Raw genomic sequence first — 121,896 nt, forward strand, 5'->3', positions numbered from 1 at the left:
AATCCTAAGATTCTTCCCTTTGTTTCCTTCTCACACACTGCTTCTAAGAATTCTCAGGTAGCAGATGCTTTCTTGTAGCCATGGAATAATGGAAATCTAAGGCCATCTGGTACCTGGAATGTATACTGCATAAAGAGTTAGAAGAACTGGATTTAGTTTCTTCTCCACCTAATTGGCCATGTGACCTTAGGCAATTCTCTTTACCCTTCTTAATCTTGGCTTTCTCACCTGTAAAATGAGACCAGTCTTGATTTTTTTCATGTGTGTGTTTATTTTCTTAAACGTTTACCACTGATCTAGATCCTTCCATACGTGTTCATTGTTAACTCATTCTTAGGTCTCTAGACTTTTGCAGGCCCAACTCCAGCTAATCAGGGACTCAAGATGAAGCTAGATGACCATTCCACTGAAAGAAACAGTACATGCCAAGGCACTTCTTTATTACTATCCTTTGGTGTATTCGACTGCCCCCGAGAAGACCTAAAAATATACACCTTCTAGTGTTTTAACTGGTGCAAATTTTGGTACCTGGAAATGAAGAGCTACCATAATAAAAACATAAAGTGTAAGGGTTGTGTGGGCCAGTCAATGGACAGAGCTGGAATGGTTGTAAGAACTTTAAGAAGAGCACTAATGAAAGCCTGAATTATCTTGAATAGACTGTCAAAATAGACTTTAAGGAGGTAGTTGGTGGGGTCTTAAAGGAAAATCTTGTTGGAAACCTGAAAAGGGGGGATCTTTGTTATACCTGGCAGAAAGTGCAGCAGCACTCTCTCCTGCAATAATATGAAAGGTAAAAAAAAAAAAAAAAAAAAAAAAAAAAAAAAAAAAAAGTACCTCGTATACTAGTTTATTTAGCTAAGTTTTCCAGTCCTAGTGCTGAAGATGCCACCAGCTTCTTGTGACTGCTTATATTAAAATGTGAGAGGAGACAGATAAGCTAAAAGAAGGACTATTAAACCAAAAGAAGATGGGATGTGCTAATTCTGAAGATTCTGAGGCTTCCCAAAAGGCAAACAAAACTAAACTTAGGAAACTGCTCCCACGCAAAGATCAAATCCAAGACATTCTCAGGAAACAGTGTTCTAGAGGTAAAGCCAAGAGTATATCTGTAAAATCCTTTGTTAAGACCTCTGTTAAAAGATGGGTCTTCAGGGTACTTTCAAGCAGACAAAAGGCCCTCTAAAGAGTTTAAACATTTGCCTCACGGCACCTATAAATCAAATAATATGGGTCCTAAGAAGCTTAAGGGCTTTGTCCTTCATCCATCTTAGCAGAAGCCCAAAGTAGAGAGGATTTACCTCAAAGAGATTTGTGGGTATGAGTTTGTGAAATGGAGCAAACCTCAGTGAGATTCACAGGAGGACTACAAAGTTTGAGAGAATTTTATGGCCAGAAATACTGCCAGCTTGAACTGAAAGTGACAGAAACAGTATTAAATAAAGAGGCTTCTGAACCTCCAAACTCCTACAAGCAAGAAACAGGCTGAGAAAACCACTCAGCTGCAAATGCATGATAACTTTCATGAAAAGAGAAGGATGATTCCAAAGGAGGACTAAGAGCCCAGAGAATCGAATCAAGAACTATGGAAATTCATTTCCAAGCAGGAGTAGTGCCGAGTCCAGGTCAAGGAATTTACAACATTTGTCTGGCTGGATTTCAGAATCGCTATGAACCAGTGAGTCCTTTGTGCCTCAGTTTCCCCCTTTTCAAACAAGAGTGTCTATATTGACTGTCCTCTGCTGTGCCAACATGGTATGTTGTATGTGTAGATTGTTTATTTCCTTTGTTCATCAGTCTACAAATTGAGAGGAATTATAGCCATGAAACTGTACTTAAGGGAACAACCCCTGAGAACTTGGATCTGCTTTAGAAGATGAGGTCCTGAACTTGGGGCTGATGCTATAATGGGATGAAACTTTGGTGGGCCTTGGGAGGGGGTGAGTATATTCTGCATGGGTAGGGCAGATGAATTATCAGGACCAAAGAACAGGCTTTAGTGGCCAGATCCCAAGATGGCCATGTATGATTTTACACTTCCTGGTACTCTCATCCCATGTAGTCCCCTTGCACATTGCACAAAGTTTTGTCTGTATGACCAATAGCATATGGCAGAAGTGATAGAATATCACTTCTGAGATGAGGTTATACAGAAATTTCTGTCCTGGGCACTCCCTCTTACTCTTTCAGATCATTCAGGGGAAATCCAGCTGCCATGTCATACACAATTTTATAGAGAGGCCTATGTGGTAAGAAACTGAAGCTTCCAGCCAACGGCCACATGAGTGACCTTGGGAAATCATCTGGCCCCAGTAGAACCTTTGGATGACTGCAGCCTTGGCCAAGAGCTGACTACAACTCATGATGGACCCCGAGCCATAATTACTCAACTAAGTTATTCCTGGATTTCTGACCCTCAGAAAGAGTGCTTGTTTATTTTTTTTAATATGCTAAGTTTGGGGACAGTTGTTTCTGGACAATTGATAATTAAGAAGGTCAAGACAGATTTTTTTTTCTTCTCTTATTTTTGAATTCTCAGGCAGGAGATGCTTTCTTGAAGCCATAGAACATAATGGAAACCTGGGCAGCTGTCCTAACTTGGACTTGAATAAAACTCTCTTATTCCTTTTTATTCTTTTTAAAGAAATTCTAAAAGGTTTGTTTTAAATTTAAAGGCTTTTTTTTTTTTTTTTGGATGGGACTTAATGAGCTAATTCTAAAGTATGTATGGTAACTCAAAGGCCAAGGAGAGTCAAGACACTCTTGACAAAGAAGGAAGAAACCTATTCTAAACTTTTCACACTTATTCTAAAACCACAAAAATCAAGAGAGTGCAGGCCTTAGTGCAGGAATAAACAAACAGATCAATGGAATAAAATAGTTACTTCAGAAATTTGCACATATAAAAACACTTGATTTGTGACAAAGGCGATACTGCAGATAATTAGGAAAAGTATGATTTTTTCATAAATGGCACTGAACTAATTGGATATCCATATGTAAAAAATACACTAAACTCACCTTGCATCCTATACAAAAATCAATTCTAAGAAGAATATAGTTTTAAATGTGAAAGACAAAGACTCTAGACATTAATATGCAGAATATCTTAATGACTGTAAGGAAAGATAGATTTCTAAAGCAGAAGTTTAAAAATGCAACAGTCATAAAGAAAATGATTGATAAAAATAGGAGCTAAAATTAAGAACATCTGCTCACCAAAAGACACAGTTAAGAGCTACAAAGGCAAGTCACAAAATAAAACAAGGTATCAGCAATTTATGTAATTGACAAAGGGTTTGCATTCAGAAAAATATATATATATTAAGAATTCCTATGTGTTTAAAAAAAAAAAAAAAGGTATACAGCCTAATAGAAAAATGGGGAAGAGATCTGAACAGGCACTCTACAAAGGATAATACCCAAATGGCCAGTAAATAGGAAAAGTTGTTCAGCTTTATCAGTCATCCAGAAAACACAAAATAAGACCACAATGAGATTGCTAGCTTTGTATTTCCACCAGCATGGCTAATATTTGAGTAAGTAAAAATAATTAGTGTTGGTAAGAATTTGGAGCAACATAATTTCTCACTGCTGGCGGTTGCATAAATTGGTATAACCACTCTGGAAAATCATTTGACATTACGTAGTAAGATAAAGACACTAATAACCCTATAACCTAGGGTTTAGTTCATAGTAACATTACTTTCTTTGTAATAGCCCAAACTAAAAGTAACATAAAAGTCTATCAACAATAAATATGTATAAGTAAATTATGGTGTATGTGTACACTGTAACATTATACAGCAATGAAACTTACTAACCCAAGGTTAACATTTAACAACATGAATGAGAACAGAAACCAGGCACAAAAGAAAAATTAGGACACGGTTCTACTAGATAACCTTCAAAACAGGCAAAACTAAACTTACAGCATTAGAAGTCAGTTGTTAACTTTGAGGAAATTTCTAGTGTGCAGACAGATGAGTGGGCACAAAAGACGTGCTAACAGTGTTCTTTTTCTTACCTGGTGGGAGTTACACAGGTATTTGTTTTCTTATAATTTCCGGAGTACATTTGTTTTTTTATTAAAATGTATATATAGTATCTATATTGTGTATATGTACATATATTTCTGTATGTGTTACAGCTCTTAATAAAAAAGTTAAAATTAATTAAGTGCCTATTATGTAGCAAGGACTCAGAAAATAGTTTCTACTATTCTCTCAGCACTCCCCACCCCTGAGCATATACATAGACTTTCTTCTCCCAAAGAACCCTGCAAGGAAAATTACCAGCTGTCACAGGCAAATACTGACCTTCCTCTCCCTCCCTATTTGCGACCAGGTTCCAGATGATGGGAGGGACCCAGAAGCAGATTCCTTCATCGTTTCACCAGGCTCAGACTAAGTGAGGACCCACAGGCATCCGCATACACCACTGCTGTCTGTCCCACAACTTTGTAAACGGATGCAACCAGTCTGGAGGGTAACTTAGCACTGCTAGTGAAGTCGAAGATGCACATTTCCAGTGACCCACCAATTCTACTTCTAAATACACATCTCAGAGGTGTTTTTGCACAGTATGTGGGTACAAAGGTATTTAACATAGCATGTATGTAGCGGAAAAGAAGAGAAGAAAAAAACCTGGAAGAATCTCAATATCCATCAGTGTAGGCCCAGGTAAATAAATGAAAGAGTAGTTATGCAATGAGCAGTTGTTACAATGAATGAACTAGATCTAATTTATTAACATTTTTGAGATAAATCTCAAAAATAAATCGTGGAGGAAAAAGACAAGTTGTATTAGGATGCCCTTTATATACATTGAAGCATTCAAGACAATGCATGTGGCTAATGAGGGTGTAACAAAATTACAGAGAGAGGACAAGAAAGTGGTTATTTGTGAGATGGGAAGGTACTGGGATTTGGGGAAGCAGGCTATAGCTGAATTTCTAATACTTTGTTTCCGTAACTAAGTATCTTAAACAAATATGGGAAAATAGTAATGATTGCTTAAATCTGGTGGTGGATATATTGGGTATCTATTGCATTATTGTGTGGTTTTATGTTTGAAATATTGTCTAACTTTGAAAAAAATAATGGATATAAATCACCACTCTGAAAACATTCTTCAGGCTTCGTCCTCTTTGACAAAGGATCAGTTGTCTGATTCTGCCAGACTTTCCTTCTTCTTCAAGAAGCAAATGGAAATTTGATGAAGAACAAAAGTTGGCAGTAGGGTCATCAACTCTCCTCCAGGCTGTTCCTGACACAGAAGCATCTCTGACCTTGGCAGACCCCCCTTCACCATGGAAAGCTGATCTGTAAAGACAACATCCTCCTTGCCTTCTGGCTTCAGATGATGTTTGGTAAATGGGAGGCAGAAGCAGAGATGGTTACAAGGAAAGAATAAAAAAGACCAGGTATTTATTCCCTGGCTTCCTCCTGTAGTCCTACATGTTGGAAGTGGCTGTCTGTCTCTACTGAAGGCCATATCTTCCAAATGTGGGCCTCTCCTGAGTTCTGCTGCGGTTCTCACTAGGTTAGAGAATCCCCCAGCCTCCTCTTTCTTCTTCAGGCCTGGGAGGGCACAAGTGCTCCTCTTTGTCACTAGCCCCCCTGGCTTTACCATCACTCCTGGTTTCCCTTCATTCTGACCTCATCTTAAAAATAGTCCCCTCCTTAAGCTCTCTTTAGTTTCCCCACTTGAATGTGCCTTCTCTTTCCTACTTGGCACCCTGACCTCATGGAGCAGTGGGACCTTCACTATACACATGGAGGACTGGGAGAATCCAAGTCCTCAGGCTAAGTGCACAGATAAGGCTCAAACCTGAGCAAAGGCTTGAATGAGGAGCAGAAATTTGTCAGTTGATCAGAGAATTATGATGGGGGTGGGGGAGGATGACAAGAGTTTCAACACTGAGGGAACAACTTCTGGAAAGTCTTTTGTATGAGGATGACCACACATAATTGCCAATATTGGACTATTTATTGACATATTAAAAAAAGTCAACTTCATATGATTCCATCTAATAATGGGATTCAAGTTATGATAATGTTCATGATGACTATGATGACTACAATGACCCCTTGGGAGGGAGCCTACAGGAGCAAGAAAAATCAAAAATGACCTTGTCCCCAGAATAGTAAATGGCAAGGAAGGATGGGAATAACATTAATCTGAAGAGGATGAAAATAATCTTTGCAAAGAGGGATAAAATGTTCTATGTATTATTTCTATTCAAATAGAACCTCGTGTCTCCTTCTGGTTCTTCTTATATCGGCATTTGCAGTCAAGTTCTTACAAAAAAAGTTAAATGCATACAGGTTTCCATATCTTGAGCCATAGCCTTGAGGGTAGACATGTCTTTAATATTCTACCCTCTCCTCTCAAGGATTAAAAACATAATGAGGCATAGGAGTTAAGAGTCTTGCTCAGGATTACACAACCGTGTGATCCTCCAATTGGATGTCTTGATAATGGAAAACTTTTAGAAGGAATGAGTTTGGGATGATTCCAATGACACAATTCTATGGAGAGAGGGTGAAGGTCATTACAGAGTAGAGTCAAGCCCTGATAGAGACGAAGGAATACAAAGTTGCCTGGGGAGAGAGGCTGCTGAGAGCCAATTAGCTTGGCTGGAAGAGCAAAGAACGAACATGGCGGACTATTTCCTTTTATTAATCTTATCCTTGGACCCAAATTAATTTTTTTTAGACTTGTCAGGCTGACCAAATTTATTATAAACCTTCCCAGCTTTGGGAAGAATTAAAAGATGGATGATGTATTTTTCCTGAGCTCATTCCCAGGCCCATAGTGATGCTTTCAGAACTAATATTTTGACATTTAGTAAGCCAGGGAAATTAGGCCATAGGCCCTGTAGTTGACATTAGACAATTAAAAAAAAAAATAAATGCTGGTAATATTCAAAGTTGGAGCTGTTTTCATCTCATAAGTTCTCCCGACATTTGAGTTAATATATATTCTGGAGCCAGATTTTCAGAAGCCTGTGTCAAGGGTGAGAACAGCCTCTTTGGATTGTGCACAGGTGGGAGAACTTAACTATCCACAAAGCCCCAGGCTTTATGTGAGGGTTCCGCTTGGTGTAGTGTCTGGGCCTTTCGAAGCACTACTCAGACCATTATAAGCAAGGACTGCGGTGGAACTTTGTGCTTTGAGAATAAAGAGTAAAGTGAACTCTTACAGTAGTGGGGAGTGGGGAAGCGGAGGGCTTGGTGGCTAAGCCCGACACCAGGTTGAGGAATTTCCAGACACACCTGTCTTGGTAGACAGTTATGAACAACAGGAGTATTCCCAGCCAGGAAGAACGGTAATATAGATTAAAGTCCTCCAGGAGGATGTCACTCCTGAGACGACTGTCTGTTGGCTCAACATAAATTGGCAGACCAGTTGTGGTCTCTAGGAGTTCTATTTACAAATATAGTACTGAATTACTTACTTCAGAACTAAATCACCAATTGTGACCCCATTCCAAAGCTTTTGGGCAGAACTGGAAAATGACCACAAGTCAACAAAATAATCAAGGAATTGTCCCCTGGAGGGGACCTTGGCTGATGATCTGGTTTTTAATTATCACGCTGAAAATGAGAAAGCACGAGCCCAGAGATAGCTAATGACTTGCTCAAGGTCCTAAAACTAGGAGGTACAGTTTTGCACTCAGTTGCAAGTCTCTCAACAACTAGGAGCAACTCCTGGGTCTTCCTTCAGTATATAGTCTGCCAACTCAGTGCCCAGAGACTTTTTCATCCTCTTTTCTTATGCAAATATGTTCCTCTTCTTTGTTCAATTATTTCTGTCCTATGACTTTGTTCTTGTGTTCTTGAAAGAGATTGCATGCATCTTAAAATTAGTACTGGTGTGATTCAGGTCACATTTATTCAGGGTCTCTAAGTGCCAGGCCTTGTGCACATATTGAGCTCTCAGTCAATATTTATTAAACCAGACTGTATATGGGAAGCCATTATAGCATCAGCACATGGAAGAAGAGAAAATGTGGAGGACAGGAATGGGACATAGAACCATGCTACTACACCGGTCATGACATAATTCGGTCCTAAAAGATGTGGTGGTCATGATAGGAATAAAAATCAAAGGAAAAAAATGTGGCATTCATTTCAGAGTAAAATTGGATTCAGGAGAGAAGAAAAAGAGAGGAATGATAAATCATATTTTACACATTTCAAATGTAAGGTACCAACTGAGCATGCATTTGGAGAAGTCCCACAAACAGGGTGAAATGCACAAGTGGGACTCAGGCAGGAGTCAAGACCAGAGTCTAGAGAGAAGATGGCTTAAATAGTGGAAGCAGAGCTTGCCTTTCTAGAAGTTAGCCCAACTCTCTGCTAACAATCTCCGACTGCTTTGAAATATTTGAACTAGATCAAGGACTGACAAAGATAGCAAAAATAGACAAAGTGAATAGGACAAGACTACTAACCATGCAGTCTACCCCAGAAGCAAGGCCAACCCTTGCCCGTTAACCCAGCCAGTGTTCTTTCTACCCAGCATTCCAAATGACCTGTCTCCTTCAGGAAGGCCTCCTGGTTTTAATGAGATCCACTAGCTTCCCTGTCTCTTTTCCTAGATTTGTGCATGTCTGTCATCCCAATGGTTCTATTAGTGGTCTACATGGGCACTTCATGGTAAGTATTTTCTGATGATGCTGACGGTCGCCACACCACCCATGTACCCATCCCTCCTCCTTTAGTTGCCCATCCTTCCACTGTTGTGCCCTTTTTCAGCCCCTGCTCCCAACACCCTTTCCCTCCAGGCTCCTTGAAGCTCTCATATCTACCTGTATCCCTGATAAGTTCCAGCAAAGAATGAGTTTTATAAAACAAAATTTAAAAAATGGATTTATGTCACAAAGGAGAAACCTGATTAAAATAGATTTTGGCTTTGTAAATACTCTGCATATGTTAAAGCTACTCCCTAAATGTGGCAAAGAACTCTGTTTGATAAACCTCTAACTCAATCTCATTTTAAATATTTGTAAAATTTCCTCTAGAACATGCAACCATGGCTGGTGGCACTGATGATCAAAATAGAAGCAAGGAAATTGGATGAAAACAGCAGACCACTAAGGCCACCCAAGTGGGGAAGCCAAACCACAGAGGAGCAGGAAGCTTCAGGGACATAGCCCTCTGGGAAAACCTTCAGCTTCCTCTTTTCCAGAACACAAATGTAGACATAGCATGGTTTATCTTATCATGGAAGGGGTTCCTGGCTCAAATACTGGAAAGTCAGGGGCTTTGTACACTGAACCCCAACAGCACCACAGTTTACTACCAACAACCATCAGTATGTTGGAACTCAATATCTCCTCGATTACCCAAACCTGCAAAACCTTCCTCAAAACCTCACATTACTGGGTCTTATGAGGAAGTACTTGAAATCTGAAATTCTCAAAGAATACGACTTAAGGAGTCATTCTTCTGTATGCTTAGCAATTTCCGGTCGATCCATCACACCTGCTGAGTACCAGCGTGAAATGGGCAATTGAAGCCATCTCAACCATACCTTGGCTTGGCACTTATGTGAAGATAAGGAGGTTTCCCCACAGAACATTTCCCACCACAGCAGCTAACAATAGCATCTTGTCTCCTAAAGCAGCCCCTCCAGTAAGAGCCCAGGCCAGACCCCACCACACCCAGTAATGGGAACTCTGCTGACAAATGCTTCTCATCTGAACCCAATCAGTTTATAGGGCATTATACAGAACTACGAATGCATTCCATATGGGCTCCATCTTTGAAATTCTGAAGCCTCAGCCCCAAGCCAAAATCATATTACTACCATTGTTGTTGTTGTTCAACATTTGTTCTTTTTACAAGTGCAAAGTGCAGCCCAATCATTTCATTAAGGTCTTATCATCTGGAGCCCAGTCCCTGTGCAGAGACTGACAACAGAGGTGAGCTGGAGAAGTGCATTGGCCTTGGTGCAGCCCTAGTATTCTTTCCTCACCCAACCCACTCGTGCCCCCACCTCATACCTTCCAAAGGAAGGGCTTGGCCTGAGGTCCACGTGAAGTTTGGTTCACAGAGCTGCCCTCGTGCATAAATAATAGTGCATGCAGCAAAAGCAGAGACAGCTCTGATCCCTCTGAATGTTGTGGGGACTGGTGGTACTCACAACCTTCAGGTCACAGCAAGGAATGAGGACAGAAAGATGAACTGGAGTGCTCCTCTTCTCTCTTGGGAAGGATGTCTGCCAGCTGGGGAAGATGATGGTCTGTGCATCTGTGCCTGTTGGAGAACCTTCCAAGAAGAGGATAATCAGCTAGGTGATTTCTGGAGGGCAGTGGCCCAATTCCAGCATTATCCCCAACTGTTTCTAAAATTCCAGGCAAATAGTACCTTCCCCACCTCTGTACCTACTCTAGTGCACTCAGGCCAAGTTCACGGGTGCATCAGTGCACTTGAGCATTTCAAATCATTTTGATAGTAACCTAAACAAAAGGGACCTGGAAAGTGAATTTTCTGCCAGTAAAATCTTTCAGAGTCCAAAAGAACAGATCCATCCTTTGGGAGGAGTTCTCCCTGCACCCACCTGTGTCCACCATCCATGCTCAGCGTGGCTCAGAATCCAGGCTTCCGGAAGCGTGTCTGCACTGTTCATATCAAACATTTGCAGCTTTCCCAGTGCACTAAAAAAATGTGAGCACAGAGAGACTTTTCTCACTTGCAGGCATTTCTCCCATAAACCTTTGTTCCACCCTTGGTGCCTGTTACCACTTGCCTATTAGCTGCAGCTAGTATAAGACAAAATAAATGAATGAATAGACATTATTAATGAGAAGCTCAGAAACAAACACTCGCATCCTTCAGCAGTTTGCTCTCTTGTGGCCTGGGCCGCTAATGTTTGTGTTTAATATGATCATGTTTGCTGGGGGACATCACTCCTTGATCATTTGAAGGAACTCAAGAGGTCATATTTTATGTCATTTGGGGGGAAAAAAAAACCAGATAGACTCCATAACAAGAACTGTGGAAGGGATTTTAAGCCTGGTCTTGTTCCCTCCCTGGGCAAGTTCTTCTACTGACCTGATCGCTCTAGCCTCAGTTTCCATAGCAGCACAATAAAGAGTAGGCAATTGATGGGGGAACATTCTGAGGACTAAATGTGACCATGTGTTAGTGTGCCCGGTGCAAGGCAGGCACTCAGTAAATGTCAGTGACTGTTACTATCTGGATGAATGAATGTGCATTTTAAATATCTCTAGCCCAGTTCCTCACACTTGCGAGGTGATCCACAAATGCCACTCCTTTCCCTTCCCTGCAGCCAGAGGGCTGTTATGCCGCAGCTGCTCTGCCCTCAGACCTCGCTGAGCTCTGGGAAGTGCTTCACACCACTTAGCTTCAACGCTGGTTTGTAAGCTCCCGCCCAGAGCCACCAGCTCCTGACAGCCAGGAACAGCCCCCAGAGAGCCCCAGGGACATGAAGCTCAAGTACAGGAGAAGCCCCAGCGAGAGAAAGTGTCTGCACACCTACAACCAAATCTATCCTGTCCAGGCCAAACCCTGCCGTTTCCTCAAAAGATGGCCCAGAGCTCTCTCACAAGGGGTCCACCCAGGCCCCAGGGTCACCCTCTCACAGCTTTGTCTGGACCAGACCCAGTAATCTGGCACTCCTGGACCTTTAATCACATGCAAAAAAATGTAAATGGTTCTGCCTGAAACAAAAAACTAAGCCCTTGGAGATGCACAGCCTGGCACTCATCACAAGGGGTTAATCAGTTGGCAGGAGAGCACAAATGGGAAAGGCTCTTCCTGAAGAGAGAAAAGCTGGCTGGGCCAGAGTGCTGGCCCCCAGCCCCCTCCCCAAAGTGGTTCCATTTTTGGCTTCCTTAAGATGAATCTGTTTAAACAAGATTAAACAAGCATGGAATTTGGGAGGGAAAAGGATGAAATTTAATAATAATTTTTAAAAAGGCAAGAGAATTTCTCTTACCTAAAGACCCAACACAAATCTTAACTGTAAAAACCAGGGGCGCCTGGGTGGCTCAGTGGGTTAAAGCCTCTACCTTCAACTCAGGTCATCATCTCAGGGTCCTGGGATCGAGCCCCACGCTGGACTCTCTGTTCAGCCGGGAGTCTGCCTCCCCCACCACCTTCCTGCCTCTCTGCCTACTTGTGATCTCTGCCTGTCAAATAAATAAATAAATAATCTAAAACAAAACAAAACAAACTCTTGTTTAAAAATAAATAAATAAATAAACTGCCAAAGCCAGCGTCAGCCCTTAGCAGCTGAAAACAAAAAAACCAACTTCCAGGCTGAAAGTGTTAGTGTCCAAGGGAAATTAATTTCCTGGGGCTAACATATGACAGAAGAATTACAAAGGAAAAATGAACCCAGAGTCACCACCTTCACTTTGCTTTAGAGAAGAAGGAGAAGGAGAGGGTGGGGGGAGGGGAAGGGGAAGGGGAAGGTGAAGGGAGCGGGGAGGAGAGGAAGAAGGAGAGGACGGAAGGATTCAAGGTCAGATTCCTGATTCATACCTTCATCAGTTTAGTCATTCAACAGATATTTTCCAGACATCTACTCCTTGCCAGGCACCATGCTAGGCACTGGGGCTACAACCGGGAACGTGATGGAAATGATGCCTTCCTTCAAGAAACTTCAAGACTCATGGGGCAAGAGGCTTATAAACTCTTATACACCCATCACACTGGGCGCTGTGCAAACAGAGGTAACGTGGTGGGCCCTGCTCAGAGGGTTTATTGAGGCAATGTACTGCTTCAGATGAGAGATGACATTTACCCCAGACCTTAAAGAAGGAGTAGGGGTTTTTTTTAGGAAGAAGAGAATCAGGAGCTTTTTAAATAGTGCCCAGAGGTGCCCCTGGGCACACCTCATGCTGGGTCCTCCCTGGGGAGGAAAGATAGCTGTGTTTACACTGCCAAAGCTTATCCTCCCATTTTCCGGAGCGCCAACTTTGCCCTGTGCATACTGGAGCTTCTCAGAAGGCAGAATGACATCATGAAGAGAGCACTGGATTGAGAGCCAAGAAACCAAAGGATCTGCCATTTCCTAGCTGTGTGACCTTGGGTAAGGGAATGTCCCACTCTGATCCTCAGTTTCCTTCTCTGTCAGATGAGAGCATTAAGCAGAATAATTTTTTTTTTTTTTTTTTTTTTCTGAGAGGTGAAATAAGTTGAGGCTGGAAGCATGGTGTAGAAGCAGTTTGCGAAGCCGTCTGACTGATGTCATCCAGACCCTGTACATCCGTGCACAAGCAATCACACCCTTCCAACCTGTCCTCCATTTGTCCACCAAACAGTGATGGGATTAAAGTGCTTCTGGGATCCAAAGCCCCTGTAGGATAAAGCTAAAACTCCTCAGCATGGAAGAGAAAGACGCTTCTATCTCCATAGTCTCACAACACAAACATTATAACTAGATGTTCCAGCACTGACAGCCACAGTGCTCCTAATACATGATGCGGCCTCACCTATCTGCTCCTTGCCCACAGGGCTTCAGCTGTCTGAAATGCCCTTTCCCCACCCTTGCTCACTTGGTAAACCCCTGTTCACTCCTTAAAGCTTGCTCAAGAATGGCCACAGCAGGGGTGCTGGGTGGCTCAGTCAGTTAAGCGGCCAACTCTTGCTTTCAGCTCAGGTCATGGTCTTAGGGTTGTGAGATCAAACCCCAGGTCAGGCTCTATCCAGCCAGGAGTCCACTTGAGAATTCTCTTTCCCTCTCCCTCTGTCCCTCTTCCCACCACGCATGCTCTCTCTCCCAAAAATAAATTTTAAAGTTTAGAAAGAAAAAACAAAATGATCTCCTCAGCAAAGCTCCTTATACTTCTACCCACACCTGGGACACTGGATATAACCACTGGCTTACATGACTCTCCCCACAGAAGAGGAACTTTTCAAGAACAAGGGCTCTGAGAAAATGCAAATCAAAACCACAGTGAGATGCTGTGCCATGCCAGCCAGAATGGATGGTATCAAAAAGCTAAGAAATAACTAGCATCGGTGAGGATATGGAGAGAAACTTTGTGCTGTTGGTGAGAATATGAATGGGTGCAGCCACTGTGGAAGACAGTATGGATTTTCCTCAAAAATTTAAATCTAGAATTACCATATGATCCAGAAATTCTACTACTGAATGTTTACCTAAAGAAAGCAAAAACATTAATTTGAAAAAATATATGCACCCTTATGTTCATATAGCATTATTTACAATAGACAAGGTACAGAGGCAACCAAGTGTCCATTGATAGATGAGTGGATAAAGAAGATATGATATATCCATACATCAACACACAATGGAATACTACACACCCATAAAAAAGAGCAAGCTCTCGCCATGTGCAACAACATGGATGGACCTGATATATTCTACTAAGTAAAATAAGTCTGAAGAAGACAAATATCATATGATTTTACTTATGGGGAAATTTAAAAAAAACAGAAATGGACTTATAATTACAGAGAACAAACTAAGTGACCAGAGGGGAGGCGGAGTGGATGAAACAGGTGAAGGGGATTAAGAAGTTCAAACTCCCAATTGCAAAAAAAAGACATCATAGAGATGAAAAGCACAGCATAGGGAATATAGTCAATAAGACTGTAATAACTGTGTATGGTGACAGATGGTGACTACACTTACCATGGTGAGCATTACATAATGTACAGAATTGTCAAATCACTATTTTGTGCACCTGAAACTAATGTTCCATTGCATATGAACTATACCTTGATACTAAAACATTTTTAAAGAACGGAAAGGTTTTAAAAAGAGAGAACAAGGACTGTGTCTCAGTGACACTCATCCCCTAGCTCCTAGGACTGTCCCCACCCAGACATAGAATGCCTGCAGCAGACATCGGTAGAGCTGATCGCCTACAATTTTATTTAACTCTTCTAATCGCATGCACAATAATGTGGGATGCTCCTTCGACAGTCTTTTGGAACTGGTGTCCCTCAGAGCCAAGTTAGATGCCAGGAGAGAACTGCCCAGCATAGTTTGGAGGCCCATCACCTTGTCATGCCCAGCTTCTCATAACCGAACATCAGACCATGGGAGGACAGGTGAGAGGGTGGGCCCCTGACACTTGCCCAGCAATCTGTCACTTTCATATTATTTTCATTTCCTAGAAGCTATTGCAACCCTCCTTCCAGAGCATAACGTCTCCCCAGCCTGGAGTGCTGCTTACCCAGATTCAGTGGTCGCACCACGTCCTGTGGGAGCCTAGCTTGTTCTGGACTGATTATCAGAAACTGTTTCCTCGGGACACCTGGGTGCTCAGTGGGTTAGGCCGCTGCCTTCGGCTCAGGTCATGATCTCAGGGTCCTGGGATCGAGTCCCGCATCGGGCTCTCTGCTCAGCAGGGAGCCTGCTTCCCTCTCTCTCTCTCTGCCTGCCTCTCTGTCTACTGTGATCTCTCTCTGTCAAATAAATAAATAAAAAAATTAAAAAAAAAAAGAAAGAAACTGTTTCCTCACATCTTCCATATGATTCTGGAGTTTCCTTTGCTCCTGTTGCAGTAACATTTCATTCCAGAGAAACAGTCTCAAGACCAAGAAGAGGTAAAGATGTGATTCAAAAAGAGGCAGGAATTTCTCAGAGATCATCAAAAAGCCATCGAATCATCAACTACAAACAAGGTCTCACAATCCACTTTCTACATAACGCTGTTTTGATCTCCTACTCTGTGCAGAAACCCTTAAAACTCTCCGTTTTAACCATTCCCAACAAGCCTGCCAGTGGACTCCAGCCTCTTGCTCAACCCCCTCCCCCCACCCCCCACCTGCCCTCTGACTGTACAACTCTCAGGAATAATCTTAACCTCTTTAGCTCTTTTACCTTCTGCTATTTTCTCCTTTAACCCCACTCCCCAGATTCTGTACTTCAAAAGAAGGCCCAGAAGCTTCCTTGATTTTGAAAGCACTGATATGTTCTATTCCTCTATCACACAGTGGTGGAAATAGAAGCAGGCACAGGACAGGAAGCTTTCACATGTTCCCTTTGTCTTTTCTTCTGCTGTCCCCACAGCCCCCGGTGCTTCATCGGACCCCAAATGCCACAACCATTCTGATTACCTCCTTTTAATACTGGATACTGTCCTTGGATAATTCCCATTGTCTTCAAAAGGACATGCCCTTGACTGAACACAGTAATTCAAGTGTGATTTCACAACAGAGTGCTGTGGAACTTCTGTGCAGAAGAAACTCCACGAATGAAGCTAAAGAATGCACTGCTTTTTCAACATTCTCTACAATTGCAAGTATTGCCCCGTTCAAAGCTGGACACCAGCGTTCAGAGGCGGGTGCTGCTCTCCACAGGGAGGTGATCTGGGGGTGGTAAGTTGATGCGTGTGCACCTTAGCAGGTCAGAAGGGACTGAGCATTCACAGACCCACTACCCTCTGTGTGACTGGAGGGGCTCTGCGGGCGTCCCCACCCCTCCCACCAAACCATGCCCACGCCAGGGCACATTCCACGTGACTCAAAGGCACTGAAAGCAATTATGATGCCACCATGTCCATAGGACGCCGACACCCTCAAACTTGCTACAATTAGGGTTTTAGCCTGAGTGAGTCCAGATGTTACTGGCTATCACTAAAGGAGGGAAGGAGAGGTGTGAGTCCGCGACAGTATCCATCCAAGGGGGCACGGGGTAAGGGAAGGGTGGTGAGAAATACAAAGTATGCATCTACCAGGAGTGACGGGAGGCTGGTAAGGGTGGCAGAGCCCCCATGGCTGCCGGGGAACTTGCCTTGGGAAGCTATGTAAGGAGGAGCCAGCCTCTGCGGGGCTCCCAGCGAAGCACACGGCGACAGTGCCCTCTAGCGGGAGCACCAAGCGCTCACCCCACTCAGTGCTGCCCAGAGCGGCTGGCATCTAGGGATCTGTCACCTTCTCTGGGCACGCAGCCACAGATACTGCTGGAGTCCCCACCACATGCTAAACACCACCACAGACAAGCGCGTGAGACATCATCACTCCCTCAAGAGGGTATCAGTCTGGCTGGGGAGGCCAGACAAGTCATGGGGGGGGGGGGGGGTGGTGGTGGTGGTGGGTGGGTGGGTGTGTGTGTGTGTGTGTGTGTGTGTGTGTGTGTAGGCCTGGCCTCACAGAGGCAGAAGTAGTGGCACAGGAAGGTCTTTCCTGAGACTGGTGACCCTCAGGCTGAGATGTGTGCCAGACAGGTAAGTGGGAAACAGGCCTTCCAGACACACTAGCACAGACTGAAGGTGTTCTGGTCCCCCTGGGAGAAAGAGAATGTGGGGGCCACCGCCAGAGAAGAAGCCGGAGAGGGGGAAATTGGGTCAGATAAAGGAAGTTTTGACCTTCGTCCCAAAGGTGAAAGAAGCCAGAGAAACATAAATCAGTTTTACAGATTTAAAAGGATTTCTCTGGGCGCACCTGGGTGGCTCAGTCCTTAGGCGTCTGCCTTCGGCTTGGGCCGTGATCCCGGGGTCCTGGGATCGAGCCCCGCATCAGGCTCCCTGCTCTGCGGGAAGCCTGCTTCTCCCTCTCCCACTCCCCTTGCTTGTATTCCTCTCTCACTGTCTCTGTCAAACAAATAAAAAAATTTTAAAAAAATCAATAAATAAAAATAAAAGGATTTCTCTGGTAAAGGGGGCGGAAGTGGAAGCACAAGGAAAAACCAAGGGCCTAAACCAAAGATGTCGCAGGCGTGGAGGAGGAGGTCTGAAGGGCAGAGGGTCTACAGGCCTGGGTTGTGGGTGGGGTACAAGGATAAAGGACACAGGTTAGCGTGACCATGATGTCACCCAGAAAGAGAAGGAGCAGATCAGGATGCAAGAAGGTAAGCTCAGTTCTGAACAGGTAGAATTGGATGTGCCTGAGGGACAGTCCCAAGGAAAGTTCTGGAAGGCAGCTGTTCATGGACTATCCAGTCTGGAGCACTGGGGACTGATTTGGGGGTTGGGAATAATCGGTGGCCCTGGAAGGGAAACTGTCTCAACGTGCACAGTCTATGTGAAGAGAGGAGAGAGCTGAGGACAGACCCTCGGGGAAAGCTCATTTGTAAGAAGCTGGCAGAAGAAATATGGCCCCCAGGGAGGCTAAGAGGAATGACTGATGTGGAAGGAGAACCAGAAAGGACTGAAGCCATGGAGGAGAGCTTCAGGAAGCCTGTGATCCGTCTTGTCCTGTGGTCTAACACACTCTTTTAAACTTGGATTCTGAAAATATCAGTCTTTTTCCTTCTACCACTCAGCATCCAGGGCTACGCAGGTACAATATCTTCTAGAGGATGCAAACCCTTGGTGTGATAACACTTCTCACAGGACAATAGGAATTCAATAAAACCATTTATGGAGTACACCTAGAAAATTGCCCTGCACATAGTACACAAGGCTAGCTCCCTCCCCCACTTTGATAAAACAATAAGGAAAATAAATCTAACAGAATATAGACCCGCATTGGATTAGCTGATGTGGGCTGACCAGGTCATAGCTCACACCCCTGAACAGGGTAACGGAGAGTGGGCTCAGCTCCTGTGGGCAAATCTCCACCAAGCAGACATTGTGATTGGGGGCTCATGCATTCAGCTAGGGGTCAGAAATTGGGTCCTGAGATTTAGACCCATTAGTGACCTCAGTGATCCATCACAGCAGTGGTAGGAGGTAAGTATTATCATTATTCCCTATTTACAGATGAGGACATTGAATTTCTAAAGATTACGGAATTCTCCAAATGCCACACATTCTTTCTCAGGAACCGGGGTCTGTTTTTAAACTATGTCATCCCCAGTGTCCTTGAAGATTTAGGAGGACTAGAGAGGAACACACATGCACACACACTGACTCTACTGGACAGCCACCACTCTGAGCAGCCCAATCTTTTCTTAGGTCCGCAATTAGTTCATCACCTTGTCCTTATTCAGCTGCGCTCTTTCCTCAGTTTCTCAATCTAGAAGTGGGAGAAAACAACCTATGCCTCCTGCTTCCCTCCAGGGAGTGGTCCTGATGAGACTATGTCTGGATTGTTGGCTTGGAGAGAGAGAAGGCCAGTCCCGCTCCTGACTTCCAGAGGATATGCAGATCCAGAAGTACAAGCCGATGTCACGATGGCTGCCTGATCATGGGGCTCATATCTGAGACCTAGAGCAAAAGAGCAGGGGGGGAGGTTGCGGCCGATGACGGTTCCCCATAGGGAGCAGCAAGGAAATAAAAGCTCAGTTTCAATGGTAGACTCTCAAAAGGAAAGGTGGTAGCCCAGCAGGCCAGTCACAGCCAAATTCTAGTAAGATCTGTAAATCATCCTATGGATCTTGGAACACAGGTCCTTTACTCTACCCTCACCCCCCCCTTATCCCTACTTCTGGTTTTATTCTCACCCTAAGTCCAAGTTCTGAATTTAAACAAAGAAGCTGGGACATCTTTATTGAACTTAATGCTCCTGATGGGGTTCCTCAGAAATATCTCGTGCCTCGAGTTTATTAATCTCACATTTTATTCATTACTTATCCTATGTCCTTCTCCTACCTCACTGTCTCATTGCCCTCCTCTTTCTCTAACATCTACACACACACACACACACACACACGCACATGCACATGCACACGCGTACATACACACCCCTCTACCCACTCCAAGCAGTCCAAAGAAGTGAGCCACCTGAAGGGCCCCTTAGCACCTTAGCCTGCAGAAACAACACTCATGTGCCTGGAATGTTCCCTGGCCACCTCTTTGCCTAGCTTATCTCTTTCTCCAATCTATCTGCTCCTGAAAGCCCACTTCCTCTGCAAGGTCTTCTGAGATTAATCACATAAGCAGTTGCCCCTGCCCCACCCTGCCTCAATCTGTACCTTAAAGCGGTTCCCGCAAGCTATTTTCTTACCTCAATTATTCATTCATCACTTTTTCTAACCCCGAGAATGCACTTAACCTTTATGTGTAAATCATGTTTATTCTCCACTGGCACGTTATGAAACTTTCTGATGCCTTCCCATGAGCATGTGTGTGTCCATACTCATCTGTCAGTGTGGCAAGGAGGAGGAGCTCTCCGTGCATCACCAGACGGGCATTAACAAGGAATTTGTGAAGATGGCAACAACACAGATCACATTCAACAATTATTTACTGGGCTGCCCCTATCTGCCCATCAGTATGCTAATTTGGTTGGGGTTAGGGTTGTTGTGATAGAGCCGGTAAAAACGATAAAGCAAAATCCTTACAAGAAGAACATAATATCAAATCTTGGGTGTCATTGTTCCCATTTTACAGATGGGAAAATAGAGGTTCAGAGGTGTTCACAGCTTGCCAAAGATCCCACAGCACAGAGTACCCAGGCAGGAGCTCCTAACTCCAGCCCCAGGGTTCAGGGAAACAAAGAAAGCAATACACTGACAACACAAACACAAACCTCCAAAGGCAGTGAACAAAAGGGTAGGTGGTGGGGGGTTAAAGGGTATGTAGAGATGACATGTGTGAAACATGTTTGAAGTGAAGAGGAATCCACCTCGGTGTAGGGTCTCAGGACAGTGGAAACACAGCTCGCTGAGCTGCTGCCCTCCCGGCCTCGTGTCCCCTGCTCCAGGACAGCAGCACACTGCCCACGTCGGACACAAGGAACAGCACTAGAACTGCTCAATAAATCACTTTCCGGGCACGAGTATTTGGAAACAGTTTGACTTTAAATGACATCTACATCATGAAGGAAACTAAAACTAGCAGTCTCTACTGCCATGACCCATTTGTTCTTCCAACTGGACTATCGGGGAGGGGAGATGGCTTGCCGAGACCATCCCGCCCACCCCATCACGGCCCTGTTGCTCTATGCTGGGAAAACATCTGTATCGCAACCAGGTCTGTAAGTGCACTTACATGAAGACCCTCGTGTGTGCGTGCGTGTGTGTATGTGTGTTTGTGTGTGCACATGTGGGCGTGCCTGACCTTCACGCCCCAAGATCCTAGGAAGTTACTTAAGCTACTATATCTGTTGCTTACCTGAGACGGAAAGTGACCAATGCTTCCTGTCTTCGTGGGGGTTTCTTGGCCAGCACACGGATGCAGAAAGCAGGAAAGCCAAGCAGTGGGGCCTTGGGGAGGGGTAGTCCTGGGGGTTGGTCCTGATCTGCACTCGCCTGCAACAGCCAGGGTTATACATCTTCCGGCTGATGGGCCACCACAAACGTGCCTTGGCTTCCTTCTGGGCTTTCCTCTCATTTCTCACCTCTGAACAGCCTCTAGGCAGCTTTCCCCACCGCACAGCTTCTGCTTCTTGGAGCAGGAGCGTCGTGCCCACGCCCAGCCCAGCCCCCTGCCCGTCCCACATCATTATCTCCCACTGTCAGCTTCCAAAGGCAAGCCCACTCTCCAGCTTTGTCTGTCTGGGTCAGAGCAGTTCGAGGGGACTCTCCCAGGGCCCGGCACGTCTTTTCAGACAAACCAAATCATGGGCCAGCCAAGGGGAGAGTGGTGCCTGGGGCAGGTGCTCCATCCAACAGGGGCCAGCCTTGTGCAAAATGAAAGCTGTGGGCTATTTCCCAGAGTGAGGGGCTACAAGCAGGAGGCTGGCAGGACAATGCAGTGACAGCCACACCTGGCACACTCACTCACAGGTGACCCACAGCCAGACCCTGGGTCCTTCTCACCTGGGATACCACAGCAGTGCCTCAGGCCAATCCCCTGTCCCACACTGGGCCAGGACTGAAGCCTTGGGTTTGCCTGCATCTCTCTCTCTCTCTCCCCCTCAGCCTTTAGATTATTCCCTGATGCTCTCATTGCCCATCTTCATTATCTAGGTGACTCATTAACCAGACTGCAAAATCCTCAAGGCCAGGGAGGATCTCACCTTTCCTGCTATGACAAAGCCCTGAGTATAATATGATATGCAGGCCAGAGGCATGAATGAATGAACATACTAATTTAGGAAGGAAAAAAAGACTGACCAGATGAATTTCTGAAGCCAGATAGCCCACAGATCCCTGGGCAAATGGAGTGTTCCTCTGCTCTGCTCTGGCCTCAGGCTGCAGGCAACTGAGCCCTCAGCAACCCCGGACACCCAAGCCTACAGGGTCCGAAGAAAAGTCTTCCTTGTCTCAGCTCATGCTCAGAGCTCACATGGAAAATTAACCATCTTGTTTGGTTACTGGGAATCAAGCCAAGCCCAGAAAGAAAGGGAACCAAGATATTAAGAAAAGACAAGCAGGGGCGGGGTAAGGGGATTCGGGGGGAGGCAGAGAGAGGGCCATCCTGGAGAGTCTGCAGCACAGCCCAAAAGCTGGGCCTGTGCTCTGGGCCGATGGCTACCCCAGGTCTGTGCTCTCGGCCAGTCTCTCATCAGTGCTACCTTTCACCTCTGTCCTTCTTCCTGCCTCCAAGGGGCACTGAGAAAGTCAGATGCAGTCACCAACGTAAGATGGGTGTCGTTAGCATCGTCATTGTCCCCACAAGCCAGAACTCATGCCCGTGTGGCCCCGAGTCCCTCCGGCTCTGCTCTCTAGGATAGACATGCTCACCCAGACATATGTGTCGGAAACACAGACAGTGGGGAGAAATCAAAACAAGACCAAACATTCATGTGTGTGGATAGATCATGTGTCAAATGAAGATAAGTGGTTGTTTATCTAGAACACAGGACTGTTTACAGGGTGAAGCCCATGTTCTGAGCACACAATTGCCTTGAAAGGAAGAGTGGGAGGGGGAGTCATAGCAAGCCACCATCCTGGGTTCAGGTGACCCTGTGCGCCATGCCCCACGGATTTTCAAAGCAGCCTTGATATTGTTATTTTCTCTTCTGCAGAGAAGGGAACCGAACACGTGAGAGAATGGAGGCTTGAACCCAGGTCTGTCGGAGTTCAAAGGTAGAATCTGTTCACTCCAGGAATCGTGGAGATTTTCCAGGCCAGCCACCCTTCAGAGTGGTATGGGCAAACCATGGTGGGCTCCTCTGGTGAAAGACGGCTGGCCATGCCTTGGGGCAGCACAGACCATGCTTGTGGATGGCTGGGACCCTAAGAAACACAGCCGTCCCCCAGCACTACTGAGGGGTCACATTCACCCCTGGGGAAGTGATACCACCACAGTCTCCCTCCACACTTTGTACCAAGGGACCTGCCTCAGTCCCCAGAGTAGCCTGAACAACCCACTTTTCATGACTGCCATTCAGATCCCAAGCAGCACATTCTGTTTTATGAATGGCCCTTGTTTTCAAGAACGAGAACACCCATGATCTAAACACTTAAACCAAAATGAACAAACAGCAAAACCACCCAGGAAAGGACTAGTGACCCAGCATGGCAGGATCTAATTGTCTCCCCAGCAGCCAAAGAGAGATTGGTGACTTGTGAATCCGTCTTCTCTTTGGGGCCTTGGCGAAACACCAACACTCATAAACTGGGCTCCTCAGCCTTTTCAAAAGATCTTAAGGCTGAAGTCCCGCGCTTCTTCCCATGAAATCAGGCATCTTGGGGTGGGCAGGTAAGCCCAATGGTGAGGAGAGTGCAAAGCTGGAAAAGCCAGACAAGGGAACTTCCAAGGGGTAGCGGGATGCACTTCATGCTGGGGCTCACAGACTCTCCATCCAGCCATGGCCCTGTGTATTGTGTGTGCCTGGAGTTTATCATTAGCAAATCCATTTGCATGGAGTTGGCTTGTTTTTGCTCAGTCAACCAGCACCTCCTACTTTTCAAATACGTGGAAAATAATGAAAATGCTTGAATAACTAGGATGACTTCTCCCCCCGCAAAAGCTTCCCCTGAAAAGATGTCTGGAACCCACAAAGAATGGTCAGATAAGAAATGAGTGGGGACCCATTCAAGACCAAACTGCAGGACCGCTGGTCCTCTCCCAGAATCTGGCAAGTCCCCTCAGGCCCCCAGCCTGCTCCCCTCGAATGACCCAGGCAGAGGAACTTTCCATCAAGGCGGGACCTGACTCAACCTCTCCCAAACAAACCAGACACCAGCCACCAAACTGTCAGCACAAGAGTTTCCATAATGAGAAGCTTCCAGGAAAGCCCCATAAAACCTTTACTGTAAATTCAATAAACTGGATTTCCAACATGGTGGCTGGGCTGGAGAAGCCTGGGGCCACATGCCACCCTCCACTCCTCCCCACCATCTCTGCACACACAGAAGTAGGCCATTCCAGCTCTGAGAGAGATGCAGCCCCACCCTTCCCCAAGTTGGCGTCCCCATGCTCTCCCCCTGCTGGCCACACTGCCAGAGCAGCACAGGCCAGGCATATGAAGAGCCCCAGTGAAAGACTCTCCACACAGTGCTCAGCCACTCACGGGGTGTGGAAATCCAGCCCTCAGATCCCCTCGAGCACACCCAGGTGCTTCAAGGACTTAGCTCCCTGATGCTTGTCAGAGCCCCTCATCTGCCTTTTCTGTGTCCTATACCACTAGCCCATCAAGAAACTAGCTAGCCATCTAAGACCGTACAAAGGAAACACATGCCCTGAGTCACTGAATCCAGATCCAGACGACACTTGGCCCAGGGGGACAGAGTCACAGCATTTCTCCCCATCGAAAACCTCACCCTGCACCACGGTTCTCAGCTGGATGCCTCACACCACCCCCACATGGAGACCCCAATGTTCCTATCCACACAGCTTTCTCCCAAACACAGCCTCACTCTGCCCTCCCATGGCTGGGTCATGCAGAGGGATCCAACAATTGCAGAGGGGTGCAGGTGACCCAGCCGGGGCTCTGTGTGGACACGCAGAGGCACAAATCTGGGGCCTCCAGCTCCGTGCCCAGCCCACCACCACACCAGGGCAGGGAGGGACCAGGAAGGGTCACAGCAGAGTGTGAGTGGACCGCAGAGGTGATGGCTATCTTGGCAGGAGCCAGGAAATCTGGGTTTGATCAGAAAGTCTCGCTCAAAGCTTGAGCAGGGCTCAGACTTCAGGGATTCTCCAACTCCACACTTGCACTGTACAGATGAAGAAACTGAGGCACAGGGAGATAAAGCAACTTGCCCAAGGTCCTGCATTCATTCCTTCACACAATCAAGAAGCCACCTAGGGCCAAGCACAGTGCCATGAGACCTCACTCCCCAGCACCTCCCACCCCTGGGATAACGCAGCAGGGCCCCATGCGGTGTGTGAGGCACGAGACTACAGGGCAGCACACAGTCCAGCAGAAGTCTCCCAGACTCCTGGGAGACGGAGGTCTATGTGAGCCTAAGCCGATACCTCCCCTCCTGACTCTGAGCCTCTGCTTTGCACAACAGACGCAGTACTACCTACCTTCTGCATCCCACCACCCTGTTGACGGCAAGTGTCAAATGAGATCACATGTAAACCTGTGAATCACTACCTAAGATAGGAAGGGAGGAAGAGGTCACAGAGAATAGGTTAGCTCCGGGAGGCCAAAACAGCTCCAGCATCCCCTTAGGAACAGAGATGCATGGGCCAGGTTCCCACAGAGCACCTGGGCATCATCAGATCAGGTATCCTGACTCACTGGACCCCTGCCATCTGAGGCAGCCTCTCCGGAGGCTGAGACTTCCCAGCCTGAGCCGAGTCCCCGATGCCTCCAAGAGTGGGCAGAAAGTGAAAGGCACAGTGTGCCTGTCTCCTCCCCGCAGGCCACAGGGTTTCATATTCCTTCCCTGCCTCAAGAGGACCGCAGAATCTCCTCTCCCTCCCGCCCCCACTCTGCAGACACTTGGGGTGTGGATTTTTTTTCCACATCTTTTCAAGCTGCTTTTTTGGGAAACTATTTTCCTCTAGTCCTGGACCAAGGACAAACGAGTCAGCACTTGCCGTTGTGAGAGCGGAGGGCAGCCAGGCCTTTGCCTGGAGGCCTGCGGGGCACCGCGCAGTCTGTACTTTTCCATGAATGGAGGGAAGGGGGCAGCAGCAGGGGCGGCCTCCCTGGGAATGATGCCTGAGAGACCTAGCAACCCCGGGGAATTCCCAGTTGGCTTCGGGGAACTTACTCCAACCTGATCCAGCTGTGGCTGAGGCCCCGATGAGAGTGGGGATTCAGACTTGGAACCCTGCTCTAAAAGCAGGAGGTATTTCAGCCTCCCCCACCCCAGGCTTCTCTCCCTGCTGGTCCTGCGTGGCAGTCTGTCGCCTAGGTTTCTGGCCTCGGCGTAGCTGCCTTCCAAGCACCTACGCATTGTTCGCATGACTTCAGTACCCCCAGCTTTAGGGCTGGTTCGGCCTCCCCGGTAACCTGGGGGTGAATCTCAGCCATCCCAATCCCAGAGTCAGATGGAGAACGTGAACTCCTGCGGCAGCCAACAGACCACGATGACGGTCTGTCTCAGGGGACACAGTGTCTCAGGGGACACAGGCCACGTGCAGAAGAGGTTAAACACACGGAGGTTGGGGTCTGACATGCTTGAGCTCCATCGGCCCTGCCGCTCCCGGCTGCGGTTACTTCTCTGAGCCTCAGCCTCCTCGGCCATGAGACGACGGATGGGTCTTACCTCAGAGAAGTGTAGGTCGCATTTAATTAAGGTGACACATATGAAAAGTACTTGTGCCAGATACAAAATCGGAGAGGTACTGTAATTATGAACAGGCTGGGTCGGCCGGGATATACTAGCTGCCCATCCTCTCGGGCTGGAATTACGCCCTAGGGAGGATGGAAGAGAGGCCCACAGAGCAGCATGGGACACTCCCCCCATGACGAGCCACATGGACAGCTGGGTTTCTGTGGCAAAGGCCTGCAGCAGAGGAAAAGGGGTTGCCTCTAATCTGTTCCCTGGAGAACTCAGGGAAATGGGAATCTACAGGGGGGCACACATGTGGCCCACAAGCATCCTTCCGAAGTGGCACCCCACACCCAAGGCCCAGACATGCCCGTCTTCCTGTTGGGCTTGCTCCTGGGGACATAATGGGCTTCTCTCCATCCCCCAGCAGGGCCCTTCAGGTTCCTGTCCCCTCACCGATATTCAGGTCTTTCTGCCCAGTCTAGAAGAAAATCACCATGTGACGCTCTGTGCTTCCTGAGTGCTGATTGACAAGGCAATATGTATGGGGTGAGCATTCCAATCACGCTACAATTATCATACAAGTATTTCCCAGCAGTTGGAAAACGATATGCCAAGAACACTATATTGCAAGGTTAAGAGCGATTACCTATTGTGTTCAGGCAGTGGGATTCAAAGTTTTTATTTTCCACTTTGTGTTTTTCTGTGTGTTGCAAATGAACACTATATGGGTTTTATTTTCACAGAATATCATTAGTTTGTTTTTTAAAAATAATAAAATTCATCCCTGGCTTTTCTTTAAGTTTTTATCCAAATTCCAGTTTAGTTAACATACAGTGTAATATCAGCTGTAGGTGTACGTTTAATGATTCAACACTTTTTTACATCACCCGGTGCCATCATGACAAAGGCCCTCCTTAATCCCCTTCACCTGTTTCACCTGTCTCCCACGCCCCTTCCCTCTGGAACCATCAGTGTGTTCTCTAGAGTTAAGAGTCTGTTTCCTGGTTTGTCTCTCTCTTCTTTCCCTATGATCATTTTGCTTCTTAAATTCCACATATGAGTGAAATAATGTGGTATTTGTCTTTCTCTAACTGACTTATTTTGCTTAGCATAATACTAACTCCATCCACATCATTGCAAATGATAAGGTTTTGTTCTTTTTAAGGATGATGATATTACATTCCATAATTATGCCACGTCTTCTCTATCCATTCATCTATCAGCAGATACTTGGGCCATTTTCCATCATTTTGCTATCATAAATAATGCTGCTATAAAGATCGGGGTGCACGTATCCCTTTGAATTAGAATTTTGATTTCTGCTCTGATCTTTATGATTTCTTCTCCTGCTGGGCTTAGGGTTTCTTGTTCTTTCTCCAGCTCCTTTAGGTGTAGGTGAATTAGAATTTTGTATTCTTTGGGTAAATACCGAGTAGTGTAATTGCTGGGTTATTGGGTAGTTCTATTTTGAACATATTGAGGAACCTCCATACTGTTTTCCAGAGTGGCTGCACCAGTTTGCATTCCCACCAACAGTGTAAGAGGGCTCCCCTTTCTCTGCATCCTCACCACTACCTGTTGTTTCTTGTGTTGTTGATTCTAGCCATTCTGACAGGTATGAGGTGATACCTCATTGTGTTTTTGATTTGCATTTCCCTGATGATGAGTGATGTTGAGTATCTTTTCATGTGTCCATTGCCCATCTGGATGTCTTCTTTAGAGAAATGTCTATTCATGTCTTCTGTCCATTTTTAATTGGGTTATTCATTTGGGGGGGTGTTGAGTCTTTTAAGTTCTTTATATATTTTAGATACTAACCCTTTATCGAGTATGTCATTTGCAAATATCTTCTCCCATTCTATAGATTACTTCTTAGTTTTATTGCTTGTTTCTTTCACTGGGCAAAAGCTTTTTAATTTTGATAAAGTACCAATAGTTTATTTTTGCTTTTGTTTCCCTTGCCTCAGGAGACATATCTAGTAAGAAGTTGCTATGGCCGATGTCAAAGAGGTCACTGTCTGCATTCTCCTCCAGGATTTTAATGATTTCCTGTCTCACATTTAGGTCTTTCATCCATTTTCAATTGGCCCTTGTGTTTGGTCTAAGAAAGCGATCCAGTCTCATTCTTTTGCATGTAGCTGTCCAGTTTTCCCAACACCATTTGTTGAAAAAGCTGTCTTTTGCCCATTGGATAGTCTTTCCTGCTTTTTTGAAGATTAACTCATCATATAGCTGTGGACCCATTTCTGAGTTTTCCATTATGTTCCATTGATTTATGTGTCTATTTTTTTGTGCCAGTGCCATATGGTTTTGATTACCATAACTCTGTAATATAGCTTGAAGTCTTGAATTGTGATGCTTCTAGCTTTGCTTTGCTTTTTCAAGGTTGCTTTGGCCATTTGGGGTTTTGTGGTTCCATGAAAGTTTTAGGATTGTTTATTCTAGCTCTGTGACAAATGCTGGAGGTATTTTGATAGGGATTGCATCAAATGTGTAGATTTCTCTGGGCAGTGTAGACATTTTAACAATATCTGTTCTTCCAGTCCATAAGGATGGACTGTTTTCCCCTTGTGTCATCTTTGGTTTCTTTCATTAGTGTTCTACAGATTCCAGCATATAGATCATTCACCTCTTTGATTAGGTTTATTCCTAGATATCTTATGGTTTGGGGTATAATTGCAAATGGGATCAATTCCTTGATTTCTCTTTCTGCAGCTTCATTATTGGTGTGGAGACATGCAACAGATTTCTGTATGTTGGCTTTGTATCCTGAGACTTGACTGAATTCCCATCACTTGCTTTTCTTTTCTTTCTTTCTTATTTTTTTTAATTCTATTTCCTAATCATTTTTTTAAAATATTTTACTTATTTATTTGCCAGAGAGAGAAAGAAAGAGAGAGAGAGCACAAGAAAAGGGAACAGCAGGCAGAGAGAGAAGTAGGCTCACCGCTGAGCAAGGAGCCTGATGCAGGACTTAATCCCACGACCCTGCGCTAATATAACTTTCTTGTGTTATATACCTGAATATGTGTTGGCTGTGGCAGATTGTATTTTGCCAAGATGACCTCAACAATATTTCCCACCTACAAGCCCTTTTTCCAAGATGACGTTGATAATTCTCCCATCAAAGCCTATGTTCTTTTCTTGAACCTGGACAGATCTTTGGGACGCCTTCAATCAGCAGAGTACGATGAAAGATATATTGTGTGACTTCCAAGGGTAGGTCAAAAACTGCTGTGAGCTTCATCTCACTCTGCTGCAGTGCTTGCTCTAGGGGAAGGTTGGTGCCAGAGAAGCAGTCCCACTGCCCTGAGGCCACCATGCTGTGAGGAAGCCCAAACGGGCCCAGGCTGAATGACACATGGAGAGTTCTTAAAACCATCCAAAGAAGAGAATGCTCGCAGCTGCTTCACACCCCCACCATCCCAGCACCAGTCACGCTGACTGCAACTTCCCCAGAGACCCTTAGCTAGGGAGGCCAAGCCCAACCCTTCCTGGATCCACAAGAGACAGAAACTGATTGTCCTTTCAAGTTTGAGGGCAGTGTGTTATGCAGCAACAGGTAACCAGAACAGAGTCTGGTACCTGTAAGTGGTATGCTGCCTTCACGAAGCCAAAAACACTTGGCAGTGGCTTTGTAACTGGCAGGTAGTTATGATTAGAAGGACGGGAGATTCTGTCCATAGTGAAGCCTGATTGCCTCTAGGACTCTGTCAGTGTGGGCTCAAAGGAAAACATGACGGGAAGCTGGAGGACAGGGCACTCTTTCTCTGCTGTGGCACAAATTCCGGTAACATGTTCGCCTGCAGTAAGGTGGAAACTAGGACCCGTAACAAACTAACTTGATGATCTGTGATTTGCAGGCAGAATATTGGCAGGGCCACCTGGCCGCACTTCAGTTCCTGTGACTCAGTGTGAGTGGAGAGAGACGAAAGAAAGGATGAACTGATATACATAATAGAGTGTCTGAAAATGGAACTTGTTCACCTCCAACTTGTCCACCATCAACGATCCTCATATTAAGAAATGCACCAGGGACGCCTGGGTGGCTCAGTTGGTTAAGCAGCTGCCTTCGGCTCAGGTCATGATCCCAGCGTCCTGGGATCGAGTCCCACATCGGGCTCCTTGCTCAGCGGGGAGCCTGCTTCTCCCTCTGCCTCTGCCTGCCATTCTGTCTGCCTGTGCTTGCTCTCTCCCCTTCTCTCTCTCTGATAAATAAATAAAATCTTAAAAAAAAAAAAAAAAAAGAAAGAACCAAACCTAAGGAGAGACTATGAAGTCCTTGCACCAAACTTCAGGAAGGTTCAAGATTGTGCCACTAGGCCAATGGCTCTCCATCAGTGGCTTTTTTTGTCCCCTCCCCCATCCCAGACACACGTGGCACTGTTTAGAGACATTTCTGGTCATCACAACTGCGGGAGGCCACTGGCATCGAGTAGATGAACTATCACTCCACCTCCTCCAGGGCACAGGGCTGGCCACAAGAACAAAAGATAATTTGGCCCCAAACATCAAGAGTATTGAGTTTGAGAAACTCACCTCAAACAGATGAAAGACCTTTCTTTTTTTTTTTTTTTTTTTGAGAAGTATGGTTGACACACAATGCTGTCTTGGTTTTGGGCGCCCTGTGTGGCAATGGGACAACATATGCCTTATGCTGTACGTCCCACAGGTGCAATGATAAGGGTACATCATTTCATCCCACAAAACTCTCAGCTCGCATATTGGACATCATACTCAGCACTAGAGATACAACAGTGAGTAGAAGCAGTTCCTGCTCCTGCCCTCTGGAGACTGTCACTCAAATGGGGTAAGCAGAGGCTATATAATAAGAGAAGAAAAGTAATACTGAATATTGGTGATAGAATGGTCATAGGCTCGGCCTCACCTCTCTTGGAAAGTTTGAGATTGCTTTTCTTTCTCTAGTGTCTTTAGATGGAATACAATTTTGACCTGAGAAATGCATATTTGTTTCATGTGTTTATAGCCTCTCAGCACTGCCTTCACTGTAAGTCGTGAGTTTGGGTAGGTTGTGTTTTCATTTTCATTCATCGCCAAGCAGTTTTGTGATTTCTTTTGTGAGTTCCTCTTTGACCACCAATTATTTGAAATCATGTTGCATAATTTTCATATATTTGCACATTTCCCAACTTGGTTTCTGTTACTGGCTTCTGATTTCATTCCATTATGGCCAGACAACAGATTTTATGTTATTTCAATTGTATTAAATTTATTGAATTTTCATTATTTACAATAGCCAAATTATAGAAACACCCCAAGTGTCCATCAACTGAGGAATGAATAAAGGAGATGTGGTGTATATATATACACAGCGGAATAGTACTCAACTGTGAAAAAGGAAATCTTGCCATTTCCAACAAGAAGGGTAGAGCTAGAGAGTATTATGCTAAGTGAAACAAGTCAGTCAAAGACAAATATCTTTTGATTTCACTTGTATGTGGAATTTAAGAAACGAAATAAATGATCAAAGGGGGAAAACAAGAGATTGAGAGAGACAAGCCAAGACACAGACCCTTAACTCTAAAGAACACACTGATGGTCACCAGAGGGGAGATGGGGGGAGGGGAAATGGGTGAAACAGGTGTTGCGGATTAAGGAAGGCACTTGCCGTGATGAGCACTAGGTGTCCTATAGAAGTATTAAATCCCTACATTGTACACCTGAAACTAATATAGTACTGTGTGTTAGCTACACTGGAATTAAAATAATAAAATAAAAACTTACTGAATTTTGTCTTATGCTCTATCCTTGAGAATGTACTCTGTGTACCTGAGAAGAACTTGTATTCTGCTCTTGTTAGGTGCAGTGTTCTATAGATGTTTGTTAGATCATGTTGCTCTACCGTCTTGTTCAAATCTTTCTCAAATTCACTTTCTTAATGAGAGGTACCCTGACCTACTCCATTTAAGCTGAAAATTACCCCACCATTCCCACCATCATGCCCAGTTGTCCTTACCTTCCTCTCTCTCTCTCTTACTAGCATACTAGATAATTAGTACTAATTATTACATTTATCTCTTACTGTCCATCTTCTCCCAGAAGAATGTAAGCCACAAAAAGAACTGGGACTTTAAATAATACATATATTTTTTTACTGCTATAGCCTGAACACTTAAAGAAGACCGAGTGCCAAATAGGGTTGAATGAATTTTTACTGAATAAATGAACAAATGCCTAAAACTTCTCCAATTCCCTATATTAAAAGACTTTGTAATTTTTCCAATTAAATAGATAATAGTCAACTTACTGTTGTCTTAATTTATTTTTCCTTGATAACTAAAGAAGTTTGGATATTTCATCATGTGTATATTTGTCATATATATTTCCTATTCATGTCTTCTCTATTTTCTCTTGAGTTGTTTTCCTGTTACTGAATGGTAGAAATTATACATATATAATCTCGAAATGAATCTCTTATAAATTACATGCACACTGAGTATCTGCTCCCAGTATGCAACTTATCTTTAAGATGTCTAATAAACAGAAATTCTTTATTTTAATCTAATCAATCTTGTGGTAAATTCTTTTTGTCTTATTTAAGAATAAACTATTCTCCTCACTCCACAGCATCAGTACTAGGGGCCGGTCCTTTCAAAATCTTTCCTTTTAATGAAAATCTTACTTTACTGTCCACAGAGGAGTCCATGCATGAAATTCAAGGTATTACAAAGACCTCAGGCCCCTCCAAAGAGTCAAGCCCACCCACTCCCAAACCCAGAGCCCCCCTCTCTCCTTCAGCATCATCACCTTCTCCCCTCTAGCAACGTAAGGAGAGACAACACCATTAATCACTCGCGGAGAGCTGCCAGGTGGGCAAGAGGTGGGGGAAATGGGAAAGAGCCCAAGGGAAGGCTGCAGTTTAGAAATACCAACCAGCCGGAGGAGCACTCCCCCTGCCAGAGGAAAGGGGCAAGTCCCAACACAGGATTCTAAGGGGCATTTAGGGATTCAAAATGTAGCAAAAAAGTTGATAATAAAGGAGGGTGGGGGTGATGCACTAAAGAGAGTTCAGGCTAAAGCAGGTGAGGCAGTGCTTTTAAAGAAAGAGATACCCTGGGGCACCTGGGTGGCTCAGTGGGTTAAAGCTTCTGCCTTCAGCTCAGGTCATGATCCCAGAGTCCTGGGATCGAGCCCCGCATCAGGCTCTCCACTTCTCGGGGAGCCTGCTTCCTCCTCTCTCTCTGCCTTCCTCTCTCTCTGCCTACTTGTGATCTCTGTCTGTCAAATAAATAAATAAAATCGTAAAAAAAAGAAAAGAAAGAGATACCCTTTCAGATGGGCCCCATTAAGGCAGGGGACAGTTGGGGTTACCTTCACATCCCTAAGAGCACCAGCACTGGGCTGATCTGCACGTGGGCACAGGTTCCTGGAAATGAGTAGACATCCAAGACAGGGGAGAGAGAAGGGAGGAGGTTGTTTGAGTCCAAAGGCTGGCAGTACTGTTTGGACCCTGACGCAGTCACTCACCGATCACAGGCTTCCAGAGGCCTCCTCGACTTCACACCTGAGGATATAAGTCCTTTCTCCGGTATGGAGGAGAAAAGGAGACTTTTCAAAACACCCGAAAATGCCCCTGTCCATCTTCCTAAGGTTAGCGGGGCTCTCCGTGTGGGCCTCTGTGCCCTGTGAATTTGCCGTGAGTCACCCAGAGGAAGCTCCTTCAGCTCAGAGCCAGTCTCCCAGTCCACAGACATCACTAGACCTGTGAGAGGGGAATTTCCCCCGCGGGTTTCCCTGCTGCTCACGAGCCCATAGCCTTTTCAGAAAATGGGGTCTCTCGAGCAGGCAGGACCCGTACAGGTTTAGCTCTGCCAGGTAATTTGGCAAGAAAGGGAGCCCCACACTCAAACCGTTCACAATGAGCTGAGCCCTGGAGCCCTGGCTTGAGACCCTGCACACACAGGGGGCTTACTGGGAGCATCTGAATGGTGGGAGTGGGAGACAGGAGCACAGGTCCTATCTTCAAGGATCTCCCAGTCCAAGGAAAACTTCATGGGGAACAAATACCCTAATCTAAAATGTAGAGGCAAAGTCCCTGCTGTCAGGAAAGGAGCCTCCTCCAGAAAGTTCCCAAGCCCCTAGAGGCCCCTAATGGGACAGATGAGCACACAGTTGCCAGATTTAGCAAATGCAAGGCATCCAGTTTAACTTCAATTTCAGATAAATAAGGAATATTTCTTTTTTGGTATACTTAAACTAAGAAAAAAGATGATTCCTTGCCTATTCGAAATTTAAATTTACCCAGATGTCTCATATTTTATCTGGCAACCCTAGAACAGAACAAAATCACAAGCCCCAGAACTTGGTCTATGTATGTGACAACATGAGAGTAAATGAAAAGTCAAAAGTCACAGGGTCACAATGCTGTAGGTCTGTGGGCGGCAGGGGGATGCCTAGACTCTGCCCCAGCACCGCAGGTCACTCCGGGCTGCTTCCCTGGGTGGTAGGCAGCTTGGGACCCAGAGAGAGACATACAGGGGCTTGGCAGCCAGCTGTGTCCTCTCAAGCCAGAGCTGAGGCCAAGCATGCTGGGAGAGAAGATCATGGGCAGGCCCTCGGGGTCATCGAGCCAAGATCTGGGGGAACCCAGATGGGTGCCCAAGAGACAGTATGTGCTTTCAAAATGAAGAATGATGGGAAGTCTTCTTGGTTGCCAGGCAAGAAACCTCCATGAGAACACTGCTGTTAGTGGTGCTGGAAGCACGGGAATCTGAGAGTAGGGACTGGAAAATAGGAAACGGGAACGATCCAGAGCTGAAGCTACAGACTTGGAAGGTTTGAGCTCCCTGTGATGCTGGGAGACCCAGGCTCTATGAGCCTGACACCAGGAAGTCTGCCTCCTGCGGGACAGGTTTCTGTCCCCACATCCACAGCTCCCCACATCTGCCATGTGAACCAGAAAAGCAATTCACCAAGTCCAGAACTATTATGAAATACATAACCACTCTTCCCCATCAGATCAGTGAACTCAGGAGGCCTCCATCTGAGGCAGTCAAGGGTCTCGTCTTGTAAAGACCAGGAAACAACCTCCCAAGAGGAAGAAGAAGTTCCAATAACCTCAGCTTCCAGGGGCCCGAGGCCTAACAATCACCAACACTAACAAGTTAACAGACCAAATGCTGATGTCCAGGGAGCTCCCCGGCATTCACCTTGCCCCAGCCCAGCCCTCCTCCTCCTCCTCCTCTCCTCTTCCTTGGTCTTGGGCACCAGGCTCCTGGGTCCTGGTGCACTCCTGTAAGGGGGGTGAAGAGGGCTGAGAACATCTCAACACCCCAGAACATCCTGGAGTCCAGGCAGCTCTCGTCACCTCTGAGAGTCCCCCCCAGCACTGCCTTCTTTGAGGAGCTTTGAAAAGGGTCATAATGATCACTACTGTTATTGCTCTTTACCAATCACTAACCGTATGCCAGGCAATGCTAAGAACTTTATACCCTGCTTCACGGAATGCACAACCTGTGAAATGGGCACCACCACTATTTTACAGACAGGGATCTGACAGCCACAGGTGTCTGCCCATCTAGACAGTTAACACTCTAAAGTAGAGGAGACCAGTAAGACAAAACCTCAGACATTGGAATCGATCATCAGGGTGAAACCCCCACTCCTTAGGAAAACGGTATCAGGACAGAAGATGCTAAGAGCAGGCTCCAAGTCCTTATAACACCGCTCTCTGCCAGCAGGGGGCACCAATGTCTGCAAAAAGCTACTTGCCACAGCCAATGTAGACCCCATTGGTGCGGAGGAATACAGGTACCAAAGAGAAGGGGAGATGATCCCTTGATCTCTATGGGCCCCAGCAAGGAAAATTGAAACAAAGCCGGCGTGTGCAGCAATTGAGCCTCCTTATCAGCTCCCTGACAGCTCAGCAAATGCTCTGTGGAGAAGACCAGCCTTGCCTTCGGGGCCCCTCTGGTTTCTTTGTCCTGCCAACTCTTCAAGATTGGCCACATCCTCTGTGGTTTCTCTTTCCCTCAGTGGAGTCCCTGTTCACTCAGATCAAGGGCACACCTGTGCTCAGACCAGGCAAATGCTCCCAGGGAAGAAAATGGGGATCAGCTGGTCTAGGAAAGGCTCTTCCTTCCCCAGGTTAGTTGCTTCAGATTCATTGCTTCCAAGGCTCTCCATTGTCTTTCCACATATGCTTTGTACAATGTATCCAGTTTTCCTCTCTTTACTGCCTTAGTGTAGCTGTTGTGGTGGCCTGCTGCAACTCTGTATCTTACCCAGAAGCACATGTCCAAGTTCCCTCTCAGCTTCAGCTTCCTCATTGTGAAATGATGATTATGGTGTGAACTTTAAATGAACAGAGGTATGGCAGTCAGCCAACACAGTGCCCAGAGCACAGTGGGCACTCAGCAGAGTCTGACCTGTGGTCAGCCACCTAAGGGATTTGCAGGGGGGAGGGCCTCTGGGTCCTGCTGAAGAGCACTGGACTTGGAGTTCACAGGTTCCTTGAATCCCAGCTCCCCCATGCGCAAGTTGCATGACCTTGAATAAGCTGCCTAACTTCTCCTAGCTTCAATTTTCTCCTCAAAGAGGAAAACTCATGTCCATCTCATAGTCTTGGGCACATTAAATGAGATGCCATCTGTGAAGCCCTCAGCAACGTGCATGCCTGGCTCTCAGTGGGTATGCGGTGGTAACTAATAGTATATCTTCTCTCACTAGATGAAGTAAGAGCAGGTGGATTAAGGCATTATAGCATTTAGAGAGTGCCCAGAAAAGACCAAATGTCATAATGGGTATCAGAAAGATATAAGGCGATGATAAATATTTCTCACATTTTGTATCCACTTAGCAATTTTCTCGAGTGCTTTGACATTATCTCTTCATGTTCTCATCACCATAAGGTAGTAGACAGTAGAACAAATATTACCTCCATTTTAAAGATGAGGAAACTAAGCTTTAGTAAGATTAACTGAATTAGCTACTCAGGCACAGAACCAGAATAAGAGTCTTTAAATCCCTAGTTGCTGTCTTCAAGGACCTAATAATCCTACCATGAAATGGGCCAGAGAGGGGTGCCTAGTTCAGTGGGTTAAGCCTCTGCCTTTGGCTCAGGTCATGATCTCAGGGTCCTGGGATCAAACCCCACATTGGGCTCTCTGCTCAGCAGAGAGCTTGCCCTCCCCGCATGCCTGCCTCTCTGCCTACTTGTGATCTCTGTCTGTCAAATAAATAAATAAAATCTTAAGAAAGAAAGAAAGAAAGAAAGAAAGAAAGAAAGAAAGAAAGAAAGAAAGAAAGAAATGGGCCAGAGAATATAATCAGGTGGTAATTAGCAGGTGATTAGCAGGGGTATGGTAGAAGGTCAAAGAGAGGAGAGCTGTGGGAAAGCTTGCTAGCCATGACTGTGTTTATGGGTTGATTGGAACTCCAGTCATCATTGCCTAGTGCAGACCAGAGGCCTAAAGAGAACCGATGAAGCCCAGAAATCCTGATAAGATGGAGACTGGGAGTGGGTTCATATTTCAGGTGGTCTGGCAAGGTCCGACTGCACATTTTTCCTGTGTTCATTCGGCAAAAATGTTTTCAGCTCTTACCTCCTAGCAGGTGCTGTGTTAGACACTAGAACACAGTCAGGAACAAAAACATAGTTCCTATCGTCACGGAGTTTATGGTCTAGTGAAGGAGACAAACAATGATGAAATAAAGCCACACACAGTTGTATGATTACAAAATACATGTGATGAGAAAGTACCAGGTGTGTTAAGAGAGCCCCTAACCGACAAACTTGGGCAAGGGCTGGGAGGGGCACAAGAAGGCCAACTCTAAGAGCCCCACAGGCAGAAGGCTGTGGGGCTCCTTCAGGGGAATCCCCACACAGAGTGGATGGAACAGATAGTGAGGGAGAGAAGGCCAGGGAGGTCAAAGAGAGACTGATCACCCAGGACGTGAGGCATGGAGGCCCCCTGGGCCCATATGGCCTGGGCCTTCAGGCTGCTCTGGGAGCTGTGTCTTGCTCTAAATCTAAAGCCACCAAAGCTGTAAGCAATGGGGGAGAAAAAGGAGCAGAGGGTGGCCTTTTTGGGGTTCTTTGATCATAAACAACAACAACAGATTCTGGCTTACTTCAGAAAAAGCTAATTTATTGGAAGCAGATGTTGTGGCATCAAAGGAAAGGCTAAACAACAGGGTCTTAAAAAGGACAGGAACAGGGGCGCCTGGGTGGCTCAGTGGGTTAAGCCGCTGCCTTCGGCTCAGGTCATGATCTCAGAGTCCTGGGATCGAGTCCCGCATCGGGCTCTCTGCTCGGCAGAGACTCTGCTTCCCTCTCCCTCTCTCTCTCTCTCTGGCTGCCTCTCTGTCTACTTGTGATTTCTCTCTGTCAAATTAATAAATAAAATCTTTAAAAAAAAAAAAAAAAAAAAAAAAAAAAAAAAAAAAAAAGGACAGGAACAAAGGAAATGCCACAGATCCCAGAAGTGGGGATTATAGAGAGTCACCACCATGCCCAAGAAGCTGCCTGACCACTTTCTAGTCCTTGTGCGGCATCTCTCAGACTCTGATTCCCTAGAGAGAGACTCGGACAGCTCGGTTTGGGTCACATGCCTACTTTTGGCCACAAGACAACACACCTACACTGACAGACTCTCATTAAGACAACTTCCAAGGGGAGGAACGCTCTCCCAAAGGAAAATTGCAGAGAAACTGGGGAGATGTTCCCAAAGAATTGGGAAGGGATTCTGCCCCCCCCCCCAAAGAAATTAGGCATTTACTACAGACTCTGAAAAAAAGGTAAGAGGATCATTAAGGACAAAGTGAATTTACCTGTGGTTTTGCCTAAGAAACAAAGTCAGGCAGCATAATGTCAGGGGGTGGGCGATAGGGGAGGTTTGGGAGATGAGAAGTAGAGAGAGAGGAGGTACCACATGGTGCCTCGTATCAGGTCACATGCCACATAACCCTCCCCAGGCCTCATTCTCTGACTCATCCATAACATTCAGAGAGATAAAATAACCAACCACTAAATAAATAAGCCACTAAGCTACGGAGAGGTGGCAGAGGAAACTGAAAAGGAATTTATTTATTCCACCAATCATTATGTATAAATATGTCCATCTAAGGAAGAAGGCTACCTCTGAAGTGTCCCCCTGCTTTGGAAGGATGAAGGAAGGGATAAGTATTACCCATCCATGAGATTCTGGATGTCAGAACAAAAAGCCAGGAACATGAGCTGACAGACTACAGGCAGGAAGCACCCAGAGACAGGCCAAAGCCCCTTCTCCTCCTGAAGATCTATCGCATTAGAATAGCACTGTAGTTTCCTTCCTGGACAAGCAACTTCCCCCACCATATGCTAATTCAATGCTTCATTTCTCACAGGAAGAACATTTCATTGTGGGTTGCAGTATCTTAAGAAATCCACAATGCTTCAAAGAAAATAGACATTGCAAAAGAACTAAAGATAAAAAGGGCACAGGCTTAGAAATTAGGGTGGGATAGAAAGCTTTGCTTGTCTCAGTGCTATTTCCACTGGAATAGAGCTCAAGGTTCTTTGTGCAATTTCAAGGCATCAGCCTGACAGTTTCAGAAGATCTTATTGCTCCCCACTCCCACTTTCCCGCCCCCAAACACACACTTCTTTCATTGCAATGAGATGAAAACTTTTTGGTGCAAAAAGAATGGCATTGATTCTAAGGAGAAAGCTCAGAGATGAAACTGACATGTAATGTGTCAAGTCTTCAAAACTCCACTGCCAAAACCAAGAGATGTCTATTTGCAGAAAGGCTGTGGGGAAAATTGTGGCCACTTCCAATGGCACATGTTGCTTCCACGTGAAGCAAGCTGATGAATTTACAATAAGACCTTGAGCAAATAAAGGAACTTCTGAAGGAAAAGTAGCACATGTTCCTTAAAGAGGAAACTCTTACTACTAATGCATTACAATAGTTTCCTTACTGGACTCTCCAGCCTAGATCACTTTTTCCACTTCACTCCACTTTACACCAGCTCCCAGATTGGTCTTTCTACCCATGAACCACACCCTAAACACTAATCTGCCTACCCTCTTAAATCTTTCTAAACTTAGCCCACTTTCCTTGAATTTTTCCTTGACGGTTTTTGTCATATCTATGCATCATTCAAATTATTACTTTGGGGTGCCTGGGTGGCTCAGTGGGTTAAGGCCTCTGCCTTCGGCTCAGGTCATGATCCCAGCATCCTGGGATTGAGCCCCTCGCCCAGGCTCTCTGATCAGCGGGGAGCCTGCTTCCCCCTCTCTCTCTGCCTGTCTCTCTGCCTACTTGTGATCTCTGTCAAATAAATAAATAAAAGAAGCATTTAAAAAAACTATTACTTCATGAATTTGATTAAACTGCCTCATTTTCTTTGTTTTCGTTCATCGTAGGCAATATTATCATTAATGTTTAAATTTACCAAAGTACCTTACTATAAATGCCTAACTGATAAATTCTAAAGTGTCCGTCATAGGCCACCAAAAACCATTTCATGCATCCCCTGTCCCACTGAGCGCCACTCATTCATCCACCCAGCACTCTGGCCAAAGCGGACAATTCGCCATCCCCCCCCCAGCTCCCCCCGACCACTCACTGCAGGGTTTGTCCCACCACCCAACTCTGTCTCTCAAATCACACTAATCATTCAAGACCCTCCACTGCCACCCCTTCCTGAGGTTTTCCCAGATGCACTCGGCCTGAAGGAGTGCCTGAAGGAGCCTGAAGGAGCTCACCCTGAGCTCTCACAGCACGGAGAGCACCGGGACTTCTTTCTTAGAACTCTCTGTTGGCCTCTTCGAAGTACAAGGTTTGGTAGACACGTTCCTTTCAGAATATCGGCAGGCTTGCTGAGAGCAGAGATCGGAGCTGGTTATTTTACATCGGCTCTTGCTCAGTCGACGCTTGCTGGATGAACGCATTCTCCTTGCTGACCAGTGCTCTTTTTGGCAAAACACAAATCTGCTCATATTCTCCTGCTCCCCACAAAATAAAATTTCTTTTTTTTTTAAAGGTTTTATTTAGTAATTTGACAGAGAGAAATCACAAGTAGACGGAGAGGCAGCCAGAGAGAGAGAGAGAGAGAGAGATAGGGAAGCAGGCTCCCCGCTGAGCAGAGAGCCCGATGCGGGACTCGATCCCAGGACCCCGAGATCATGACCTGAGCTGAAGGCAGCAGCCCAACCCACTGAGCCACCCAGGCGCCCCCAAAATAAAATTTCAATAGCTTAGCAGACATAAAGAAACAGGGTCCTTCATGATTTGGCTTGAGTTGTGGGGGAAAAGCAGTCTCTTCCCTCTCCCTTCGCCCTGGTGGAGTAAGACTTGCCCTCTCTCTCCAGTTTGTCAGTGTATTTTTAGCCTTCTTTTATAAAGCCAAGGTGATAGGGGATTCCCTTGGCTAGTAAACGGGGTTCCATTCCATCCCTTTGCAAGTCCTGCACAGACGGAATGGTGGTTATTTTTATGTGTCAACCAGACCAGGGACAGGGTGTCTAGACATTTGGCCAAACATCATTCTGCGTTTGTCTGTGAGGGTGCTTCTGGACACAGTTGAGTTGGTAGATAGAGTAAAGCAGATACCCCCTCCCCCACCCTGCCAAGTGGGTCTGCCCCATCCAAACAGTTGAAGATCTGAATAGAACAAAAGGTTGAGTAAGAGAGACCTCCTCCCACATGACTGATGTAAGCTGAGACATTGGTCTTTTTCTGCCTCCAGATTTCAACTGAAAAATCAGTCCAGCTTTTGGACTGGAAGAGACCATTGGCTCTGCATCTGCAGACTACAGACCTTGGGACTTTTCAACCTCCCCAATCATGTGAGCCCACCTCTTATAATATATATTCACATACATAGTTTTGGTTCTGTCTCTCTAGAGAATACTACTAGTACAGATGATCATACACCTTGCTTTAGAATGTCAAACTCCTTAGCATTTTGTTCTCGGTCTTAGGGGCCTTCGTCAAAATTTAGAAACAACAGGAAAAGTCACACAAAATTATGCCAGCTTATTGTTCTGTGTAAGTGTGTGAAGTTTTTCCTAATCCAGGTGATGAAAATGGGGATCATCTATGAGATACAATAAATATTCACACTTGGACTTGAATGAGTTATATTCTCTCCCTTCCCACCCCCCTATAAGAATGAAAACACAAGTAAGTAGGTTATTCCCATAGGGCCCTATGGAAATAATCAATTATCCTTTGCATTTGTTCCCTCTCCTGTTTCCTGGTCCCTTCTCTGGCTTCACGCTTGTCTACACAAGTAGGCGTGCGCACCTTCCTCTCACCAGCAAACACAGAAGCAAAACAAAGATGAAAGGGAGCTACTGCTGCCTGAACGCTACAGAGAAAACATTGAAAGAGGAGAGCTCAGCCACCTGTGACCAAGGGATGGGTTGTAATCCGGAAACCAAGGTCCTTGCCTTCCCTCTCTCTCTGGGTATCCAAGAAATGGCTGGTTTACAAACCTGGAGCCCACAGACTATTTTCCAGCAACAATTGCATAGCAACAAGATTCATACACTGCAAACCTAGCAGTCAAAAACTGTTCACATCCTGCTTATCCAAACCAAAGTTACAGGTGTCCGGGTGGTTTACTCAAGCAGACATCTGCCTTCAGCTCAGGTCATGATCCCAGAGTCCTGGGATTGAGTCCTGCATTGGTCTCATTTTTATCTCTTCCTTACTCTCATGCTTTCTCTCTCAAATAAAAAAATAAAATCTTAAAAAAAAAAAAAAGTTATGATAGAGGCACACCAGTCTTCTTTTTCCAGCAGTAGGGCAGACTCGATATACCAAACTACTTTCTCTATTGAAACTGAAACACTGGATAAAATACATCAGCATCTTTTTAAAAACACATTGCTTAGCTAGCACAAAGGCCAAAGTGAACCGAAAGCAAGAATCCTGGGAATGAAAGGCCACCTCCGGACCTAAGTTTCTGTTTCAACAGCTGCAGAGTCTTGCGGTTCATCGAGTGAAGTGTGAAATCCTACAAAGGTCAAGAGTCATTTAGGAACCCCTTGCTAAACCTGGTATCCCTGCCCAAGGGCTATACTCTCAAGGTAGGAATAGAGAGGAAATAAACCCGTCATAAGAAAGGGGGCAACAAGGAAATGGACATGTCATGATCTTGAAGTTGACAGGGGCGGGGGGGGGGTGGCGTGGGCGGAGGGGTTTCATGTGAAACCTCCCCTGAGAACCTATAAAGCCAGCCTTGAAATAATTCTCTGTGGTATTACCTTCAGATGACTGATCTGCAAAAATCCAAGTAAATCCTCTCCAGAGAAACAAAACCTCAACTCAGGATACAAAGCATTTCCAAATTTTCCAGGGAAAAATTAGGAAGAAAAGAAAAAGAAATCACACATTTCACAAGGAAACAAGATGTTAAGATCAACAAGGCAGAAAGTTCCACAGGCAGCAAAATTAGATCTCAGAGAGCTCAAAGGTTGAGATTAGGCAATCTAGAAAGTCAGCTTTCCCTACACCATCCTTGCCTGATTTCTCCATCTCCAAATGTAGACCTCTGTCAGCTTCCGTCTCTCTACACCTGCGTATTTCTTCCTGACACTCTGCTTTTACTGCTTCTTCAACCTGTGTTTCTCCACAGACACCTTCCCAAAGCACCAAGAACATGTCCAAAACTTTCTATTCAGGAAAGAAAAAAAGAAAAGGAAATTTGCTCCCCCCACCCATCTTGCTCTACCACTCTTACAGCTGGGCTTCCCAAAGAGTGGCGATAGTGGACGCCCCCACCACTGTCCATTCACCACTAAACTGCAGGCCAGCCTTCACCCCCACCTCCACTCTTCTTAATTAACCCTAACCCTAGATTCCTGAGTGACCAGAGCACCGAATCCAGTCAAATCTTATCTCACCTGATTCTGCTGTTCTGTGCTCTGTCGATTCCTCCCATTCCGAAACTTCTCCCCCACCTTCTCCCCCACCACCTCTATGACATTACTTTCTTCTGATTTTGCTCTTACATCTCTGGTCATTTCCAACCAGTCTCCTTTAAGTATTATGTCTCCTCTGCCCACTTCTTACAATGTAGTTGTTTTAAAGTTTCCATTCTCAACACTTTTCACATCCTCCCTGGCCATGTCATCCACTCTCATGGCTTAAAGCAGCCGTCCCATCTCTGGGGCATGCGTAACCTGGCAACGTAAGAAATCTTTCCAGAGGGCACTCCAACATGAATACTTTCAAGAGAATCTGTTTCCAAGTCCTCCACTGCCATGTGTACTCCTTCCTAGAGTCAATCTGCCTGAGAATATGCCTGAGATCAAGCTGTCTTCCTTCACAAGCTCTTTCTCACTCATCCTAAATCTGAGAAGGGTACATCTCTTCAGAGTTTCCAGAAAAATCTCTGTATTTTTACAGAAAAATCCCAGCGACTTGAAAAACTACTCTCGGAGAAAACAGTCTGATGGTTGCTAGAGGGGAAGGGGAGAGGGATGGGCAAAATGGGTGAAGGGGAGTGTAGCGTGAGGGGTGAAAGGAGATCCAGGCCTCCAGTTATGGAATGAATACGTCACGGGCATGAAAGGCACAGCATAAGGAATATAACCAACGGTACTGTGATAGCCTTGGATGGGGACAGATGGCAGCTACACTTGCGGTGAGCATAGCATACGTGTATAGACTTGTCAAATCACTCTGCTGTACAGCTGAAAGCAATGTAATATTGTGTGTCAACTATATTTCAATAAAAAAAATTGCCATAGACATTGCAACTACCTACAATGACTATAATATAGGGAATGACTATAATATGGGTAATAAATGCTCTTGTAAGTTAGAAGAGTTCCAACTCTGCTTTCAGTAAAATTGAAGAAAGACCAAATGGAGGTGTCAGCTTATTGATCATTTGATGATAGTTTTTGATGAGATATCCATATGTGAATTGGGTTCATAATTTCGAAGGGGTTCAAAGAACTGATTGGCATTGCTCTAACAACTTCTTCCACCCTCATCCGCTTACTTATCTCAACAACGCTTTCTCAGCATTAATATCAAAGCAGTGAAAAATATTAAGGGAACTTATGCAGAGCCATGTATTGTTCTAACAATAAGGAATATTCATCCATGGATACATGAAGTAGAATAAAAAAGTCTCAGGCCCACCAAACTCGTTAAGAGATGCAGTTCCAGTAATATTTTACTTTTATGTTTAATAATTGTGTATTTAAGCTATATTGTTATTTTAACCAGTAATCAATTTTGTACCAAGAATAATTTTAATGATAGTTCAAGCTAGAATAAATTAATGAACACTTAGAGCATTAGGGTCTTAGGAGGCAAAACTTCTTCTAATAAACATATTTTTAAAATAAAATAAACATATAATAAGGGGAGAGCAAGAGGGTGGAGGGGTAGGAAACCTAAATTTCGTCTGGTCCCAGGAGTTCAGCTAGATGGTTATCAGACCATTCTGAACACCTGCAAACTCAACAGGAGATCAAAGAGAAGAGGAGCAATTCAAGGAACAGAAAATCAACCACTTTTTGGAAGGTAGGACGTGTGGAGACGTGAATGTGAGGTACAGGGAAAGAGACTGCGGGGGGAGGGGGCCAGGTCCCAGCAGGTGGTAGAGCAGCAGATCACAAAATCAGAACTTTTAGAAGAGGCTCCACTGAGGGATGTTGTTCCCAGGTATCAGAGCAGGGAAGCCGGCTGCAGAAACAGAGCCGAGGAAGGGGCTCTCTCCACTCGGGGTTACCTTAAACCATGATCCGAGGCACGGTCAGACCACCGTTCTTCAGACAGGGACCCCACAAGCAGCAGAGTCAGGAAGACACCTTCCTTCCCAGGGAGAAGTAGCATGGGAGCGGCAGGAGTCAGGGGGCATCGAAGACTCCAAACAGGCCATATGCCAGAGACAGAAATGCTCAGTCACAGACCAGGTGAGCTCCGAGCATGGCCAGAGACCAGGGAGATAGGAGGGATTGACTGCTTTTCTCTGAGGGTGCACTGAGGCACAGGGCCCCAAGCTCTCCGCTCCTCCAGCCCGGAGATTGGGAGGCCGCCATTTTCATTCCCATCCTTCAGAGCTCTACGGAAAGCATCGGGGACAAAAGCCCCTGAGAGCAAACCTGAGCAGATTATTTAGCCCTGCCTCTGGTAAGGGCGGTGCAATTCCTCCTCCGGCAAAGACACTTGAGAATCACTGCAACAGGCCCCTCCTGAAGAAGATCAGCAAAAACATCCAGTAAAGACCAAGTTCACCAATCAATGAGAACTGCAAAACTTCAGAGCTAAGGGAAAGCAACATGTAGAATTCATGGCTTCTTCTTCATGATTCTTTAGTCGCTCAAAGTTAGATTGTTTAAATTTTATTTTTTTCTTATTCTATTTTTTAAAAATTTTCCCCTTTCCCATTTGAACCTATTTTAACTATTTTATCTTATCACTACCTTTTAAAAAATCTATTTAAATTTTCATTGTTATAGTCATATTCTATCCCTCCATTGTATTTAACTGTATTTTTTGTATACATAGAAGTTTTCCTTTCTTTAAAATTTTGGGATACAGATCAAAATATACCCTAAATCTAGCATATGGCTTTGTTCTTATCTCTAGCCTGATCACATTATCTCCCTTTTTTTCTTTTTTCAATCACCTTCTTATCAATTCCTTTTTTAAAATCTTTTTAAAATTTCACTTTACAGTCATATTCCATCCCTCCATCATATTTACCCTTAGTTGTGTGTGTATGTGTGTGTGTGTGTGTATGTTTTTCTTTCTTTAAAAATTTGGGAGACAGTTTTTTCTAACAGACCAAAATGCACTCAAATCAAGTGTATGGCTCTGTTCTATTCACCAGTCTAATCATCTCTAGTAAAAGAAAGCTGCGGTGGCAATCCTTATATCAGATAAATAAGATTTTAAGCCAAAGGCTATAATGAGAGATGAGGAAGGACATAATATCATACTTAAATGGTTTGTCCAACAAGAAGATCTGACAATTTTAAATATTTATTCCCCTAATGTGGAGCAGCCAATTATATAAACCAACTAATAACAAAATCAAAGAAACACATTGACAATAATACAAGAATAGTATGGGACTTTAACACCCTCCTCACTGAAATGGACAGATCATCTAAGCAAAAGATCAACAAGGAAATAAAGGCTTTAAATGAAACACTGGACTAGAAGGACGTCACAGATATATTCAGAACCCAAAGCAACAGAATACACATTCTTCTCTAGGGCACATGGAACATTCTCCAGAATAGGTCACATCATGGGTCACAAATCAGGTCTCAACCGGTACCAAAAGATTGGGATCATTCCCTTAATATTTTCAGACCAAAGTGCTTTGAAACTAGAACTCAAATCAACCACAAGAGAAAAATTGGAAAGAACTCAAATATATGGAGACCAAAGAGAATCCTACTAAAGAATGAATGGGTCAATAAGGAAATTAAAGAAGAATTTAAAAAATTCATGGGAACAAATGAAAATGAAAAAACAACTGCTCAAAATCTTTGGGACACAGCAAAGGTGGTACTGAGAGGAAAGTATATAGCTATACAAGCCTTTCTCAAGAAACAAGAAAGGTCTCAAATAAAATACACAACCTAACCCTACACCTACAGGACCTGGAGAAAGAACAACAAAAAAAGCCTAAACCCAGAAGGAGAAGAGAAATAATAAAGATCAGAGTAAAATCCAATGAAATAGAAACCAAAAGAACAGTAGAACAAATCAATGAAATCAGGAGCTGGTTCTTTGAAATGATTAATAGGATTGATAAACCCCTGACCAGACTTATCAAAAAGAAAAGATAAAGGACCCAAATTAATTAAATCATGAATAAAAGAGGAGAGATCAGAACCAACACCAAAGAAATATAAACAATTACATGAGCATACTATGAGAAACTACACACTAGCAAATTTGACAGTCTGGAAGAAATGGATGCATTCCTAGAGACATATAAACTACCAAAACTGAACCAGGAAAATAGAAAACCTGAACAGACCTATAACCAGTAAGGAGACTGAAGCAGTCATATAAAGTATCCCAACAAACAAGAGCCCAGGGCCAGACGGCTTTCCAGGGGAATTCTACCAAATGTTTAAAGAAGAATTAATTCCTATTCTCCTGAAACTGTTCCAAAAAATGGAAATGGAAGGAAAACTTCCAAACTCGTTTTATGAGGCCAGCATCACCTTGATCCCAAAACCAAAGACTCCATCAAAAAGGAGAATTACAAACCAATATCCTTAATGAACATGGATGCAAAACTTCTCACCAAAATACTAGCCAATAGGATCCAACAGTACATTAAGAGGATTATTCACCACAACCAAGTTGTATTTATTCCTGGGCTGCAAGGTTGGTTCAACATCTGCAAATCAATCAATGTGATATAATACATTAGTAAAAGAGAGAACAAGAACCATATGATACTCTCAATAGACACTGAAAAAGCATTTGACAAAGGACAGCATCCTTTCTTGATCAAAACTCTTCACAATTTAGGGACAGAGGATACATACCTCAATATCATCAAAGCTATCTATGAAAAACCCACAGCAAATATCATCCTCAATGGGAGAAAACTGAGAGCTTTTCCCTAAGGTCAGGAACATAGCAGGGCTGTCCACTATTACCACTGCTACTCAACATAGTCCTAGAAGTCCTGGCCTCAGCAATCAAACAACAACAAGAAATAAAAGGCATCCAAATTGGCAAAGAAAAAGTCCAACTCTCGTTCTTTGCAGATGATATGATTCTTTACGTAGAAAACCCAAAAGACTCCACTCCAAAAAAGCTAGAACTCATAGAGGAATTCAGTAAAGTGTCAGGATATAAAATCAATGCACAGAAACCAGTTGCATTTCTGTACACCAACACAAGACAGAGGAAAGAGAAATTAAGGAGTCAATCCCATTTACAGTTGCACCCAAAACCGTAAGATAGGCAGGAATAAATCTAACCAAAGAGGCAAAAAATCTGTACTCAGAAAACTGTATAGTAGTCATGAAAGAAATTGAGGAAGACACAAAGAAATGGAAAAACATTCCATGCTCATGGACTGGGAGAACAAATACTGTGAAAATGTCTGTACTACCTAAAGCAAACTACACATTTAATGCAATCCCTATCAATATACCATCAATTTTTTCAAAGAAATGGAACAAACAATCCTAAAGTTTATATGGCTCCAGAAAAGACCCTGAATAGCCAGAGGAATGTTGAAAAAGAAAGCCAAAGTTGGCAGCATTTCAATTCCAGACTTCAAGCTCTATTACAAAGCTGTCATCATCAAGACAGTATGGTACTGGCACAAAACAGACACCTAGATCAATATAACAGAACAGAGAGCCCAGAAATAGACCCTCATCTCTATGTTCAACTAATTTTCAACAAAGCAGGAAAAACTGTCCAGTGGAAAAAAGACAGCCTCTTCAACAAATGGTGTTGGGAAAATTGGACAGCCACGTGCAGAAGAATGAACCTGGACCACTTCCTTACACCACACACAAAAATAGACTCAAAATGGATGAAACACCTCAATGTGAGGCAGGAATCCATCAGAATCCTTGAGGAGAACTCAGGCAGCAGCCTCTTTGACCTCAGGCACAGCAACTTCTTCCTAGAAACATGGCCAAGGGCAGGGCAAGCAAGGGCAAAAGGGAAGTATTGGGACTTCATCAAGATCAAAAGCTTTTGCACAGCAAAGGAAACAGTACACAAAACCAAAAGACACCTGACAGAATGGGAGAAGGTATTTGCAAATGACATATCAGATAAAGAGCTAGTATCCAAAATCTATAAAGAACTTATCAAACTCAACATCCGGGGAACAAATAATCCAATCAAGGAATGGGCAGAAGACATGAATAGACATTTCTGCAAAGACGACATCCAGATGGCCAACAGAGACATTAAAATTGCTCAATATCAGGGAGATACAAATCAAAACCACAGTGAGGAACCACCTCACACCAGTCAGAATGGCTAAAGTTAACCAGTCAAGAAACGACAGATGTTGGCAAGGATGCAGAGAAGGGGAACCCTACCACAGTGTTGGTGGGACTGCAAGCTGGTCAAGCCACCCTGGAAAATAGTATGGGGGTTCCTCAAAAAGTTGGAAGTAGAGCTACCCTATGCCCCAGCAATGACACTACTGGGTATTTACCCTAAAGATACAAATGTAGTGATCCAAAGTGGCATGTGTACCCAAATGTTTATAGCAGCAAAGTACACAGTAGCCAAACTATGGAAAGAAACTGGATGTCCATCAACAGATGATATGGATAAAGAATATGTGGTATATATGTACAATGGAATGCTATGCAGTCAAAAAAAAAAAAAAAAACACAAACCTTGCCATTTGCGAAGATGTGGATGGAACTAGGGCATATTATGCTAAGTGAAATAAGTCAATCAGAGAAAGACAGTTATTATATAATCTCCCTGATATGAGGAATTTAAGAGGCAGGGCAGGAGGTTGTGGGGTTAATGGAGGGAAAAATCAAACAAGATGGGACCAGAGAGGGAGACAAACCATGAGAGACTCTTAATCTCAGAAAACAAACTGAGGGTTTCTGGAGGGACTGTGGGTGTGAGAGTTGGGGTGGTTGGGTGATGGACATTGGGGAGGATATGTGCTATGGTGAGCGCTGTAAATTGTGAAAGAATGATGATTCACAGACCTGTAACACTGGAACAAGTAATACATTATATGTTAATAAAAAATAAAAATAAACATAATAATATTTGTTCAGGCAAGTATAAAGATTCAAGAGAAATGTTTCAAGCATAAAAATTACTTTAGGATTACATTTCATGGAAAAGATGGAATGGAAATACAAGTTCAAGGAGAAAAAAAAAAGATGTCAAATTTTCACTCAGGTAAAGAGGCGTTTATTCAGACTTTTTCATGTGGCTAATGAATATGTACAAATAACAAATTATGTTGTACACTTGAAACTCATATAATGTGCATCCGTTGCACCTCAATAAAAAATTATTTGAGTTAAGTTTCTCATCAATGAGAAATATTTAAAAATTGAGAGCTCGCCATCTACAAGCAGTGATCAAAAATTTCCTGTTGTCATTTCAAGCACTAAACCTGATACATAAAAACAAATGGATGATGGTAGGTAGCAGATCACACTGACACTAAATTTTTCCTGGGTGCTTTAAAATGAGGAACATGACCATTTTTTTAATGTCAATATTTAAAATACATTAGAATCAACATCTTTTGCAAACTTAAAATTAAAGAATTTTGGGGCGCCTGGGTGGCTCAGTGGGTTAGGCCGCTGCCTTCGGCTCAGGTCATGATCTTAGGGTCCTGGGATCAAGTCCCGCATCAGGCTGTCTGCTCAGCAGGGAGCCTGCTTCGTCCTCTCTCTCTCTCTGCCTGCCTCTCTGCCTACTTGTGATCTCTCTCTGTCAAAAAAATAAATAAAATCTTTAAAGAATTTTGTATGTCAGTTGAAAAATACATGAGGGTAAATACTGTACAATTTCACTTTTATGATGTTACAGAACAGGGAGAATTAATTATGAAAAAAATCAGAACAGTGTTTGGTGCTATAGATGGTGGTATAGACTGACTGTAAAAAGGTTCAAGCGAACTTTCTAGGGTGATAGCAATGTTCTATACCTTAACAGAGTTTGAGGTTAGAAAGGCAAAAGTGTTTGTCAAAAATCATCAAATGGTGTACTTAAGATGTCTAAATTTCACTAAGGTAAATTTTACCTCAAGACAAAAAGAAAAACTATAAACAAATATATGAACTCTAGTTCATGTTATGCATGCTGAGAAATTTAGGGGTGAAATGTATTGGTGTCAAGAATTTATTTGGAAATGTATAAATAATAAGATTGACAAATGGACAGATAGAACTAAAACAAAATGTTTATAGTGGAATCTAGGTGGTGTGTATATGTAGTTCACTGCTCAATTTCAACTTTTCTGTTTGTTTGAAGATATTCACAACAGGGGCACCTGGGTGGCTCAGTGGGTTAAAGCCTCTGCCTTCAGCTCAGGTCATGATCCCAGGGTTCTGGGATCCAGCTCCGCATTGAGCTCTCTGCTCAGCAGGGAGCCTGCTTCCTCCTCTCTCTCTGCCTGCCTCTCTGCCTACTTGTGATCTCTGTCAAATAAATAAATAGAATCTAAAAAAAAAAAAAAAGAAAAATATTCACACAAAATATTGGGGAACGTGTACAAATAAATTTTTTTTCATAATTCTTTAAGGCATATATGGGTAAAAATTTGAAGACCATTGGTTTCTGTCATCACCATTTGTTAATGAATCTTTTTTTTTTAAGATTTTTTTTTTTTATTTGACAGGCAGAGATTACAAGCAGGCTGAGAGGCAGGCAGAGAGAGAGGAGGGAGCAGGCTCCCAGCTGAGCAGAGTGCCGGATGCGGGACTCGATCCCAGGACCCTGGGATCATGACCTGAGCCGAAGGCAGAGGCTTTAACCCACTGAGCCACCCAGGCACCCCTGTTAATGAATCTTTAACCTAAACTTACAGCCCAAACCTCTCTCCAGAATCTCAGTCATCTGTCTCCTGGAATGCTCCATCTGGATTTCCCATCAGTTCTAAAACTCAACAAATCCAAACATGAATTTATTGTCTTCCTGTGTCAGTTAGAAATACCATCAGCTACAAGTAACAGAATAGAACAAACAAAACAAGGGTGATTTGTCTTACGTAACAAGAGATCTGGAAGTAGGTGGCTGCTGGTGTTGGTTCATCTTCTGGCTAAGAGGTCTACCATTCCCTTGGCCTTCCCTCATAGTCACAAAGTGTTCTGCGTCTCCAGACATCATGTCTGAGTTCAAGATAGGAAAAGGGGGAAGGAAGCAATGCCAGTGACAACTGAACTTTTATCAACACAGCTTCAGATTTTCCAGAAGCCTCCCAGCGGACTTCCCCATAAATCCCATTAATCAGACTGTTGCCCTAGCTGCAAAGGAAACCAGGAGGCAAGTACTTAACTTCCTTATCCTCTAAATTGGATGTAGGATTGGGTGATGGGTGAACATGCCAACAGTATCTGTAACATTCTTCCCAACCCGCTCCACCTCCTATACCCCTCATCTGTGTTTACAATCCCAGGACCTGACTAGTCACCCAAGTAAGGAGCCCCAGGAGTTATCCTTAGCTCTCTTTCCCCTCTACTCCTCATATCCACTGTTTGGATCTTTTCTCAGTCTTTGAATCTCTCTCACATCTGAGCCTCCTTCCCATACCCGCTGCCACTGTCTTGGTTCATGTTCTCATTTCCTCTCTGAACTGCTCTAACAGTCTCTTAGTCTCAAGTCTTAACTTCAAACCATCCTCCATGTGGCCCCAGCTTGACCATTCTAAAAACAGACCTCTAACCATCTTATCCCCTGCCTAGATCTTGTCTGTGGCTTTGCCTAACACCTAGTTTAAAGGCTAACTTCCTTAGGATGTTATGTAACGGAGTCCTGCAGTTTTCTTAATAACATACTCCTGAAACTGCCTTGTCAGAGTGCCCCAGGCCTGTCAAGGATCAGCTCCCTTAAGATACAACTTCCTAGAGGGAGGAGCTGGGGAAGTCGATACTCAAAATCCAAACCTGTTGTGCTAGGCAGACAGCCATCTGTCTTTAATACATTTGTGCTAAAACTGTAGTATGAAAGAACAATAGATTTACATATTATAATAAGGGATCTGTTCCCAGAGACTAGAGAATATATCATCTCTAAATGTTATTTTGTCTTGGAGACATAAATTTAACAATGTATTTAAAGGTTAATATCATTGTTGTTCATTCAGTTCAGAGACTTACTGAATCCCCTCTATGTATTAGACACTATACTTTAGTTCTTTTCCTTTATAATAGAACGGAGATGACAGATCTAGAACAGTGTTCAATTGAAGCTATCTGCCACTTTCTGCATACCTAATGACTTCCATCTTTTTCTCTATTGCACTATTTAAGACTTATTCGTATCACCAGCATCAGCACTTTCATGTTTCTGTCTTCTACTCATTTTCATAAATAAAATTCATTAGATATTCAAACATATGTCTAAAAGCAGAGATGGAGGCAAAGATGGCAGCATGGTAAAAACTGGTTGATTTTTTTTTTTTTAAGATTTTGTTTATTTATTTGGCAGAGAGAGAGAACACAAGCAGAGGGAGCAGCAGGCAGAGGCAGAGGGAGAAGCAGGCTCCCCACTAAGCAGGGGGCCCAAGGTGGGGCCTGATCCCCCGAGTGGAAGACAAACACTTAACCAACTGAGCCATCCAATCCAGGCACCCCAAAACTCACTGATTGATAGAATGCCATGTGATAATAGTTAAGCTTTCTAGAGCACTTATTCTGTGCCAGGCACCCTTCAAGGCACTCTACAAATAGGAACTCCTTGATCTTCACAACTCTATGAAGTAGGTACCATGATCTCCACGTGGCAGATGAGGAAACTGTGGCGCAAAGGTAGTTTTGCACCTTTGTGGATGAAAGCTATGCCCAACACCTCCCAGACTCACCTCCTGTCTGCTTCACTTGAGTTAACTACATTTCTCCTAGTTCCAGGTGGTGGTCTGTGGTCTCTCCAGCGCTATACTTCTGAACATGCTGTCCCTTCTGTCCCGACTGCTTGTCCTCTGTGCCCATTCCTGGAGACCAAGTGAGGCCCACGCTTCTCAGTGAAGTCTCTTCTGTCTGGTGAGGTGCGGTCAGGCTGTGGGGGCCAGCACCTTGCCCAGCGTCCTCATCCTGCTCTATTTACGTGCTTACAGCTCTCTCTCCCACCAGAAATGATGCTGCCAGGCCTGGCTGTCTCCTCGTGCTGGAGTCCCTGGGGCTTGCTACTATGCCCGGCCTGGAATCAGCACTTAAAGGCTTGCTGAAGTGATGCATAGCATCCCTGGATTTTACACTCTGTTGTCGCCCCCACGCCGTCTGGCACCACATATTGCAGACACTTAGTCAATGGGGAGCGGGAGCCTGGTTTCCCAGCCAGCAGCCTAACTTAATGAAACAGAGCAAAACAAAACCCGCCCCCTTTCCTCCCATCTCCACATCACAATAATCCCCGAGGATCTGAACTCCTTTCCAAGCCCTCCCATCAGTCGAATGGGAGGAAGTCGAGGGGAGTCCCTGACTCCCCTCCGCTGGCTAGCCGGAGCAGGGTGGGGAGGAGCCGTCAGGGCGCACAGTAGCCTCATCCCGCGCCTTCTGCCAGTTCTTGCCTATTAAGGTAAGATTTCTCGGCGGAGAGCGGGAGGGACCGGCGGAGGGTCCCCCAGAAGGGACCTCGCGGCCTGTGAGCTCGCCCGGAGCCAGGGGAGCACAGACCCCGGCCGGGTGCCCCGCGACGGGTACTGCCAGCTTGAGGGCAGCCCCGGATCCTACTGTGCTCTTCTACCCGAGGCCACCTTCCTAGGTTTCCTTAGCCATTGGGGCCATGTCCTCATTCTCCACCGCCACCGCAGGCCTCAAATGAGTCTCTGCACAGGGCGCTGATTAAATGGGTCTCGGGTCCCCAGCGGACGCTCCTTCCCGGCAGATGCCCGCAGAAGCACCGAGGCCGCTGCGCCCGCGGGGCCCGGCACCGGCAGAACGCACCCGGCGTTACCCGGGCAGAGCCGGGGACGCGTCCTTCCGGCCGCCAGATCTCCGCCCTCTCTGCGCCCCCACCCCACGCCAGACTCTCGGGGTCCTCCCGGGCCGCCTCCCGCCCAGCGCCCGACTCGGGCCCCGCCCCTCCGCCCCGCCCCCCGAAGGCCCCGCCCACGGCCCCTCGCGCTCCGCCCCCTCCCCGCCGGCTCCCGCCGCTCCCGGCGCTCCGAGCGCGGGCCTGGGGACACAGGATCCCGCCGCCGGGGCCGCAGCATGGGGCGCTTCCGCGGGGGTCTGCGGTGCATCAAGTACCTACTGCTGGGCTTCAACCTGCTCTTCTGGGTGAGACCCGGAGCTGGGCAGGCCGGGCAGGGGAGGAGCCGGGCGGGGGCGCGGGGCCGGGGTCCCCGGGGAGCTGGCCGCTGCCGCGTCCGAGCCGGGCTCCACGAGGCTGGGTGTTCAAAAAGGCTGAGGTGAGGAAGAGGCAGACAAAGAGGGAGGGGAGGGATAGCGGGAGGGATGGAGGGAGAGAAAGCAGAGGGAGGGAGAGATTGAGCAACAAGAAACGGTGAGAAGCGGGTTGGGGGGGGTGGGGGACACCTTGTGGCTTTTCCCTTTGAGGAAGCTCTACCCCAGCTGGTGACTCCAGGTGCGGGGACACCAGCCCCTCCTCACCTCACCTCCTGAGGAGTCGGCTCCCCACCTGGCCCCCGGGGCACTCACCCCTTGTCTCTCTGCCCTTCCGCTGCAACCGGGGCCTGGCCAGGGCGCTGGGAGAGAATCCCCTGTGCCGGTGCGGGGGCTGCCAGGGGTGGTGCCCCAAAGCGCGTGTGTGGAGACACCACCTGGCGGTGATGGTTTTGTTTGAGGAAATTGGGGGTAGGAGTGAAAATGGTGGGAGGGGGGCAGCCGTCGTGCTTATTCTGGGTGTTAGAGGAGGGTACCTGGCTGCGAGGAGGTGGTAATACTCTTCCCTGAAGCGAACGGACAGAAGAGAGGGGCTTCCAAAGGGCAACAGCATCTCCCAACAGCCCCTAGCCCACAGCCTCTGCTAAATACCACAGATGATCTCATTCAACTTCGCCCTGAACCAACATTCCCCGATTAGTGGTTCACAGAGAGATGGGGCCATGCCCCTTGTCTCCCATATTATTGGGACAAGGTTAGGGCCAGACTATCCCTATACTCCCTGGTTACCCTGTCTCAGGCTCTGGAGGACTGCAAAAATTATCTTGTCTTATTATTATTCCTCTTGGGCTTTCTGAAGAAACTGTCCGTCAGTCAGTCCCTGAGGGAAAATATAAATATTGTTTTGGGTTCTTAATGCTAGTGGGGAACTGCAGCGGCCTTGGTGCTCAGAAGCAACTAGGAGAGGGGAGGGTGGTGATTGTCCTATCTGCTCCAGGGAGTTTGTCTTCCCATGACTGAAACTAATTAATTATTGAATGATGGGCTTTGCTTGTGTCTGCCAACCCATTAGCCCAGATGCCTGGGTGACTCCAGCAACTCTAACCTCTCATAAGACAACTTGCCATGCTCTGCATCCTTCAGCAGGGGAAGGTATGAAGGAGGCACCCCAAAGACGGCCCCTGAATTTTAAAAAAACACATGGTTTTTGTACACCGGGCATTTACACTCAGCATACTACAGGGAGGGACATTTCTAAAGGTCCTTTATGTTGGCTTAATTTAAAAAGCTGTTAATTATAGATGTCATGCTTCAGTGACACCCTTCGCTCTCACTGCTTACAAATTCAAAACAAGTTTTCTCTCAGCCTCAGAAGGACTTCTCAGGCGGGGCTCAGTGCTTATTGAGTGCCTGATGCTGTGCCAGCCTTTCCAGGGATCATAGGAAGCATTTATTGAATGTTTTCAGTGTGTCAGGGACAGTGCTAAGCACACAGCATTCATTATTATACTCAATCCTGACGGCGATGCTCATGTATATAATATTCTTATCACCATTTTTACTCATGAGGAAACAGAGGTGCACACATAGATTGACTTGCCCAAGGTCACATAGCCAGTGTGTGGCAAAAGTGGGACTCTGACTCAGCCTCTGTGGTTCTAAGCACTGTGGCACATTATACTCTTAAGCGGTGGTTCTCAGAGGGTGGTTCCTGGACTAGCAGCATCAGCATCTCCTGGGAACTTGTCGGAAATGTACATTCACTGCTCCATCTAGGCCAGCAGAAGCAGGAACTCAGGGAGGGACCCAGTAGTCTATGTTTGCAAGCCTTCTAGATAATTCTGATGCTTTCTTAAGCTTGAGAACCAATGTTAAACGATTATTAAATAAATAGTATAAAGATAATTTATAACATGTAAATATAAATCAGTATATATAATTTATAAATATAAAATGCTATTCTCTAAGCTGCCAATGTTGCTAAGGAAACAAGTCCAATGTATATAGAACAAAAAGTTAAGTATATAATCAAGCGACAAATGTCACACTTCTGGCCATACATAGTAAAGAAGGTAAGCAGGAACAAAGCAATGTTTGAGCATTTGCCATGTGTTAGCCACTGGGGTTAGACATGACCTTTTATATATAGGATCTAATTAAGAAGAAAGGTGGGTGCCTGGGTGGCTCAGTAAGTTAAGTGCCTGACTCTCTTGATTTTTGGACTCAGGTCATGATCTGAGAGTGGTGAGATGGAGCCCCACATTTGGGCTCAGCGCTCAGGGAGGCATCTGCCTGAGATTCTCTCTCCCTCTCTCTCTGGCACTCCCCCTTGCTCGCTCTCTTTCTCTCTCTGAAATAAATCTTAAAAAAAAAAAAAAAAAAGTTCAGAGAAAGGATTGCAGCAACAGTGAGGAGTCAGGGCAGTTGTCCTGAAAAATAGGTGTTTAAGCTGGACCTGGACCTCAGAGGACTGGTAGAATGAAGTGGGCAAGGCAAGGGGGGTGACATGCCACCTACCAGCAGAGGAACAGCACAAGGCTGAGTGTGACTACCATCTGACAAAAGGGTCAGGCTTGAGGGCAGAGATCCCAAGCAGGGTGTGTTTGAGTAAGTTATTCTTCTAGGTATGTTTGCTTATCTATACAATTAGGGTAATAGGGTTTTCAGGAGGATTAAAACAAAATGGTGTGAAGTGCCTGACCTCATCTTCTTATGAACCTAGTACATAGTGCTCAAAAAACATTATTTATTTGTGCCTGTTATTATGTTATTAGTGCCTGCACGTAGGAGCATCTTAAAACTTAACTCTCTTTCCTGAGTCCCTTAATTTGGGCTAATAGTATCTATGTTCGCCAAATGACTTGGAGCTTGTCTTTGTTGTAGGGTGACTACACATTATCCTCTCAATTTGTACTTGTGAATTTTCTCCACTTGAACTTGGAATGCTTTGAGAGCAGGCTTCTTTTTGTTTTTTTTTTTCTTTTTTTCTTTCTTCCTCTTATGTTCACAGTTATATCTCCAGGGCCTAGAACAGAGCCCAGCACAAAGGAGGCATTCAGTAAGTATCTGTAGAATGAATGAATGAATCTGCAGCTTAGAGCACTTGGTACCAACGGCCTTCCCAACTTGCACTGATAATCAATGATCTGAAAGATTGATCTACCTCTCCCTGTACATTACCTGTTGATCTGTCCTTTGTTTGCACAGACTGAACCCAGGAGGGGTTATGGAGGCTTTCCCGAGTCTTAGACATGCACCATCATAGGGTAAGGGCCAACTGAAACCGATACATCATCATTTAGGGGAAAGTGATTATTGGGGATAAATTATCTAGATATCTGCCTTCACTGTAACTGAGGGAACCTGATTCCAGGAAAAGCCCCACCCTAGTTTCTGAAGTTGTTTTTCCTGATTGGAGGGGTTTGTGGGAAGTTTGTGGAAGGGCAGAGGGTGGGGGCTGGTTTTCCTCAAAGACTCAGCTTTAGCTGTGACTTCACGTGTCTTATTCACGCACCCCTTGGCATGCTTGGGTGCCTGCCCTTCTGAGCTATAAGGTCCCCCTCTTTGACCGCACTCTCTTTTCCTATCAGGAATTCACTAGAAGGCAGGCAAGGAGGTGGGGGGCGGGTGTGTTCTGTGATCTGCAGTTTGTCCCCTTGGGTGACCACAGTCTTTCCTATCAGGAATTCACCAGAAGGCAGGCAAGGAGGTGGGGGGCGGGTGTGTTCTGTGATCTGCAATTTGACAAATCGATTTGCAGGCTCCTCTGGCAGCTTGGTTTAAGTAAGTTTCCCTAGACTATGCTCCTGATTTTATAAACATTCAGCTAGATCCTGCCAGAGCCGGCACAGCTCTGCCAGCCCAGGGCCGCCAACTGTATTCACCACTACATTTTTAAAAACAAAAGTAGAGCCTGGTCATGAACCCCACTAAATTCATTTCTGTTATCATGATTGATGTCTAACATGGAACCCCTCCCACCATCTGTCATGTCTAAATTCGGACACTATAATCAGAAGCACGGCATAGGCCCATGCCTCTCACTGGAATCACCTTTATTTTTTTTTTTCCTCCGTTGCATAGCAATATAAATAAAACACTACAGTCCACCAAGCCGCATATGTTGGTTTCAACAAAAACGGGCACTGTTTATTCCTTGCTTTATTGTTGTACGCTCAGCGTTTTCCTATCATTGTGCAGTACTGAGCAGCTCGTGTTAGCGACCGACAGGAAGCAGGACTGTTCACATGCCATATATGGCTTGTCTGAACTTGCTTTCCTTTCCTTCTCACCAGCATTCAGGCAGCTCTGGGGGTTTGGTCAATGACGCCTAACGGGTGCTATTAGGAATGATCGTGTCCCACCAGCCCGGGAGTGAAAGATGTTTGATGCTACTGGGTCCCAGGTTGCCTCCTCCTCTTCCTCAAACTTGTTTCAAACAGTAATTTCAGAGCTAACACCCCTGTCAGGAATACTGGTTTAAACAAAAACGTTCCTGAAGAAAGTATTCTTTGGGGTCTACCCAAAAGCTAGACCACCCCAGAAGGCAGATAGGAATTTCCTTGGTCTTCTTGTAGGATAGTCTTCATTTCTGATTTCTCTCAAGGTGGGAAGACAGCAGGAGAGGCCATCCTCCTCTGACGTGGACGAGAAAGGCCTGGTGTGACTGGAAGGGGCAAAGTGTCTGTGATAGGGACCAGTGTGCAAAGGCTTGAGGGAGAGTGTCAGCAGTCCACAGACCTCGAACAGGTCCAGGCAGGATGGCCATTCAAAGCCAGGGACTCAAAGACAGGAAGGTGGATGCTCGCCTCACACTGCCTGGGTTGACTCTTGCTTGTATTATTTACTAACTAGGGGACCTTGGGCACACTGTTTAGCCTATTTGAGCCTCAGTTTTCTCATCTGGAAAATGGACATAATTAAGTACCAACATCAACCTGTGATTTTTTAGTGCAGATAAAATCGGTTAATACCTGTCAAGTAGTAAGTAGTATGGTCTGCGTGCATAGTTAATACTCAGTAATGTAAGATAGTAGTAGTGGTTATATTTAAGCAGTGGAAACACAAGTAGAAACCAGAATCCAAGAGGTTCATAAAAGTAAAAAGAAACAGCAAATAAGCATCCAAGGTCCAACCAACCAAGAAAAAGAGCAAGAGCTCCATAGATTCTCAAAAGCATGGAATGCAAAGGAGAGATTTCCTTCTCTGCAGGCATTTAGGAAACCTATACTGATGACCTAGTGTGTGCCCAGCACCCTGCCAAGTGTCTGGGCATTCAAAAATGATGAAGACTCAGTCCTTGATTTTGAGACACTCGGGCGTCTATTTACTCCTCCACTTTGCCTTTGAGTAGTTTATTTCCTCTCTAGTGTCTTTGTTTCCTGAGGCAGTGGCTGTCTCTTGCCAAAGAGGAGGGATCCTCCTCCTCTCAGCCCTCAGCACCTAGCAGAGGTTCCAGCTCACAGGATTGTGGGCATCGATGCCCACACAGGCACTGCTCTTTGTTCCCTGCCCTGACCCTCTGCTACCAAAGGAAAACCTTGGGGATTGGTACCGTCTGATTTTAGTATGTACGCAAATCATCTGAGGATCTTGTCCAAATATATATTCTGTTCTACTGGTCTTTTTTTTTTTTTTAAAGACTTATTTGTTTATTTATTTCAGAGAGAGAGAGAGAAAGAGACATGCACATGTGTTCATGAGCATGCAAGCGGGGAGGGGCAGACGGAAAGGCAGACAGAGAATCCAAGCACACTCTCTGCTAAGTACAGGCACTGAGCTCAATCCCAGGACCCTGGCATCATGACCTAAGCTGAAATTAAGACCCTGAGGTCATGACCTGAGCTGAAATCAAGAGCCCAACACTTAACTGACTGAGCCACCCAGACACCCCAGTAGGTCGGGATTTCTAACAAGCCTCCAGGTGATGCTAATGCTGCTGGTCTAAGGAATACACTCTGAAAACCAGTGGTAAAGACCTACTGGTGGCTCACATTTCTGAATGGGGCAGAGAGGACCCTACGTCTTGGCTTCCTTATGGCACTTCTCTCTCTTTCTTTCTCTTTTTTAAATAAACACATAATCTATTATTTGCTTCAGGGATACAAGTCTGTGAAATATCAGTCCTACACAAGTCACAGCATTCACCATAGCACATACCCTCCCCTATGTCCATCACCCAGCCACTCTATCCCTCCCCCATGCCCCAGCAGCCCTCAGTTTTTTTCCTGAGATTAAGAGTCTCTTATGGTTTGTCTCCTTCCCTGGTCCCATCTTGCTTCATTTTTTCCCTCCATTCTCCCCACGATCCCCCACCCTGCCTCTTAAATTCCTCATATCAGAGAGATCATATGATAATTGTCTTTCTCTGATTTATATATTTCGCTTAACATAATACACTCTAGTTCCTTCCGCGTCATTGCAAATGGCAAGATTTTGGGTGGGGGGGTTGATGTGTGCATATTATTCATATATATATATATATATATATATATATATATATATCACCTTTTCTTTATCCATATCATCTTTTGATGGACATCCAGGTTCTTTCCATAGTTTGGCTATTGTGGACATTGTTATAAATATTCGGGTGTGGGTATCCCTTTGGATCACTATATTTGTATCTTAAGGGTAAATACCCAGTAGTGAGACTGCTGGGTCATAGGGTAGCTTTATTTTCAACTTTTTGAGGAACCTCCATGCTGTTTTCCAGAGTGGCTGCATGAGCTTGCATTCCCTCCAACAGAGTAGGAGGGTTCCCATTTCTCAGCATCCTTGCCAACATCTGTCATTTCCTGACTGGTTAACTTTAGCCATTATGATTGATGTGTGGTGGTACCTCACTGTGATTTTGATTTGTATCTCCCTGATGTCGAGTGATGTTGAACACTTTTTCATGTGTCTGGTGGCCATTTGGAGGTCTTCTTTGCAGGAAGTCTGTTCATGTCTTCTGCCCATTCCTTGATTGGATTATTTGTTCTCTGGGTGTTGAGTTTGATAAGTTCTTTATAGATTTTGGATACTGGCCCTTTATCTGATATGTCATTTGCAAATACCTTCTCCCATTCTGTCAGGTGTCTTGGTTTTGTGGACTGTTTCCTTTGCTGTGCAAAAGCTTTTGATCTTGATGAAATCCCAATACTTCCCTTTTGCCCTTGCTTCCCCTGCCCTTGGCCATGTTTCTAGGAAGAAGTTGCTGTGCCTGAGGTCAAAGAGGCTGCTGCCTGTGTTCTCCTCAAGGATTCTGATGGATTCCTGCCTCACATTGAGGTGTTTCATCCATTTTGAGTCTATTTTTGTGTGTGGTGTAAGGAAGTGGTCCAGGTTCATTCTTCTGCATGTGGCTGTCCAATTTTCCCAACACCTTTTTTTTTTTTAGATTTTATTTATTTATTTGACAGAGAGAGAGAAAGAGATCACAAGTAGGCAGAGAGGCAGGCAGAGAAAGAGAAGGAAGCAGGCTCCCCGCTGAGCAGAGAGCCCGACACAGGGCTCGATCCCGGGACCATGACCCGAGCCGAAGGCAGAGGCTTTAACCTGCTGAGCCACCCAGGTGCCCCTCCAACACCATTTGTTGAAGAGACTGTCTTTTTTCCACTGGACAGTCTTTCCTGCTTTGTTGAAAATTAGTTGACCATAGAGTTGAGGGTCTATTTCTGGGCTCTCTACTCTGTTCCATTGATCTATTTGTCTGTTTTGTGTCAGTATCACACTGTCTTGATGATGACAGCTTTGTAATAGAGCTTGAAGTCTGGAATTGAAATGTTGCCAACTTTGGCTTTCTTTTTCAACATTCCTCTGGCTATTCGGGGTCTTTTCTGGAGCCATATAAACTTTAGGATTGTTTGTTCCATTTCTTTGAAAAAATTGATGGTATTTTGATAGGGATTGCATTAAATGTGTAGATTGCTTTAGGTAGCACAGACATTTTCACAGTATTTGTCCTCCCAGTCCATGAGTATGGAATGTTTTTCCATTTCTTTGTGTCTTCCTCAATTTCTTTCATGACTACTTTGCAGTTTTCTGAGTACAGATTCTTTACCTCTTTGGTTAGATTTATTCCTGCCTATCTTACGGTTTTGGGTGCAACTGTAAATGGGATTGACTCCTTAATTTCTCTTTTGTCTTGTTGTTGTTGTATAGAAATGCAACTGGTTTCTGTGCATTGATTTTATATCCTGACACTTTACTGAATTCCTCTATGAGTTCTAGCTTTTTTGGAGTGGAGTCTTTTGGGTTTTCTATGTAAAGAATCATATCATCTGCAAAGAACGAGAGTTTGACTTCTTCTTTGCCAGTTCGGATGCCTTTTATTTCTTGTTGTTGTTTGATTGCTGAGGCCAGGACTTCTAGGACTATGTGAGTAGCAGTAGTGATAGTGGACAGCCCTGCTATGTTCCTGACCTTAGGGAAAAGCTCTCAGTTTTCCCCCATTGAGAATGATATTCAGTGTGGGTTTTTCATAGATGGCTTCTATGACATCGAGGTATGTACCCTCTATCCCTACACTGTAAAGAGTTTTGATCAAGAAAGGATGCATAGGGGAGCCTGGGTGGCTCAGTGGGTTAAAGCCTCTGCCATTGGCTCGGGTCATGATCCCAAGGTCCTCTGCTCAGCAGGGAGCCTGCTTCCTCCTTTTCTCTGCCTGCCTCTCTGCCTACTTGTGATCTCTGTCTGTCAAATAAATAAATAAAATCTTTAAAAAAATTTTTTTAAAAAGAAAGGATGCTGTACTTTGTGAAATGCTTTTTCAGTGTCTATTGAGAGTATCATATGGTTCTTGTTCTCTCTTTTACTAACATATTGTATCACATTGATTGATCTGCCGATGTTGAACCAACCTTGCAGCCCAGGAATAAATACAACTTGGTTGTGGTGAATAATCCTCTTAATGTACTGTTGGATCCTATTGGCTAGTATTTTGGTGAGAAGTTTTGCATCCATGTTCATTAAGGATATTGGTTTGTAATTCTCCTTTTTGATGGAGTCTTTGGTTTTGGGATCAAGGTGATGCTGGCCTCATAAAATGAGTTTGGAAGTTTTCCTTCCATTTCCATTTTTTGGAACAGTTTCAGGAGAATAGGTATTAATTCTTCTTTAAACATTTGGTAGAATTCCCCTGGAAAGCCGTCTGGCCCTGGGCTCTTGTTTGTTGGGATACTTTATATGACTGCTTCAATCTCCTTACTGGTTATAGGTCTGTTCAGGTTTTCTATTTTCCTGGTTCAGTTTTGGTAGTTTATATGTCTCTAGGAATGCATCCATTTCTTCCAGACTGTCAAATTTGCTAGTGTGTAGTTTCTCATAGTATGCTCATGTAATTGTTTATATTTCTTTGGTGTTGGTTGTGATCTCTCCTCTTTCATTCATGATTTTTTTAAAAAGTTTTTATTTATTTATTTATTTGATAGACAGAGGTCACAAGTAGGCAGAGAGGGACGCAGAGAGAGGGGGGAAGCAGGGTCCCGCTGAGCAGAGAGCCTGATACAGGGCTCAATCCCAGGACCCTGGGATCATGACCTGAGCCGAAGGCGGAGGCTTTAACCCACTGAGCCACCCAGGCACCCCTCATCATGATTTTACTAATTTGGGTCCTTTATCTTTTCTTTTTGATAAGTCTGGTCAGGGGTTTATCAATCCCATTAATTGCTTCAAAGAACTAGTTCCTGGTTTTGTTGATCTGTTTTGTTCTCTGGTTTCTATTTCATTGATTTCTGCTCTGATCTTTATTATTTCTCTTCTCCTGCTGGGTTTAGGCTTTCTTTGCTGTTCTTTCTCCAGCTCCTTTAGGTATAGGATTATGTTGTATATTTGAGACCTTTCTTGTTTCTTGAGAAAAGCTTGTATTGCTATTTACTGTCCTCTCAGGACCACCTTTGCTGTGTCCCAAAGATTTTGAGCAATTGTATTTTCATTTTCATTTGTTTCCATGAATTTTTTCAATTCTTTAATTTCCTGATTGACCCATTCATTCTTTAGTACTCTTTAGTCTCCATGTATTTGAGTTCTTTCCAACTTTCCTCTAGTTTCAAAGCACTTTGGTCTGAAAATATGCAGGGAATGATCCCAATCTTTTGATACCAGTTGAGACCTGATTTGTGACCCATGATGTGACCTATTCTGGAGAATGTTCCAGAGAAGAATGTGATTCTGTTGCTTTGAGATGGAATGTTCTGAATATATCTGTGATGTTCATCTGGTCCAATGTTTCATTTAAAGACTTTATTTCCTTCTTGATCTTTTACTTTGATGATCTATCCATTTCAGTGAGGAGGGTGTTAAAGTCCCATACTATTATTGTATTATTGTCGATGTGTGTCTTTGATTTTGTTATTAATTGGTTTACATAATTGACTGCTCCCATGTTAGGGGCATAGATATTTAAAATGGTTAGATCTTCTTTTGGACAGACCCTTAAAGTATTATATGGTGTCCTTCCTCATCTCTTATTATAGTCTTTGGCTTAAAATCTAATTTATCTGATATAAGGATTGCCACCCTAGCTTACTCTTGATGTCCATTAGCATGGTAAATTGTTTTCCACCCCCTGACTTGAAATGTGGAGGTGTCTTTTGATCTAAAATGAGTCTTTTGCAGACAGCAGATTGATAGGTTTTGGTTTTTTATCCATTTTGATACCTTGTGTCTTTTGGTTGGGGCATTTTTCCCATTTACATTCAGGGTAACTATTGAAAGATACAACTTTAGTGCTATTGTATTACCTGTGACTGTTACTGTATATTGTCTCTGTTCCTTTCTGGTCTGTTACTTTTAGGCTCTCTTTTTGCGTAGAGGACCAGTTTCAGTATTTCCTATAGGGCTAGTTTGGTGTTTGCAAATTCTTTTAGTTTCTGTTTGTCCTGGAAGGTTTTTATCTCTCCTTCTATTTTCAATGACAGCCTAGCTGGATATAGTATTTTTGGCTGCATATTTTTCTTGTTTAGTGCTCTGAATATATCATGCCAGTCCTTTCTGGCCTGCCAGGTCACTGTTGATAGGTCTGCTGTCCTATGGCACTTCTCTTTATTCCAGTTACAATTTAACCATTATTGTTTCAAGACTTTTTTTTCCATATAAAGACTTGATGGTTTCTAGAATTACCAGGTAGCCATGTTTTCATTGTCCATTGCATTTCACTGTGTAATTTTAGAACATCCATGCAATGTGTTTGGACCTCCAACTGTGTGGCAAAAGAGAATATAACCTCTGTCTCCTACCATAATATTGACAATTAATATCACAACAGGGCTGTTCTCCTGAAGTAAGTGATACTGAGACAATCATGGTTGCTAAGGAATCAGGAGGAGGAATGGAGGAAGAAGCAAGTAAAATGAGAATAGCAGGGGCACCTGGGTGGCTCAGTTTGTTAAGCAACTGCCTTCGACTCTTGTCGTGATCCTGGAGTCCCAGGATAAAGTCCCACATTGGACTTCCAGTTCTTCCGGGAGTCTGCTTCTCACTCTGACCTTATCTGGTCTCATGTTCTCTCTCTCTTTCTCTCTCTCTCTCTCTTAAATAAGTAAATGAAAAAATAAATTTTTTTTAAATGAGACTATCAGATTGGTTGGGATCACATCTTACAGATGAGTAAGGATTACCCTGGCCCACCTTTTAATCTTTTTGGGGTTTAATTGGGAACAAAAATAATAATGCTAATTAACATTCATATGATGTTTTAGTTTACAAAATGCTTCCACATGCATATCCCATTTGATCATGGATTACAACAATCTCATGAACTAATGTAATTATCCCCATTTTAGAGGCATTGATGCAGAAAGTCAGGCCCGCCTGGTATATGAGAGAAGCAGGAGAGTTAGGTTGAAACCAGTACTGATCAGTTTAAGGCAGAGGAAAAGCAAGATGGGAATTGAGAAGGGATATGTATCAAGAGATTTTAACTCAATTTTGGTAGCAAAATCTTGAGTAAGAGCAGTGTGATGTAAATGCAAGCTCTGTGCTGCTGCTTTCCTGAGCACATTTTGTACCCTGGCTCCTTTAATCCTCACATTGACCCCCTGAAATGGCAGCTCTTGTCATCCCCCAGTGTACACAGGAGGAAGCTGAGGTACAGAGAGTTTCAGAGATTTGCCAGGGACTCAGAGACAGCCAGCAGCAGCACTGGGGTTCTGTGTGTGGCCCCAGAGTCTATGCTGTCCACCACTCCAATCTGCAGAGGAACGGGAGACCAGGTTGGAGCTATGATGAACACGTGAATTCCAATATGGTGACTAGGCTACCAACCACATATGGCTATTCAAATTTAAATTCATTAATACTAAAAGAGATTTCATATTTGGCTCCTAAGTCACAGTAGCCACATGTCACATGCTTGGGAACCATAAGTGGCAAGTGGCTGTAATATTGGACAGCACAGATGGAGGACATCACTGAAGAAAGTTCTGTTGGATAGCTCTAGCCTAGATATAGTTATTCTTTCTCTCTAAATCATTTTTCCATTTCTTATTGGGTCTTATAAAACTAAAACTAAAGAGAGAGAGGGAGCATGGCTTCTAGAATGGTGCATTGACATACTGAGTATGGATCATTTAGAAAACTCAAGGGATTCTAGCTGTCCTGGAAAGAGCATAGAGCTAACATAAAAATGAGTAGAGAAAGGCAGCCAAGGGCTTTGTTATTGGTACTATGGGAGTGGTGTTTCCTACCTTGGGTCAGATTCAGTTTTCGGTCTGAATGTCATGTTAGCAAGTCTACCACTAGAGTGAAACTAAGTGCTGGGCACTCCCCATTCTCAATGTGAAACTCGAACTCATTTAACCTTTTAGGAAGGCACTATTATTACCTCCAGTTTGCAAAGGAAGAAGCTGAGGGTTTGGGCAATCAAGTGTCTTTCCCAAGATCACAGACAGAACCCGATTCAAATCTAGGACACCTAGAAACAACCACCACCACCCCCATCTGCTGCAGCCTCTTGACATCACGACACCACAGTGTTATTATCCTGCCTCAAGGCACCACTACACAGTCTGAATACTCAGAAGAGCTAAAAGTTTCTAGAAGAGCAATCAGCAGTGTCCCAAAGTGTACGCTGTGTTGTCCTCCCCATCATAATGGTGATTGAGAAAGAGTCAGCTTATAAACCAGGGCAAGGGAATTGGGCAGGGGTGGAAGGGACCCCAGCAGGGCAGGACCTGGTGCCTTGCAAGCTGCTGGCACTTGACCAGGAAGCCCACTTGCTCGCCGTGCGCATGCTCAAATAGACCCGGTCCCCTGCAAATGACCCAGTGCTGCTGGCCTTCAGGACACAAATGGCTTCTGGCAAGACTGCTGTGAAGTGAAAGCTCTCTGGAACACCAAGCTGCACATCCATGATTTCTCCGGGATTTCATCCAAGCTAACTTTTTAACAAACCAAAGCTCTTAGGCTTGTTCCAGGCTAACTTGAGTTCTACCTGAAATGTTTTTTTCCTGCCGTTGTCTCCTGGTAACACCTTAAACCGGGTGTAGATCATTTCCATCGATTGACATGGAAGAATCCTATTTATCTCAAGAGTGGTTCTCAAACTACCTTGAACAATATTAGACAGTAAAACAAAGTTGTTAAATACCCAGTCTTTGCTCATAGGAAGCTCAATATAGATGAGACCTCACAGTAGGCATTGTAGACCTTGGAGCTGAGTGTTTACTCAGAGGGCAACCCTGAGATAAGTGCCAGCTGGTGTTGCCAGGAGAAAGTAGGGGGATGTCATCAAGGCCGTTACCATCCTGGAAATCATCTGCTAAGTGAGGCAAGGCAGACCTTGGATTTTACTCACTTCGGTGGCTGAGTGGATTGGATCTTAGTTCTGTGCGTATTTGATCTTCACTTCACCAGGCCATCTGCTCACTGCAGTCAGAAGACAGCAGTCTGATACTTGTGTGGATGTCCAAGACAACTATCCCATCATCCTCTTTCTCCTAATTCTTGCTGATATTTCCTTTCTCCTCCTTTGCCCCGTATTTCTTTAGAGAAAAAGCCTTGCGTAGAACCACTGAATAAACTCAACACACTTCCCACCACCTGTCTTGGATCTGCTCTGTCACGACAGCAAGCTTTCCCCCAACCCAGGTTAGTTTCCTTCCCCTGATCCTGGAATGCCACCAACCCTTCCACACTGCCTCCCAGCTGTCTCCCTGTTGATCCACACAAGTCAACTCCCGAATGATCTAAGCAAACAGAAAAAGGTATGTTCGGCCCAAATACATAGCCCCGCATTCCCTCCAGAGATGAATAGCTCACTCCTGATCCAGTCACGGCTGTGACCATGGAATGCTACTGTCGGGGCAGAGAATTCAACACTGATAGGTTTTAAAATATATCCTTACCTGAAAGAAGTCTTTCGGGAATTTCTTAGCATGAGCTGGTTCTCATGGATTCGTTATAAGAAAAACAATAGGGAAAATCAGAAACCCTGGTCTCTAACTGGCGCATTTCCAAGCTAACCGCTGCCTCATCACATGCTGTCACACTGCTTTCCAGCCCCACCTCACCTGCTCCTGAGGTCAAGGGGAAGGCAGCAGGCTTCCTCCGGGGGTGGTTATATATGGATGCCCTAGGACATTAGGGTCTTGTGTTTCTTCTGATGGGTTCCTTGATTCTGAGAAGGTACCCTCTGACTCCTTGCCTTGCTCTCACTGAATAAGAGGATGAAAATCTTGGGATCTGGCTTTCCTCTTGAAGAAAATTAGTGTCATCTTCCAGAGCAAATGTACATCTGAATTTTGCTGCTAAAAGGATGGAACTCCATTACCCTTACGGTATCGTGATGCGGTTTGCAATCAGATCAAGATCGCAAATGCTCATTACCTGATTGCGTCTGGGATGGGAATTACCACCAAGAGCAAGTATTAGCTTAAAAGCTTTTAATGAAAACTCTAGGGTTACAGTGTCATTTCCAGCTCTGTGGGACTCCATTGCAAAGAAGAGAATTGCAGATGAGGTGGGTTGTGTAGACACCTGGTGTTCTCCCTGGGGAAGCAAGAATACCAAATTCACCTTGTTCATTCTTGCGTTTAAGGGCATTGTGTGCGTGCTGCTCTAATTGCTTTAGGCTTTCATAAGCCCCTGCCTCTAAAGGGCACGTGGGCACGTGCGGCTCTACCCTTGGCATCTGTGCATGAAGCACAGTGCACATCCCCACGGGCTTAAGAAAACACAGAGCTGATACTACATGGGCTAGTTTTGTTCTGTTTTTCTGTGGGAAAGTATTTTGCTGAGTCAATTCAACAGTGTATTCACACCGTGCCTTCCGAGGTGTCTGTTCAGTGTTTCCCAGGTGCAGATGTTTTTTGAAAATAGTACTTGGCAAAGGATTCCCTTGGCGGCGAGGTTGGGGGCGGGGGGGGGGGCAGTCACTCCTTTCAGCCTGTCTTAGTCAAGTCAGATTGCCATTAAAAAGCAAAACAAAACAAAAAAACAGAGTGCCTTACACAACAGGATTGGATTTCTCACAGTCCTGGAGGCTGGAAAGTCAAGATCAAGGTATCAGCCGATCAAGGTATTGGTAAAAACTTTCTTCCTGGCGTTCAGAGGGCTGCCTTCTCACTGTGTCCTCACAAGGCAGACAGAGAGACAGAGAGAGAGAGGGAAGGTTCTGGGATCTCTTACAAGAAAATCCCATCATGGGGCTGTACCCTCAGGACCTTGTCTAAACCTAATCACCTCTTTCTAAAGGCCCCACCTCCAAATACCATCACACTGGGGGCAGAGTTTCAGGAGATGAATGGGGTGAGGGGGGGTGGATGACACACATTTTGTCCATAGCACAGCTTAAACGGTACCTGGGTGAAGGGCTTCCACTCTTTCCTTGAACAGATGTCCGTTAGGAGCCTGCTCTGCACACAGGGGGCTAAGAGCAGTGTACACCCTGTCCCTGTCCCCATGCAGCTCAGGCCTTCATTTTTTTTAATTCCAGAAATATTTAAATAGAAATGGCTATATGAAATATGAAGGCAGGTACATACCCAGGCCAGGGTAGTGACTTTGGGCTGGTTGAGTTAGAGGGACAGGTAGGGGAAGAGAGCTTTCCCAGCTAACGAAATAGGAGGAGCAGAAACCCCCAAGTGGGAGAAGGAACTGAAACACACAGGCTAGAGAATCAGAGGACAGCAGTCTTTATCTAGGTGAAAAAACACACGTCATGTGTGAAGGCGAAGCTTTTTACCCAGAAAGAGGGCTTTCTGGTGGGCCTAATCATCAGATAAGAGAGTGGCATGACTAGGGGTTATGATCAGGGTTGGCTGGCCTTCTCTGGGTGGGGGGGGGGGCTGGGGGGGAGCTACGCAGCCTGGGGGACCCAGGACTGGCAAGTGATCCTGGCACCCTTTCATCTCAGCCCTGACCGATTTCCATCATAGCACCTTCCAAAGAACCAGGTTCATGGTTCATGAAATCTTTTTTTTTTAAGTGAAAAAAAGAAGTGTGTCCTCAAGATAGAACATTTCAGCAGCAATCCCAGGAAAGTAGAAGTAAATACAGTAAAATGAAACTGAAATCCTTTAACCAGTTCTGCTTCGTGCTAAATGACCTGTTTCTGACAGATAGCCATTACTTAAAGGAAACTTCTGGCCCATCCACTTTGCTTTAGATGCTTTCCAAGCAGGTCCGTCCGTAGTCCTCTCTTCTGCCACTTCAGTTTTAGAACACTAAACTGTCTTCTCTAAAAACATACGCTCATAATTTGCAACCTTGTGTCCTGCAGACGCTCTAGAATATGGTTAGAAGCTGAAATCACTTGCTCCTGAAGATGCATAATATAATTGTATCTGGTGACACCCCCCGCCCCCCACTTAATGACATGGATTGATATATCACTGTTCCTTTCACTGCTGCCTTTTTCTTTTCTCTATTTTATTTCTTCTTAAATAATGGGCACACTTTTGCCCTCAGAATCCTGTTTCATCACATTCTCTGAGTTCCTAACACACTGTTGAGACTCGGAAAAGAAATGAGGCTATCCATCATCTTCTCATGGGCTGGTTCTGTGATTGAATTCTCACCTGCAAGGTTAGTGTCCCTCCTGGACCATCCAGTGAGAATCAGATTCTCCATGAGCCCCTGAAAGCTTCCTGAGAAGGAGGTGAATCTTCCTTTCCTATGACTCCTTGGCTCCTCGCTCACAATAGATGCTCGGTAAATGTTTACTAAGTGATAAGCATCAAAAAAAACCCTCATGGTGTTGTACAAAAAAGTCCATTCCTGGAAAAACAACATTTCTAGTGATGATTATTCCAGAGGCATGGGGATTGGTGCTAGTCCTGGAAGCAGGGCAGCCCTCAGTAGAGTGGATCCTTCCGGTACTCAGTGCTCACCGCATCCACTTCCCATTGTCCCTGCTTTGTCCTACTTTCGCCTTCCGCCATCAGAACTTTATCTCTGGCTCCTCGCTGTCTGGCATCCAAGAGCACCTTTGCTCCTGATTGTTCCTGTCGGGATGAATAACTCCCTCCTCCCCTCCCCCAAGGCCCTCCATGGGCTTTCCAAGATGGTAGCAGGCTAAGAAGAAGCTGTGGGCCATGCATGGTCGGCCCCAACTTGCCTTTTCCAATCCCAGGTTCCTCTCTCTGCCCAACACAGGCTGCAGGTAAGGAAGCGAAGCCTTACCCATGCTGGACCCTCCGCCTGGTGTTTTCTCCTCCCTCCAGCCCTCTCCTGCTCAACGACTTCAAATTCATGCTTGAAGGTGTACGTCAAAGCAGAATGTCTTCTGCTGAATACCACTTGTCGCGCTTTGCTCTGCTTTCCTGGGCAGTGTGATGTTCTTCCCCTGAGCACCGAGCTTCCTGCCTTCTATTGCGTGTACCCATTTGCAGGATCAGCTCCTGTGTGGGACTGTGAGTCCTGTCTTTCGTCATTGATTCCATGAAGCCAAGCCTAGCACACCCCCAACCCGGTTGCAGTTGATTCCTTGAAGGACAGGGAGGAAGGGAAAGGAGATGAGAGCAGGCGGCAAGAGAAGGAAAGGGCAGCCTCTCATTCCTTACTTGTTCTAATGTTGCCTGAGGGGCCATGTCGTGGCTGAGACTAAGAAGAGAAGAAAGAACAGGAACAGAGGGGGTTGGGTCTAGAAGGGGTTAACATTTTTCTTGGGCCTGAAGGCTTCCCCTTCATTTTGTGAAAGGTCTCTTCTGGGCTTGGGACCCACAGAGCAATGGGACTTCGTATTGCTAACCTTGCTCACTTTGCTCCTGACTGGTCTGGAACCAGGGTGAATTTTTCCAATTCAATTCCATTTCTAGGGTGAGGCCGACCCACCAAAGCCCAGTGACCAGAGTATTACAGGAGCCGTACAGGAGTGGGGAGTTTGGAAGGACCAAAGGGCTACGTGGTCTCTGTTGATGTCACTTTCCAAAGCAGCAATGGTTGTTGTCACAAGCAACCTCAGGCCTGACGGGTCCTCCCCCACGGTTCCTGACACAGCCCGGGGCTGTGTGCTGGGAGGATTCCCTCCACACAGTGATGACATTCAGTTAAGCCGCAGTTTCCTTGACCAGGGAGGAAACCCGTGTGGTTTGGGGTTGGGGGTGTGGACGAGCCAGCGCAGATTTTTTTCCCTCGTTGCCCCGTGGCTTGAAATTGCAACCTCTGTTTTAATTTTCCATTATGCATCAAATACATCTGTGCCAGAAGTGGACAAATGTATTCCGTCTGGGAGGATGATCCCAGACAGCAATAAATTAGAGTCTGTGTACAGACATGCCAAAAATGTGGCCGCATGGTAGGGTGTCCCTGGGACCAGTCACCTCCTCCACAGTCTGCTTGGTGGCTGCATGCCTTGGCCTGATGCCTCTGTCAATAGGTTCTGCTTTGTATTTGGAAACTGTCTTTCCATCAAGTCACCACAGAGGCAAGATGGGGAGGGTTGCCTGTGCGGCTTTGCTGGGCACATCTGTCCCAGGCAGTCTCGAGGAGCGTCTAGGACAGTGACTTCCTAAGGGCATCACTCTCTTCCCTGCACCAGAACAGCAATGACCTCAAAGCTGATTTTCTCCCAAAACTAGAGCACGGCCCAAGAAAATCCCCCCCACTTTTTCTGGATTGAGCAGATAAACTGCCATATAATGCATGGAGAAAACAACATTTTTAAATGTACGAGAGTAATTCCATGCTTCATGTGGACAGTTTAAGAGTGAAAAGGTAATCCTACCTTCAAAGATAAATACTGTGAATGGTTTAGCATGAATTCTGTCAATATTTTTCCATGCCATGCTACCCGTTTAAAAATGCAAAAGTCTTTGAAAGCTGGTTGAGTCCAGCTCCTTTAGCTGTCCCTCACATTATCCAATTAGTGCTTTCCTCTGAGTCCTGGAAAATTTTACTTATTCCGCATGAGAGAGTTCAGCTGGTAGAGCTCTAGCCCCTCAGACTCGTCAGTGAAGTAACACTGCTTTTCTGAAGAAGCTGGCCTGGCAGGGAGCAAAGGGAACGGCTAAGGCCTTCTCTAAGTCCAGCCAGAGAGCCCCGAAGGGCAGCACTAGCCTGGCTTGCAGCCCTGCCATTAGAGGGCCCCTGTGCACCGAGGGCTCTGGTCTGCCCCTGACTCTGATACCATTTTTCCTTATTAAACCTCTACTCGTCTGACTGCATCCTGTCTTGTTGCCAGCATCTGTGTCCGCTCTTCCCTGCTGGGACAGAGACAGCGACAGCCTCTAATCTGTTCATCTGGTGACAGGCCAGGGGCCCCCACATGAACTAGACGGGTTGGCAGAACGAGGATGCCGTCTTTACATCTGCTTCCTTCCCTGTGTAACCTGAGTCCAGAAGGTGCCCCGCGAATGTCTGTTGATGGACTGGCCTGATGCAGCCCAGGATGGGAGCTTGTGGCGGGAGCCTGCAGGCCGGCAGTCGTCCCAGTTCTACAATAGTAGAAAAGACCCCGCGTTGACACAGAGCCTCACAGAAGCCCTCAGAGGAAGCAGGCAATGACTCCACGGGCTGCCAGCCTGCCCAGCCGGGCCTGCGCCAGCCACACGGCCTCACCGTGAGCTGCACAGCACACAAACCATGCTTTTTCAGAAAATTATTTTTCCTTTCTCACTTTCCATGGAAACTCAAAATAGCAACCAAAAGGGGAAAAAAAAAAAAAACCAAAACAAAACAAAACAAAAACCGGCTGAGCTTCCTCTCTGCCAGCAAAACCATCCCCAGGCAGTGGAGTGACCGTGGAGGCCCCGGGAGCAAGGGTTCTAGATGTCTCCGAACAGCTTTCTAACTGGCACTGCACACTCATAAGGTGTGGGTGGGTTCTGAAGGCTATGTGTTTCCCCCCAATTTAAAAGAATGGGTTTCCCCCAGGTCTGAGAGTTCATCTTGCTGTGGGCGACCCAGAGGCTGAAACACAGTCCCCTCTCTCCATGATATTGCTGAGGAGGTCCAGGGTGCCCAGGAAAGGACAACATGTCAGGGGGCACATGCCTTCCGGGAACCATTAATGGAATATTCTTCTTGAGATGCCTCCCCAGGCTGTGCTCTCTATGCCCAGCAACCACAGGGCAACCCAGAAGAATAGGGACAACTCAGCTTGGAATCAGGAAACCCCAGTTCTGATATCCATCCCTTCGGGGACCTGGGGGGCTCTGAGCACATCATTTCTCCTCCCCCAGGAAATGTGAAGGGTGGACAAGCTGATGTCTAAAGGGACAGCCTCTTCAGCGTCAACGCTCTGTGCCCCCAGCCCACTCCTGGACTGTGTGCACCCGTCCCCTTCCCTTGCTGAAAACCAGTATTGTTTCCCTTTCAGCTGGCAGGGTCGGCTGTCATTGGTTTCGGACTATGGTTTCGGTTCGGAGGTACCATGAAGGACTTCTCATCGGAGGACAAATCCCCAGAGTATTTCTACATGGGTGAGTGACTTCAGCTTCCCTGAGTGTTAGCTGGAGCTGCCCCAGGGGCTTAGAGCAGAACCCACCCCTGGACTTCTGGGGGAGGGGAAGTGAAGAGGCAAAACTGAGCCCTGTAGCTACCTGGCTGGGGGCTGGAGGGTCTGTGTGGTCATGGTGGGCGAGGGCACTGCACGCCTAGCCTGCCGCTCCCCACATGGTTCATCGAAATCAAGAAAGACCAGTGTCAGAGGACAGACCCGCCGTGCTCTTTCAGCTGCCACCCATTTCCAAAGAATTAGAAGACTCCCTTTTGCCCACTGAGCGAAATCAGCTATGCATCAATCCATCTGGGCTGATGGGGTCCCTGCCAAGTGAGGGGTTTATTTGTGATCTTGTATTTTAAGTTGTCGATGAGGGAGACAATTCCAAGTGCAGAGACATCTCGAGGTTCGGAGGTACTCAGTCACTCCCTAACTAGGCACTGCAGAGGGCAGGGCTCCCCTGGGAACGAGCTGCCTGCAGCACCAGCTGTGAGGAAGGGATGAGTGGTAAGAGGGGGTGGCCTGCAATTCTGAGACAACGTGGTAAGTAGGGCCTGAGCGTTCTCCTGCATTTAGTCCCTCTGATCTACTTCTCGTCCTCTTCTGTGGGCTGTCCTCACTCTCCAGCCAAGTACACCCGGACTCTAGATTTCAACAAGCCCGAGACTGTTGTCACTACAGGTCACAGTCCGATGTGTCTGGCCATCCCACAGTCTGCGCCAGCTACAGGGTACATAGAGTACAGGGAAAGAAGGATCCTGGGCAGGTTATCTGCTCCCGGTGCCTAGAAGAGCAGTGTCTGCTTCCCAGGAGGGACAGAGCACCCAGGCTCACTCCAGGCCTCATAAAGGGCAAGTCCCGGCTGTGCTGTCTCCCCTTCCCAGCACCCTCCCACAGCCGAGCCTCCTGAGGAGGGCAGCCATAGTGGCAAAGACACTTCTAGAAGGAAGTAACCACAAACCTACTGTAAGATGGGTGGCAGTAAGGACAGTCCACAGTTCCCCAAAGCGTAGATGTAGTCTTGTAAAACACATAGTTAGTTCATGGGAGTTTCCTAAGAAGAAATGCTGCCAATTCAACCATGACATACCATAAAATATGCATCCCAATTTTAGGGACTGTAAAATGTGAATATGTCAAATGTATATTGGAAATCAGTGAAACACAGTGGAAGAAATGCGGTGATGGGGACTCTCCAGAGTTCAGAGTTCCACAAAGTTATCGAGGACCCAGGTTTTTTCCCAACTTTCCACTGGCCGTCCTCGAGATGACCTCAATTACGTCCCGTCAGGTTTAAAAGATAGCTGTGGTGGCTCCAAGTGTCATATCCTCATGCTGCCAAGTCCAAAAGAGAGAGGAAAAAAAGCCAGTTTCACCTCACACAGCCCTCTTCAGGAATGAATCCAACCTTTGTCAGAAGACCCCCGGGAGCCCTCTTCTTACAGCCTGCTGGCCACAGCCGCCTGTGTGCTCATGCCTGACCTAGTCACGGCCGCCAGGAGAGCTGCTTTGACGGGCTCCTGTGACTAAAGGAGAGTCACTCTGGGCTTGGGAATGGGCCCAGGTGCCCCAGAGGGCCCCTGACACTTGGACCAAGTCAGAGTTCTGTCCCAAGGAAGCAGCAGAGGAGTCTGTCATTATACTTAACACTGAAATGCTCTTTTCCACCCATGTGGTTTCCAGGTAGCACACACTTCTCCATCCAAAACTAACACACACATTTAACACATTTCTCCTTGAGGAACTCTGGGCCCTGGAAACTTCCTCAGAAGCGTTCTCCATCCCACAGTGAGCCCCAGTGCCCCAGGTCAGAGCTCAGCCTGTCCTTGTTCCCCACCACCTTGAGGGGGACATGCAGGGACAGTTGGGGAAGGGTACCAGAAGGAACACCTCTCCCCTCGTGTTGATCATGGTCCCGGGGCGGCTTTTTTTATAGCTGTTCCCTGTGATTTCTAACTCTGTTCAGCATTGTCACACCTCAGTGCCCACAGGATTACCGACAGCAAAGATCTGATCCCGTCGTAATGGGATTCTTGCCTCTCCAGGCATATGCAATGATAAACAGCAGACAATAATCACAACCATATGTTAAGTGCTCATGAGTGGTACAAACAGAATCACTGAATTAAGAAGTGAGAAGGGACGCCTGGCTGGCTCCGTCGGTAGAGCATGCAACTCTTGATCTCAGGGTGGTAAGCTTAAGCCCACATTGGGTGCAGAGCCCATTTAAAAAAAAAAAAAAAAGATCCTGTGGGAACAGTGGTGATATGCACCCGTGAATTTAGCAGTCATATTTTTAAAAAGCATCAAAGATTTAGGAAGAAGCTTCTAGCAACCACCTGACTGGCTCAGTCAGTACAACATACTATTCTTGATCTCAGGTCATGAGTTTGAGCTCTACGTTGGGTCTAGAGCTTACATTAAAAAAAAAAAAAAAAAGTGAGAGAGAACACTGGGGATCAGCAAGACAACCGTCAGGGTGGATGGGTGCTTGAATGGGGCCTCAGAAGACAGTGGGCTTTCAGACGGACTGAGCTAGGGAGAGCCTTGTTCATGACTCTGAGTTAGCGCTGGCCAGTAGAAGGCAGGCAGTGGCCCGTCATTTCTTTAGCCTGAGGAAGACACAGCTCATCGTTCAGGATACTCTTTTAGGAACTTCCTTCTGACCTAGCTCCTCCAACCACTTACAGCTAATCCTCAGGGTGAACATTATTTTCTCTCCCTACTCTGAATTCACTAGTCACTTATGTCCCAATGCGATGTCAGTCCCCATAAAATGGTGGGAATCTTTTGCTCCTGCAGTTCAGGCATGGAGGGGTTCAGGGTATCAGCCTTCAGTCTGTCTCCTCACGTGCTGCAGGCTCTGCACTGGAACCCAATTTATCTCCAGTTCCCCAGGTAGGACTCTCAAGACTTGCCCTCAGAAGCGGCAGTTGTGCCCTCAGGTGGATGGGGAGGGAAGGGTCCATCCTTCATTAGAACCAAAACGAAAGACAGCATCCCCGCCCCCACCCTTCCCTTAGAGGCAGACATTCTCCTTCAAGTGGTTTGGCAAAAACTAGCCACCTAAAACCGAGTCACCTAGCCTCTCATGACCCCCAAGAGTGAGGTTGAAAGATATAAATCCCTATAATGTAATTCCTCAGCCTGAACAGGGAATTTGGGGCAGCAGTAAAGAAACACCATTTCTAAAAAACTATGAAGAGCTGGGTTCCCTGAAGAACAGGTAAGAAAGGCTGTCTCCCTTTCAATGAGGGTAAACACCTGACTATCTAAAAATCTCTTCATGGTGTTTTTAATCTGGGGAATTCATCAAGTATTTGGGTTTATGCAGACATCGTTATGCATTGAAACAGGGGTCCTTCTAGTCTTTCCCTCTTTTTTTATAGGCTCCTCCATTTAGGAAAACATATAATCTATTCATGGCTACATCAGCCAGCATCTATAGTCCTGGGCTCTGGAATCACACAAAAGAGGATGAGAACGCTGTTCTGGCTCCCATGTATCTCTGCAATCTATGTGAAAAGACTCACAGAGTTAACAATTTAAATTCTAATGGAAACGAGCGTGTAACTAAATGCCAGCTAAGTGGTATTTGCTGTGGGTGCATCAGGGGTTATTCTAAACCAGTGAGGCAAGAATCTGATTTCGGTTTTAAAGACCAGCTGTCATCAATGAGTGGAAGACAAACAAGCACAGCGGAGGATGTGGGGCAAAGACCGTGCCAGGCGTGTCCACGGGACAGTGACCAGCAAGCCCAGGCTGGGCAGAGGACTCTGGCTGGAGTGGAACAGATTGGGGCAAGGTGGGAGGTAGGATTAGAAGAGCAAGGGAAGGAGAGGACAAACACACAGGGCCCTGAAGGTCAACGCTTATTATTCATTTGGTAAAGCAACAGAGGGATGATTCAGGGTTTGTGGGGAGGGATGATCCGGGGCTGCATTTTTAAAGAGATTATTCTAGCAGCAGTGGAATGAGAGGGGAGATAGGAAAGAACATGCTAGGTGACTCAGACAGAAGGGCATCACCGTGGTGCTTGTCAACAGTAGGGACTGTGAAGAAAGACAAGAAACGTTATTAAACAGTATTATTAAACAGTATTAAAGTCAGGGACAGAAGGAATCAAAACGATCAAAGATATCAGCAAGAGATGAGTCAAGTCTAGCAGGAATCATTCATGAGCCTCAGTGGAAACCTGATTTGCGGAAGGAAGGGCTTCCGCTCAGAGGGGGTATGGTGTGTAGAGCGGAGGTGCAGCGTGGGGAGCATCCTCTGTCTGCCTTGTCCCACACGGTGCTGACCAGCAGTTTCACACGTGTCGATTTGGGTCCAAGGTAAGAAAACCTTTTTCATGCTTTTGTAAGCCCAAGAAGCTAGGCAGACTCCCACAGGTAAGAGTGAACTTTCCCCTACGTTGGTATTTAACCACTAACGTGGCAAAAATCAGAATGGAGTGTTGTCAATTCAGGAGATTCCTGGGTTCAGTAGGAGGGGACCCGTTCCATGCGGACATTCGTATTCGCTAGTCTAAACCGAAGCAATATGAGCGGCCCGTGATGCAAGAAATGTCAGATCTTTCTGGACATATCTGTCAGAACTTTTTTAGTTGCAAGTCACAAAAAGTTGACGCAGGCTGTCTTGAGCACAACAGAAATTTCTTGACTCGCCAAACCGAAAAGTCCAAGATTCGTGCAAGTGATGGGGTCAGAGTCCCACCTGTACCCATGTCTCCCCTCTGCTTCCCTTTGGCTCCGTTCTCGGGCAGTTTTCCTCAAGACGTGACAACATGGCCGGTCCCAGCCTCAGGTGCCAGCTCCCTCGTAACCCTGGCAACGGAGGGACCTCCTGCTTTCATGCCAGCAGCTCTGACTAAAATCCCTAGCGTCAGTCTTGCTAGCTGTCTCAGGTCCGGGCCTGTTCCCACACCGGTCATTGGGATGGGCTTGCTGGCCAACATCTGGGCTTCACGTTTGCCTTAAAGGTCAAAGTCCACAGGGACTGCGCAGAAGAGGTTGGTTTCTGTCACAGAGATGACGAGGAAGTGAATGCTGGCTGAGGAAAACAGCAGTCCATACGGCAGGGTCTGAGTCCTTCTGGTGTGTTCTTGGTGGCCTGGGGCATGGATGTGGGTTCGCCCACCCTTAGCTCTTCTTCCTCAGCCACACCTCCCCTCCCCCGGGTCTGCCCTTGAGTGGCTGGCACAGTCAGCGCTCAAAGTTCAGGGAAACGTGTTATCAGGAATCTTAGCACCAGGTAGAATAAGGAAACAGCACAGGGGAGAAGAAACAGGAGGTTGTCAGTCAGCGGTGGTTTTCCAGCTCTTCATGGGGGGGCTCAGCCTACAACTCAGGTCTGCTGACGCCTCGGCCTGTGCTTGTACTCTTTACCTGGATGGTGACAACAATAAACAGTCGCGGGAAGTCAGAGACCTTCAGGTGTTTCTTAGACTATAACTGGAGCCATATACATGTTTGCAGAAATCGGTACTTCTTTCCTCAATAAATAATTATCCAAATAGGAAAGATACCTGCTCTCTGGCCATAAAACGAGAAGAAAAATACACCAGGACACCATTTATGGACTTACAGAGCAAACGCTGTGAAGTAATAGGACTTTAAAAAAGAAGCAGGCACAGGTTTTGGAAAATCTCACTTCATGTCACAGGGTGGCAGTCACTAAGCTGGGTGTTTTCTTTTCAGAATTAGTGCCAGAGCAATCAGCCCACGAAACTCTTATCACCCCTTTGTTAAAGAGTGTTGGTGAACAGGCTGGGGCACTTTCAAGTGGCTTTTAAAGAAAGAGCCTCACAGCCTAGAGGCCCCTCTCTGAGAGCAACGTCAGGAACGCACAGGGCCTAGCTCCCTGTTTCTGGGCAGATGACTTCCAGGCTTTGTAGGAGAACTTTCTCTCTGTCCTTGGGGGTGAGGATGCTTTCCTGTCTGGGATCCTTGCTTCTTCCTTGTGATGGAGAAGGTTCCCTTCCTGTGATGAAGATCCACCCTGACATCACAGCTGGGGACAGGGTGGAGAGATCTGGACAGGGGCCCTGAGCCCTGCCCCCTACCGTCCCTTCTCAAGGTCCTCTGAGTCCAGGCCAAGGTGCGGAGGTTGGGGCAGGATATCGGTGTCCCTGGAGTGCTAACGTGGAGAACAGAGAGCCTGAAAGAGAGGAACTGCTGGGATAACTTGGGGTTTCCTGCCCTATTTCCACTGTGGTCTGTCTCCACAAACCCCAGGGGGACGCTCCCCTGCCGGCTGGCTTGCAAACTCCACTAACCTGCCCCTCTCCACGGCGGCCTCCTAGAGGGACAAGACAGCACAGGGGGCCTTTCCAGGAGTGCTGAGCAGGGCACTGGCCTCCCGGGCCTCAGAAGCCTGGATGGGGCACTCATGCTGGGGCACATGAAGTCGTGTTTGTAAGCCAAGGACATTGGCAGGTTTTTTCCACAGAGGGGCTGCCCACACAGACAGCAGCCCTTTGGCTCTCCAGGGTCCCAGGCTGACGCGTAGCTGTCTCCCCCTGTTGAATTCAGAGTCAGGGAGCCTGGTTTCGATTGTGTGTAACATTATGTGTAAAGGAAAGGGTTCCAGGGCTGAACGCTGAGGAGCTGGCTTGCTTTTTTCAAAACTCCAGCTCACTCCGATCATATTTTGTTACTTCTTGGTTTTCAGCTTTCCCAGAGAGTCATGGTGTCTTCAGAAGAGAGGTGCTGTAGCTTACCTGGTTGCGACAGTTTCTCCAAAGCGTTTTTACAAGTGAGATTATTATTTCCATATCACAGATAACAATACCCGAAGGTCAGCTGACAGTCCTGGATTTCTAGCTCCCAGCCCTGTATTTTCAGAGGAAGACCCAGACATCATCCCTTAGAGACTCTGCAGGCCCTCACCCTCCTGACATTTATAAATTGCAAAGTGAACAGCTTTTAGCTGAGAGTCCCCCTTGTCCTGCGTTCCCACTGAAATTGCACCAGCGGGGTCAGACTGTGCATTTTGCAGCAGACTCCCTAGCTCGGTTCCAGGTTTGCCTCTCATGATCTGGGCAGTTCCTCTGGCAAACGCCTTCCATTCTCCAGGGAATCCCAGATTCCCCAGCTGTGACATGTGAGTACTAATAAGCCACAGACCCCATCGCGCCAGGTGAGGCAGGAGAAGAGCACACATACAAGCAGTACCTGTTGTGTGGGCTTTATTATTTTTATGTAGGGAGGTTACTGTGTTCCTCGGTGGAGGGAGGAGGCATGACTCCACGCGAGGATACGGGGAGGAAAGGCCAAGGAGTGAGTGGTTGGGTTTAGAGGCCATGCAGTCAGAAGGAGAGAAGGGTTGATGGCGTGGGGGCCGGCTCCCGGGCCATTGCCCGTCGGGCGCACAGTGTGGCTGCTGCACAGAGCAGGCTGAGGTGCCAGGAAGTGGCAGGTGTCACCCCAGAGCTGAATGACTCCATGACTCATCCGTGTTCGGCTCCACACAACCGTACTCCATAACCAACGCTGTTATTCACGTAGAGCTCAAGTCTCTACTTTCCCCATCAGCTAAGCCCCATCCCGCACTCCACATACAGATGTAATTATGTGCAGCCCGGCCAGCTGGGAGGGAGGGAGAGTGGCACCAAGGCAGAGAAAAAATATTCTTGGATGAAAAATGGTCATTAGCCGGGTCTGTAAAACCGTCTGCCTCCAGAAAGTCACGGAAATGGATGACCGCGCCACTACCCAGTCCCGGAAAGGGGGAGAGCCATTTAAAAATGAATTACTACAGACGAGGCTTTTTGGTTGCTGGGGAGAGCCTCAGGGATCGGAGCTGCTGGGTCAGTCCCACCGTGTGTTTGCTCTGAGCTCTAGGATTCCAAGAGCCTAAGAAGGGCCTGTTATATAAATAAGCAGATTTTCTTGGTGCGTGGAGGTAGGGGGTGTCATTATTTTAGAAGGACAAGGATTATTGCCAGAAGGGCTGAGTGAGTTTGTCTACGGTGGGGTACAATGTTGTCCTCCTCAGCCCCCGTGCCTGTGTCCACCGCACCCCAGCCTCCCCAGGAGCAGCCCTCTTTCCTGCATTCTGGACTCCCGGAAGCCCCTTCTCAGGAGTGCGGCCACACACTCATCTGCCCGACCCTGAGAAAGCCCAGGCCTGTGGCGGCTTCGTGGAGGTCTGATGAAATGTATTCCTAGCGTGTATTTCCCGGCAAAGATGGGCAGTGGCAGACAGCCAGGCTGATCAAGAATCCTGTCTTGTGCTGGGCATATTCTAGATCGGGTGAATAAGGTTAGGTGGTGGACTTCAGATACAGAGAAAGACAAATACGAGAACCTGCAAAAGCACCAAGTGGAAAAGAGCAGGCCGGGTCCGGTCCCGATGAATTCCCCTGCGCTGGAGCCCAAGCTACAGAAGGCTCCAGGGGGGCCCAGACCCTTGACTGTCACTTGGAGCAGAATCTGTAGAGGAAAATCAATATACTACGGCAGCCCATGTGTGCGACCCTTTGTGAGGGGACAAAATAAGGTGGTGCCACTGCTGCCTGGTCGAACAGGACAGGAGTTGGGTCTCCGGGCCCGACCCCTACTAACAAACCAGAAATAGAACCCTTGCCTCATCTAATGGGCTTGTTCGAGAGGCCGGTGAGATGATGGAAATGAAAGAGCTTAGGAAAAGAAAGTGTTTGAAGCAATAAGGTGTTGAGGCAGTGGAGCCAACATTAGTCTGTTTTTAATACGGTGTCATTTCTCTCATGACCACATCCATTCCACACGAAATTCCTTTTCTGGTGAAGGGGAAAGGGGAGGAAGGGGCCAAGCCAGCAGAGCAGGAGAGAGAGAGAGGAACACCTGCCCCAGGCCGGCAGACGCCACAGGGCTTCCCCAGCCCGGAGGCCCTGACAACAGCCTGGGGGAGACCGGAAGAACAGCAGCCTGGCCTGCCACCCCATCTGTGTCAGGGACCCAAGAGATCTGCCCACAAACCACCGGCAGCACCCAGAGGGGCCCCCGGAGACACCCAGCGGGCGCACCCAGGCCTCCTCCACAGAAGCGGACCACTGGCTCCCCCACCCTTTCAGAGAATGGGAGGGGTTTCCAGGTGACTCATAGGACTAAAATGCAAAAAATAAAATAGAGACAATTAGCATTATTCTAAGCAAGTCCAGCACCAGGCCTCACATTGTGTGCTAACTTATCTCTGGATCAGAAAAGGAAATACGAAAGGGCTTGGCTTTATTTCTCTCAGAACAAGAACATTTCGGTCCTTTTCTTTCTCTGTGAGCAATGGTTTCTATGCCTTGCCTTCAGTAATAAGTGAAATTAGCACCCAAATGAAGGTTGCTATTGGTGCTGGACGGGTGGGGCAGGCTAGGGTAGTGGTGATGGCGTGGCTTTAGAAGCAGATGGGTATTTTTATCCCAGCTCTATGAACTTGGGCAAATTGCTTAACTTTGGGGGCCTAGTTTCTCTAGAAAATGGATATAATGGGGCGCCTGGGTGGCTCAGTGGGTTAAGCCGCTGCCTTCGGCTCAGGTCATGATCTCAGGGTCCTGGGATCGAGTCCCGCATCGGGCTCTCTGCTCGGCAGGGAGCCTGCTTCCCTCTCTCTCTCTGCCTGCCTCTCTGCCTACTTGTGATCTCTGTCAAATAAATAAATAAAATCTTTAAAAAAAGAAAGAAAGAAAGAAAGAAAGAAAGAAAATGGATATAATAATGGTGCTTTGCCTCACGAAGATTAAATTAATAAATCTGTGCCAGTTGCCATGCCCAGAAAAAGTAAGCCCTTCATAAATGAAGCTAATATTGTATTAGTAACAGTATTTGGTGTGTGTTACCTTGTCACCTCCTCTCTCAGCTGTTTTCTTAGAACATAGCAAATACCCGTGTGCCCAGTGTACATGGTGATGCCCTCTAAAGTGTGTGATTCTCACAAAATTTACGGCTTTATTGCTGTGTCCTCCGGCCCCTCTCTGTAACCAAACCCTTCCTCTTCTGCCCCGCTGTGTCCGTGTTCTCCCATCTGGGCAGCCCATCAGCCCTCCCAGACACTTTGTCCTCCTGGCCATCATAGATGGTGACAGCCATGAATTCCTGAGTGCCACGAGAGCCCAAGGGGCTCCTAGGGGAGGTGTGGGTTTGTACCCTGCCTCTGGCACTGATCCTGACCGCTGGACCCAACTGCTTCAGTTTCATGCAAATGATAGTAATGACCACTTGACAGGGGTGGTAGAGACCTGAAAGGTAAAGTGCCTGGCTGGCATGGTTGGGTGGGTGCAGGGAGAGAGCGTGTGGAGGTGGTTAAGCGCATATATGCTTTGGGAATCAGACACACGAGCTTTCCGATCCTTGCCGCTCAAGTGAGGGTGAGGAGATCCCTTCACCTGGATAAGTACCAACTTTCTCTGTTCCCTGGGGGTAACCGAGCCCCTGCCTCTCAGGATCCCTGCGCAGGTTCTGGCAGGTGCTTTCAACAGGTGTCTCTTATCACATTAGCAGCAGCGGAAGACTCGCTGCAGAGCCCGACCGGGAGCTGACCCCTGGAGCTGCTGGGCAGCCAGCGGGCTGAGGGTCAGCTGCTCCTCTGACTCTTCCCTGCAGGGCTGTACGTGCTGGTTGGAGCAGGGGCCCTGATGATGGCCGTGGGCTTCTTCGGGTGCTGCGGAGCCATGCGGGAGTCGCAGTGTGTGCTTGGATCTGTAAGTAGGGCGTGGGGGGACGGAACTAGTCTGAAGGGGGCCCCCAGGTCTGGCCTCCAGCATCAGCTCCTGGACTTACTGAGATCTTGGCACTCACTCCCTCTTCCCTGAGTCTCCGTTTCTCCATTTCTTCCTCAAAAATAACATTATCTTTGTCCCTGCCTCATATGGAAAGTATGGAAAAAAAAATGAGGTCCATGGCATGAAGATGTTTGGGGAGGAAAAGTGCCTAATAATTGTAAGGGGTAATTATGATTGCTCCTTCAAAATTATTTCACAGTGAGGGAGGCAGCCAAGGTTCCCATAGGTAAGGAAGTGTTGTGAACTATAAGAAAAGAATTGCTGTTTGAGATCAGTAACCTCGAACATCCCTCTTGTGGTTTCTTTTAATAAGCAGGCTCTGTCTTAAAAGAGAAAGAAAGAAAAAAGAAAAGAATGAATTTCAGTTACTGCTCTACATCCAATGCCAGAGTGACCCTAGAGAAACAAAGAGAAGGAAGAGGGGCCGGAAGAGAGAAAGATTTTGTCTTTCTCCATGAGGGATCAGAAACAGCGATTTTAGGGGCAGTCTCTCCTTCTTGTTGCAATCTTTGATTTTTAACTGTGGCTTCTGCTTCTGAGCTCTTGCAGGGTAAAATCTCTAACTCACCTCCTCCGTCCTCCATTCTTCCTGTCTTTCCCATGTTGCTGAGCTCCCTGTCATTTATCACTGAACACAGAGCAGACCCACGAGAGCAGAGCAGAGATCTGTCCAGGAGGCTGCCCCTCACCCACACTCCCACTCCCCAGAGAAGCGTTACAGTCCGCCGAGTCTGGACTACACCTTCCCCAAGCCTAGACCCCACCAGTCAATTCTTGTGTCCTGGCCTTGTTTTATATCTTTATGGAATCTCTTTCATTCATCAAGAATTCATTGACTGCCTAGGTGCCAGGCACTGTTCTAAGTGACAGGAATTCTTTTTCCTTCTTTTTTTAAAATTTAATTATTTCTTATTAACATATATTGTATTATTTGCCCCAGGGGTACAGGTCTGTAACTCCTCAGTCCTACACAATTCACAGCACTCATCATAGCACATACCCTCCCCAATGTCCATCACTCAGCCACCCTCTCCCTCCCTCACACCCACAACAACCCTCAGTTTGTTTCCTGAGACCAAGAGTCTCTTACGGTGTGTCTCCCTCCCCGGTCCCATTTTGTTTCATTTTTCCCTCCCTTCCCCTCACGAACCCCAGCCCTGCCTCTCAAACTCCTCATATCAGAGAGATCATATGATAATTGTCTTTCCTGACCACTTTATTTCTCTTAGCATAATACCCTCTAGTTCAATCCACACCGTAGTAAATGGCAAGATTTCATTTCTTTTGGTGGCTGCATAGTATTCCACTGTGTATATATACCACCTCTTCTTGATCCATTCATCTGTCAAAGGACATCTGGGCTTTTTCCATAGTTTGGCTATTGTGGACATTGCTGCTATGAACATTGAGGTGCACGTGCCCCTTCGGATCACTACATTTTTATCTTTAGGGTAAATATCCAGTAGTGCAATTGCTGGGTCGTAGGGTAGCTCTATTTTCAACATTTTGAGGAACCTCCATGCTGTTTTCCAGAGTGGTTGCACCAGCTTGCATTCCCACCAACAGTGTAGGAGGGTTCCCCTTTCTCCGCATCCTCGCCAACATCTTTTGTTTCCTGACTTGTTAATTTTAGCCATTCTGCCTGGCATGAGATGGCATCTCACTGTGGTTTTGATTTGTATTTCCCTGATGTAAGTGGTGGGATTTCTTTATCACTACCTGAAATTATCTAACTCACTTTTTTATTGCCTTACTCATTTATCATACTTCACATTTTCGTTTTTATTGTCATGTTTAGTTAGCCACCATATAGTACATCCTTTAGTTTTTGATGTAGTGGTCCATGATTCATTAGTGGCATGGAACACCCTGTTCTCAGCACCACACGTGCCCTCCTTAATACCCATCACCGTTGCCCCAACTCCCCATCCCCTCAGTTTGGTTCCCAGAGTCCAGAGTCTCTCATGGTTTGTCTCCCTCTCTGATTTCTTCCCATTTTCCCTCCCTTGCCCTGTGGTCCTCCGCTCTATTGCTTATGTTCCACATATGAGTGAAACCATATGGTAATTGTCTTTCTCTGCTTGACGGATTTCACTCAGCATAATCTCCTCCACTTCCGTCCATGTTGATGCAAATGGCGAGTATTCATCCCTTTTTTCTAATAGAAGGTCCATGATAGCAGAGACGTGGGGATTATATCTTATCACCACTGTACACCCAGTGCCAAGGACAGTGCCTGGTGCAGAGTAGATATTTAATGAACAATTGCTGAATGAATTAATGAGCAAATGAATGAATGAAAAAACTTGCCGTAGATGCTTCCTACCAGATCAATTCAAACTAATAATCTCGCCTAATGTTTTTTTTTTTTTTTCCAAGTGGAACTAGCATTAAAGAGGCCAAATAAATTGAAAAGGTATTGAGTTAATGAAGTGAGTATTTTCTTTCCTCTACAGTTCTTCACCTGCCTCCTGGTGATATTTGCTGCTGAAGTAACCACTGGAGTATTTGCTTTTATAGGCAAGGGTGTAGTAAGTAGAAATTACAATTTCTTTTTATGATGGTTAAAGTGTTTTTTTATGGCAAAAGCTATGAGAATATTTCACCCACAATGATACTGAAAAACTAAATAATCCCCACAGATATCCTTTACACAGAACTTTTTAACCTACACGTATTGTGCAGACCTGTGCATATTGTATGTATAAGTATACATACATTTATTTGCACACGTTTTTCTGAGAAGATGATAGTTCATTAGATCTGTAAAAGAGTCTATGATTTCTTTTAAAGGATCTCTAGTTTAAGATGATCCCATTTGTAACGGGGAGGCAGGCAGATTGCACACATGAGAAAGAGGGATGGAGAGGAACGTGTATTTTTACCCCTTGTTAGATTATCATTTGTCCATAGGGCTTGGCCTGAAAAGAGGCCACATCATCCTCAAAGTCTGAAGTCTGACTTGCTGTGTGCTGGGAAAGCCAACTTATTTAAATTGGTGCTCAAACTGTAGGCATCCAAAATACGTTATCAAGAGAGCCCACAGAGGCCAGAGAGGAAGGGACACACTTGGGAAAGAAGGGCCTGAAAAAGAGGAAGAATGGAATCTTAAGTTTACTGTATTTCCCATAAATTCATGTGCTACCAGTATTGTGTGTACAAACTTTGGATTTTTCTAAAAAATGGTAAACATGTAGAATAAGTAAATATCACCTCCTTTAGAATATTTCTAAAATAACCGGTTCTTTCTATAGGTTGGAGGAATTGGATCTTAGGACTTTTTGAGATCACTAGGGACATCAGATCACATGCTGTTATAACCAGAAAAAAACATTCTCTAAGTTTCCTATTTGTATGCTGAACCAGTTTTCCTTGGTCATGAACATTTTTCAAACCATGTCATGGACAGACTTGAGTACTTCTAACAAATAGGGTACCAAGAACACGTAAGTCCCCACTCTGGTTGTACGTCAGAATGTCCTGCGGGGCCCAAGAGCCTGGCGGCTGATGGATGCCAACGTCCATTTATGTTTGAGAACGTCCGCTCTAAGACATTTGCTAGTCTATGAAAGCTGTACTTGGTTAGTCTACCCTTCCATCTCCGAAAGTGTCTGAGAAACTCCAGAGCCTGTAATTTTCGCATATATGTGGCATTGTCTTTAAATACAGATAAACATAGGGAAAGGCTGTATGTTCCAAGGGTAAGGAATAGGGGGTTTTCCTTAATGAAAGGAGAATGTTTGAAACTTCCCCCACTCGCTGTCCCCTTGGTTTTTCAGGCTATACGACATGTTCAGACCATGTACGAGGAGGCTTACAATGATTACCTGAAAGACAGGGAAAGGGGAAATGGGACTCTCATTACCTTCCACTCAACAGTAAGTAACTTTACTTCTTCCTTGAAATCATCTCTTCTAAAGATCATTCATTAGCCAGGCTCTCTCTCTTCACCTGGATCAGAATAAATGTGGTGAAATGAAGCTGGAGCACTGTATTTCAGCCCTCTCAGGAGACACAGTTGGCATTTTGTGTAGAACCTAGAAGAGAAAGAGGCCTAGCACAGAGGGTTCGCTAGAGGAAGTCAGGAATGTGCCCCAGGGAGACAAAAGAGCACAAATAAGAACACCCAGAAAGCCGCCCAATTAAATACCATGGTCTCTCAAAAGGCGGCTTAGTGGTATAACAAACAGCCATGACCTTCATGTCAGAAAAGCTCATTTCTAACTGCAGGCCCGCCACTTAAGCATGTTCCTTGTCTCCCTAATAATCGCTCAGCTCCCCTTTTGTAAAATGAAAGGGCACAGAGAGAGCCATGCTCCCCTTATCCTGGAACATTCCATGGGACTGTGCTGTCAGTGCAGTGCTGAGGGCTGCACACAGGCAGCCAAGGAGTAGGTACAGAAGAGATGGGCCAGGCCAGAGTCTTAACCTCTCTCTGCAATATGCAGAAGTAGCTATGAACTCCTGGGCCAGGTGCTTTCAGGTAGCCCCATTCTTGTTCGTCACAGGACTGTCCTGGAAGTACCAAACATTTCTCCGGCTCAGCCTCAGCTGCCCCTGAGACATCAAGCCACACACATTCTCCTCTGTCCTTGAAGGACCAGCGGTAAAGCAGGACACCTGTTTGCTGACCAGCCTTCAGGCCCGGGCCTTTCAGTCCCGAGGGTTCATCTGCTGTGGTCACTTTTCCTCTCTGTCCCAGACTGTCCCCAGCTAATGAGCCCTTCCTGAAGCTCATAAAACTTTAGCCACTCAGTAGATTAAACTACTCCCAGGCTGAAAAAAAAAAGAATCTAAAAACCCAATACCTGTCTAAAAAACAACAATTCACACAGATGCCATCCATTGGCTTCTTGCTTTGTTTGGGTTGCCTTGAGTCACTTCCCAACGTAAAACTCAGAAAACTTGACGGAATTCCTTTCCCTGTTTTGCTAGCATGATTATGTGACTCTTCACCATCTTTCTAGAAATGGTAGCTTGGTTTGCTCTGACTGGGCCCCATAGCTGCTTTGCTGCCTCAGTCCCCTGGTCCTCAGCAGTGATGCCCAGACTTGTAGCTCCCACTTCTCTCTCCGCTGCCCTAAAAACTCTTTTCTGACTCTCTAGTTTCAGTGCTGTGGAAAGGAAAGCTCTGAACCAGTCCAACCCACATGCCCAAAGGAGCTTCTAGGGCCCAAGGTAAGATTCTCTGCCAGGGTTCCTATCCTACTTTCATGTAAGATGGTTCTAGCCGGAGGCGGTGGGGGTGGGGGAGGTTGATGGGTGTGATCTAGGAGGCCCTCTCCCAGTGGCTTCTGTGCCTCAGCTCTCTTCTGCATAGAGTAGGAAGCAATGCTGAGTCCCAGTCTCCTGGTCCCCTGGGAAATGGTGGTATGCTGCCTTGCCCATAATGGTGCAAATGCTATGGCGTTACTTAAACTTGCCAGGTCCAAGGGTGTGTACCCTGAGAATGTCACGCAAGACCTCTCTGTGGCATTACTGATAAATGCTTCATTTATTAAGTGCTATGTGTCAGGCACTGTGCCTGTTTCTAAAAACTCCAAGATGAAGAATGTGGCTCTTGCGTCCATGGCCTCAAAGTCTAGTCAAGGGAGAAAGTTCTGTGCCTGGTCCATACAGAGTACAGTGCAGACAGGGGCATTAGGAAAGCTTCACAGAGACTGGAATCCTCAAGCTGCATTTTGACAAGGGACGGTCATCCCAGGCCAAAAGCAGCAGGAGCAGAGGTGCAGCCGAGTGGAACTCCAGGAAAATAGGGACTCTGGAGGGCATGGTAAGGGACATGCTTGGGGAGGTAGACAGAGGCCTGATTGTACACCTGGAAGTTTGGGAAAGGTGTTGCTTTTAGCAGAGGATTAACATGGTCCGTTTTGAGTTGTAGAAACAGTACTCAGGCTCCAGGTGTGACAGATAGATGGTTGGAGAGTGATGGAGGGATGCCACTTCAGTGGCACTTGTGCATACCCTGGGAGGAAAGGATGAGGAGCTGATGCAAGTGTCGGGCAGTGGGAAGGGAGAGGAAGCAGCAGATTCCAGGATGTTCAGGGGTGGAGTCCACAGACCTCTTGCATGTGAGGGGGAGTTGAGGGGAGGAAATTAAGACTTCAGACTTCTGTTTGGGCCGAATGGGTGGGTGGAGGCTCTGCTCTCCACAAGAGGTGAATACAGGGAGAGGAGCAGATCCTGGGGCAGTTTTGGTCAAGTTTGCTCTTTAGATGACTGTGGGAATTACACATAATCCGAGCTCAGGATGGGTGTAGGGATCCCAGCATGGCAGTGGTAGCTGAAGCCATAGCAGTGGAAAGGAACGCCCAGGGGGACTGTGTGGAATAAGATAGAGGTGGGCTGACAACCCTGCCATTTACGGGGTAAGCAGGAGACTAGAAGCCAGAAGACTGTGGCCGGAGCAGTGAAGGCGCAGATGGTTTGCCCATAGAGTCCAGAGCTGGGATGAAGACAAAGAAATGAAGGCCGGAGATAACCTGTTGGATTTGGTCTTAGGAAATCGTTAAAGTTGTTTGCTCTGCAGTTTCAGGGAAGAGGTCTGGGAAAGAACAGACATAATGTGGGAGGTAATGGGGGGGTATGAGAATATGGGGACAATGACATGGATGCTCTGGGCATGCAGCTCTGAACGCACCGAGCTTGTGTCGTGAGTCAGGCATTGGACACTTACTGACTCCCCATGAGTAGGATGGTGTGAATAAGGTAGAGCCACTGCCCTCACAGCTCTCCCCATCTGCTGGACAGGCCCGCAAGGGAGCCAGCTCCACCACCCAGCAGTGCATGAGTAAGGCTACATGAGGAGCACCACAGACTCAACAGGGGGCACGTGATCTGAAGGGTTGAGGGAGGCCCTCCCAATGTGATTCGTTTTTGTTGTCGTTCAAATGTCATTGACATACAGTGTTAAATTTGTTTCAGGTGTATAATGATTCAATACTTTTTTTATTTTTTAATATATTGCTTTATTATTTTTTTACATGTGGTAAAATACATTTAATAAAGTTTGCCATTTTATTTTTTTACTGTGCTATGTTAGTGACCATGAAATATATGATTAGTTTTTGATGCAGTGTTCCAAGATTCATTGTTTGTGCACCACACCCAGAGATCCATGCAATACGTGTCCTCCTCAATACCCACCACCAGCCCCATTATTCCCCCACCCCTCTCCCCTCTAAAACCCTCAGTTTGTTTCTGAGTCCACAGTCTTTCATGGTTCATCTTCCCCTCTGATTTCCCCCAACTCACTTCTCTCCTTCTCCTAATGTCCTCCGTGTTATTCCTTAGGCTCCACAAATAAGTGAAACCATATGATAATTGACTCTCTCTGCTTGACTTATTTCACTCAGCATCATCTCCTCCAGTCCTGTCCATGTTGATACAAAAGTTGGGTATTCATCCTTTCTGATGGCTGAGTAGTATTCCATTTTTTATATATATGGATCACATCTTCTTTATCCATTCGTCTATTGAAGGGCATCGCTGCTCTTTCCACAGTTTGCCTATTGTAGACATTGCTGCTATGAACATTGGTGGCAATGCAAATTGGTACAGCCATTTTGGAAAAAAGTGTGTGATTCCTCAAAAAATTAAAAATAGAGCTACCCTGTGACCCTGCAATTGCACTACTGGGTATTTACCCCAAAGATACAGATGTAGTAAAAGAAGGAACATCTGTACCCCAATGTTCAATACGTCTGTACTTTACTCAGTGCCCATCACAAACAACTCCTTAATCCTCTTCATCTATTTCATCCAATTCCCCACCCACCTCCCCTCTGGCAACCACCAGTTTGTTCTCTATATCTAGGAGTCTGTTTTTTGTCTTTTTTCCCCTCTGTTTGCTCATCTCTTTTATTTCTTAATTTGCACATATGAGTGAAAATATATGGCATTAGTCTTTCTCTGTGTTTCTCTGCTTCACTCAACATTACACCCTAGGCTAATCCATGTTGTTGCAAATGGCAAAATTGCATTCTTTTTTAAGGCTGAGTAATATTCCATTGTGTATATATACTACTTGTTTATCCATTTGTCTATTGATAGACATTTGGGTTGCTTCCATATCTTCACTTTTATAAATAATGCTGCAGTGAACATAGGGGTGCCATATATCTTTTCAAATTAAAGTGTTTTTCATTGGGTAAATACCAACAGTGGAGTTGTTGGATCATATGGTATTTTGATTTTGAATATTTTGAAGAACCTCCATTCTGTTCTCCATCGTGGCTTCACCAGCTTGCATTTCCATCAGCAGTGCATAAGTGTTCTTTTTCTCTACATCCTCATCAGCACTTATTTCTTGTGTTTTTTATTTTAACCATTCTCAGAGGTGTGAGGTGGTATTTCATTGTGGTTTTCAATTGCATTTCCCTGATGCTGAGCGATGCTAAGCATCTTTCTCTGTGTCTGTTGGTCATCCCAATGTCTTCTTTGGAGAAATTTCTATTCAAGTCCTCTGCCCATTATCTAAATGGATTATTTGGATTTTGGTGTGGAGTTCTACCAGTTCTTTAGATATTTGTGGATATTAACTCCTCATCACATATACCATTTGTAATTGTGTTCTCCCATTCATAGGTTGTCTTTTCATTTTATTAATTGTTTCGTTTGCTGTGCAGAAGGTTTTTATTTTGATGTAGTCCCAATAGTTTATTTCTGCTTTTGTTTCCCGTGCCTCAAGAGACTTATCTAGAAAAATGTTTCTCCAGCCAGTGTCAAAGGGATTACTGCTCATGTTTTCTTCTAGGAATTTATTTTTTCAGGTCTCACATTTTGGTCTTTAATCCATTTTGAGTTTATTTTTGTATATAATGTAAAAAAGTGGTCCAGTTTTCTCAGCACCATTTATTGAAGAGACCATCTTTTTCCCATTGCATATTCTTGCCTCCTTTGGCATAGATGAGTTGATCATAAAAGCATGGGTTTGTTTTTGGACTCTATTCTGTCCCATTGATCTCTGTGTCTTTTTTTGTGTCAGTACCATACTGTTTTGATTATTGCATCTTTATAGTGTATCTTGAAATCTCATACTGGTTTTTCTCTGGCTTTGTTCTTATTACTCAAGATAGCTTTGGCTATTTGGGGTCTTGTGTGGTTTGATAGAAATTTTAGGACTATTTGTTCTCATTCTGTGAAAAATATTTTGTATTTTGATAGGGATTGCATTAAATGTGTAGATTGCTTTTGGTAATATGGACATTTTGACAATATTTCTTCCAGTCTGTGAGCATGGAATGTCTTTGTGTCATCTTCAATTTTTTTCATCAGTGCTTTATAGTTTTCAGAGTACAGATCTTTTACGTCCTTGGCTAAGTTTATTCCTAAATATTTTATTATTCTGAGTGCAAAGGTAAATAGAATTGTTTTCTTAATTTCTCATTCTGCTACTTCAGTATTAGTGAAGTAGCGTAGTAGTGGTGAATTAGAAATGCAACAGATTTCTATGTACAGATTTTTGTATCCTGTGACCTTACTGAACTTATTTATCTATTCTAGTACTTTTCTGGTGGAGTTTTGAGGGTATTGCATGTATAGTATCATGTCATCTGCAAAGAGTGAAAGTTTTATTTCTCCCCTACCTGTTTGGATGCTTTTTATTTCTTTTTGTTGCCTGATTGCTATGGCTAGACTTCCAGTGCTATGTTGAATAAAAGTGGTAAGAGTAAGGAAAAAGAAAAAAGAAAAAAGTTGTTAAGAGTGGATATCCCTATCTTGTTCCTGATCTTAGAGGAAAAGCTCTCAGTTTTTCACCCTTAAGTATAATTTCAGCTGTGGACATCTCATATGTGGCATTTATAAGGTTGATGTATGTTCCCTCTACACCTACTTTGCTGAGGGTTTTTATTGTGAATGGATGTTGTACCTCGTTAAATGCTTTTTTTACATCTATTGAGGTGATCATATGGTAAAACCTTTCTCGTATTGATGTGATATATTAAGTTGATTGAGTTATGAATATTGAACCAGCCTTGCATACCAAGAATAAATCCCACTTGATCATGGTGAATGATTTTTTTAATGTATTGTTGGATTTGGTTTGCTGGTATTTTGAGAATTTTTGCATCTTTGTTCAACAGAGACATTGGCCTGTAGTTCTCTTATTTTGTAATGTCTCTGTCTGGTTTTGGTATCAATTTGGTATCAAGGTAATGCTGACCTCATAGAATGAATTTGGAAGCTTTCTTTCCTCTTCTACTTTTTTGGAATAATTTGAGAATAGGTGTTAACTCAGGGAACCTGGGTAGCTCAGTCAGTTAAGGATCCGACTCTTGATTTTGGCTCAGATCATGATCTCAGGGTCCTGTGATCAAGCCCTGCATCAGGCTCTGTGCTGAGCATGGAGTCTACTTAAGATTCTCTCTTTCTTCCTCTGCCTGTCCCCCAACTCATGCAGGCTCTCTTTCTCTCTAAAAAAAGAGGGGGAATACAAAAAAAATAAAATAAGAATAAGTATTAACTCTTCTTTAAATAAGTGGTAGAATTCACTTGAGAAGCCATCTGGTACTGTACTTTTGTTCATTGGGATTTTTAAATTACTGATTCAATTTTTTTGCTAGTATTCAATCCATTTAAAATTTTCATTTCTTCCTGATTCAGTTGTGGGAGGTTATATGTTTCTAGGAATTTGTCCATTTCTTCTAGGTTGTCTAATTTGTTCACATAAAATTTTTCTTATTCTTTTATAATCCTTCATATTTCTGTGATAATTGTTTTTTCTTCCCTTTGTTACTGATTTTATTTATTTGAGTTCTTGCTCTTCCTTTTTTGATGAGTCTGGCTAAAAATTTATCAATTTTATTGATTTTTATCAAGAACCAGCTCCTGTTTTCATCAATCTGTTCTACTGCTTTTTTAGACTCTATTTCATTTATTTCTGTTCTAATGTTCATTATTTCCTTCTTTCCACTGGCTTTGGGCTTGGTTTGTTTTCTTTTTTCTAGCTCCTTTTGTGTAAGTTTAGGTTATTTGAGATTTTTCTTACTTCTTGAGGTAGGCATGTATTGTTATATTCTTTGCCCTTAGAAAAGCTTTTGCTGCATCCGAAAGATTTTTAGAATGTTGCATAATCATTTTCATTTGTCTCCATGTATTTAATTTTCTTTTTGATTTCTTGGTTGACTCATTCCTTGTTTACTAGCATGTTATTTGGCCTCCATGTATTTGTGTTCTTTCCAGATTTTTCCTTGTGATTGTTTTCTGGTTTCATACCATTGTAGTCAGAAAATATGTATGATTTCAATCTTTTTGAATTTATTGAGATGTGTCTTGTGGCCTAACATATGACCTGTTATGGAGAATGTTCCGTGTGCACTTGAAAAGAATGCATATTCCATTCTTATTGGATGGAATGTTCTGAATATCTCCGTTAGGCCCATCTGGTCCAATGTATCATTCAAAGCCACTGTTTCCTTGTTGATTTTCAGCCTGGATGATCTATCCATTGATGTAAGTATGGTGTTAAAGTCCCTTACTATTACTGTAGATCAATTTCTTCCTTTATGTGTGTGAATGGTTGCTTTATGTATTTGGGTGTTCCCTTGTTGAATGCATAAATGTTTACAATTGTTGTATCCTCTTGTTGGATTGTTCCCTTTATCATTATGTAGTGACTTCCTTTTGTCTCATATTATAGTCTTTGTTTTCAAGTCAATTTTGTCTAAGTATTGCTATCCCAGCTTTTTTTGCTTCCATTTGCATGGTAAAGTTTTTTCTACCCCTTTATTTTCAATCTGCATGTGTTTTTAAGCCTGAAATGGGTCTATTTTAGACAGAATGTAGATCGGTCTTGTTTTTATATCCATTTGGTCACCCTGTGTCTTTTGATTGGAGCATTTAGTTCCTTTACATTCAAAGTCATTATTGATAGGCATGAACTTACTGCAATTTTGTTACTTGTTTTATGGTTATTCTCTAGCTCATCTCTGTTCTTTTTTCCTTTTTGTTCTCTTCCTTTGTGATTTGATTATTTTCTTTCATAATTTACTTTAATTCCTTTCTCTTTATTTTCTGCATATTATTACAGGTTTTTTTTTAAATTTTATTTATTTATTTTCAGCATAACAGTATTCATTATTTTTGCACCACACCCAGTGCCACATGCAATCCGTGCCCTCTATAATACCCACCACCTGGTACCCCAACCTCCCATCCCCCCGCCCCTTCAAACTATTACAGGTTTTTGATTTATGGTTACCATTAAGCTCATATAACATCTTGTGCATATAGCAGTCTATATTAAGCTGGTGGTCACTTAAGTTTGAACCCATTCTAAAAGCACTAAATTTTTACTTTCCCTTCTCCACATTTATATGATGTCACACTTTACATTCTTTTATTTTGTGAATTCTTTGATTTTTATAGATAAAATTGACTTTTCTGCTTTTGTGCTTTATTCTTTGTTCTGCTTTTATAAGTGATTAATCTACTGCTTTTTAAAAAACTTTATTTATTTATTTGACAGAGATCACAAGTAGGCAGAGAGGCAGAAAGATGGGGAAGCAGGCTCCCCACCAAGCAAAGAGGACAATGCAGGACTTGATTCCAGGACCCTGGGATCAAGTCCTGCATTGATCCCAGGACTTGCAGACCCAGGACCCAGGGACCTGAGCCGAAGGCAGAGGCTTAACCCACTGAGTCACCAAGGCACCCCTAATCTACTACTTTTATTATGTTGGTATTTACATGTTAAGTTTTTTGCCTTTCGTAATTTTCTTACTCCTGTTTATGGCCTTTTCATACTACTTACAGAACTCCTTTTAATGTTCTTTGTAAGTCCAGTTTAGTGGTGATGAACTCCTTTAACTTTTATTTATCTGGGAAACTCTTTTTCTCTCCTTCTGAATGGTAGCCTTGGTTGATAGCTGATAGCCTTGGTTGCAAGCTTTTTCCTTTCATCACTTTGAAATGTTCATGCCTCTCCCTTCTGGCCTGCAGTGTCTCTGCTGAAAAATCAGCTAGTAATCTTATGGGGTTTCCTTTCTATGTAACTGTTTACTTTTCTCATGCTGCTTTTAAAATTCTTTTTTTATTATTATTAACTTATAATGTATTGGGGCACCTGGGTGTCTCAGTGGGTTAAAACCCCAGTCTCATAACATATAATGTTTTATTTGCCCCAGGGGTACAGGTCTGTGAATCAGCAGTCTTACACCTTTCATAGCACTCACCATAGCACATACTCTCCCCCAATGTCCATCACCCAGCCACCCTATCCCTCCCACCCCACCCCCCAGAAACCCTCAGTTTGTTTCCTGAGATTAAGAGTCTCTTATGGTTTGTCTCCCTCCCTGGTCCCATCTTGTTTCATTTTTTCCCTCCTTACCCCCCACAACCCCTCGCCCTGCCTCTCAAATTCTCCATGTCAGGGAGATCATATGATAATTGTCTTTCTCTGATTGACTTATTTCACTTAGCATAATACCCTCTAGTTCCGTCCACATCATTGCAAATGGCAAGATTTGGGGGTTTTGATGGCTGCATTGTATTCCATTGTGTATATATACCACATCTTTTTTATCCATTCATCTGTTGATGGACATCCAGGCTCTTTCCATCATTTGGCTATTGTGGACATTGCTGCTATAAACATTTGGGTGCAGGTGTCCCTTTAGATCACTACATTTATATCTTTAGGGTGAATACCCAGTAGTGCAATTAAAATTCTCTATCACTTTTTTTTTTGCCATTTTAATTATTATGCATTTTGGTGTATATCTCCATGGGTTCACCTTGTCAGGTGCTCTTGGTGCTGCCTGGACCTGTTTCCCCAGACTAGGGAAGTTTTCAGCTATTATTTCTTCAAATAAATGTTCTTCCCCCTTTTCTCTCTTCTTCTCTGGTATTCTCATAATGTGAATTTTATTATGCTTGATGATGTCATTGAATTCCCTTAACCTATTCTCATTTTTTATTGTTCTTTTTTCCTTTTTGCTATTCAGCATGGTTGCATTACATTACCCTGTTTCAGCTCCCTGATCCATTTTTCTGTTTCTTCTAATCTACTATGGATTCCTTCTAGTATATTTTTAATTTTGGTTACTGAGTTTTTCATCTTTGATTAGTCTATTTTTTATTTTTCTCTTTGTTGAAGATTTCGGTGAGATTCTCACTCTTTTCTCCAGTCCAGTGAATATAGCCATTGCTTTGAATTCTTTATCAGGAATATTGCTTATCTACATTTCAGTTCATTCTTTTGCTGCGTTTTTGTCCTGTTCTTTTATTTAGGACATCTTCTCCTAATGGTGTCTAAATATTTGTGTTTGTATCTATGTATCAGGAAAGTCAGTTATATCTCCTGACTTTGAAAGTAGTGGCCTATGAGGAAGAGGTCCTGTGGTACCCCATAGTGCAATGTCCCCTGTTCACCAGGACAAGGAGCTTAAGGGGTGTCTTCCATGTGGGGTACATAGGCCCTACTATTCTGGCTGAGCCTTGTTTATCTTCAGTCCAGATGACTACAGTGGCCCACTTTGCCTATGGTGGGCAGGATTTGCTCCCTGTATTGTTACAGGACCAGTCTGGAACCACAGTGGGCTTATTGTTGGGCAGTGTCAGCAGTCAAACCAGATGTCTGCCCTCATCTCATCTACTGCAGCTGTGGTCATACCAAACTGCAGAGCACTATGTCTGCCTTATCCCCTAAAAGGCTTTCATTTGTGGGTGAGAACTCTAGTCAGACCAGATGTCTGTTCCCAATCCATCTGCTGATGCTGCAGGGACCATGAACTACAGGGCTCTCTTCCTGTGAGGTCCTCAGGTCGTTTTTGTTGGTGGGCAGGGCCAGTAATGAAATCAGGTGTCTGCCCGCAGTCTGTCTAGTGGAGCTACATATGCACTGATTGGCAGAGCTCTCTCTCTCTATCTAAACTGCCAGTTATAAAGGTTTGGCTACTGGGACTACAGTTGAAATGGTGTGTATGGTTATCTTCCCCCTTCCCATGGCAGGAGTCACTTTGGAGCGGTGGCATCCCTGCCTGGGCTGATTGCAGGTTGAGATATGACAGGAGCCACTCTGGAGGGACTCCTGCCAAGTGGAGCTAATTGGATGGGGTGGACCCAGATCCACAGGAGAACACGGAGGCAGGCAATGTGCTGTTAGCAAACTGGATGGCAAGTGTTCTCACTGGTTCTTGCAGGTACCTAGGTATCTAGGTATTTAGGCTGGGGAGCAGAGGGGAGAGAAATGGTGCCCACCAGGAATTTGTTCTTGGAAAAGTCTCCTGAAGATCTCTGCCCCTCCAGCTCATGTTCTGAGATGTAAATAAATCTCCTTCCCATATACCCAGGTACTTTTCAAACTGCTGCTTCTATGCTGGATCTCAGTAGGCCTGTTTGCTATGCGGGCTCTTTAAGAATAGTGACTCACTTCCCTAGCACCCTCTGGCTCTCCTAGAGTAGAGCGTGCTGCTTTTTAAAGTTCCTGGTGTTAAACCCCACTGATTATTAAAAAAAAACTCTCAAAGTTAAACCCTTCTGGTTTTCAAAGCCAAATGTTATGGGGACTTATCTTCCCTGTGCCTGGGATGTATGTTATGGGGTCTGTCTCTCTCCATTCTCTGTGCTTGCAGTACCCCTCCTGCTTGTGGTTAAGACTAACCATCCCAACTGCATCTCTGCCCTCCCTACTTTTTTCAAGGTAGCCTTCTCTCTATGATTAACTGTGGAAAGTCTCTTCTTCTAGTCTTCGGGTTTTCTGGGTTGGTTGCCCTGATGTAACTGTTATCTAGGTGTGTCCGTGGGAGGAGGTGAGCTTAGGAACATTGTACTCTGCCATCTCTCCAGAAATCCTTTCCCCTGATGTTATTCTTAGGATGAGTTTTAAAGGATGAATTGGAGTTTAGCAAACAAAAGAGAAGGGTATTCCAGGTAGAATGGGTGGGGTAAAGCATGGAGGCAAGAGAAGGTAGTTGTATCCAGAAAAGTGCCAGCGGTGGGGAGTGACTAAAAGCTCAGATGCCTGTGGATATGAGTCCTTCAAGGAGGAGATGCATGTCCTTGAAGGGCCTTAAATACTCCTATGAAGCTAAAAGTCTAGATTATATGCTGAATGCTTAGGAAAGCACCACAGGTAGAATCTGGGGTGGGATTTGCATTTTCCTGAGTTTGCTGTGGCAGCAGTTTGGGGAATAGATGGAAAATGAATAATCTGGAACCAAGGAGACCAGTTGAGAAGGCTGCTATCTCACGGTCAGCCAAGAGATGTTAACTGTTAACAAGCTGGACTGAGCACCAGGAGTGGAGAGAAGGGCATTTAGGAAGTAAAATCTGCAGGTCCTGGTGACTAGACCAGTTAGATATGAAAGAAGAGGGGTCGATACCAGCTGAATAGATGCTATCCTTTATTGAACTGAGGAATAGAAAGAAGGAAAAATTTTGGAGAAAAGAAAGTGAGTTCAGTTCTTAACATGGTAATTTTGAGGAGCCAGTGGAACTTCCAACTGGAAATGTCCAATAAATAGTCAGAAAATGTAGTTTGCAGCACAGGAGAAAGGTCTGACTGGCAGTATTTTATGGGAATCTTAAAGCTGTAGGTAAGAAATTGATCCATTAGGTTTGGAATAAAGGACAAGAAGAGAACTCCAGGGAACAAGAGCATTTAAGAATAGGAAGAGAAAGAGCTGTCAAATAAAGAACGTATTAAAAATAAACACACATGTGACAAGACATATGCTGTGGGGAGGGAATGGTCACCAGAGTCAGGTGGTCAGGTGCTGCCACTGAGGTCAGCTCAACATTTGTCAATAACTACCTTATGCCTGGCACTGCAAATACAAAGAAGAATGATACAAAGTCCCTACTGTCAAGGAATTTTCAGTTTAACAGGAAAGATATGCACAGAAATGAATAAAGTGCAGGAACAGAAGTATGCACAGAGTGTATGAGTGCTATGAAAACCCAGTGGGTTACTTAGGCCAGAGGCTAGATGAATCAGGGGAAAGCTGATTGGAGCAATGATGTCTCAGTTAACTCTTCAGGTGTGAGAAGTAACTATGGAAGCATTAGACAGCAAAGGGTAGGGGGACATCTCTCTGCAGAGGAACTAGCATAAGCCATGGGACAGAAGCAGAAAATATGATGGTTTGTGTAGGGAACTAAATGTCCAAGGAGGTCCAGTAAGATAACTACCAAAATATTGATAGGATTGAGCATTTAAAAAGGTGTCTTCATGTCAGGGACAGAGTGAGGACAGAACCCATGCTGACTGAAATGAGATGTAAGGAATAAGGGTGCTCTTTCAAGTAGTCTTGGGGCAAAGGACAGGAAAAGAGAGTTCAGAAAAGATGAAATCCAAATTACCATTAAACATATAAAAATGCAGGCAATTAATAGCAATGTTTTTTTAAAAAATACCAATTAAAGACCTGTCATTGTTTAACCTATGAAATTGGCTAAGTTCTTTTTTCTTATTAATTATATATGATATTGGCAAAAATGATCTAAAATGAATATTTTTAGAGATATTGGTACAAAATTTTTAGAGGTCATTATGATTGCAAAATTTGTGAGTTAAGAGAGTTTCTTAGGGGGCAGAGTAGGAAGACTCTGGCCTGACGTTGTTTACTGTTAGCTATCACCCACATCCAAGTCAGTAAACTGGAAAGCAGTCCAAAAACTGAAAAAACGAACTTCACAACAAATATAGAAAGGCTGCATCTGAAGGGTTAGGAAGGTCAGAAAGGCAGAGGGAGGCTGCCAGCAGCAGGGAGGGAGCTCCACGTACAGAAAGGACAGAGAAATGAACTCTTGCACCAGGGAAGACTAATCCCCATAATGTTTGGTTTAAAAACCAGAGAGGCTGACTTCCTGTGAGTTTGTAAAACCTGTGGAAACTTGGAGCCTGGAGCTTTAGAAGTCAGCTGACTCAGCACTGGGCAAGATGGGAGAGTTAGAGATAGCTGGGTCACCACCCTTAAAGAGCAGCCTATATGGAGAAGCAACAAGAAAATAGCAGTTTACACAGTTCCAGAGGCAAACAGGAGACAGATCTGTTCATACTGATTTCAGAGCATGTTGGGTGACTTTGAAAATAAAGGACCTGGCAGGTGCCATTTTCCTCTATCACCCTCCAGCATAAACCCAGTGTCCCCTGCATGAAGCAGGACAGCACAGATACTTGCTACCTCACCTTCTAGCAGTGCACCACGACCATAAGATCTCTTGAGGACTCACCCACTTCAAGCCTGCTAACCTTGGCTCTGGACAAATTTTGTTAAAGCTGCCCACACTACTACCCAGCCTTCGAGTGCCCAACTGCTGCACCATATCCAGCTGAGTGTCCCTAGCCACTGTCATGTGACAAGTCACAACTGCATACTAAGTCCAGCCTCATACTCCTGACTGCCCTGGCACATAGCCCCCAACTTCCACAATGCTTCAGGGGTCTAGCATAGGTCTAGTGGCCTGATGCACATTTTGCTGTTAACCCTGCTCCAAATTTCCCTGGTGGGCATGCATACTCAGAGCTGGCTTCCCTGGGTCCCAAACACCACAGAGAGCAAGCACAACACACAACAGGCAGAAAGTCAGTGCAGATGATTGCATGGAAAGGAAAAGTGACTCGGACACAATAACAGCATAAGCAACATACATAGGATACTCTCCTGAAGTGCCTGTTCTTTTTTTATGAAAGAGCAGTTTCAAGAACAGAAGACACAGTTGACTTTCTTAACGCAGAGAAACAGACAGAGAGAGCAGACAAAATGGGGAAGCAGAAATTTATCTCAAATGAAATAAAGGACAAGACCACAGCTGGAGATCTAAGCAAAACAGATATAAGTAACATGCCTAGTGGCATATTTACAGTAATAATCATAAGGATACTCACTGGATTTGAGAAAAGAGTGGAAGACCTGAGTGAGACCCTTAGCACGGAGATAAGGAAAAATAGAGCAGAGATAAAGGACTCCATAAATAAAATGAGAAACATGCTTGATGGAATGAAGAGCAGGATCAAAGAAGCAGAGGAATGAATTAGTAACCTAGAAAACAGAGTAATGGACAGTAATGGAAAGCTGAATAAAAGAGAAAAGAATTATGCAAAATGAGAATAGACTCAGGGAATTGAATGACTCCCTCAAATATCATGCCATTCCTATAATAGGAGTCCCAGAAGAAGAAGAGAGAAAAGGGCAGAAAATTCATTTGAAGAAATAATAGCAGAAAACTTCCCCAATCTGGGGAGGGACACAGATACCCAGATCTAAGAGACACAGACAACTCCCATCAAAATCAACAAAACAGATCCACACCAAGACATATTGTAACTAAACTGGCAAAATATAGTGATAAAAAATGTTAAAGCAAGACAACAGAAGTCAGTACAAGAGAAAACTCATAAGACTAGCAGGAGATTTTCCAGCAGAAACCTTCCAAGATAGAAGAGAATGGCATGAAATAATCCAAGTGCTGAATGGGAAAAAATCTTCAGCCAAGAACACTCTGTCCAAGAAAAAATACTCTATCATTTAGAATAAGAGAGATACGGAGTTTCCATGGGTGGGGGGAACACCTCACAAAAACAGGAGTTAATGACCACTGAACCAGCTCTTCAAGAAATATTAACAGGCACTCTTTGAGTGATATAGAGAGACCAAAATTGACAACACAGAGGTAGGATATACAAAATGAATAAAAATGAATATTTCTGTAAAAAAATCAGTCCAGCAACTCACACACAAAAAAAGGATATAAAATATAATAAAATAATAACATATAAAAACATGTTTTAATCGGTTCAAACTTAAACAACCACCAATTTAATATAGACTGCTATATGCTGAAGAGGTTCTGTACAAACCTAATGGTAGCCATCTATCAAAAACTACTAATAAGTATGCAAAGAATAAAGAAAAAGCTAAATATATCACTAAAGAAAAACAGCAAACCATAAAAGACAAGAAAGTTTCAGAGAAAATCTTCACAAGGAACCACAAAATAAATAATAAAATGACAATAAATACACATCTATCAGTAATTATCTTGAATGTAAATAGACTAAATGCTCCAATCAAAAAACAGAGTGACAGATGGATTAAAAAAACAAGTCCCATCTATATGTTGCCTGCAAGAGGCTCATTTTAGACCTAAAGACATATGCATATTGAAAGTGAGGGGACAGGGAAATGTCCAGCATACAAATGGATGTCAAAAGAGAGCTGGGGTAGAAATACTTAAATTGGACAAGCTAGATTTTAAACCAAAGACTGTAGCAAGAGATGAAGAACGACATTATAGTATAATAAAGAGGACTATCCAACAAGAAGATGTAACAATTGTAAACATTTATGCTTATAACAAGGGAATACCTAAATACATAAAACAGTTTAAAAAACATAAAGGAACTAATCAATAAGAATACAATAGGAGGGGACTTTAACATCCCACTTACAACAACGGACAACTCATCTAAACAGAAAATGAACAAGAAACAATGGCTTTGAGTGATACACTGGACTAGATGGACTTAACAGATATATTCAGACCATTCCATCCTAAATTTGTTAAAATACAACAGGGAACATTCTCCAGAATAGATCACATATTAGCCCACAATAAAAAGCCTCAACAAACTGAAGATCAAAATCATACCATGCATATTTCTGACCCCAATCCTATGAAACTAGAAATCAAGGATAAGAAAAAATCTGGAAAGACCATAAATACATGGAAGTTAAATAACATGCTACTAAACAATGAATCGGTCAAGTGGGAAATAAAAGAGGAAATTAAAAAGTACATGAAACAAATGAAAATGAAAACACAATCGTCCAAAACCTCTGGGATGCAACAAAAGCAGTTCTTAGAGGGAATTTTATAGCAATACATGCCTACCTCAAGAAGCAAGAAGAATCTCAAATAAACACCTAACCAGACACCAAACAGAACTAGAAGAAAACAAAGCCTAAAGCCTAAAGCCAGCAGAAGAAAGTAAAAAAAATAAAGATTAGAGCAGAAATAAATGATATAGAAACTAAAAACAACAACAACAACAAAACAATGGAACAGACCACTGACACCAGAGCTGCTGCTTTGAAAAATCTAAAATGGATAAACTTCTAGCCAGACTTATCCAGAAAAAAAGAGAATGGACTCATTTAAGTCAGAAAAGAGGGAGGAGAAATAACCAACACCATAGAAAAACAAACAATCTTAAGAGAATATTATGGAAAGCTATATGCCAACAAACTGGACCATCTAGAAGAAATGGATAAATTCTTAGAAACATATAACCTCTCACGACTCAATCAGAAAGAAATTTTTCTTAAAATGTGAAAAGACTGAATACTAACAGTGAAATTGAATCAGTACTTTAAAAACTCCAAAAAATCCCCACAAAAATCTAGTACCAGATGGCTTCACAAGCAAATTCTACCAAACATTTAAAAAGTCAATACCTATTCTTCTTGAATTATTCCCAAAAAACAGAAAAGGAAAGAAAACTTCCCAATTCATTCTATGAAGTCAACATTACCCTGATACCAAAACCAGATAAAACACCATCAACAAAGAGAACTTCAGGATAATATGCCTGATGAACATGGATGTAAATATTCTCTACAAAATACTGGTAAACCAAATCCAACAATACATTTAAAAAAATCACTCACCATGATCAGCTGGGATTTATTATCAGGTTGCCGGGGTAGTTCAGTATTCACAAATCTGCATCATTTATCAATAAGAGAGAGGATAAGAATCATATAATCATTTAATCAGAAAAAGCATTTGATAAAGTATAAAGTCTATTCATGAAAAAAACCCTCAACTAAGTAGGTTTAGAGGAAATATAACATAATAAGGGCCATGTATGAAAACCCACAGCTAACACACTCAATGGGGAAATACAGACCTTTGCCTTAAGGTCAGGAACAAGACAAAGATGTCTGCTCACCACTTTTATTCAAAATAGTATTGGAAGTCCTAGCCACAGCAGTCAGACAGCAAGAAATAAAAGGCATCTAAATCAGTAAGAAGTAAAACACTCATTAATTGCAGATGACATGATATTATATATAGAAAAACTTCCAAGTCTCCAACAAAAAAACTGCTAGAACTGATAAATTCAATAAAGTCTCAGGATACAAAATCAGCACACAGAAATCTGTTGCATTTCTACACACCAAGAGGAATGCAAATCAAAACTACAATGAGATATCACCTCACACCTTTCAGTATGGCTAAAATAAACAACACAAGAAAGAACAGGTGTTGGTGAGGATGCAAAGGAAAAGGAACCCTCATGCTCTGTCATTGGGAATGCAAACTGCTGCAGCTACTGTGGAAAATATTATGGAGGCTTCTCAAAGAGTTAGAAATAGAACTACCTTAAGATCTATCAATCGCACTACTGGGTATTAACCCGAAGAAAACAAGAACACTAATTCAAAGTGATTCGTGCACCCTGATGTTTATTGTGCCATTATCAACAATAGCCAAAATATGAAAGTAGCCCAAGTATCCCTTGACTGAGGAATGAATAAAGAAGATACGGTGTATACACACAGACACAAACACAATGGAATATTACTATGCCACTAAAAAGAATGAAATTTCTCCATTTGCAGTGACGTGGATGGAGCTGGCGAGTATAAAGCTAAGTGAAGTCAGAGAAACACAAATACCATATGATTTCACTCATGTGGAGTTTAAGAAACAAGCAAAGGGGAAAAAAATTTCAAGAGACAAACCAAGAAACAGACTCTTAACTAGAGAGAACAAACTGATGATTACCACAGAGAGGGGCGTGTGGGGTTGGGTTCAACAGGTGATGGGCATTTCAGAGGGCACTTGTGATGAGCCTGGGGTAATGTATGGAAGTGTTAATTCTACACCTGAAACTGATACATTAAGTAGCTGGAGTTAAAATTTTAAAAGAAATTTAAAGACAAGTGAGTTAAGTATGTTCATGCCCTCTGATTCAGAAATTCCACTTTTCAATTTATTTTAAGGAAAGGAAATCAGAGATGTGGTATCATTGCAGTGTTATTCATAAGAATAGAATACTGAATTGGCCACTAATATGAAAAAATAAGGGATTTTTCTAAATTATGTACTATCTTATGATGAATTATTTTACAATCATTAAAAGTCAGTATTTCAAAGAATTTTTAAAAGAAAGTAGGTTTTGTAGTCATAATTTTAAGTCTAAAAAGCACATAGTTGGATATAAAGAATGAACTAAGTGTGTGTTTGTGTTTAAGAATATACCAGGAGCGCCTGGGTGACTCAATCAGTAGAGCATCTGACTTCAGCTCAGGTCATGGTCTCGAGGTCCTGGGATGAGCCCCACATTGGGCTCCATGCTCAGCGGGCAGTCTGCTTGTCCCTCCCCCTCTCTCCCTGCACCTTCCCCCTGCTTATGCTCTCTCTCACTCTCTTTCTAATAAATAAAATCTTTAAAAAAAAAAAAAAAGGGAAAGAGAGAGAAAACAATATACCAATAAGGGTGGCTGGCTGGCACAGTTGGTAGAGCTCTGGGGTGTGAGTTCTGGGTTGTAAGTTCAAGCCCCACATTTAGAAAAATAAAATCTTATTTTTCATATTTAGAAAAATAAAATCTTAAAAAAGAAAGAATATGTCAGCATTGTTAGTGATTACCTTTAGTGTAAGAATACAAAAATGTCTTGTTTTCTTTTCTTTAATAATCTGTAGTAGTTCCCCCTTATCAGCAGTGGATATGTTGCAAGACCTCAGTGGATGACTGAAACATGAATAGTACCAAACCCTATATACTGTCTTTTCTCCTATACATAATATCTAAAGTTTAACTTATAAATTAGGCACAGTAAGACATGAACAATAACAAATAATAAAATAAGCAATCAATAATATACTGTAATAACAGTTCTATGAATGTGGTCTCTTTCTCACTTAAAATATCTTGCTATACCATACTCACCCTTGTTCTTGTGATGATGTGAAATGATAAAATGATGAGATAACTAGGTCATTGAGCTACTAATGACCTAACAATATGTTAGGAAGATCATCCGCTTCCAGACCCATGGTTCACCAGGGGTAGCAAATTGCAAAAGCAAAACCACAGATAAGGGGGAACTACTGAATTTCCCAAATTTCAACAGTAAGCAAAAATAAGCCATGTTTATCTTAAAAAAAGAAGCTAGTGTGAAAGCAAGGCAGGGGGGATGGGGCAGAGCGAGAGGAGGACAACACTGGAGGGGAGTGTTTTGTTTTAGACTGAAATACACGGGCGTGACATCGTGCGATGAGTGGAAATGTCAGTGGAAAAGTAGAGGCTGAATGTATGGAAGACAAGAAGATAACTGACAGCACAGGCTTCCTGAGGCGATAAGAAGGAATGAGGTCTGGCTCTAGTAAACGAGTTAACTTTCAACAGAGAAGGGTACTTCTTTGACTTTATGAGAGAGCAGGAAGTAAGCAGCAGAGCTCCCTTGTTGACTTTGCATGCTCTCTGCCTTCAACACTGCCTGGCCCTGAATGGAGCATGTACGTTTATAGGTGAAGGAGAAGAAGCCTGGAGGATTTACTGTAGGTTTACTCCCATTTTTTCCAGTGAGAGAGCTGATATCTAGTATAGTGGCTCTCAAACTTTTATTAGAATGTATTATAATGTATTATTTTTTGTGGTCTATATCCTTTTCTAAGCTGTGAGCTCCCTAAGGGCAGAAGAAATCATGTATCTCCATACCTACTATATCATTCCAGTGACTGACTGATGCAATGTAGATGCTCAAGGACAGTTTGTTGAATGAATGAATGAATGAATGAATGAATGCAGTATGATAGAAGACATAAGAATAGTGGTAAGGGTTTCATATAGCTTATGTGAGTGTTAAAGGGAGTTGACCAGTGACAAGTAAAAGGACCTGGGAAGCCTAAAGACAAAGTTGCATACCTCTGTGCTTAAGAGGATTCCAAATAGAAACTGGAGAAACTAATAATTACAAATGGTCTCCTCTGTTCTTTGTCCAATAACCCCTTTTCTTTGAACCTGCCCTGCACACGTCTCTATGGGGCAAATGAAATGATAGAGATCCATGCAGCCCAGCCATCATAGAAAAGAGTGGTCCTCTAACTGCTAACATTCAGTTTTCCTTTGTTTAATTTGAACCTGTACAGACTTTTAAGCCTCTTACTAAATAATACCTACCTTGCATAGTAAATTGGACCAAGTATGTAAAAAGTCTTTTAAGTTATTAATGACAACACAAAAGCAAGGGACTACTATTTGAGGGATATTTTACTTATTTTTATATGCTGAAAGCAAGAAGATGCCCCAAATTTTTAAATGCTTCAGGTCCTAGAATAGCTTCCTCCAGCCAGGTTTTAGGTTCTGAAGCAGTCGTTGGCCTAAATAGGAACATTCCACCAAAAGGAGAGGATTATATTTTTTCCCCAATACACACTTTCGCTTTAAGGTTATCAGAATGGTGCTATCTAAGAGAAGTGGTTTAAATGTGAGCAGAAGCTGACACGGATTAACTTTAACAGAATGCTATAGAGAAGGAGAGGGTTGCATCAGAGTGATAATTCACAGATACCATCATTTGTTATTCCTGACTTTTTTTTTTTCCAAAACAGAATTGCATTGATGAAATTGAGGCCATAATCAGTGTTAAGCTCCAGCTCATCGGAATTGTTGGTATTGGGATTGCAGGTCTCACGGTGAGAAAGTTCCAGAACTTACCTTTTTTGCTTTCTAAGAAGCCTTTGCATCTTATTTGTCTTCAAGTGTGTTACGGCAGTATCTTAGGAGAGATTTCTCATAAAAGACAGATGGTTGTTGACAAGACATCTTCTAAGAACAAAGCATTTGATTATCAATACTCAGTTCTCTCAAATATACCAATTTTTTTTTTAAGATTTTATTTATTTGACAGGAAGAGAGGCAGGCAGAGAGAGAGAGGAGGAAGCAGGCTCCACATGGAGCAGAGAGCCCGATGTGGGGCTCGATCCCAGGACACTGGGATCATGACCCAAGCTGAAGGCAGTGACTTTAACCCACTGAGCCACCCAGGTGCCCCTCAAATATACCAATTTTAACTTGAACCTAATTATGACCTTGAGTTTATCATTGCAATAACTTCCCACATTAAGACCAGCAAGCTTAAACTAGACAAGTGATTTCCAATTCTGGGTCTCTTCTTACTGTTAGAAATTTAAAATAACCCACCAGGTAAATCTCTTTCACCTAGGATTTGCAGAAGTAGTGTAGTGTAGTGAATAATAGTGCAAGCTCTGGCACCCTGGTTTGGGTTCACCTCCTAGCTCCACTACTTACAAGCCCTGGGATCATGGGAAAGTTTTTTAGTTTCTCTATTCCTCAATTACCTCATTTGGAAAATGAGGATTTTAATGTACCAACCTCCTAAGATTGTTGTGAGGATGAAATGGGATAATACATGTAAAGTACTTGTAGGCACTAACTCATATGAAGTGTCTGGAAGATAGCACTCAACAAATGCTAGCTCTGGACATAATCTGAGCCCTCCCAAACCCAGAACCCAGACAAAAGGAATAACATGCAGAAGTGGGAAGCATAGTGCATCCGGGCACCTGCAAATGGCTCTGGGCCTCCAAAGTACACAAGCGTGCAAGAACTGGTAGGGGCCCACAGGACATCACAGGAGCGGCAAGAGAGGACAGTGAGTAGGGTGTGAGAGTCCGCAGAACTGTGGTCTTCGTGTGCCCATTTGAGGGATTGGGCTCTATCCTTAAAGTAGAAGGAAACCACCAAGGGATAGAAGGACCTGTGTTGCCATGTGGAGGTAAGCTGGAGGGAAGCAGGATTTGAGTCAGACTAGTGAAGTGGTGATTTCCACCGTCCAGGGTTGAGTCATAATAGCTGATGCTAAGGTAGTCCTTACCCTCTAGTTCTGTATGTAGATGAATTCATGGCATCACCTAAGGCGGGGGTAAAGGGAATTGCAAGGAAAATCAAGGAATTGGCAGCTTTCCAGGACACACAAGCACTTTCCCTCTCTTCTGTATTTAGAGTGCGGCCGGATGGGGCCGCCGGAGAAATACTATACTGAGGGCCTCCCAGCCCAGGGACATCTCTCAGGCCCTCCTCACCTGCTCTGGGGCTAGCCTGCTCACTGTTCTGTGGCTTCCTGAGAACAATTTTGAGGCAGAAGATTTGAAAATGGGCTGCATAATAGAGGTACCAAAGAGACACCCCTAACAATTCCATCATCTCAAAGAGTGAGCATCGTAGAGACAGTCACCCGTACTCATGACAGTGGAAGAACAGTGCTAAGAAAGTTCTTTTCTGAGGGGATCCCTTTAGGGTACAACCGGGGCAAAGCAAGTGTTGTATCCAACCTGACAACCACACTAGCGGGAAAGGCCCTCTATTGGTCATCTTGAATCCGCACCCCCAGATCTGATCCTTTTGTAACTCCTTTCTTCTTAAGGTAAGAGTTGCAATCAGTGAGCCAGAAGTCGTGAAGTGTCTCCTCTGCCATACACTGCTACTGAGTTCTGGCAGCCGGGAGCTTAGAGCCCTGCTCCAGGCTGCTTTTACTTAAGCCTAATTTCTCCCTTCCATATAGCAGATAGTACATGGCTTTTTAAATTGAACATGTATAGATTCTAGTCTGATGAAGGATGGATGAAAGAGAAAATCCTAGGGTAATGGTACGGATTTCTTTAAACAAACATTGACAGTAGTTTATAAACATTGCACCCGCTGATAACATTCTATAGGGTCTAGGAAATTGTTGGGGAAATGATTGAGAACAAGAAAGATCTTTTGACATCCTTCTATTCAAACTATACCAATGGCTACTGGATTTGCCAAGTATTTGGCTTTTCAAAGAATTATCCAAGAAGCAGAAGACATCAGTAATACCATAGTTCTAACACCTTAGTTTATGCTTTGGGCAAACTATTGAGTTAAATAGTGAGGCATCATTTGTACCTTAAAATGGAGCAGGAAAAATGAAAAGATGCTCTACTTTGTAATATGTGTTGCATATTACACTGTTGCATATTGACTGTTGCAAAAGTTCAGAGCTTTTCCAACAACAGGAAACGCTTTAGACCTAAGTGTAAACAACTAAGAGTTAACATGCTAATATGGAAGCCTTTAGCCAGCAATGATAATTAAGTAGTATATATAAAAATGTCACTTACAGTCAGTAATTTTTGGCTTTAATTATTAGACACCCATGCAGTTTGCTTTTCTTTTTTAAAAAATCAGTTTCTATTGTTTGAAAGTCATTAACAAGTGGTTCCTTCTGTTTCAGATCTTTGGCATGATATTCAGCATGGTGCTTTGCTGTGCAATACGAACCTCACGAGATGTGATATGAAGCTACTTCTACATGAAAATTGCAATCTAGAGCTTCCATAGAAATGTCACCGGAAGTGTCTCCTGACTCATTTTTAATATTCAAAGGACATTAGGATCTAAAATAATATGCTGTTAATTGTACATTTGCACATGTATGTATGTTTGGCTCATTACTCATTTACTCCTTGAGTGAATGCTGTGTGTGTTGACTGAGATTCATGTGTGATCTGTGTGCTTCTGGTGTATGCATTGTACATAATGAAATCTGTTTTGCTGGAAATTCCTGGTTCTTACTATATCAGAGGAATGATCTATTTGACTCTGAGAAAAAGATCATCAAATTTTGATAAACTTTAAAAACTTGGCTATTTAGAAGAAATGATAATGGATCATTTTCCCAGATTCTAGCCATAGAAAGTTAGATACAGAGAATTCAGGATTTCTGGTTAACGGAAGCAATAAGCTACAGGACTTGAGAGATCATGGTGTAGGATGCACTGACTACATCTGAGTTAGGTGTAAGGGTTTCCTGGGATTTTTTTATATACATACTCTCCAGAACACAGTAAACCACAGTTTTAGAACTAAACATGTCTGTGAGACTAAATACAGCATGGAAAATCTAATTTGAATAAGTCATACTTTCCTAGTATTTAAAAACAAAAAAACTCCCTCTGGAAAGAGTGGTCACACAGACAATCATGTGCCCTATAAAAGTGAGTGTTTTTAGTACTTAAAAAAAAAACTTTTAGTAACTTTTTAAGGATATTTTTTGTTCTTATATAAATACATTTAAATATTACTTTATAACTTTCTTTTTCTGACTCTGCTCTGAAGTACAGCAGCCCTCACCTGAGCAAGAGGGCTTTTATCTCAAACTTTTCCATGTTTCTTCAAATATGCAGACAGAAAGACTAAAGCAAGAGCTCTGGCAGTTGCAAATAGTGGGAAAGAGCATTTTTACTGGCACTGTATCTCTGAAATACCTCATAACTTGAGTTTACATATTTTCCTAATTTTTTTGTATTTTTCTTATTCACCTAGAGAACTCTTTTTCATGGATTTTGACCTATAGTTTTTACCACTTAAGCTAAAACAAAATCCTTCCTAATTCAGATATTATATCAGAAGCATCCCTGGCCAAAGAAAGAAAGGCATCTACTAGTTGTGTGCACACAACAGAAACAAGCTAAGAAAACTAAAATAAAACCCACAGAACAGAAATATGGTTTTTTCTGTGTAAATCTCCTTATAAAAATAAAATTTTCATATTCTTTATGGTCTTGATGCTTCAACTGAGGTAGGTAAACCCAAATTTAGAATCTAAACTGGTATCTTTGTCAATTTTTAACAACATAGTACATTTATTAGATCATAGAGAGTTTTTTAAATTACATTTTAAAAGGCCACACAAAAGTGAAAGTACTGGGGATTTTGGAAACCCACTTAAGCTCATCCTCCTGTGAGAACACAGTCTTTGGGTATGCACTAAAGGAAAGTGTGCACCCCAAGAAACTTCTACAAAATGTTTTGCTGAAAAGACCTAACCACTACAAATAGTCTCATTTGCATAGAGAACCACACTTCTGCTGCTGCTTACTTGCTACTGCTACTAACGTTGGAGAAAGCTTTTCTGGGAAAAAAGATTGGAAGCAAGCTAAAAATTTAATTGTACATGGCTACTTTACTGTGTCTATAGCTGAAGAAAAGATTATTTTAAGAAAATCACTTCATGAAATAGATGTTTATACTCCAGTAGGTGAGAAATACAAACTTTTAAGTGAAGAACAAATAGTCCACCTCTCTTCATGGCGTATGCATTGTACATAATGAAATCTGTTTTGCTGGAAAATGCTCTTTCCCACTATTTGCTTCTACCTGAAGACAGGCCCAAGTGCATAGGCTTCTTCCACTTCAGAATTGTCTCTAATTTCAAAATAAATAAATAAATAAATAAATAAATATTTAAGGATAAATAAATAAATAAAAGTTTCAGTCTATACCTGATTTAACAACCTTAAGAAGAGTACAATACTTAAAAGAGGGGGAGTAGAGATCTGTTCCATCTATGGTTAATGTGTTCCTTTTAGGAGTAATTTTTCCAAAATCTGTGCTATGAGTAAAGCTATAGAATTCCACCTCCGAGTGAGGGCAGATTTTTATATACCGTAAATCTATAAGTATCTTGAATTCCTATATATCTTGAATCTATATGTGTCTTGAATTTATAACTCTTGAATATATACATAAATAAGTTAATATATGTATGCATGAATGTGTATACAGACATACATACATGTATACATATATGGGTACATATATATACATATTCATATATATAAATTTTTGGTTATAGCTATTTATCTGAACTGATTTGAGATCAGACCCAAGCTTAAGCATCTGGTACCAAGGCACTGAATTAAAATTTCTTGATGAGCTATTTTAAGTTATTTTAAATTAAATTTTCTATGTACTGGAATTCTTGTTTGATTTCTCTTAAAATTCTATTGTATCTTTATACTCATCTTTACACAACTTATCTAAATGTCCAACTACCAAACAATATAGCTTAAAAAAAAAAAAAAGGAAAGAGTAGTAACCCTTCTGTAGTGTGACTATGAGGAGCTAGATATAAAAGTAACATCCTAAGGAATTTTGTGCAAGTAGTTAGATTTCAATTAACATTTTCTCTTCCAGATTATACATCTTTTCCCCGGAATATCTCCTTTGTTGTCCAGGGTTCAATCGGTAAAGCCATACACTGCTACAGGGACCAGTGTAATCCTACACACAGTCATCCAGGAAAGTTGCTCTCCTTTCCCTGTGTGCCCCATTCATAGGTTTACTTGAAGAGAAGAGGCTTGTGGGAAGAGGACAGTGAAGGAGATAGCATATCTTCCCTTCTGAAATGACTATCAAAGATTAAAAGGAAGAGACACCCTTGGGCATTCAAGAACTTGCCTGGTTCATTACTATGTTGACATCCCCTTTGACCACCAGCCCCCTGATTTCAGCAACCGTATCTTACACATCCCTATGAGAGAGCATTCTGGGCCCTGAAGCCATCAATTAACTATATCATCTTATTTTGAACTCATCAAAATCAAATTTCTATTAAGGTGTATTTTGAGGGGCACAAAGATTTCTACTTTCAACATGATTATTTTTTCCTATAAAATGTATCTAAGTTATTATGTGTACGTGTTCATTGAAAGGTAAAAAGACTAACTAATGCAAAATGTTATTAATCATTTTGTTGGTGTCCTCACTGTCAACAAAAGTTAAATACATCTCAGGTAACCACTTTTCCAATGGCTGTCTCCTGAGGATATGGAAAGCATAAACTTTAGAAGTAATATGTCCTGAATGTTGCAAAGCAAAATTTATGCTGATTTCATAAAATTTTTAGTTAATGTGCCAGAAACCCATCTGAAGCTTTGGGATTTGTTTTGTTTTGTTTTGTTTTCTTGCATAATTTACTGATGATTTTACTTATATTAAATAGAAGAAATTTACCAAATAACCAACTTTGAGATAAGCAAACCTGGCAACTAATGAATATTACCTAAATTGTTATAATTATTACACTGACGAAAATTTCTGTTAATTATAAATCAAATATGCATCATCTTGCACAACTGAAGATACTTCTGCATGATGCCAAATACCTATTTGAAAATATTAATTTGTAGAATTAATGAATAGCTTTTGATGTATTTCCCAATTCTATTTTAATTCAAAGATTTGATATCAATAGCCAGAGCCAGAGTCCCTATATTTTCCTCTGGACCAGCTCTGCCTTGTAAGATGCAACCCACTCTAATATTAGAATTTGTTTTACTTTGTTTGAGGATTACTATTTTATACATTTGACAAAACTCTTTAGAAGATAGTGATATGCTAAGATGAACAAGAGAAGTCTGCCTTCAAGGAATTTAGAGTAAGGGGAAAAAACAGGCAAATATAATTCCCATGAGGTAAGTGCTATGATATTCATTAACCAAAAGTAGACCCTCTCTACCTTGGAGAGGATGGTCAGGGGAGAGCGATTTTCTGAATTTTGGGGTCTCTAAACGGAGTCCTGAAGAACTCATACAAATTATCCAAATAAAAAGTAACAGCAGTAGAGAAGAAAAGCAGATCACTTGGGAAACAACATCAAGAAGACCCTGAAAGAGACAGCATGGAAGAATTCCAAGAGAGCATGTCAAGAACTGGGAAGATGAAGGGTCATTAAACTGATCCAAGGAGTCTTATATTTGTACAGCTACCACGGCAAAAATTTTAAACAATGAGCTACAAAATCAAATTTGCACCTTTCAAAAATCACTTAGTATGAACAATGATTGGAGGGCAAAGGCCAGAGGATTTCATGAGGATTTCTAACTTACATACTGGGATTCCTACCAAGAAGTAGATAGATGCAATGCCTAGGTGGTCAGTGGGTTAAGCTTCTGCCTTCGGCTTAGGTCATGATCCCAGGGTCCTGGGATCAAGTACCGCATCAGGCTCCTTGCTCGGCAGGGAGACTGCTTGTCTCTCCACGTCTGCCTGCCTCTCTGCCTGCTTGTGTGCTATTTCTCTCTAACAAATAAATAAATAAAATCTAAAAAAAAAAAAAAGTAGATAGGTATAGGGGCAATGCAGGGAAAGAGGAACCTGGAATCATTCCCAGGTTTCCTGACAGCTAAGGGATGGTGGGGCTCAGGAGAAAAAGCAGACTGCAGTTGGAAGGAAGTTGAAGCCAGTTGGAGAGGACTATAGGACATCCAAGAGGATACATAATCAGGCACTAGATACACACACTGAAGTTCAGGAAAGGAGTCTGAGCTAGAATTCTAGTCTAGGAATCTGCAACATAAAAGTAGTAGTGCCCATATTTGAACAATATGGATAGCCTTTCATGTTGAAGACCTCAGTGAGAAAGTTTCAAAAACTAGAATCCTCTACTCCAGTAAAGTTTAAATCCCCAAAAAGTTCTTTACTCCCCATCCATTCCTCCATCTCAGGCTGGAGGGTCTCCATCAGCTACCTGCATTTTTTCAATAGGTGCCATCTAAACCATCTTTTGTTGAAATGGGTAGTTTCTCATATGTTCTACATTTAAGTGTCCAAAGTGTCAACAGGATAGATTATATAGATAGATACATACATGATAATGTAATATTATCACAGCCCTAGCCCTTCTTTCACAAAATGTGCAAACTTCACTCTTAAACAGCACAAAGCAAAATTACACTTCCAGAAGAAGTATAGTTCAGAACTACATTACAGTTGACTGCTAGACCATAGCATGGATTTCTACTCATCACAGAGAAGGGTAGCAAGAAAAGGCTCGAAAAGAGAAAATGTTGACATCGGCCTCATTAGGACTGATTACAAATGCCATAGATGTATTATGTTGTGAATCCAGATATATGACCTCCACTGGGCCCTCTAGGGTGGCTCAGAGGTCAGAGAAGATCAGAACCCATATATTGGACTATTAGTAAGTCATCATTAACCTTACCAGAAACATTTTCAAAGGAAGATAGGAGTGGAAGTCAAATCACAGTGGGTTGAGAAGAGAATGAGAAGTGAGGAAATAAAATGATCAGTATAGGAGGCTTGCTGTAGTC

At 44.1% G+C, this 121,896-nt stretch overlaps 1 protein-coding gene across 4 annotated transcripts; it reads left to right on the forward strand.

The window, feature by feature from the left end:
• The first annotated feature begins 55,518 nt into the window (after positions 1 to 55,518).
• Positions 55,519 to 118,757, forward strand: TSPAN2 (tetraspanin 2). Of its 4 annotated transcripts, none has more exons than XM_045081867.1 (9): positions 55,519 to 55,607; positions 77,118 to 77,220; positions 87,815 to 87,912; positions 90,450 to 90,524; positions 91,773 to 91,871; positions 93,100 to 93,171; positions 113,563 to 113,646; positions 114,977 to 115,144; positions 116,232 to 118,757. In XM_045081867.1, the coding sequence occupies exons 2-9, from the start codon at positions 77,172 to 77,174 to the stop codon at positions 116,295 to 116,297; spliced, it is 711 nt and encodes a 236-aa protein (XP_044937802.1). In that variant the 5' UTR covers positions 55,519 to 55,607; positions 77,118 to 77,171; the 3' UTR covers positions 116,298 to 118,757. The 4 variants fall into 4 exon arrangements, with proteins under 4 accessions (XP_044937802.1, XP_044937801.1, XP_044937803.1 ...); XM_045081866.1 differs by lacking the exon at positions 55,519 to 55,607 and adding an exon at positions 56,156 to 56,311; XM_045081868.1 differs by lacking the exons at positions 55,519 to 55,607; positions 114,977 to 115,144 and adding an exon at positions 56,156 to 56,311.
• The last annotated feature ends 3,139 nt before the right edge of the window (positions 118,758 to 121,896 follow it).

This window comes from Mustela putorius, unplaced genomic scaffold, assembly GCF_011764305.1.
Source record: "Mustela putorius furo isolate JIRA1106 unplaced genomic scaffold, ASM1176430v1.1 tig00000585_pilon_pilon_pilon, whole genome shotgun sequence".
NCBI lineage: Eukaryota > Metazoa > Chordata > Mammalia > Carnivora > Mustelidae > Mustela > Mustela putorius.

Coding starts and splice junctions, on each gene's coding strand:
- TSPAN2 (XM_045081866.1), top strand. CDS start 56,243: ATGGGGCGCTTCCGCGGGGGTCTGCGGTGCATCAAGTACCTACTGCTG. Junction 93,172..113,562: donor AGGAGCTTCTAGGGCCCAAG/GTAAGATTCTCT, acceptor TTTCCAAAACAG/AATTGCATTGATGAAATTGA. Junction 115,145..116,231: donor AAATGGGCTGCATAATAGAG/GTACCAAAGAGA, acceptor CTTCTGTTTCAG/ATCTTTGGCATGATATTCAG.